We start from the raw sequence: 142,939 nt of genomic DNA, 5'->3' as shown, positions 1-142,939 counted from the left end.
GCAAACAAATGGCTGCATCATATGTTTTTCTAACACTGCTATCGCTCAGAATTAAATCCCAGGCTAAGGTGTCAGTTTTGGACAGTCTCACAGTTCTAACAGTTGGCTCAGAGGGTGCAAGCAGTGTGTTGCAATAACATACAGCGTCTACCGTAGCCTACCATGAAGACGGACTTGTCTTTCTAACACATGGTTTCATACAGACCACAAAAAACTCCATGAGCATCAGCCGTGCAACTTCATATTTATATCAGGGATCTCAGGCCTTTTATAAGCGATGCACTGTCCTATTTATATTATTTCTTTTCAAGTGACATCGACATACTGCACCTTTTCTCTTTTTCTCTTCCCAAGTCACGTGTTGAACTGTTTTGTAGCGATGTAGCGGATAAGAAGAGATTGGGGTGAAGATACGTCTGTTGGTGGTCAATCTGATTTCTCACTCACTCTCTGCTGTGATTGGTATCAAATTCTTTCACACGATGCAGGGAGCTAAACCCGTCTAAATCAAACCAAAACCTCTCACAGGGACAAGCTGCAAACTTCCACTTCTAGTTCCACTTGGTGACGGCTTTGCTCTGGGCAGACGAGGCCCCAGTTACCCAGAAAGCCTCCTGCTCCGCGGGCACCGTGCTCCTGGTGCGCGTGCTGGCGCTGTGATGTAATCCAGGAAGGGAAATGCAAGCCATTCGCTGCTCCTCAAGACTCCGGATGGGCACGCTTACGAGAACTGAAATCTGCATCTCACGTGCATTTCAAAGGAATTGGACATTTTTCTCTCCTGGCCATTTTTCTCTCCTGGCCATTTTCAATCCAGAATTAAAAAAATGTCCACAATGCACACACTTGATCTTGGTGCAGTGTTTGGACTGGGGAAAACAACAAACTCAGAATTAGAACTGGAAGTTGTTTGATGAGTTCCAAATAAATACTGTTGTCATGAAATACTTTAGCAAAGCCATGTGGAGGTTAGGTTGTTATGAGATATATTATATGTTACTTGCAAAGAAACAATGTACAGTATAAAGAATTATTTGCATCTCCAGTAACATAATTACTGACATCTGGAATATGCTGGGGTCTTGAGGATATTTTTTAAGCTTCCAATCAGTCAATGCACTGGTTCCCAAGAGAATTATTTTTTAAAAAGTAAGCCAGACTTCCTTCTAGGCAGATCGAGAAGCCTCAGTTTTGCTAAGATTTCAGCTATCCCTTCCCTGGCACTATACCTCCCACGCTTATCAGAGCTGGTCATGGTACAGTACAAGGTGTTCGACTTTGAAATGTGGACAGAAAGAAGAGGAAAGCAGTCGCTGTGAGCTTTAAAATCTTCTAGTTCTGCAAGCCTGATGGGATATTTACAGGCCTGTGGCTGTGAGTCAGAGATGAGCCATGTGTTCTTCTCTGGCACTGCATTGCCTGCTCTCCGCACGCTGCCACACTAACCCACGGGCCACCCTTCAGCACCACTGGGGGCTTTCCAGTACGAAGCAATGGAGCCCCGCGATAACAGAAGCTCCTTTGTGGTGGCTCTCCCTACAGGAAAGAATGCCCTGTACATGGGAAATACATTGAATGCCAGTGAATTGGATATAGGTCATATTACAAGAAAGGAGCACGTACTTTCCTTGCACGCTGAAGCTACAAAGGTCCTGTTACTTTTGTTCATTTTGCTTCCCAGAGTGTGAAGGTCTCTGCTGTATGAATTATATTCTCTGTGGCACACAGCACCTTAACTACTAATCTCTTGTGCATGCAAAAAAAAAATCTCCTAATGCATTTTGTCACAAGGACAGGATTTCCGAGGAGGCTGGATTTGAACTGTTACCCACCAATCTTACAGTCTGGCTTTCAGCCTCCCCTGGATTTTTCTCTACTTGGTCTCGGTGAAGGAAATTCTCCAATGTCAGAACTCTCTCAATGACGAGGAGGTCTTGCCACTTGCCAAGGATACCTGGCAAATATAATGTGCACTTTACTTTTTTACTTTAAAAAACTAATAGCTGCAAAGAAATCCTTCATGACAGCATCTTCAAAAAACCTACGATTTAAAAGATTTATCTAGTATCACTTTTTCCCTTCTCATACATAAGTGCACCAGTCACAGTAGTTAAATTACTCTTTACTCCTCAAAAGACTGTAAGTATAAAATTATATGTTTTGATATGTGGTTTATAAACGAATTCAAAAAGAGTCACTCATTTAGAAAGAGTCCTGTATATTATTTTACCATGACAATTGTGAAATCACATGACAATGTGATTTAAAGCAGAAAACATTGAATCAAAATACAGATGCTTTGTTTTTTTCCCTAAATAAAAAGGAAGTAACACTGGAGAACTTTAACATCTCCGCGTAAAACCCAGTGTGGCGTCTGCTCCTCTGGAGAAGGAAATGAAACCTCTTCTGAGATTAGCCAGACCTCTGAAGTAACTGCATGCATTTAAGTACCACTTCCTGAGAGTATCGTTTAAGTAATAACCATTTCCTTTTTTTATGGTGATTTAGAAAAAGTCTCACTTCTGAAATAAAATGTAATGGCAGATTGCTATGGCTCTGTGTAACTCAACTGTCAGACTCAACTGTCTTAACTTTACGTTATTAAAACTGCAACTTTGCTTCACTTTTTGAAGATTAAAAAGACAGTCGCTTGCGTGCTCTGCTGTTCCTCTCTCTACTATAATGAAATACAATACTGTAATTTGTTTTAAATTTTCCACCCTGAGGGTTGTTGTACCTCTGCTTGAGCATCTTAACTTCATAGTGCTAAAAGATAGAAACTGACTATTCAAATATGAATTTGAAGTGAAGAATAAACAGGGAAATAATTCACTACCATGAGAAGCCTCTGAATTCACAGCTGTCTAGCGCTCTGACAGAGATTAAGAAAGAACTATCACCTTCTAAAGATGTATAATTGGAACACAGAGTGCTTAAAATAGGCTTCTCTGTTCATCTGATGATAAATTGTGCATCACCTCAAGATGTATAAGATGTGAGATAAATGTCTCCTCACACAATATTGTGGAAAAAGCAGCACACAGAACAGGCTCCTCACAGCTGTTTGAAACCGGTTGGCCAGTTGTTTTTTTCACATGCTCTTACACCAGTATGGAGTGGGAACCAATCCAGAATTCCTGGATGATACAGAATGCCCAGCAAAATGCACAACATATGAAGTGAAAATGTTGGAGATTACTGTATATACATCTGTGTGAGGCACCTTATCGCACACTTACTCCACAGTTTTAACTTCTGTAGGCTGCAAAAGCACAGGGATGCACAATCCTGTTTTTTGATCGCTCGACTTCACTTACAAGTATATATTTTTTTAAAAAGATGTAAAATAACAGAGTTTAGTTTACCCTTGCTTCTGGCGGCCTGGCGTTTTTCAATGTCATTTCACATCCCCTTAAAGACAGAAAAAAGGGCTTGGGTCCTCAAGTGAAAACTGCGTACAATGTGCTAAAGCCATCAGTGCGTTCTGTGGTGCCCTGCAAAGAAGGGGGTCTCGTGCTAAATGACTTGGCAGTAAAATACAGGTTGTCTGTCCTGATCTCAGCCCTACTGCAAGCTGGAGGAGGAAACAGAAAAGTGAAATATTTCTTCGTTTTATTCTGCCCCATAAAATGCGTAGCAAATTTCATATTTGCTGGGATAATCAAACGAGGATAAGGAGAGTTCACTTTGAGCCTTCGAGCTGTGAGAGGGAAATACTCCTCTCTCATACAGACTATTTTCTCTCATGCTGTTCTCTTACACTGAAAAGATTTTTCTCCTACTTTAATTAAAATAAATTCATGGGAACTCACTAGCGGTGTGTTGAATTTATACTTTACAAGTCCCCACAAAAAATGCAGATTATCTATTAAAAAAATGATAAATACTGAGCACCAAAGTCCATACTGTATAGACCCACCTCCTCTCTCTTAGCCTGGCCACCAATTGATGTGTGCTGCTCATCTTTTTCTGATAAAAAAGAACATCTTAATGCACTCTTGTCATCTCATACTTTAATGATCTGAGATGAAATGTCATTCGGGATGTACCACTTGATGAGTCTCAGATTAAACAGAAGGTCATGTTCTACGTATAGAACATAGAGTAAATTCAGATGAGCTTCAGTCACCTACAGTAGATCAAGTTCAAACTCCTTCTCCAGACGTTTTAAGAATATCATTTCTCAACACAATAACTGAAGTTCAATAGGATCTCTGATTATTATTATTGTCCTTCCTGAAGGATTGTTCAAGATCACAGTGAGTAAAGGTAACAGCATAGACTGTTCAGGATAAAATAATGCAAGCTTTTACATGCTGGACTGAAGGTGTCCTAGGATGGATCAATAATAATTAACAATAATATTAATCCTAAAATGATAGGCTCTTAAGTTTACAACATGATAAGTATGCAGTGTAACTATTCTCAACCTCCTCAGAAAAAAGTACAAATAATAAAAATAATAATAAAAATGTACTAAAATAAAAAAAAGATTTGCTTTTGTATTATATGTTGATTTACATTATATTGTTGCTAATTAGGATCTAATAGACCTTAAAACCTTTGGAAATCTTGCAGTCTGAAGTACACAAATGTCTGATGTCCCCAGTTGCACTCACCCTTCATTACATCTAACTTTAAGACATTCATATAATCAATCACCTGTGTTTGCATTTCAGCTGTGGAAGTTCAGGTTTTGAGTGCCAGTTTTCAGTATAATTTTATGTAAGTCTGTTTTCAATATTTTTTGAACTACAGCAAATTATTGCCTAAAAGTCCTTATAGTAATAATTCTATTTACATGAATGGACAGATCTGACATATACAGTATGGTATGCACAGGTACATACAGTATACATATGCAAACACACACATGCTATAAATACTGCATACAACAAAGTCTGCCTTCAGAAAGTGTGCAAAATGTAAAATTCACCCATATGAATGCTGAGGCATCATCCAGAGCCTACAGTATATCCATATAGAATGAAAAGGAGAAATACGCTAACGGGACACGTTGAAATAGAACTAACAAAGAATGACAAAAATGACAGCTGGAGCACAAAAACTGGAGAGAGGCTGTTTTAAGCCTAGAATGGTGCTTTGGAAGACAAAGGAATTCTTGCCCAATTGCTATTCCTGTTAGCTTGCTGTGGAAGTGTTGGTTGTACTGCAGAGTGTGGGAGGGAGTCCTGTCCACACACTCTCTGCGAGACGTGATTTAGTGTTGGGAGCCGCATAGTTTATTTACTACTTTTTACTTCATGAAATTGAACCCCAGGGCCCTAACGCCAGCATGGGTCACTAAACAAACATTGGTTACCTGCGCCGTCAGGATGCGAGGAATCCCAGATCTACAGTTCGAGTTGCTGCTGGGGAATCGGCACTCGTCTGAAAGCCATTGAAAAGTGAAAGCTGTTTAAACATGGGATTTCTGACTGGGCTTGGGGTTTATCTTATTGGATTCCGCACATATCCTTTAAACAGGCCTCACGGCTGCGCGGTGATGAGCGTTGCAGCCTCATATCCCTGGGGCTCTGGGTCCAGCTCTGGACTTGGGCTGCTGTCTGCTTGGAGTTTATATGTTCTCCCTGTGTTGGTGTGGGTTTCCTTCAGGAGCTCCGGTTTCCTCCCACGGTCCGAAGACATGCGGGTGGGTTTATTGGCTTCTGGGCGATCTGGGCCTGGTGTGAGAGTGTTGGCCTGTGATGGACTGGTGTTTTTGCCAGCTGGTGAATTCAGAGGCTGAGGTAAAAGAATTGTGAGCTAGTATTTTAACACAAATCCCTAAAACACATTTTTAAACTATTTGTCTGTTAATAGTCCAGATACAATGACTCAAAGAAAGAGGTAACGGGGGTTAATTGATTCTAGGGTTCTGATCAGGAAAGCCCACATAGTAGTCTAATTGCAGATGCAATGTTGAGATGTCAATGAACATCATGTTAGAGCAAACATTCTTCACCTCCATCAGGAACTGTTTCTACATTTTGTCTAACATCTTCTATTGCCCAGAAATGAAAAACACACTAACTCACCTTAAAGCAACAAAAGTAGGCAGAGCTACAGACTCTCTCTAAAGAGGTGTCTTTCATACGGGATTTTACAGAAGCATTCAGACGCTTGCAGACTTTGTAGCTTTAAAATGTACTTCATGATCCTTTTAAGTAGAAATTCATATTTGTCCTACTCACATCATACTTCACACATGTAAAGCAAAACACAACTAGAAGTAAATAAATAATATGACACACAAAGAGAAGTCATGATTGCGTAAGTATTCAGACATTGCAGTGGTGAAACTGAAATGAACAGCTGCTCATAGTCACCTCAATGACCCACATGGTAGTGGATACATGGATTTCTGTAAGGCACCTCAGTCAGAGAGTGAATTTCAAGCAGTGAAGCATTCATGATTCAACTTTGAAGACAGAGGAGCTTTCAGAACAACTCAGAGATAAAGCTGTACAGTATAAATGTACAGATCAGGATAATTGTGTTAAAACACTTCAAAGAATCTTAATATCTCTTTAAGCATTTTGAAGTCAACCATTAAGAAGTAGAAGACACCCAGACACTGCCTAGATCAGGCTGTCACTCTGATCCAAAGCATGAGGCTAAAGCTCCAGTACATGAAGAATAAGAAAGTCTCTGTCCTTGAGCGGCCCAGTCAGACTCCTGGCTATTTTTGCAAAGCACTGTGTACTGTGTATGACATGGAGCAGTATGTACTGTATATACTGTATAATACCGTTTATTATACAGTGCAACAAATTTAAAATAAATTATTCTCAAAGAATGAAGTCATCTCCCATATCCAAAAAATGGAAAAAATCAAATGTACATTAAAATGTACAATACACAACCTTTTAAAAAGGTCCGCTTTTGTCCGTCCCTTAGCTCACCTAAGGTAACACGTCAAGGTATTTTGCAAAATACAGAGAGCTGAGAAAGATTTCCACCAGAGCTCAGAAAACAATATTAAGCAGAGAGCATGTGTATCATGAGGACTGTGAGTCAAAAATCTGAATTCACTAAGGACAACAGCATCCAAGGAGTTTTGTGAATACCTGGTAGGCAAAGTTTTGCTTAACCTGCTTGGTTAATGGGCAGCCTCCTGGCCACAGGACAAGGAGACTCGAACCCCAGTCAGACCGAGTGACCCAGGGGCAGCTGGAAGGTGGAGATGGGATGAGGAGGCTTGCTGGACACCATTTGAGTTCAGTTGTGTAGCTGGTCTGGTGGTGATGGTGAGGAGGTGCAGCTGTGTACAATTGACTTGTCACTGTCATCCCTCCCAGACTACAGCTAATAGCTCCCATTTAACGTGACTGAGACCTCAGTAAGCTGTCTTTGGATTTGGCTGGAGAGAGAAGATACAGATAGCTGTTCAGCCACATGCAGTGTGTCTGAATTTCTTAGGGTGTTTTGAAGGAAATTAGAATGGAAGAATTATATTAAGACGATAAACCATTTCCAGGAATTCTATAGGCAAGGCTATCATGATAGTACAATCAAGAAAAACTGGTACCATTTCAAACACACTGTACCTTACAAAGGAAGCCACCAAATAGCTTTTATTTCATGTAGTAATAATAATAACAACAACAATAATAATAATAATCTTATTAGAACTATTCATCTACTCTACCTTACAGATACTAAAAAGTACTCTCCTTTCAATTTAAGAAATGCTTCTCCTTTTAGAAAGCAACTATCTTTGACTTGATTTCTAAACTGTTCTCAATGCTTCCTGAGAAAAGGAGAAAGGTCTGCATGCCGAGTGTGATTCATATTTACAACCCCTGCTTGTAAGACTCAAACACTAAATTATTCAGAAGGGAAATGCTGCCAGACCAAAATTAAGAAGGAAAAAACTTTTCAACTTGAAATATTTCCTCACCATCACTCGGGGACTGCAGAAATCCCTTTATAGCCTTATTCCCTGTTTAAAGTAAGTAATTGCTGTGGGATGATGCTACATTTCATTAACAGAATGCCTGAATAAGGAACAGTGTTTTTTAAAAGTAGTATTTTAAAAATTACAAAGATATGTTTTGTAATGCATTTATCTATAAACTTGGTTTCTCCAGATGCCCGTGTGCTCATAATGCCATAAGTTTTTTATTATACTTCAAGCCCTTATTAAACAAACTTCATAACAGGGCCTTCTGCTGATGCTCTCTCTGAAGGTCAAAATGCCAGCCATTTGCAATATCCATTAGCCCGTATTATTTAAATGACCTTCACGTGTATCCGAGCTGTAAATATTCCCAAACCTCTGAATAAGAATGCAAAGCTGGCTTTCGCCGGGTATTTTCCAGCCATGGCCGTGACCAGTAGACCTGAAGAATTAAACAAAGAGCTGCAGTTTCAATCAACACAAGTTCACACTTACTCAAGCTGAGCTGTGTGTATCTCGCATAGTGCATGTCTCTCTCCAAAACCTGTTGTTAATTCGTGCAGTATTAAGTCCCCCACCAACCTGTCAGTGGTAGCATGTCTTCTGACATCAGCTCGGCCTCCGTTAAGCTGGGATTTTGGGGACCTGATGTTATGTATTAGTTCTGCCTGCTGATGTCTTGCTACTTTGCCAATGTGATTTATCGGTTTGGTTATTTTCTAAATTCTGCATTCCTTCTTTAGACATCTCTTCATTCTCTGTTTAATAAGCACCTATTAGCAGCGGAAAAACTTAACCCCTTTTCTTCTAGCTATTTTTCTGGATACGCTTCAAAAAGCAATTTGCCCTTTGCTCAAGGAAACACCGAAGTCCTTTGTTGTTGAAAGATTATTTTCTATGAAGCACAATGCAAAATTCATGTCAGATTGAACAGTTTTGTGTTGTGTGACCATTGTGTGAGTTCTCCAGGCCACAGCGCACTGCTGGACTAGAGTGGAAATTAATAGGCAAGACCCTTCCCAGAGGGGAACATACCTGCAAGTGCGGCAAAGTCAGTGAGAGACTCCAATCAGCTTTTTAGCATTTCGAAGCCCTCTCTGCAGGTCCCTATTCTTCTTGTGCAGTACACTGAAAAGTGTACTGGGGGGGGGGGGGACTTTACACTCTCTTCCCTCGGAGCAAACTAGAATCACCACGGAAACTGGCAGAGTCCCAAGCAGACCTGTCAATCAGCTGTGAGTATGCGTACTAGCAGGAGATCTGTTCTACCTGTGCATAATTATCACATCTACCTTACTTGGCTCAGGCGATTTAAGATCCAACTTTAAGTCATTACGGCATTCTTTTGCTTCTGCTTGAACTCTTTTGATTTCTGGCCTTGCTGCACTCCAGGCTCAATTGATGGGTTTCCTTTGTTTGATTCTATGAGTTACTTCATTGCAGACTTTGCTCGTTTTTTCGACTATGTTACTGGACCTTACCTTGGGTTCATTGATCATTGTAAGATTTACCAGGTTTCAATCCACTCAGCTTCCCAACTTCGCACATCGCTTCTACTTGCTTGTCTGTCCAGCTGTGTGCTTCACTTCTGCTTCCTTGCACGTCTTGCCTGCCTGTCTGCACGTCTTGCCTGCTTGCCTGTCTTGCCTGCCTGCCTGCCTGCCTGCCTGTCTGCACGTCTTGCCTGCCTGCCTGCCTGCCTGTCTGCACGTCTTGCCTGCCTGTCTGCACGTCTTGCCTGCCTGCCTGTCTTGCCTGCTTGCCTGCCTGCATGCCTGTCTTGCCTGCCTGCCTGCCAGCATGCCTGTCTGGACGTCTTGCCCACCTGCCTGCCTGTACGTCTTGCCTGCCTGCATGTCTGCACGTCTTGCCCACCTGCCTGCCTGTACGTCTTGCCTGCCTGCCTGCCTGCCTGCACGTCTTGCCTGCCTGTCTGCACGTCTTGCCTGCCTGCCTGTCTTGCCTGCCTGCCTGTCTGCCTGCCTGTCTGCACGTCTTGCCTGCCTGTCTGCACGTCTTGCCTGCCTGTCTGCACGTCTTGCCTGCCTGCCTGCCTGCCTGTCTGCATGTCTTGCCTGCCTGCCTGCCTGTCTGCCTGTCTGCACGTCTTGCTCACCTGCCTGCCTGTACGTCTTGCCTGCCTGCCTGCCTGCCTGCACGTCTTGCCTGCTTGTCTGCATGTTTCCTCTGCACTTGGGTTCTTCTGACTGCAATGGACACCGCTCTCACTCAGGTAAAACCAGCATCATTACACTGGCAAGCTTTAAACTAGATGGGTAGTTCATAAAAGCCATGTAGGAAGAAAAATCCCCTTGAGGTATCGTACAATTGAGGTGCTCTAACATTACTTACTGTATAACAGCAACCCAGCAGAACCAAGTAAAACATTAGCAAGAAGATGAATTGCAGCTGACATGGGACACATGAGGACAATACAGTATATGAAACGCTGAATCTTTATTTTTGGCTGTTTTAGTTTCTTGTCTGAGAACACATGTATGTCCTTATAGTTTAGTACATTTTTACAGACCCACTGAGACATCTTTTTAACCTCTGTTAAAAGACATCATTAATGTCTGTGGTGCATCTGTGACTTTTCCAGAATGCAAGGAATAAGCAACACTGAGACATTAAATCTAGTCACTGCTCTGGAGGACAGAAATGGGGGCTTTTTTCTGTTGTCCACACTGAGTTCACCACCTCTTCTTTTCAGCAGAGCGCCCTCACCAAACCCTCCCCCCTGCTAGACGTAAAGGTGTCCTATATGGGGACCGTTACGAGCTGTAATGCCAACAGTATCTCACCCAAAGCATTAAGGCCTTAATTCAAATCAGAGCACACTTCAAAGTCCTTCTGAGTGCTCATGGGTGCTAGGACAATTTGTAAAAAAAAATCCTTATTTGCTAATTTTCGTTCATTTGGATGCCCATAGTTACTAAAGAGGCATACTATTGTATGCCTATACTCTTTCTTTTATGTTATTTAAATGCTTTTTCAAGTTTAAAGGCAGTCTTCTAGTATAATCACTATGTAATGAAATGCAGAACATGTCATAAGATGGTATTGTCTAATCTCTCTTTAATAATCTTATTAAAGAACATTTGTATTTGTAATGCTTTGCTCTGTAGAGAACAAACCATATTGGCATTGATTATTTCTAATTTTATGTTTAAGGAAGGTCACCAGAAACATCAGTCTTTTTCCCAGACCAAGCAACTGACTTGCATGAATTTTTTCCCAAATTTCTGCACAGAACTTGCATGTCTTTTTACTCACACTTTGTGCATATAGCTTACTCTATTTTAGTGTAGCCTTGTTCCAATTTGTTTCCAGTCATTATACTCTAAGTTGAAGTTTTTCATGTGAATAAGAGTTTGATGAGTTCCAGGTACCATTTATTGTAATGCTGGCGGAAACTAAAAGGTTTCTCTTCTTTATCTGATCTTATTAGTGGGGCCTTAAAGTCGAGACAATGTTCAGATCTCGATGAGTAATTTTAAGTTCTGTATACCAGAGATCCAGGTCAACACCCAGGAGGGTTCATCCAGACTGAAGCAGCTCCAGCACAAATCCTTCTGCTAGAAAGATCAAGCCGTGATAGAATCCTGCAGATGATACAGTAGTGATAAAAACCCTTAAATTGCTAAGCTCATTCTTACACCGATATAAAGGGGGAGGCATTTTAACAAATATTCATGGCATTCTGTACTCAACATCAGTGCGGGGTTACAAGTTGAAGGAGTATCAGGTCAAGAGACTGCAAATAATCATTTGGCTGTTTTTTTTCCCCAAAATTGGCTAGAAAGGTAATAGTAATCCTGAACAAATTTGCCTCTCTAAAATTTAAACGTGATTGTAGACCAACCTGGACTATCAAAAAGGTTCCTCAGATTTTCTGTTGTATAATGCTGAAATCAAACCAGTTCCAGAAAAGAATCTAAAACTCACCTAAACGTGTGGCAGAGGATGACATTTCTTTGGTAAATTATTTAAATTAATTTTCATCACTTGTTATTAAAATGTCTGTGTTTGGAATTCTTTCGTTGACTGAGCTTTGGCAGGAAGATCGGACCATATGTACAGTAAGCCCTTCAAATGAAGGCTACGGAGTGTTCGTTCCCGGATACATCCCTACTCCACCGACTCCCGAGCAGTGGGAACTGGGTGTAAAAGTAATTCTGGGACGAGTGGGAAACATTGATGCTAGCAGCTCTGTTCTTTCTCCCCTTCTTGACAGACAGAACATTTAATGATTTGAGAAAAGCGAGGAGTGCTGAAGGCTGAGGCAGTTTTAATGACACGCTGTGTGCCAATTGGTACAAACCAAGCGCCCGGCTTCCTCCACACACACAGACACGAGGGGCAGAATGTGTGTGCGGAGTGAGTGGCCAGATTCCTGTCAGGACAGCCCCAGGACTCGGGTCTCTTCTGTCCTTTCAAGCGAACACATCGCTCAACAGCACATCTGCTGGCCAGGATTACTGCAGCCATGGGCACCCAGCCTTTCAGCTGGTTTGACATCACCATCACACAGTGACACAATAGCACTGCAAGAGCACTGCATTCCACCTCAGTGTGAAATACACTTGCTGCGGTCTGCGGTTTGTCAGGTATCTGTTTTTGAATACTTGTTAAACAGTGAGAGGAATTCCAAAACCTTCGGGCACTTAGTATTTTCATTTCGGAAATCTCTCAACATTTTTTTTTAATGTTGGTTCATTAATTCTTACTGGACAAATTTAGAATGGAACACTTCTGAATTGGTAGTAACAGCCTAAAATAAAAATCCAGCACTAACCTAATGAGAATTTTAAGCTTCGTGTTAAACATCTTTATGTAGAGGAGGGTAGGTAATATAATATCTGTGTCATTGGTAAAGTTATTTAAGCAGATAATACAATTACAGTATTTTCCATTAATTTTGGTTATCCAATGTAAACTAAATTCTGTTCAATTTTAAAATGCTTTCCCTTTATTATTACATACATTATATTACTATATATCAGTTGTGTATACCATATTTATCTAACCTGTAACCCGTGCCTTCGAAACATAAGAACAAAAATCTAGTCACTGCAAGAACACAGACTCTCTTACTATATTAAAACTGATGCTTTGCACCAAGAAAGACGTGTGTTACTTTTTGAATTAACTTCAATTTGTAATCTTGTTTAAGCAATTTGACCTTTGCCTTGTAAAACTGGTCCTGACGACAGAGATATGTTTGCACATGTAAAATGACTTTAGAAAATAAATCATTCTTAATGGAAACCTAAATAAATGAAATCTAATGAAAGGTGAACTGCTTCTTACACCAGGAATGTTGAGGAAGCTTAACAAATGTTAAATGAATCGCATTACTGTGGGCATGGCGTTTCTGACACTGTTACACTACAAAATGCAGAGGCAAGCTTTAGGTCAACAGCACTTTGCAGCTTGTAAGTGTGAGAGAAGAAAAATGAAACCAAAAAATGAATATTAAAATATATTTTCTATAACTATACCTTTGCACCACACTTTCAGTAAATTAATCTTTCTAAGATAATGATTCTCTTTGTAAATTGGCATGTTTAATCAGATTTGTTATATACAGTATTTGTTAAAGAAACTTTTGCTTGTGTGTAAGGTTACCACTTTTTCTCCTAAATTTCAAAGGCTTTTGTTTTACATTTAAATCTGAAGCTATCCAATTTCTGAATTAAATCAAATCACTTCAAAAACTGAAATCTGTGTTCTACTTCTCTATAATGAGCCTGTGATGTAATAAGACAGCTGCACATTGTATTCATTCAAAAAAATTAAGAATGTGGTATTATTATTTTCCTTTCATACCAACATCACAGACAAAATCAAAAGGCAAGGTATTTCTCTCCCCCATTTTTATGTGAAAGTGACTGGTTGTCAGAAGATAGAAGTAACTACTCAGAGACAAAACAAATCAGTAGCCAATTTCCTGAAGTCATCATTCCAGATCTAGTCTTGAATGCTCTATTACAGGTGTCAGAAATCAGCGGAAATAAAATGACCAACTTCAAAAGGCACGCAATGAGCCAATTCAACAAACATCTGACGTTGCATGTGTTTTTTCATAAGAGATGCAGGATGAGATGTACAGTACTGCAACAAATATGGCACAGAACACACCTCTTCTCTCTCTGGTTTGTCCACCAAAGCTTAATTTTAGATCTTTATTGCCAAGATCTCACATTCACAAAGAGCTGAACTCATTTGAACAAAAGTGGCACACTGAACGAAAAAAAAAACACATTTCTGGCCACGTATAAAAATATGTGAGAGCTGGTTCAGCCGACAGAAGACGTGTACAGTATTTCAATTCTTTTGCCTTCTGCTGAGAGAAATGGGATTGTATCCATCACTTGTTTGTGTCATTGTCAATAAATATTAGTTTATCCCAGTTTGCCTCTAATTTATTGCTCCTTCACCAAAGCTGTGCCAGAGAACATAGATCTCAAGTGCCTCTAATTATACCAACTGCTTGGGTATATTCTTGGCTTTTACAGTCTAAGGGTTATGATTATTTATTTTGATTATTGATCACCCTGATCTGTCTTTTTTGTGTACTTCTCTATTTCCTTAACACCCTTAACATGTGTAACAATATAAATAATATCTCTTACAGTATAAGGCTCACTGAATTGTCTCACAGGTCCATCACATCCCAGTCAAACTTCTGTTAGAGCCCCACACCTCTGTTATTAACATCCAATCATGTAAATACCATTCAGCCTGTTGACATTAATGAGTCAGTTCTGTCACCACCCTGAAGGTTTGGATTCAGCTGTTTGCTCTAAGATCAGTTGTGCTCCAGACTCACGCTCTGCTTTCCCTTTTCTCCATTTGACTTGTGCTTCACAATTATCTTTATTCAATCTATCAGCACTAAGTGGAGTTACAGGTCTCCAGAGCTTAACCACAGAACACCCTTCATCTGCTAATAATCCTAGAGATGTTTGGACGCTGTCTGCAAACCCTGTGAGAAAATTGAACAGCAAGAGTTTTTCCTTGTTGTTCTTTTTAAATTTATTGCCAGATTACTGAAAACCCAATATCAATTTAATGAAATTCCATCTTCGAATTCCAGCAAACAGGGCCCTCCCAGTAAAGCCGTAAGAGTAAATGGATGTCAAGGCCACACAATTCCAGCAGCCCATTCTTTCTAAAGTGGAGCAGGCAGGCTGGGACTGCCAGGGCCGCAGTAGGAAGACGATTTCTGGAAGTGTCACGTTTCTGTGAGCTTTCAGTTTCCTGCTGATAATGAGCCTCTGGGATCACTCCGGGGGAGTGAGGTGAGGGGTGCAGCCTGAGGCTTAAAGCAGGCTTATCTGGCTTCTTTACCTGCTTGGCTTGAAGGTGCACACCTTGGCCAGCTGGAGGTCAAGAGACCCCCCTGTTCTTCAGAGGGCTGCCAGCTGCCAGCTGTGAGCAGTGATCTAGCTGCTTTTATTTTCAGGCATTATGTTAATGGGGTTCGTAGGGACCACCATGATGCCCGAGTGGAATAAACGCAAACAGCCCTCAGGAGAGGCACGACCGGGAAGCCTCATGTGACACGCAGGCAGGGCTGTGTGCAAGCTACAGTACATGACATTGCCGAAATGATGTTTTAATGTGAAAGGTTACCGGACTGGAAGCCAGACCGGATTCAAAATAGATGGGCTGAACCCCACAGCCCTGGCTGGAGCAAGTGGGGACATTTCCGGTACATGAATCAGACAGTCACAACTGGCAGACCCTTGTCCGCGAGGAAGGGGGGTGGTCCGAGCACAACCGATAAGGTTCCCCTGGGAGTCACTGACAGGCAATGCCAGGGGACGTGCCTGCAAATCAGCTGTCGACGGTGACAGTTATGAGCTGGAGTTGCTCACCGTTTTCAAATTGCGTCAATCTGCTTTTCAGCCTGCAAATGCGCGGAGGCACTGCGCAATTAAACCTCATCTGCAAAGCGTTTCGTGTTGTGGAGCTTACCACACGGGACAAGAATGCACCTCACGTCACCTGTCTGTTCCTCACGGGCACTTAAATAGAAACTTCTATCCTCGCGGTTTCATCCGGTGTTGATGTCTTTCTGATTCCATTCATCTTTGTCAACCAGGACGACTGTCCATACTCTTGAGGTTTGAAAATCACTGGGTGTTGGATGTATTTTTGATAAGCTGCAAACAATGGTGTGACAACTTCAGGATCCCCTGCTATATGAAATACATCTCCCAACAGAATAGCCATGCATTATATATCACAAGATCACATTGCGGCACCTTCCTGATTGGACAGGTCGCAATTGGACAGATTGTCTCTTCAAAATGTGCTTTTTTGAAACTAATTCTTGAAACGAATATCAGTACTTCTAGTTTTTTCTGGAATTCAGTTCACATGCACTTGCTTTCATGTCCTCTGTTCAAGTCATACTTTGTGCCAGCTTTGTCAAACCCTTTCTAGATTCTGAAAATTTAAATGCAAGCTCTCATAATCTCTTCTGTTGAAGACTTAAGAAGTCCAGCTGTTTATACCCTTTGTGCATTCTGTCATAGAACAGCAATCATTCAATTTCATTACCCATTCCCATTGGCTGGTTTAGGATATTGTCCTGACTTATCTGACAACAAATTAGTTGCAAATGAATAGTGCTTGTCAGCTAAAATAAATTAAAATTAGCATGACGCTGAAATTCCATCTGTCATTATGCTAAGGTGTTACTCCAGACACAAGCAAATAAGTACCTATATCTATCGCATTACAGTCAATAAAAAAAGGTTCAGAGCAAGAAAACATTATTCAATTCAAAAGCCACACCAATTGCTTTTGAATATGTCAGTGTTAGTTTACTGCTACTGTTACTTTACCGCCATCATCTTCTGTCGTACTGCGAAAGAGAAGAGTCTTATTAATGATGCTCCTTCAAATATGTAAATACTGTAGATATTTTAAGTGTGTGTAATACTTCTCAATTAACATGCTGTTCAGATGCGCAGTTCAAGTACTTTCATGCAAGTTGCAGGCAATATTTCCATTCAGCTCTTCGCTCACAATGTACTAGTATACAAGTACATTTCATACTTTCAAGACATTGAAGTATTAATATCAGACATGGTAAAAGTTAAAAAGATGTTTACTAAAGAGAAAACTCAAATATTTCTACTGCCACTCATTTTAGAACAGTATGAAGTAACTGATTAAATCTGGACATTGGCCGGGACAAGGGGTATGTTGAAGAATACCTTGTTTTCCCAGCTGTTTTGAGGAAAAAGGCCTCATGTGACTCATATTTCCCCAGCTGCTAAATGAACAAGACCCCAGGTACTTCTGATTGATTGAAAAATAAGCAACCCAGACAACCTTTCATACTGTGTGCTCTTAATAGACTAGTGTCCATAAGTGAATTTCTTTCACTTCATTGTTGCTCAGCGAGGAATCCAACACTGCCACCAAAATCTCTCCGGGGGACCATAACGTTCGGCACTGTAACCAACCGGGATAGTATGTCATTTGACAACCTGAGAGTTTCCTTCTGGTGGATTTGGAGACAAAAGAAATATCAATCAGTTTAGTACGCATGCTGAGATTCAGGAATATGATTAGGAAATCATGTGTATGGAGGTCAATGAACCTCATAGTTTAATTGGCCCACACATTGCTCAGCCTTGGGGGAGTATTTAGCTTCAATTACAAGGATGTAAAGGATGCAAAGACAGAGTTTTATCAAATTTGCCATAATGTTAAAAACGTACGTACTGTAGGTGGAGAGTACAGCAACTGGACAAATCATTCACTTTGTTCAAAGCTGTCCTTAAACAGTGTAGCACATCCCCTGTAGGGAATATGATGAAAGGGAGTATAATGAATTCAGATTTCCATTAAAGAAATACACCTCAAAATTACTTTGTGTTTGGATTGAAATATTACAGCATGTATATTTAGTATTATTTCTTCATACATGTGTTGCAGAAATAAAAGGAAATTAAAGTAATTTCCTATACAAGGTGAATTCAGTTTTTTCATGTGTGTAAGAAGCGATCAGCCCATGTAGCCTCTACAGGAGAATCAAAAAAAGCAATACCAACTAACAGCACAACTACTGGCCTTATGAAAAATAAAAATTCATTAAAGTACTGCAATCAGTTTGGAAAGAAAAATGCTGCATTTAATTTAATATTTTCCCCGAATTATAAAACAAGCATATTAATTAAACAATCAAGAAGAAACCCTACACTAGGCCCGGTGTCTGGTATTTTCTAAACTCCCTGACTGGTGAAGATCCAGCCCCTGTGCTGTGTGAGCTAACCCCTGCCTCTTCAGCTATGTAGGGGTTAACCCCTGCAGGGGCTCCGCGCTCCCAGCTGGTGAAACATGTCTGTCAGCGGAGCTATTGCAATCCTCCCTGATGCAGGGGCATGTGCCCATGACCTTGGAATCAGCACATAGCATTATGCACTCCTGGCGAGGCTCACATGGCAGGGACACATGTTGTTCCTCACCTTGGACAAACCTCTCCAAGAGAGGGCGCTCTACCGATGTCCTCAGCATGAGGGTTGCACTGACGGCTTGCCCAGAAAGATTGGACTCTTACCGTTTCATTCTGGGATGCTCTATTTTATTCTTGATTTAATCAGCCCTGTTGACCAAATTAAAAGCCTTGAAGTTTTTTTTTTCAGGCTAGTGCTGGCGAATCGAACACTACCTCACAGAGCCTCTTACACTGCTTGCGTTTTACTAAATAAACCTGTGTGCAGTTAAGACTTCCTGTATGTGAGTTGGCTAACTTGAGCAAATTATTTTTCATTCTATTTAAGTTTAATAGTGTTTCGCTAACTGTCAGGCTAGTTCCAGCACTTTTCTAAGGTTTCATGAGGTTTGTATTGTCAGTTAATCTTTTCAAGATACATTTTATGGAGCGGGCATTTACTGCTCTATGGAGAACACACCGTCTAGGGCTTTACTGACAGTACCTGACATATACAGTATCACCCCTCAGTTCCTGCAAGAGACAGTAAAAGTCAGCTGGGAAACTTTCATTGCTGTGTGTGTTTCTTTTTGCCTTCTGTGCATTGCACACTAAAGCATCTCCAAAGCTTGGCAACGCTGTTCTCCAAATCTGTTCTCCAAATCTGTGAGGCCATTGAAAGCTTAGGATCACCTGCACGCCTGTGGACAGGTTTGTGCGAGTGAGGGCGGAAAGTGTGAAGTTTCTGTCTGTGGCTGAGGTGAATGTGGTATAAGCGTTAAGCATGTCTATCATCTCTGTGTCCTGGAGAGGGCCGTGCTCCTGTGGCTTAGCAGACAGCACGTCTTTCTTTGAAACAGAAGAGCAGTTCTTTCATTCCTTGACCACTACCTTCAATAATAAGCCATGGGCATCCCCTGGGGTACCTTACCATGGCGGCATTGGAGATAAAGTAGGTGAAGAGTACAGTAGGTCTTTATTAACAGTAGCAAACCGTTTTTTTCTCAAGCATTTTTGTTTTGTTTTAATTGTTCTCCCACCGAGTTACACAGTAAGCCCTATGTTAAATTACAAAGTGATCACGTGAAGGTTAACAATATAATCGCAATCAAAGCGAATGACTTTTTTTTATCTGGTCTGAATTACCAGTGAAGGCCGGCTTGCATACAGCGGCTCTGACAGCAGGGGGATCCATGGACAAGCGCACCTTGACATTACCTCAGACGTATCCTCCATGCCCTGAGTGTTCGTGATGACTTTATCATTTGCTGTAAATATAACTTGTGAGAAACACAAAGTAGAGAATACAAGTGCAAACTATGCATTTAAAACTGAGAACAGGAGGCACTTTTACACAGGAAACTGTATACATCTAGTTCAAGTGAGGTGGGTAAGTACTTTATTAATCCCATGCGGGAAATAATTCAAGTGCTACAGCAGCCAGGCACAATCAACGCGGTTCAGTACAAATGTAGTAATACAATACAATAAGTACATTTTTAAAAAATGGAATAAAGAATTACAAACAAAAAAAGTATGAATATTCCAAGCACAAGGGTGATGTAATACGCAGTATAGATACTGCACACTCCCAAGCATATTGCACAGAGTAGGTAACTATTCCAACTATTGCACAGTTGTGAATAATAAATAAATAAACTGCCCATTCCACTTCCACGGATTGCACCTCTATGAACCTGATATAGAACACGAGACAGAACAGCAGGAAAACAGAGCACCAGTTGTTACGGAGGAATCAGGTTTCAGGTGTACAGGCTTGGTGTTGCCCCTGCCCACACATACCGTGGTGGGGTTGTAAAGTCTCAAGGCAGTAGGCTCGAATGATCTTCAGTAACGCTCCAGCAACATTAGAGATAACGGGCTGACCTCTTTCGATGGTTAGAGGAGTTTCTCAGATCAGTTAGGCAACTGCAACCAGTCTCAAGGGCTTCTGCTTTGAACCCTTTCTTATGTTCTCTCCTATATGCCAAGCACTGCTGGATCGTCTGCTTTTCTGAGGAAAGGCACCATGAAAATGCAACTGCAAATTAGTTTTATTATTAATTATTATTTTTTCCAGTTCATCTCAGCGGTGCTCTCTTGTAGAGTATATACTATAAACTTTCTATGGCCCCGTTTCAGCACGACAGATGAAACCTTACTGGTTGCAGGGGTTTGTGAGAGCCGCTTCAGCTACCCGGTCTGCCTGCTGAATTTGGGAAATGGTAGTGTCCAAGTATCCATGAGCTCTCTCTCTCTCTCACTGTTCCTCTCTCTCCCCTTACTCCATGAGTGGCGCACAACGGGGGAGCTGGTATTTCTAAATTGTGTTTATTTGTTGGCGCCCTGTCGTGAAAACCTTCCCATCAACTGCATATTAATCTTGTCAGTTTCCCCTCCCCCTTCACCGTGATTAACTTACAGTCGCCTCCCTTCCCACGCCGAGACACGCACATGTGTATAAACATGTGTGCCAGCTCTGTAACAGGTAGCCATCATGGTGAAGGGCACTAAACGCTGTGGTGATGAAAAACCTCCTGAGTCTTGCTGGGAACCCGTCTTCCATTTCACATGCTGTAAATTTATGGTCACTACAGGGGGACACTGTCATATCTGTTTTGGAACTGAACCTAGAATAACCATACTCATCCTCAGTTAGCCCAAACCTTAGTTTCAATGCCCAGCTGAGGTTTAGAAGCTGTATTACAGCAGGTTCCAGTGCTTGCTTCAAATAATTAATTGCTTAACATGTGTGTTTTATGAGCTCAGAGAGAGCATGCATGCAGGGTGTCCAGTGACCGTGACCTCGGGGTCACTAGCCTGTCGAGACTCTTTATTTTCAGCACACACAAGCAAGCCTCCATAAGCTCGACTTCTTCACTCACCCTTCTGCTCATCCCCTAGTCATGTTTGAGAAGTGAGAGCAACACAACTATATCATTCAGGATCATCTTCTTTATAAACACAGGGATATAGCATTGCTTCTCGAAGGACACTTTCAATCATTTTTAACTTCATGCGAGGCCAAGAGCAGCTCATGGAAACTCCCAGCTCTAAAAATGAATGTCCTCCCTAAGCTACAGCAATCCAACACTCATACTGAAATGTGAAAAGTGTCTTAAAAGTGCCAGATAACTGCACAAGTTATCTGGCCATGCTGGTTTTCAATTAAAGCTGACCTGTCGATAAGGTCATTTAAAACTGCCCTTCCCTGCACACTCCCTGCCTCCTCACAGGCACACAGAGGGTAGGTGTCAGCCGCGGGCAGCCTGAAATGTCAGCCAAGGGGCTCAGACACTGTAGACCTCCAGGCAACATAGCCAAGATGCTCAGATTTACTGACTTGCTGAAATCCTGGAAAAGGATCTCAGAATATCAATATCCTTCGTGTACCAGGGCAGGCAGGACGATACTAATGCAATGGAGTGAGCTCATTTGCAAAAAGTAATGATGACAATAATCACGGTGATAAATTAAAGGCAGGGTGCACTAGGGTGAGAGTACCAGATCAGGTTTTAACAGTCGGTGTAACGTTAGTATTAGGTTTAGAGACACTTTTCTATTCAGAAATTACCTAGAAGTCAAAGCAAAATATGTCATTGCTTAAAGTAACATTTTTGTTCACATATCCTCTAGCCGTCACTGTGTAGCGCTTGACAGAATCCAATATTTCCTGATGACTGAATTATTATAGCGCTTGTGAAAAAACAAGCAGGGGTCCCTCTCGGCTTGACTGCTGTCCTCTGTCCCTGCAGGACTGACCCATCGCGTCATGAACACAGCTGATTAAACCCGCACACTTTAGGAGAGACCCCCAACAGGGCCTTTCTAAATTAAAGTAAACTAAAGTGCAAAGTTTGATAGGTGTTACATATTTGTATCGCATTAAGAACATCACAGACTTGCACACAGCCCTATATTTACCCTTGAAGTGCAAAGACTTGTCAAGTGCCTTCAAACTGTGAAAAACCATAATCTAATTAAGACAGGACCTTTTTAACTGAGAGTCTACCAATTCACAGTGTGTCAGTATAGTTCACTGTATTATATTAATATTTTATTAAATAGTATATACTCTACTGTACATTAATAGAAATTCAGCCTGGAAATCAATTCCTTTAAAACTGGAATATCTGACACATATTCAACTCTCATGCACACTGTTGATGGCTCCTCTTTCCCTTTTTCAAGTCTCTAAAATAATCCAAAGTATTTATTTCTCTCTACGTATGTCTGTTTCTGTTTAGTCGGTGCTGAAAAGGTTATCTGTTAAATGAGTTTTGTTACTTATAAAGGTGCTAAGCAGGGATCTGTGAGTAAAAGTATGCCTAGGGACAGGAGGGCTGAAAGCACTTAATGATTTTATTGAATTAATCACATGAGCAAGATCACATAGCAAATGTCAAAGGCACAATTTCAGTGATCCCAGACCATCGGAATGTCAGCTGAATCCCATGAAAGCATAGACGACTTCAATTCTGTTATTCATCTGTGGGGAGAGGTTTCTCCCCTTAACTTAATTAAAAATTAATATGAAGCAGCCACCTTTTGTTTTAATCCCTCTGAGGGTCTAAGGTGCAGACAGAACTCAGGCCATTTCCATTGGCACCCGATTCACACTGCTGTTTGTAATAGCAACATTGACTAGCTGGGTTTTCCCAATGTGATGAAAGACGGGTTCAGCGTACACTGCGATTTAATCTTAGAAGCTGTGTCAGCCCCATTGGTCAGATTAAAAAGACTACCCACACCAATGGTGTTGCTTTTAATCTCACTGCTTTAATTGCTGAAATAATAATAAAATATTGCAAGACATGTACAAAATCTCTTCGGAGGTACTGCGAGGGAAAAATGCACACGTATATATTTGCATGTACTGTAGGCTGCAAATTAAAAATGAAAAAAAGAGAAGGCTCGAGAATTAAGACGCTAATGAAATACGGAAGACACAGACTTCCACAGGAACTTGTGGTGGCTGTAGGCACTGGTTCTCTGTATTACTGAAGATGGTTTGCAGGGACATTAACAATGTAGCAGTGTGTTCAGAAAAGTCTCATTATGCTTTACATAAAACACAAATGGAACTACACTTCTTGTAATAAATGTGATAAAGCAGTTCTTCCTCACTAATGAATTGGTTACCACCATGCTGGACTCATGAAGGTTAATAAAGCACCCTGGAGCTCCAGTGTTTTAAGTGATATGTGGTGTATCTCTCCTCCCCTTTGAAGAATGAATGACAAGATAATCTTCCAGCTGGGTGGTCCCAAGATGGAGTATCCTTGACATCTTGAAATGGTGGCTGGAACGTTTTTTTTCCCCATTTCAAAAATAAGCTTCAAAGTAGCTGGTCATGTGTGAATTGAATTGTTGACTGCCACTGTATTTAAAAAAAGAGGTATACTGTAACAAGGAAAACACTGGCACTGGTTTTCCCAAGTCATTTCATCTGAGTGAATAAAAGTGCCAATGACTCTTTGGTTGTGTTTTTTTTATAAAAAACAATTTATTTTTAGTTACAACTGCGTGTTTAAGGAAAAGTATGAAGATTGTTTCAGTCAAGTCTATAACAAGATAGGTTTCGAAATGTTGTGCTTTTTCATAGATAAATATGACGCAAGGTAAATTTGAAAAAATTCAGAGAAGCAGTTATTTTGATGTAAGATTCACCGACAATTTGTACATTTTCACAAGCCAGATGTTTCAGGCATATTTAATTATTCTGTAAGCGAGCTCTCAGATCCAGTAGGCCATACACTTGCTGGCAGTATGCAACAAGTAGTAAAACCTGTAACTGTTTTTGGACATTAGGCTCCAGAATTTCAAGTGTCAGGTTGTCTACCTGCACTTCTATCACACACGTGCTGAGCAGCTGTAACAGGAGAATAAACATAAGACACCAGGCTCAGAACGTGAAGGAGACCCCTTGGAACCATCATTTCTGCAGAAGCATCTCAGCGGAGCACAATGATGAGGTAAGAGAGGCTGCCCACAAAGAGACCGGAGAGATTCTTCAGACACACAACAACAGGAGCCGGACTCATCATTCCTGGGGAATTTAATCAGGACCTGCTGTAACCACACTGGAGAATTACCTCTCCTGGCCTATTTCTCCTTTCCACATGTGCACAACATGGTGCTTTCATCACGAATGCCATCTTCCAAAAGGCAGACGAATATGAAAATACATGGATTACACATCATAAGAATATGGGAAACTTAGAAATGACATGTTGCTAAGTGATGCCAAGTGCTCGCTGGATTAGTTCAATACGAGATGACCCTGCATATCAAACAGAGGAGCTCGGTGCAAGACAGCAATGTGAAAAAAGCTTAACCTTGTCCACATCAATTACCAGCAAGTCAGAAAGCAGCAGGTAGTAATATTGAAGCACTTTTCATGATGCTATACACAGCACTGATGCTGAAATTCTCAGGAAACACAAGAACCGGTTTGATAAAAAACAGTGCCCAAATTAATTAACTATTAAAGCAAATATATTTTGCCTAAGCCATGTATATTGCTAATAGGAAAAAGTCAGTGAAAAAGAACCAATATTGTCAAGCATGGCAAAATGTATGTCTGTCCTTATGCTAGTCACAGAAAAGCAGGACCTTCAGAGACTTCCAAAAAGTCTCACTCTATGGATCGGCTGAAAATGAAACGCACAATCTCAAAAGGCAGTCCTGCAATCTCTGCCCTCAGAAATAAAACAATCCCTGTGAAAACTGGTGCATCAGTCCCACAGTGCATTCAACTGACCTGCTATGTCACTTCCAGCTCATTCTGGCCTAACGTTCATTTTGGTAATTTTATCTTGTTGTGTTTATGTGACTAATCCTTGTGCCTATCCAATTATTGAGCAAAGTGCTACTTATATACTGTATAAGATACTGTAAGTTGCCTTGGACTGGGCTGTCAGCTAAAGAAATAACTCCTGCAATGAGAATGAGACTGGGCTTCTCACTACAGGCACGACGCATGCTCACCCATTATTGAGCTTACAGGATGAGTGGCTTCCATTCTAAAAATGGACCCCAAAAATGTGGTTTTTCTCAGCCTGCCAGGTGCAGGGGAAATACAAAGCAGAACACAGAGCTAGCAGTGTCTACACAGGGTGTGCGCCATTAGATGGAATGACAAAGTCTTAAATATCAGAGATTTCAGATGTGTCAGATCTCCAGCAGACATACTGGGTGCTCATCAAGGCCTGTCTTCACCAGCCTGCTCACGGAGTGGAGACAGACAGCAGCAAGATTCCCGGGGCATTCCTCTGTATCCCAGTGAAAACAGGATCCCATTCCCTGGATAGGCACCTAAAGGGCTAATCCTGGAGCTTGGGACACAGGTATGAACAGAAACAAGTCACTGACGAACTGAGTGCTTCTAAAATACTGATACCCCTAATAATAATAATAATAATATAAAAGCAGATTCTGACCTTGCAAATGAGATCTTCTGTGCAGACTGAGACATGTACTTGTGCAGACGGGTGAACAAAGATTCATATTTGAGTGCCCATATATTGTGACGATTACACCGTTTTGTGTAAAATTCAAATCCTAACCCTGGACAGGGCACTAGTCCATCACAGGAGACACACACACTCACACACCCTGGACAGGGCACTAGTCCATCACAGGAGACACAGACACACTATCACAAACACTCTGACACATGCACAGACACATACTGAAACACACACAAATAGACACACACAGAAGAAACCAGAGCACCTGGCAGAAACCCACATGAACACAGGGAGAACATGCAAACTCCACTCAGACAGTACCCCAATAATTGAAGCGAAGGCTAATGAGGCTAATAATGAACTAGAGCCAGGTGCTGCTTTTATTGTCTGATGTTCTTTATAAGATCAAAAGAATTACGATGCAGCTCCATTGAGAGACTAATAATAAATGCAAAAATTATAAAGATTTTCTAATACATAGATACATGCACTACAAATGGATTTTTTAATCCTTTGCTCAGTCTTTGTATCCCTTCTCCACAAAATGCAACCACAACCCCCTCATGGCATGTTCTGTTCTGGTCTTGGTAAAATCAGACGGACTGAGCTTTTTTTCAGGCGTAACACTAACCGAGCTTTGGACTGTCAACAAGATTGTAAAACAACAGTAGTGAAGAGATGTGCGATGGATATTCTAGAAAAGAGAAATCCTAACTAAGTCTTCGGCTACAGAGGGGCTGAAACGTTAACTTTTCCATTGGTCCCTGCTGAATCAACGTTTTAAGGCCAGGCCGGGCTTCTGTCCAGAGCTCGTGTCTGTTGTGAGGTCATGATTGACACTGAAGTCAAAGAGTACAATGTCTCCATTTATAAGCCCCTGGCTTGGTGTTAAACAAGAGCTGTCTGGTCCTGTTTGTTCACAACTGCAGCCCAAACGTGCACATGCTTCACATGTTACCTGCAACATGACCACAGGAAGTCAAGCACCAGGGAACCATTTATTATCATAGACATATCTCTGGAGTGTCTCAACTCATCCAGCTTTTCATAAACTGTCATTTTAAACCGAAAGGCTTCCAGCTAACCGGAGAGTCATTTCCAATTAGCACGGAATTGGTCTGTCTTATCATGTGAAATTGAATAATGGTATTGTTCTGCATCTTTATTTTACCCCTAAACGAATTTTTCCGACTTTAATCTAGAGCCTCACATCTGCACCGGATTAGCAGCCCCTGAACAGCAGGTAAATGGAGTTATGTCATATACTCACACGCCAGCGAACGGATAATGTTATTGACATTAACAGCCGATTTAATCTTTCCTAAACTAAACATTCCGACTGAGCTGCGCGACACGGGGGTGTCTTAATGCCACGTTCACCGCCGTGCACGTAAAACTAAGACGAAATGTTAGTAGTGCACGTTGCACTACCTTTTTTTTTTTAGTTTTACCTGAAGGCGTTGCCATGCCCGAGTCCTCCCAGCAGATGTCGCTGTCGCAATAGCGGCGGCTCTTTCAGCACAAGAGGCCCCTCCCCACCGCGGCGCGGCGCTCTGATTGGCCTGTGGCCGTTGCCAGGGGCGACCGCACGGCGTCCCCGCAGAAGTGTACACTGAGTCTGCGAGGTGGGCTGTCGGACACGGCCACCCGGAGAAATCCCAGGGAAAAAAAAGGGCGAAATCTAGACAATGAGCACGTTGTATAAGCGCGTCTAAGTCGCGACCGAGGAGGCCTCATGCCTAAGAGGGTAAAAAGCAGCTCTTCCTCGGCGGTCGCGGCGGCAGGCGTGAATAAGGCCTGGGAGCCGGCGCTCATAGCCGCCCCTTTCCAAGAGGTGAGGTGTCCCGTCTCACTCGCACGTTTCACCTGCTGCGCTACCTCTTGGTGGCGTGTGGGAAAGAGGCAACAGTGCACTCTCTGTGGTTGATGTGCAGTTATCTTTCACCCCGCCGGGAATAATGTGAGCAATTATGAGGTAGGTTTCGGAGACGCACTGTCGGAGCTCTCAGAGGGAAAGATCATTGAGGACTAGCCCCTTTAGGCTTCGGCTACAGTGCACACGTAAATTATCCCGTTTGTTTTTGACGACTGACAAGAGTGAAACCGACACGGCCGTTTCCAGCACTGCTGCTGCCTGGGGCGATGGCGCCACCCCGTGGCCATGTGGCGAACCGCCGCAGTCGTGTTCCCGGCTGTCGTCGCGCAAAAGCGCCAGGAACTACTGCGTTCAACATCACTAAAAACCAGAAACTCCGCTGTAATAGCAAAATCGCAGTTAAATATAACCAAAAACAAATACTTTCAACTGGCGCAAAGGGATGTTTTTATTATTGTAACTTTCTCGTTTTTTTTAATAATAAAATAACATACCTGTACTGTATATTAACGTTTTTTTGTTCTGTAGCTGTATTTGATCCCTCAACAATTGTTTCTGACTTTAACCTCAAGTCGTTTTTAGTTGTCAGCCATGCTTATTTGGCAGCGATGATACCTTATCACTGAACACCCATTCCCCATATTTAGAAGTGATCAGGAATTCTAGTTTCTCTAACTCATTTAAGGCTCAGAGGTTGAATGCTTATCTCTAAAATGCCAAGGAAGCCTATGGATCTGGAGAAATAAGAAATTATTGAAATATACTATTATTATTATATATACACCATACAGTATACATTATTGTCTTAAATGTGTTCACTAGAAATCGTTACCATTGCGTAAGATACACTCTTCAATACTCTATTCAATACTCTTCAATACTCTACTCTTCAATAGCTTCTATCCACAAGCAGTGAGACTGGCGAACACATTTAGCCATCCCCCTCGGACCACACCTACACCATCACCATCTACCTCTCTATGATTTCTTATCTGTTGCACATCTCCAGTCATTGTTTACACGTCTGTATTGTTTACATTCAAACTGTCTGCATGTTTACGTGCACATTGTCTATTGTTTGTTTGTACATTGTCTTGATGCACTGTTTGCACTTTGTCTTGTTTTTTTTTTACACTTGTTTTACAATCGAGAGACTTTCTTTCTGTAAGTAAGAATTCCATTGTACCAGTACCGGTTACATATGGCAGTAAAGTTCAAGTTCAAGTTCACACAACAGGCTTGAAGGAGATGGCATGATAAAAGAAGCCTTTTTACAAGCCAGAGCTGTGACTTCCAGTGAAGTGAAGCAGTGAAGCGCAGAGGCGCTGTGGCCCCGCTCGGGTTTGCAGGAGGAGTGACGGGCTCTGTCGTGGCAGGAGAGCTGGAGGGCCGACGTCTCTTTCGTTGTTGGAGGGAGCGCGGAGGATGAGGAGCACATTAAAGCCCTCGTCATGGCCGCGGGGGTGCCTTTGCGGAAGCTCTTCAGCGTGGTCACCTGGGACGGACTGATGGACAAGGTGAAGTCCCGCTTTCACTCTGAAGCTTAAACACCGCTGAAACAAGAGAGCTCGTCAAATATCACCTTCTGTCTTTCATAGGTCCACGCCAAAGGATCAGGTCACGTCCACATTTTCATTTGGAATTTGTTTATCCCGCCCAAGTATTTTTTTTAATTTGATTCAACCACTGCCAGCACACAGTCTTCTGTGCCCTTTCCAGGACCAAACATCTTGAGAAATGTTTCTTATTTAGAAAGAAAATTGCCGTAGAAATTATAGTGTTTCATACGGGTCCGATTCCAATGTACAGGGCATCTCTGGAACACAAAACTCTGCTCCAGTTGTTCTGACAGATTGCCTTGTCATTAAATGCATATTTGACAATTATTCAGAATTCACAAAGCAGGCATTTGTCACGAATGCCACAGCAATGTTATGCTGAAAGTACAACCTGCCCATTGTGCTATGTGTTATGCTAATTGGTAAATTGTTTGCTTTTAGTAAATCAAATCTAAAATGTTTTAATGGACCTTATAGATAGAATGAATGGATTTAAAAATGTCTTTAAAAATTCCTTACAGATCAATGAACTAGGAGTCGCAAAGGCAAAGAAACCTAAAGACGTCCCCATGTTTTCGGAGGTAATATTTTATACTCATTTTGAAGTACTTAAACACATTGAAACCTCAGCTGGTTGGATTGATCTTTTCTCAGCCTGAGGCATTGATTTTTTTTTCCTGTTTGGTACTCAAGTGTGAAATATTGATTTAATAATCAGTCATTTCCCTTTCATTATCTAAAAGCACAAAAGTTACCCATTGTTTTTTTCGGAGGCATTTTATTTTATGCTTTACTGTTGACTGAAAAATAGGCTTGGACTTAGTTATTTTAGTAGCCATTGCTGTATTCTTTTTTAACTCTTTTTTAAAGTCTTTTACCATTTTATATAGGCTTGCAGTTTAAGTTTTCTTTTTGTTTATGTTTTTGCTCAGATTCAGTTAATATACACTACACACTTGATCAATAAGGCTGTGAGGAGCCCAAGAATAAATCTGTAGTTCTCAACCATCATTGTGTAACATTACTTTTCAGGTTCAGAAGAATGAAAACATTTGAAAGTGTTGTATAGTTTAGCTGTTGAGCTTCCTATAAATTAATGAGAGTGTGTTTATATAAGCACAATTTCCTGTCTGAATTTGAAAGCACAAAACATGTATTTAAAATTAATCATCCTCATTAAGCTGATTGACCAAGCCCTCATACCCTCAAGCCCTCATAATTTAAAGTTAAAATGCAAAATTTAGTGTTCCATTCTTTAAACAAAGACAACATTTATCTGGTTTTCATTGTCAAGTCACAGTTATAGCACTTTACTTAAACCCATTTCTTTTTATGGTCTGAGACAACCATTTTAATTTTATTTTTAAATTTAGTATCTATCCATGCGATTAGTTTCCAGAGTTGATTGAGAGGAATTTGTGTGCGTGTGAAGGGATTTTTATGATATTGGATAATTCGTAGCACTGTGATTTCACTCGATCCTTTATGATTGGAAAATTAAATCCAAGCAAACCTCTTACGAAAATCCAAAGCTGGGGATAGTGTTTTAAAATGCCATACAGACTTTGCCATAAGTCATAAACCAATGAGAATATACAGTAGTGCTGGACACCCATCTTCTTACATCAAACTTTTCCTTAGTGTAACTTTTCTGTTCTAATGAAACAGCTATTAAACACCTCTCCAGATTGCTAAAATGAAAAAAAATGCATGTCAAAAACATTTTATTCACACCTACACTAATTTGTAACACTTATATATATTCCAATTCATGGTTGAAAGCAAAATTGAAAAAAAAAAAACAGGGAAAATATTGCACTGAAATTACTCATCGAGAATGAAAGAGAGGGGGGTGAAATTCAAGACTGGGAAAGTGCATTCAGTACAAGAGACTAAAAGAATTAAATAACTTTCTAATGAGTTTTCACAGCAATGGACAAGTTACTGCTCTAGAGGAAACGTGCCAGGTGTCAGTGAGTAGTTGTAAAATCCAGTGCCAACAAGCAGTAAAAAACAGTCATAAAAAAGTCAAGATATGCACATACGGACAGCTGCAGATTTCATGGATTGTATTTCATGCATGTGTGCCTAATGAATAGAAAACACAATAAGAGCAAATAAGTCTATAGTTTCATTTAACTAAAACCTTTATTTCTTTCTGATCAAGTTATGGCTGTTTATTTATGTGGGTTTATTAATCAATACTGGCAGGATTTTTCTGTCCACAGCACAGGGCTCTCCTCTATATAAAAATGCAAGCTGCAATAATACACTATTAATATAAGGGCCTGTTCCATCAGAAGACTCTTACATTTAGAGTGAATAACAGTCCCCAGCAGGATTCTGCTGTTTGTGAGATTCGTTTTCCTTATAAATATTGAAAGGTGAAACAGGTATTTGATTCGTTTGTTTCCGAGACATTTGAAATAGTGTGATTATAATTGTAAAATGTGGTTGCAGAATTAGTGTTTGTGTATAGTGTTTCCCACTCACGGGGACTCAGTTATTGCCAAGAAACACAGAAGTCTGTTACAGAAGCTATTGGTATGGGCTACAGAAAAGAGATAATGGGCAGGCACCCTTGATGTGCTATTTCAGAAGGGGTTGTGTATTTATAGTCAGTGCAGATCTGGTGTTAAGGAAATACAGCTCAATATCACTTGATAGCTGGAAATCTGAATTAAAATTTAGATTAAAAAGCAACATAAATTAAGAACAAAATAACTTAGACTTCACATTGGTTAACTGCATGGTGCTTTGGAGTAACATCATTATTCCCTCTGTCGTTGAGCTTGGACAACATTTTTTTGTTTTTGTATGAACCTGCTCAAAATAAGACATTGGCTTATTTCTTACTCAGCCCATGTTTGAAACTGTATGTTTAGTTGCACAGGGAAGAAATGGTACCGTATTGTCATTTCAGAGTGTAGAAAAGCATTGTTTGGTTAATAATCAGAAAGTGAGAATTTAAAAAATAATTTATCATAATAAATATTTTGAGGAAAATTAAATAATGCAATTAAAACCTTAGAAAATACATCTAAGACACATGACATTGTTCTTCCAAGGTTACAGAGTCTGCAAAATGCCTCTTGAGTGCAGGGGAGGAGCTGCCAGCGCATCTCATTGGAAAGCTCTTGAAGTTCCAGCTGCTTGCTGCAAAACACGCTGACCTACAAAGACGAGCAGCGGAGCAGAAGGCAAGGAGTCCAGTTCGACTTCAGCGCTAGCACACAGCGTTGACCCTATAGCGGTCACGTACCGTGTTTCAGCAGGCAGGGAACGGGACACCCATTCTTCCCAGTGTTGCGGTCTGTGTAGAAACTCATGACATTCTGGGTCGTAGATGCGTACAGTAGGTAGCCTGAAGAAGCCTCGTAACAACCTTAGAAAAAGTCATTCAGAGTGCAAAATTACATTTATTATTGAGGCAAGTCGGGTGTAAAATAATTACAGCTGCATAAAACTTTTTGAACTTCTCATAGCAATTCAGTGAATGCAGATGTGCTGTGTTTCGCATACAGTACTTATATGATGTTACACAATACAGAAATATTATTGAATCAGTAAAAAATGAAACACTGCATCTTAATGCTGATGGTTCATGCTCACCACCACAATTCCCTTACAGCTCTCGGGTTCTAGGTTTGATTCCAGATTGGGAATTCTTTGTGGGGATTACTTGTTATCCCTGTATCCATGTGGGCTTTCCCTGGGTGCTCTGGTATCCTCCCTCCTCGCTGGGACATGCTGGTTAGGTTAACTGCCATCTCTGAATTGTTATTACAGTGCAGCACCCATACTAATAGGGTATGTGTGCCCTACGACGCACTGACATACATGACCTTTATGATAGCTTGGCTGTGGGAGTGCATGTCACACTGTAGGTGATTGTTGTACTCTTAAAAACTAAGCAATAGGTCAGTATCAACCACTGGTGGAGAGGACCTCTGATGAGGATGATCTGCTCCCGGTAACAAAGCGCTTTTTCTCCCCCCCCCAAGGCTGCAGAGGATAAAGCGAAGCCCAAGACAGGAGGCCCCCCAGCGAAGGAGAAAGCGGACAATAAAACCCCCGTGAAAGGCGACAAAGCCAAAAAGGGCCCGGAGCCGCCTCCTCCCGTTAAGGAGACTAAGCTCAAGCGAAGAGGAGAGGAAGACGACACAAATAAATATATTGGTACCAGTCTTAATTTGTTCATCACAAAATGATTAATAAATACTAAATTCATATTCCACAAGCAGGGGCCTATAGAGCATCCGTTTACCCTCTCTGCAGCTACGTGTAGTCGTCACAAGGCAAGCAACAAGTTCTACAGAGTTGGGCGCAGTTCCGTTTTTTTATTGATCTGCTAGAAGCTGAATCTCGGAAGGACAGCACGTCTCTGCACACACGGCTGTTCTCCTGACGGTCCCTCTCGGTGCGTCCCTTGTTGTGTTTAGACGATGAACCGGACGACGGCCCAGAGCACTACGTGTTGATCGTGGGTTTCTGCCAGCCTCAGCTGGTGGCCATCCTGGACGAGCTGGGGGTTCACGTCTCCAACGTCATCAAAGTGACCTCGGAGAGCTACGACACCTCAAAGGCTCCCGAGGAGTCACGTGCTCTGCAGGAGTGTGCTCCCCCAGCAGCGGGTAAGGCTCGGTGTGAAATGGCTTTGAATGCCAAAAACATGTGAACCACAGGAGCAGTGCGTGGCTCCTGGGATTGAACCGCTTTTAAGCTCACATTTTTACTGCTGACAATATCAGACGTTTGTCAGACATATCTAAATCTTTGCTGACTGCCCTATCTTTCCAAAACGTTGTGCTTCCTTTCTTCCCTTTTCACCAATAGGAATAAACCTATTACTTGTTCCTTTGCAAATCTAAATATACGCGTCTTTTGCCAAATTCCCGAAACCTGCAGACCAATGTCCTCTCACAGCCCCTGACGCCCAGGATCTGAAGAAAAAGAAGGATTTAGAGATGTTCTGGAAGTACCTGGAGCCAATTTTGAACAGTGGGAAACCCCAGTCAAAGCTCTTCGAAGTGGCGAGGCTGCAGTATGTGGTGAAGGATGCCATCTTACCTCAGGACAGGAGCAACAAAGAGATGATGGTTGGTTACTCTGTCCTTGTTTGAAATTGCACCACCTGTACTGTGTATTTCGTAGCAGGCATGCCGCAGGAAGTTATTTTGAAGTTCCCCGGTGATGCCTGATGTGTGTTGCTGGATTCTTTAGTTAACAGACGATGTCCTTTCTTAAAAATTGTGACAAAAAAAATAAAAACGAAGATGCAAGTATAATTTTCCTTTGCATTTCAGCTGGAGTTTGGAACATTGCTGTTTGAGGACATTGCTTGTCTGATCTATGACAGCCTAGACTGGAGGAGACAACACCTCAATTATCTCAATAACATGAAGCTGATCAATGTTCCAGCTGTAGCTAAAGGAAATGGCCAGACAGAGCAAATTTCAGCGGCTGATGTACGTTTTGATTTTTTAAAAATTTCTCACTAGTGTTGCGTTTACTGTGTATTTAGAAAATGTTTTGTGCCAGATTGGTTGTATCAATGTCTGATTGCTCAAGTCATTCAAAACAAAAATACTATTTTTGAAGGTACTATTTTTTTAAAGTAGCTATCGGGTGAACTGGGAGTAATGGAAATCAGGTCACATATTAATTAATAAAAATAACATTCTTTTATTAATTTCAGATTGCCATCACAACAGCACAGACACCAACTACAAGAAAGAAGCCGGTACAAGATGAACTGCCACAACCAATACAAGGTATATAATATTAAAAAAAGTAATTGACCATGAAAAGAGGGACAATTTTTATAGTTTTCATTTTTTTATTCTTGAATAAATTCAGAGTTCTTGTTATGTTTACCACTATTACCACAGCTATTTAGCCAGCAGGAAAAGTGAATTATAAATCTAAAACCAAGAAGATGCACTAGGATTATTTCTAAATCACTGCACATTTTCTTGAAAAACACAGATTCCCCTGTGCTCACCACTGACGTGGACATGCGATATTACAATGACCTGCTGGGCTTGATTCCCCCAGAGAGTGTATCTGTGCCTTTAATTCTTCACTGCATGCTTGAACAGGTTGGTCAGTCTGTGCTTATGAGCAAAGATGTTACATGTGAGTTTGTGAAATCCTTTTTTTGTAAATTAACCTGTACTAGCCATTGCTAGTGTCTTATGCCCATAATAAGTTGTGCAGATCCTTGAAATTTAAGCTTACAGTTTTAACTGTGAACCCATTATTGTTCTGAACGAGACGTCCAAAAATAATGAATTATTTATTTTATCATTTAGGTTACTGCAACAGAAAATGATGTCCTTCCTTTATCTGAAAGAGCACCGGAACCACATCCTGATGAACTGGACGATAGTATTGCAAATTGCATGTTATCAACAGTGCTGAGTCTCTCAATTTCAGAAGAGGAGAAAAAGGTACCTCAAAGTAGCATACTTGTAGTCACTCTTACAGATTTTTTTAGCAAAGAAAGTGCTTGCAATTAAAACTAGTCTTCAAAAACTTTGTATTTTCTTTCAAGAGCATAAATATATTTGAGGATCTATTGGCTCTTAAACTCAAAATACGTTTTGTGTAAACATTCACTTAATGCTCTATTCTGGCAAAGAAATGACAACAATGATTCTCAAGACACGTTCATGAGCCGAGGTTTTAAAATAGAAGTGATTTCTCTGGAGATGGACATGATGCCTGAATCCCCATATGTGGAGAGGTGACAAAAAAGTAATGTTACTGGAATCCGACAGATGGTTAAAGTTTCTGAATTCTGTTGCTGTTGTCATTCTAGCCATTGCAGTTTGGCAGAATGAAGATTTCAACGAAACTACCATTATTAAAGTATGTCCTCTTGCAAAATTAGAAAAATATATTTCTCTAATTAGTAAAAAGGGTATCTGCTTATTAAAGAATATATTTTTCTGATGTTAAGTAACCATTAAGATTTTTTTAAAGCAACACATTGCAGTCAGTTTCATTAAATATCTGTTTATTTTTCTAGAAATTATTAAAAGATTTCAATATTCAAGAAAGACATCTAAACCGTAAGAAGCGTGTGCGTCCCTTGCTCCTGAACTGTCATGATGAGCGAGCGCTGAGGCTGCACCACCTGAACGTGAGGGTTTCATTCTTCCTTTCCAGATGTTACAGTCCGTGCCCGTGGTTGATACTTCACACTATACATATCTCTGACTCGGAGAATTTGAAAATAAATAAATATGCACTATATTTGACCTTTTAGATAACTTTTTTTACACCACAAAAAAATGACACTATTTTTGTTCACGTTTCTAGGAGAAAAAAAAACCATCAAAAATTGTTTCCCATAGTTTTTTTTTCTTTTTTTTTTGATGTACAGCACATTGCTTTCATGATGTTTTCAAATGTGAATCGGGTGATAAACATCATGTTTCCATTGCATTGACACCAATTTTCCTTCTTTCAGTGTCTCGAGAAACATTTTTACACTTGTGTATTTGTTTTCTCTTTATGCTAAAAATACCAAGACTCATATTGATCATTTCTATGACTTCCCGTACTTCCGGAGGGTGTGGGAAAAATCCTGGTGTAAAGTAGGAGGATTGAACAGGTCATTGCTAAATGGCAGCAGGGGTATAGCACTGTTGGATTAAACCAATGTTGGGTTTGTAAATACGTCATACTGCGTATTTACAGGGTGATGTTTTTAAAGAATGAAAGGCCGAAGGATATCGTATTGTTGCACACAGCTGGATGTCGACTTTATGGGATGTTAAGACATGAGCACAGTGCTCTGCTTCACAATATAACAAGGCAAGAGGTGGTCTGATGTGATGTGACCACAGCTCACTACATTCATCCACCAAGCTTAGCTAGCTAATGTAGGTAGGTTCTGGATAGGAGTTGCACTGCTGTCTCATCCCAGATGTTTCTGGAATGTCAGGGTTTTTTCTGACGTCACTCAGACGAATGCTTCAAAGGAATCATAATTCAGTGTTTGACAGCCCATGTAGTCCCTTCGTGTTTGACACGGGCGTTGTAAAGATGAAATAGACAAGTTACAATGTTGGTCTAAAGTAAGAGTGATGTCCATCGCAGGATGAGGCGCTCGGGGGTCTTATAGCACAGACTGTCATGAATTTGATCGGTAGATGGCTGTCAGCATGAGATCAGCTCAGTTTTGGAATCACAATACCTTCTGCCATAAGCCACACCTTCAGGTGTGAGCCGGGTCCCTTGCTACTTATATTCTTGATTCTGAACATTTCAGACCCCTATGGACGCACGCCACCTGCTTATAATCTTACTCATTGAGGCAGATTTGTTTTTCCAAATGTCGATATCATAAATATTTATTGAGACAGAGTACACTGTGTTAAGAAACTCTTAATATCTTTGGTCTCATGACTTCAGACTGTTAGAAAATACTTCTTTCATGGCATTTTTGGGTTGTGAGAACCAGTTTGGGGTACCCAGTTTTGTGACTTGCCCAGCTGGAGAGGGGTTTGGGAAGGACATTCTATTCCAAGTGGTCATTGAGTCAAGTGGAATTGAAGGGTAATCTCCACACAGACAGTATGCTGTACTGCCTGCATGTTGGTGACAACAATAAATAGATGATTTGTGATTTCATAAAACAATCTTATTTCATGTGTCTGTTTCTCTCATTTCTGTCACTTTACTTTCAGAGTGATGAAATTTTTGATCCAGTAAAAGCTGAAGAACAAATGTTTAAAAAGATGCCAGCGTCAAAATTCCTTAATGTACCACAGCCTTCTAGTGAAAAGCCGTGGTCGACCAGAATTCAGGAACTCATTTATTTTTGTACGGATGGTAAGGCACCACCACGCATTAAATCTTCAAATGAGAAAAAAAAAACAGTAAAAATAATGCATGTAGACATTTTTGTGTGCCTTATACTTCAAAGCAAACTTTATCCCTGGTTTTCTTGAAGCAAGATTTAAAGATTTAGCGTGAATCTATTAAGAGACTAATAGGTGTGGAAAATACAAATGAAATGTTTTTGTTTCTGCTTAAATCTGGTTTTATTTAATTTGGGAATAGGAGTTTGGAGCCTTAAAGTATGTCATTATGATGCAAAAGACTATAAATATCCTGTTTCCTTCTTCTCCTTGTTAAATGTCAGAGTCCCTGAGCTGGCCAGAAGTTGAAAGAGCCTTCAATCAGTTTGTGTTTGAAGGCATGAAGCTGACAGGGGTGGATGAGCGTGGGTGCCTGGTGGAGACCGGGGTGGGGAATCCAGGGGCGCTGCCCTGGGGTGATCCTGTCTCGTTTGCAAAACAGATGAGAAAACAAATGACAGAGAACAAGGAGATAAAGAGCAGAAGAGGTAACGTTATTTATTGACATGAAAGAATCATTGAGTCCACGCCCCTTTACTTTAGGAACACCGTCAGTGTCGTCTGATAAACCCCAATTATTCATCTGAGGTGTCATGCATGTCCTGTTATATCAGCCCTCACACTTCTAATCGAAATGAAATTTTTATTCTTCTCGCATGGAAGTGTTGGCTACTTCATGTGCTGCCGTCCAGTTGTCAGAGCCAGGTGATGCCCTGTGAAGTGACCACACGAATGTTCAATTGCTTGACTTCAGCTGCTGCAATTGCAACTAGGACTCGGTTTGCGCTGCAGTTAGTAAGAGACTCATGCGCACGTCCTTCTGGTCTGGCTTGGAGCTGTCCTTTTATGTGTGCAAGCTCTAGCTTACAGACTAGTCCTATATGGTTGGTAAGGAGGTCTCGAGAACTTGCTATTAAACTTTCAATTTAAACTTTCAATTTACATCTAGACTCAAAACCTCTCTTTTCAGAAAGGCTTTTATGTAAACAGTGTCTGTATCTGCTCCATTTCCCAATGACCCTTTATCTTAATCAACACCCCACTCTGCTTGTCTTTCTTATACAGTATGTGCTTATTTTGCCATCTGTTATCCTTACACTGTAACTGTTTTTTTCTTTTTTTTTTTACACCAGCTGTAAAGAGCTTTGAAATGCTACTTTTAAAGGTGCTATAAAAAAAAATATTTCTTTTTAATTATTGTAAACAAGATGCGTCTCTGGACTCTCTCACGGCGGTGTCCTGGGTTTATGCCATGGTCTTGGTATGTCTTTTGTTCTGCATGAAGGTGTGATCAGAAAAGCAGACAACTTTCCTTTTACCAACTGAAGGAGCAATGCTCACCAGTGTCGGATGTCACATCAATGCCTGCTTTCTATCAAAGTGATCTGTGATGTATTACATCTCAACAGAACATCATAAATGCTGGTAACACTTCATTTGAACGTTGCTGCATAACGGCTTCATAACTCCTTCATAAGTGCTACACAACAGCTTATAATCACATACATAGTGATTCACAGGGACACGTGCAGATGACATGACAGGATGTGAGCATGAGAGGTCCTGACATTTGTGTTAACGTTTGACGTGTGAAGAACCCTAATGTAACTTTAGGAATGACCCTAACTCGTAGCCCTGCAAGATAAGGTGTTTGATTGATTCAGTCTCATTTCATTTTGCCTGTCAGGCAGTGAAACTCTGGTGCACAGTTCTGAGAGAGAGGGCCGGAAACCCTACTGCAGGTCAGACAGCTATGGTAAGGTCTGCTGTGGCTATGCATGCAGTGTGTAACATCTATCTGTCCTGCGAGGGGTGTTTATCAGAAACTACAACTGAGAGAATAAAAAGTCTGTGTCGTCGATGCCAAACAATTAAACATGCACTTATAAGAAACTCATTGGAAAAATACCTATTTAAAAAAAAAACTGTGCAGTCCTTAGACACTTGTCGAAGAATCTGCATTTTATTTATTTTCTTAAAATTGGCAGTGCAGAAAATATTCTCGTAGTTGCATGGTATTTTTTCACCATAAAACAATATTATTGGTATTCTTGCAATATGTTGGGTATCAGCCTATCCATCAAAAAAGGACGTCGGTCACCAATGATATCCATCTGGTTCCTTTTGCAAACCCTGGTTTAATCATTAAAAAGGAAAAAGGAAATCCTTCAATTCCATAAAGCAGTGAGTGATTTTTCATTAGCTATGATTTGTGGTTATACTGAGGTTCGTAAAGTATGATATAAGAGAACTATGATTTACAAATGGGGTACAAGGCCCTTATTTTCCAGGTCAAGGCAACCTGTAGGAGATGGAGAATAGTGCCTAAGACAATTCAAATTGAAATAGAAACATAAAATATAATGTTTTTTGAATGCTTACAAAAGTATTATATGTACTTTCTTTTTCAAGTGCACTTTGGCAACGATGACCCGGAGCCTGAAACATTTCTGAAGAATAAGGTATGTTATTGTATTTGTTTCTCCAAGTATTCCCCATATGTTATTACTTGATAATAGATGGCAAGCACATTTTTATTTGGTCAAAATTAAATATAGCAGTTCCTTAGTTACCTCATTTTTGGCATACCCTTCAATGAGGGAATCTTCCTGTGCTGTAAGAAATACAATCTGTGACAAATGACTTGCAGATACAATGTGCTAACTTTTCTTTTGTACGTGTGGAAAGTTTTTGACATCAATCAAAACAAAACATAACTTTTGATGCATGTAAAAATGAAGAAAGGATGACCTATGTTTACATCTGGAGAGAGTCCTGTTTTCCCAATTATCATTTCAGAATACTATGAAAAGAGGAAAAAAATATTCAAGTATGGGCTTAAATTTCTCCTTTCTTCTCGGTCCTCTTTTCCAGTTTCTGTGCCTTTTTTGAGGTTAACCACTCTTGCTGACGTCCTCTCTCTGCTTGCTAAGTACTGGAATTCTGAAGCCTTGTCATTAAAGCTCACCGTTTTCCTTCTGATCTTTTTCACTTTCCCCACCTTGTTTCATTCGCTCAGCTCCTAGCAGTTAGTCGCTTCCACTCTCCCCGTCTTTGCTCAGGTCGCCTCGGGACTCTGTCGGTCTGTTCCCTTCCCATCCTGTTGTCTTCGTTATTCCCCCTCTCTCTCTTCACTCGCGCTGAGCTGAGCTGTGCAGGGCTGAGAGGCAGCAGGAGAAACCACACCTACCCCCTGGCCTGGATCCATAACATCTGCCCTTCTTCCCCACCTTTTTACTCACCTGCCCTCCCAGCACTTCTAGAATTATCACTCAGCTCTCTCTCTCCTCTACAGTATACAGTATATGTCATATTTACTCCCAGTTCAGCTATTTTCTCCTGTTCGCACTTGAAAATCTACCTTTAAAAATCTTTTTTTTCCTACCACCTTACTTGACCGTGCCGTTTTCCCTGATTGTATTATACTCTTAATCTCTGCCAAGAACCTCAATTCCTGCCTCTCCCACACAACACATTTGTTCGATAGCATGCTCCTGCTGTAGCTCTCTGAATACTGCACCAGCTCCTCAGTCCTCTGTACCTGCTCAGTTTCCTCCCTTCCAGCCTGTGCTGTCGGCACCACTGTGTGCACATCCCCGCTGTATCGTCTCTCGCCATCATTTATTCTCAGAGTGTGCCTGATCAGGCTGCATCAGTAGCTCTTGTGTTTTCCCTTTCCCTTGAAATCTACTGTATAAGTTGTTATTACCAGAACTGCACTTTTCGACAGTGCCTGCAGTAGATACACTGTAACATATTTTTGGAAGCTTCTGTTCAGCTGTAGCTCTCTAATGAGTGGTTATACATAGCCTGCATCTGTCATTTTCCAGTTGGAAGCCATGTCTTTGTATATTTTAGTTTTCTTTACTGCTTGTGGCAGCATGTAATGTGTCTAAACTTGAGACATATTGTAAAGGCTTTTTCCTGCTGCAACAAAAATGATCATTCAGACAATATTTCTTACAGTGTTTACTGATAATTGAAGGAAAATTCACTTTAGTTTATATTTATATGTGTTTCTGTTATTTTATAAATATTCTTTATATTTGAGGATTTTTCAGATATGTATTTATCATGCAGATTTTTTTTTTGTTTTCTGTAATTTCTGTAATTCAATGTATTGTAATATTTGCTGTTATTTATTGACGTAGGAATTAGAAGAAAGGTGTCAGTCCATCAGAACCGATATTGAGGAAATCCAAAAGGCTCAGATTCGATCATTGAGAGACTGGTACTTTGCAGAGCACTACGAACCGAATGTGTTTTTACAGGTAACAGGAAAATGTTATTCAATAATTAAGTTAATGATCCTCTGTGTGATTCAGTCTATTCACTATTGATTATTGCATTTACAGTTGCACATCAGGAATTCATAAACGTATAACATATACAACAATAATACAGTACAACAACTGTACAACACCATAATACAAAACAACTTTTACTGTAACAACTTTGCTCAATCAGAACTCTTTCAATACTATAAGTTAAAAAAAAATCTTCTACAGGCAACTCATTTTTTGCTTGTTATAAATGTGTAGGTCTACCATTTCAATATACAGTAACTTTTCATTTTTTCTAAATTGTCTCTGTATTGTTTTTGTATGCATCAAGTTAAGATTTAAGCTTGTATCTTATATATAACTATAACAGGTACTGTGAAAAGGTTAATTTTCTGACTAACCTTTCAGGTTCTCCAGAATGCTTCCCAAACGTATGGATGCACTGATATGTACCATCGCATGCAGGATAACTCGCTGTTCTTGGTCTTTCACAACCCTATGAACCAGCAGCGGCAGAGCAGGGAGTTCTGGGATATGGCCCTTCACTCGGACGTTGGGTTTAGGTAAAATGGGAAAAAAAGCAACATAGTAACATGCATTTTACCATATAGATTGCACAAAATAGATAAGACATAGTAGCTGATTTAATGATTAAGTTAAAGATGTTTTTGTAGCACATCTCTCAGTCAATCTACATGTTTTAAAGTTCTTGTTGTTTGCATAAAGTTTATTTTGTCAGCAGCATTCGTTACAGCAAATTATATTTAAATCGGCACAAAAATAAGCCTCGTCTTCGCAATAGAAACTACCTGGAAAATGTTGCCGACTCGATTTGCGACTGGGTGAGGGAAGAAGAAGTGAAGAGGCGAGCTTCCCTGTGCTTGAGAGCAGCAGACAGCCAGACGTCACAGCCGCCCGCCGCTGGTGCGGCCAGGTCCAGGTCCGCCACGCCGAAGAAGAAGGTCAAACCCCCGTCTCCGAAGAAGACCGGGAGTAAGACGAGAGCCTGCCTCAAAACTCATTTCTCGTTGCAAAACACATCAGACGCTCACAGATATTAAATTACAGAAACCATAAATAAACTAGCAGCTCCGCACACTCACCAAGCCCTTGTAACAGTGTCTATGATGGCCTTCCACGCAGAGAAAATATAACTGTTTCTATACATATACTGTATACACACAATATATGTTAATTAAAATAAATCATGGCTTAAACAATGTATGGACTATGCAGCAAACTGGGTACATCGATCATATCAGTTACACTTCTGGTATTATCTCTATGGGATTTAATTTTTGTGTTCTGTACGTTTCTTTTCTCAATGTGACAAAGGATCACCTAGTAGGTCACAAAGCAAAACTGAAAACACTACTGAACCTCAGTCAGCACGGAACCCATACATGCGTGAAGGTTCACTTAAGGTTAGTGTACAGAGAAGGCAATTTCTTACTAACATCAGGGAATATATACATAAGGCTGAAATGTTTGCGTAAAGAAGGGTTATTACTGTATGTCTCCCATACTGTACATTGCCTGTTTTAAATTTCTTGTCTGCTTTGTTGCACATTGTACTTAGTTTGAACAAATTACAATATATTCTCATTCATGTGAGGTTGGATTAATACAGATATAGTGTGATGCAAATTGACTAATGGGTTTCCTTTAAAGTGAGGATTTCCTCTGAAGTCAGTTAATCGTTTTCTGCTACTTTTGTGACACTAGTGGCTGCCTGAAGCAAATAAAAGATTGAGTGTTTGAGAAAAGGTTTTCTGTGATCTCAATCGCTGTTAAGGCATGGAAGGAAGAGCAGGAGAGACTGAAAGAGGAGGAGTCTGCAAAGAAAGAGAAGAAAGAAAAGGGGGGAAAGAAGAAAGCGGACAGATCAGAGTCAGCTGACAGCAAAAGAGCCCCGTCTTCTCCCAAGAAATCGTCCCGAGACCGAAGAAAAGAGGAGCCCGTCAAAACCCCCGAGCCTGCTGCAGCTCAAGAGCCCGACACAGCAGCAGACCTGCCTCCCGAAAGGGCCTATAAAGTAAGGGAGGAGAGACATGGCATTGATCGTGGAATAAATCACGTTATACCTTTTCGATTAACTTAATTTCTTCCTGCACAAATGGTCTTGTTTTCTTCAACAAAGCACTTCTTCAGGTTGTACTGTCTGCTTGTGTTTCCAGTTCACGGGCTACAATATGGGTGACAACCTGATTCAGGTTTCCGGACAGGTTCAGTCCCTGTTTCCATCTGACGGGGGACGTATTAGAGTGGAAAGCACACGTTTTGTCCAAGGTAAGGACAATATGCAGGTGTGTATGTTAATTTTGTCATTTATCATTACGGCACCCCTCCCTAAGAAGACTATCAATGAAAGGATAGTTAACCTTAAAGAATAAGCAAGAATTTAGGACTGATTCATTGATTGATTTATTAAGACACCAGTGTCATATAAACAGAAACACTATCCCCGGTTTTTTATCCCCCTTTTTAAAGAAGTGCAGTGTTTTCTGTGTTATTCAGAAGTAATTTCTTTGCTAGTGAAGGACTCTACTGGAATCCCTGCAGTTTCTTCACGACCACATGTACAGTGTTTGCCAAGATGTCAGAGGAAGTAAATCCCTCACACTTATCTAGAATCTGTTGGAAAGGAGGAGCAATATATGCTCACTGGTGGCCAAGCATGCTTTTCAGATAGCTGCACTCACTGCCTCTGTTTACGCTGTTTTCCACAGGTATATCCCTAATAGAGGTGAATGTGATAAAAGACAAACATCACTTTTTCATCCACGTCACTGACCCAAAGAAAGATTTGGAGGATAAACAAAAACCTGAGACGAAAAACGAAGCCGTCTTTGCTCATAAAGAAGGTAAATCAGCTTCAGTATAATATTTGTCAGCTGTGTGAACTTAACAGCTAGGTTCCTGGATATTTGTTTCATGTCTCATTTTTAATTTAAAAGCAAAATATAGTCAATTTCATGTCTCTGTAACACAAACTATAACTTAAATCTAGTGAGTTGTGGTGATTTCGGGTGGGTTAACTGAATTCAGACATATCTAATAAATATTCAATAAAACCGTTTCAAAACATGGTTGTCGGTATGTTTATCTGTGACTGCACTTTTCTTACTGCAGAATGCCCAAAACAAAAGAAAAGAGTGAGTAAATTTGGGTCCTTCTCTGCCATGCTTGAAAATGGAATGCATCTCTCCTTCAGCAACTACGGCTCCTCAGGTGGAGGCAGAGGTAAAAAAAAGGCAATTGTTCTTCCTAACATTTGTAACATTTCATGCTGTTTTTTATGGGGAATTGTTTTAAATGTATTTTAAGCTGATACTTGTTCTTCCTCATCTGATCTGACCTTCTTTCACAGCAGAATGTGTAATTATAATTGCACTTCATTGTGGTTCTACCATACAAGGTAGACGGTTTTCAAATATCACTAAAATTATATTTATTTAAAAAATAAAATATTTGATTACTAAAAAAACTGGCTGCTGTGGAATTTGTCCAGAGAAGAGAGAATAGTTACATTACACCAGATAAATCTTTTTAGTCCTGAATAGAGAAGACTATTGGGGAACACTCTATAAATTTTCAAAATCCCCAAAGGATTAAGAATTAAGGTTGATAAAGTCAGGGCAGCAGGTGGCGCAGTGGTCAGCGTTACTTCTGGGTTCTGGGTTCACTTCCGGACCCGGGTGCGAGTATCTGTGTGGAGTTTGTATGTTCTCAACCATGACGGCGTGGGGTTCCTCTGGGCGCACCGGTATCCACCCCAGTCCAAACACATACCGTCCGTTTACGGGCTTCTGGGAGAATTGGCCCTGGTGTGAGTGAGTGTGTGGGTGTGTGTCCGTCCTGAGATGGACTGGCGTCTTGCCCGGGGTGTCCAGGGTGTACCCCAGCTTGCGCTCGTTGCTTGCCGGGATAGACTCCGGCTCCCCTGCGACCCCGGACTGAATGAAGGGGCTTAGAAAACCGATGGATTGATGGACTCCTGCAGGATCAGCAGGGCAGCACAAGCCAAGAGCCCCCCAGCGAGTGGGAAACTGGGGAAAGGGCATTTAAAACGGAGAAGAAGAGACACTTCTTTGCGCTAAGCGTGGTGACAAGCTGCTCAGCAGAGCTGCCACATGGTGCAACTCCTGGCTTCCTTCATGCAACTACTTTCAAAGGCCTTCAGCTCAATTTAGCTACTCGCACCCCAGCGAGCCTCCTCGTTGTCGTAACCTTTCTGTTCTCCTTGTGTTGCTGCTCTGTGCCGTAGATGACAAAGACCCCCAGCTGGAATCAGTGCTGGACATCCCTTCCGTCTCCACACCCTCCCCTGTCCCCTCCACCTCCGTGTCTCCCTCCACCCCGGGGAAAAGAGCCAAGTCCCCCCGGGCCAAGTCTGGGCGCTCGCCCAAAGGCTCTCGGGCCAGAGGGGGCGCTACGCCACCCCTTCCCGTCGAGGACCGCCCGCGGCAGGAGGACACGGCGGACGGGCTGAAACCCGGGGTAGGCAGTCTGAGCTTCCGCCCCGAGGCCATCGCCCGCCGTGATGTCCTGATGTTCGAACCTCAGCTACTCAATTTGCTGGAGTTTTTTTTTAATTTGAATTCTTGCATTAAAATGTGTGGCCAGCGGAGCCTTGTGCAAACCGTACAGATGAGAAATGTGTCCAGCAGTAGAAATGCTGAATGGCAACGACGTACCACTTAGGCATTTGAAAGAAGATTATAGAACGTTTTGAGTGCACAGGAATTTTTTAGTTATAATGTAGTACATACAGTATGTACAAATATCCAGGAGCAGTATTCAGTATTACACTGGTAGTTACCAATGTGAGTTTCTTCACTCTAATTTCCATTAATTTAATTTTCCATTTTTGCAGTGAAATGTTAAATTTTTTAAAAATAGTTCAAACTGAATGAATTAGCCATGGAAGTGGACATACGGTATTTTAGGTTGGTGGGGACATACTAAAATTCACCACTTTTTGAATATGTTTCTTAGGTCGATGTTGAGCCCCCTGCCACAGAGTCTCTCAGCGGAGAATCTGCAGACCTCCCTCCGTTCCAGCCTCTGAGTGTTTCTGCACCGAATGGGCTGGTAGTGAAGTTCTTTAGTGAAACGTCAGCAGGTACTGTAAATGTGGCAGCACTGTTGTACTGCACTGAGCACTGGAGTGAAAATCACTAGCTAACCATTGAAGATTTTTCTTACATTGGAAATTATATTGAAGAGAATAGTTTTTCAGAGAATTCACATCCATCATTTTTTTAGTCGAATATATGTACCGGGTCGTAGTGAGCCGGCACACAATGAGCTCAAGGCATGATACACACCTAACCAGGACGCCAGTCAATCACAGGACACACGCGCAACTTCATTAATAAAATCTGTTCTATCAAAACTGTTCCTAAGCTGAAAATGTGTATATCAAATATTAAATTACAATTGCATGTAAAAATCTCTGCCTAATTCCTGAGTCCCACAAAAATGTATCTCAATATTCTTTCCACAAATTTTAGAATTGTGTAGTAATTTAAATAAGAGCAATAATATTCATCATTATAGAATCATATAGCGTTTACATTGTACAGTACAGTAGTTACTGTAATGTGTAACATAAACATCAGAAAACACTCGAGAAGAAAAGGAAACAAGTTAACATGGTGGAATGTCAGGTGGAATGAGTCATGGAAGGAGGTCGCTGGCTGTTTTCAATTCCTTTAATCACTTCCAAATTAATGAGCACTGTTATTGTTTTCCTTCTTCTCTTTGCTTTTCTCACATTGCTTAAAAGTTCACGAAGCCACAGACCCTGTCACTGGAGCAGGTCTCCTTAGTGCCCGAACTACCTGAACCTGGTCTGTTTGGCTGAGCTGTGAATGAGGAAATCTCTCCTGGTGCTGATGCTTCTGCAGTCGACGCCTTTCTGTTTCGCCTTTTCTTTTTTATTCTCTGTACACCTCTGTGGTTCCTGCATTGAGGTCCAATAGTCCTCTGTACCATCTTGAGGAAGACCGGCTCAAAGACCTCGCTAACCATGATCCAGGCACTGTTAAACACTAGTAAACCTGGTAAACACTTGACCTCCTGGATTGTTGGCCATTGTCAATGGTCAAGTAAGATGATAAGATAAAGAAGCTGACAGCTGAGCAAATACTCTATATAAAGCCCATCCTCCTACCCTAAAGAATGGGGTACTGCGAGGTGAAATCAACCACTGTGGTACACATTTCTAATGTCTTATGGTTCTGAGTGATCAATGAACACTAAATTTTGAAATTTCACAGTTTGTTCTATTCCTGTCACTCACTCACGGATGACATATAACATTGAAGAGCACTATGAGCTGGTATGTGTGTATGTGTACTTTTTTTTCTGACACTATCATTTTAATTTGCTGTAGGTTTAAGAGCAGATTCCCTGCAGGAGTCGCACAAAATCCTAGTGAGACAGAGTTTCCCAATCCCCCACAGTCATCTCTGTCGTGACCAAATGAGCGAACTCTCGCTGATCCGAGAAGTGTCAAGAGTCATAACCAGCCAAGGAGCTGTGATCAAGTACATGCGGAACGGTTCTGCTGAGGTACAGCACTTACTTACTACATTATATTAATTTCCCATTCCAGTAGCTCCCGTTTGATGGTGCATGGACAAGATCAGCAATCTCTGTCAACTCTGTGGTTTTGTTCCTTCTCAGGTTCTTTTTGCTGACGGTACTGTGAGCAAAAGCTCCAATTCAGGGCCGATTTATAAACCTCCTCCTGACTCTCCTCCACCCCGTGGTCCCGAAGAAGAAACTCCTGTTAAAAAGGAGTCAAAAGAACAGAAGCCAGAGGTGAAAGAAGTCGCAGATAAGAAAGGTAAGTCAAGGCAAAGAAATTCACAGCAAATCGTGGACAGTCCCTTGTGTATTTCAGTGGATTCATAATGGAATAATATTAATCTGATTGAGATTATGAATGAATATATTGAACATGAACTATTAGAACCAGTTATCTCAAATTTTTATATTCTAGAACGGATTATAGATGTTTTAACTACACGTCGCAACTCCCTTTCGTTTATTCTTTACTCATCAACGTTGGAGAAAAGAGCCGGTTTAAAAAAAAGTCGTAAAATTTTAAAATCGTCATCCTGTAGGAAAGCACATCAAGAAGACAAGTACCGCTGCACTTAAGACAGAACTGAACGAGGCCAGTGTTTTGGATCAAAAGGCTGAAGTGGGCTGCAGTGTTGAATCCCCAGAGGAGACTTGGGTGACCACAACACCATCTGGCCTCAGGGTGGCAACCGAAGGAAATCGGAGTATTGAAATGAAGCACGCTCTGGCTTACAAAGCCACAGACCCAGTCACTGGGGCAGTAAGTACATGATCTGGAAACTCTGCGTATACTGTATTGGTGTTATTGATTAAATTAAAAACCTGATGAAGTGAAGCGCTAATGTTACAAAACATTATAACAAGAACCGTGGTTATCTGCCAGAGAAAACTGGTCTAGTACCATGGAGATGTTGCGTAATATACCATTTTATATCCTATCCACTATTCAGTTCTGGCATTTGTGTACATCGAACCAGAACTTTCTGTAGAAATGCAAGGCTCTTTTACACTGTGACTATAAATAATTTGAACTCTACTTTTCAAATGATTGGCTAAATAAAAGGGCATGTAGGACAGTCATTTTAGCAAAGCACCTGAAACCTGATTGTATACACAAGTGACTTTACTGTCATGACAAGCTGGTCTTTTGCAGGTTATGATAACCCGAGATGATAAAGTAGTCACTGTGTTGGAAAGGGATGGAACTGTCATTGTGGAGCATGCTGATGGGACCAGGATCACCACTCTGGACCAAGATGTTGAAATTCCAGTGACTGACGACCACCAAGAGACAGGCAAGACAAATAATACCACATGGAATGCAATACAGCTGAAGTTAATTCAGTTTAATTCGATTTTATATTTGGGCGACAGATTCCTGAGTTCATGAGTTTTTAGAAAGTTTCCATTCGTATTATCTCATTTTGTCTTGATGCCATCAATCCTTCCATCACGCTTTGACCAGAGTGTTCAACAAGGCATGGAGACTTTTATTTAGCACGCTAGAGTTATATTTGGGCAAGATGGTATCTTAGACAAATCAAAAAAACTCTGAATTGTTTAAAGCCATTTTAAAGAGTGTTATTTATTTTCCAAACTGACCCTACCCCACTTCTTCATCCCAGGTGAAGATGTACCAACCATCTCTAAAAAAGCAAAACATATTTGGATAGAGTGCCTGGGATTTGCCACTGTGATACTGAACTGTGACGACTGCACAAGCACAGCTGTTTTTGGAGATGGAACTAAAATAACAGCTCACCCTCAAGGATCTTACAAGGTGAAACTTTACAAGTACTAAATGCCCGGTTAATACAGTATATTGATGTAGGGTGGAAGAATGTAGGGACTAATTCGAATGGATGCCTTTTCAGATTAAATTGCAACCAAGTAATAGAAACAGGACATTTTTCCTTTTTATTAAACATTTTATTTATTATGAGCTGTACTGTATATGCAGCATGTGTTTCAGTCTTTCACGTTAAAAGATTTGCATTAGATTTTTGCTGATGATTTTTGGAACTAAAACTTTGGTCCTGAATTAAAATTGAGATTTTCTGTTTCAGTTAAACAAAAATTAGGTAGTTGTCCCTAGTTTAATTTCTAGTTAGCTTTCTACTATATACAGTAGGCTACCGTACTACAGTATACTGGATTCATGCCTGATTACTTATTAGATAGCCATTTTTTTAAACAGTACATAAAAGACTATCGTTTAATTGTAATTCTAAACATTTATACTCTCCACAAACAAAAAATGTTGGTATGCCAAGGTTAAAGGTTGAGCACATTCAGGCACCATGTACGTCTTCTAAATCCATTCGCTAGATGGATTATTAATATTCCTGAACATGAATATACAGTATGTGAGGTTTAACTGAAGTTGGATTAGCTGGATCATTTACATTTTTTCCATCTTGCTGCAAGTAAAATGTGATTTTTCATTTTCAATGAGATCTTGAAAGCAGAATTTGCACAAGTGCAGTTACTGTATCTGAAGTAATAGTTTTAATTGGTGTCAAAACTGAAATAAGAACAAATATATTCTTCATCATCCTCTCTGTTGTCAGTGTTCTCCCCTTAAAATAAATAATTGCCTTGAGGTTTTTAATATGAACTTTTATTCACTTAGGGTTAGGGTTGTTTGTTTGCCTACATCTGCTATATACAGTAGGATCTCCTGCAGGAAAAATGAAAGATACTGTACTTATGTATTTGATAGTGAAACACATGGTTCTCTCTTCAGGTCTTACCATCAAGCACAGGGTGTCTCAGCATTTACCCAGATGGCCAGGCAGTGTACAGCTCCAAACCAGATTGTGATGTAACACTGGCCCCTATTGGTACCAACTTGGAACTGCAATCTGGAAGCTACATCATGCGACACACCACAGATGTTATCTGTGAGGTTATGGATCCAGAGGGAAACCTCTTTCAGGTACATAGTAAAAATCATTTTCTGTTTAATATTCATTTAATTTCTAATTCAGTCGTCAGACTTGCTTGCAGAATGCCAGCAGCCATATCACCCTGCAACTCACAACTGAAGCTCAGCAGGTATGAGCCTGGTCAGTACCTGGAGGGGAGACCTCCTGGGAAAAACTAAGTTTGCTGCTGGAAGAGGTGTTAGTGGGGCCAGTAGGGGGCGCTCACCCTGTGGTCTGTGTGGGTCCTAATGCCCCAGTATAGTGACTTGGACGGTGTACTGTAAAAAGGTAGGCTTTCAGGTGAGATGTAAAACTGAGGTCCTGACTCTCTGTGGTCATTAAAAATCCCAGGGCTTTTCTCGAAAAGAGTAGGGGTGTTACCCCAGTGTCCTGGCCACATTTCCCAATGGCTTTACCAGTTGTGGCCTCCTAATAATCCCCATCACTCTGCTCTCCTCCCCACTGAGAGCTGGTGTGTGGGGAGTGGACTGGCGCATCATCCAGGTGGGGCAGCAAACTGGTGGTGGTGGAGGGGATCCCCAGTACCTGTAAAGCACTTTGATTGGAGTGTCTAGAATGGTGCTGTATAAGTGTAAGGAATTATTATTAATACAGGATATTTGTTCATGCAAATGCAGCAGGTACTTAGGAGCCCTTGTGAACCTTCCTTGCACTGAGCTGTTTCCAGTCCAGTGTGACGACTTACAAGGCGCACAGTGCATTTTCTGTTCCGTCACTCACATAAGGCAAGGAAACAATGTTGCTCATGATCTGTATGTTTGTATTGTAGGTGATGGTAGATGGACAAACCTCAACTGTCATCTCCAGCACAGAAGATGGCACAGAAGAAGAGGATTGTCCAGAGTCTTCGGAGCCCAGGCAGGATTGCAAACAACACTCACCAAGGTAAAATGTCACTTTATTGTTACTTACAAGTAATATATTGTTGTGTCGTCTTTAATATGTCAGTTGTCAGCCAGACTCATGTTAGGCTTTGTGTATAAAATGTGCACTCCGTTTGTCTTTCCTGCAGCATATTTTGTTCGTTTTCCTGTCCCCAGCCACACCGCATGATCCTTAAGCCTGTTTGTAGGTTTTTTTTTCCTTCTGCACTTTAATAAGTCGAAGAGCCTTCAATCGTGACAGATTCTTCATTGCTCATGCCGATGGCTCCGGAACGGAGCTGTTGCGCTCCCGAGACGTGGAGGCCGCTCTTTCCGAAGCCTACAGCGACCCTTCGACCGCAGTGCTGAAGGAGCCCCTGTCTGAACTCGCAGGTACAGCACGCGCCTTTTTCACATTAAACATCTTCTCCCCTTCCAAGACAACGTGATGCGTTTAAGACTAAAAAGTTATTTTTTTTTCTTCCCTGCAGGGGTCCTCGGATTGACGATCCTCCGGCCAGGCCCAGAGGGCGCGTGGTCCCGATGGCTCGTCCGGAGTGAAGGAGACATTGTCCCTCCCAACCTTAAGTCTAGGAAATGGAACAATTTCCCTTCCAGAGAGGTAAAGAACGTAATGAAGTTCAAAGAAAGTAGATACCGTAAGCGATCAAGTATGGAAAAGAAGAAATAAAGCATCTGGATGGCGCATTGCTCAATATACATTTATCTGGTCTCCTGAGACGTTTGCAGAATTCAGGGATTTTAAAAAATGCAGTGTGTGAGGTTTAGTAAGAAAATGGAGGTGAATGCCCAAACGATGTAGTGTTAACCTGAAAACATAAATGCTCCTACAATGGCCAACGATAGACTAAGAACATGACACCAAGGATTTAAAAAAAGAATCTCCAGCTGTGACTTTGTGGGTGCCAGGGCAGGGGGCAGGGGGCAGGGAGAGGCTCTCTCACACTAGATTAGTCTCAGGCCTAGTTAATGTTAATGTTAATGTTGCTTTATTAGCCCTATACAATTTTTTTGCATTAGGAATTAGTCTTTTCGCAAACCCCAGCTTTTCTCCATGAGACACAGACACACAAACAGGGAGAGAAGCTTGGGGTCTGAGCGCAGGGTCAGCCATTCTGCTAATTCAACAGTGGCACTTAACCTTCAGCTCGGCTGCTTCCAGCTCTGCTCTTCTTCCATACAAGACACCATCAGCCAGGCAGAATAGCGAATAAACAAATTTGCCAATGTCGAAACCCCGCTTGTAACATTGCCTTTAACTTTTAATTTCTTTAAAATTTACAATCCCATTATTCCGAGATAAAAATTATTGTTTTCAGTCATACATTGTGCCATTTTTAGTTTTCGTCCTCTACAGTATTTTGCATAAGGTAGCGTTTATAAGTTATTTATGAAGTTTTTGTAGGTTATAGATAGATAGATAGATAGATAGATAGATACTTTATTGATCCCGTGAGGGAAATTGCAGTGCAACAGCAGCTTAACACACACAACACAGCCACAGTGTAACGAATTATATACTAATAGTACAATACATACAATACAATACAAGAGTTACTCACAGTCCGGACACACAAGAGGAAACTAGAACAGAACAGTACACAGAAAATCGTATCACACGTATGAATATAAATATAGATGTAACCATAGATATAAATATAAATATAAATGTATTGCACAGGTCCCTGGCATATATTGCACAAAAGTGGTTGTAAACGGGAAAAAGAAAAAGAAAAAGAAAGAGAACAGATGTAGCAGTATATGTGTATATGCGTTTAGTCCAGAAACAGGTCACTGTCGCTGTTGCCTCTGCCAAGACGCAAGGTGGATGCGTTGTACAGTCTTATGGCAGACGGCAAGAATGACCTCCTGTAGCGCTCCCTGTCGCACCGTGGGTGAATCAGTCTATTGCTAAACGTGCTCTTCATTCCTGCAAGCCTGTCATAGAGGGGATGGGAGAAGTTGTCCATGATGGCCTCCAGTTTGGACATCATTCTCCTCTCAGCCACTACCTCCAAGGGGTCCAGGTCAGACCCAATGACAGAGCTCGCTCTCCTGATGAGCTTGTTCAGCCTTTTGGAATCTACTGCTCTAATCCCAGAGCCCCAGCACACCACTGCGTAGAAAATGGCACTCGCTACCACCGACTGATAAAACATGTGTAGCATCTTACTACACACATTGAAGGACCTGAGCCTCCTCAAGAAGTAAAGTCGGCTCTGTCCGTTCTTATAGATGGCCTCGATGTTCTTAGACCATTCCAGTCTATCGTCGATGTGCACTCCCAGGTACTTGTACGAGTCCACCATCTCCACGCCACTCCCATGGATGTAGACAGGAGTAGGTTTGACCTTTTTCCTCCTGAAATCTACCACCAGTTCCTTTGTCTTTGTAACATTCAGTTCCAAGTGGTTCACCCCACACCACTCCACAAAGCTGCTGACCAGTCCTCTGTACTCCTCCTCCTGCTCACCCTTGATACATCCCACAATCGCAGAGTCATCTGAGAACTTTTGCAGGTGGCATGACTTTGAGTTGTACTTAAAGTCCGAACTATAGAGGGTGAAGAGGAATGGAGAAAGAACTGTCCCTTGAGGTGCCCCTGTGTTACTCACTACCAGTTCAGACACGCAGTTCTGAAGTCTCACAGACTGTGGTCTGCCCGTCAGGTAGTCAGTGATCCACGAGGTCATGGAGGCATCGACTTGCATCTCCTCCAGCTTCCTCCTTAGAAGTAAGGGCTGGATGGTATTGAAGGCACTGGAGAAGTCGAAAAACATGATCCTTACAGTGTTGCCAGCCCTGTCCAGGTGTGAGTAGGCCCTTTGCAGCATGTAGATGATCGCATCCTCCACACCAACACTGGGCTGGTAGGCAAACTGTAGGGTGTCCAGTGATGAGCTGACCATGGGTCTCAGGTGGGATAAGACCAGTCTCTCCAGTGTCTTCATGATGTGAGAAGTCAGTGCAACTGGTCTGTAGTCGTTGAGGACAGAGGGGCGCCCTTTCTTTGGTACCGGGACCAGGCATGATGTCTTCCAGAGCACCGGGACTCTCTCCAAGCGCAGGCTCAGGTTGAACAGAACAGTTGAACAGTTATAGCAAAGTGAATAAAATAATTAATCTTTTTGTGGGGGAATATCTTGTTTTAGAAGAAGAAGTCTGGACCTCCCTTCGGGACCTCTCTTGGGAAGGGGCTGTACTTGAACGAAATATCAGTGTCTGCTCCTTCTGCGCCTGTATTTAAGTGTCCTGAGGTGATTGAAATTCGCCACCTTATCCAGTATGAGCCCATGAGCAGCACCCTGAGGAGGAAGATGGAACTGCGATTAAAGGTACTTATTTCAGCCAGTGTGAATGCACAAATAGACCATAAGTCGTCGAGGTCTCTCATCAATTATCAAAAGGTAGCCAGGTCTTTGCTGTTAAAACTCTTACTTTAATCTACCATCTGTGAAGGTAAGTCAGTAAACATTGAATTTTGCCGTCTGTAATACAGCATGTGTGTAATGCTGGGGACAAGAAAAAAAGTATTAAAAATTCTCAAAAGCATAGTCATAGTTACGTTTTCACCATGCTGCCACCAGAAGGCACCCAAAGCTGTCTGCAATACGAAGCCCAAGTAGACGTCAGTAGGCTTTGAAGTAGACCTGGTTGCCTGGTGTCACAGTACAAAACACAGGAGAAGAAACCGGAGAGCGAATGCAATGGAAACACCCATCATCACCAAAAACATTCATGTTGTGTCAAAGTGGAAGGGATTACGACAGTATCCTACTTGCACATTGTCTATTGTTTGTTTGTACATTGTCTTGATGCACTGTTTGCACTTTGTTTTGTTTTTTACACTTGTTTTACAATCGAGAGACTTTCTGTAAGTAAGAATTCCATTGTACCAGTACCGGTTACATATGGCAATAAAGTTCAAGTTCAAGTTCAAGTTCATCCTGGACAACCTGCTCCAGAGCCTGACGGACTGGGGATGTGCTCCCACATGTTTTGCAACGTTACCCACCCATATAAGAAACTGGGTCTTGTAGGAGTGCCGGGTTTTCATCTGTCTGGCAGAGTAAAGCATGGCGGTGCAAGCGTGGCTCAGTGGCTCAGGGACTGTGATTCCTTATGAGGGAATCCGTTCCCATGTGTATACATGTGCATAGGGACGGTGCTGAGAAGCACTTCTGGACCACCTCCACAGGTGAGCCAGTGGCCTAGACTCAGGCCAACCTGGAGACAGCCGTCAGTGCCCAAGAGATATGCTTTACAATAAAGTGAGGCACAAACTCTATCCAGCAGATTTTAAAAAAGGAAACTAAAATAGTTCCGCTTATGAAAATATAGCTACCTCCAGTTCTCCGATACCGGGATTGTTTTGGTTCATCAAGGAGAAACTCAGTGAAGAAATTAGATTGTGAGCTGTAGGTAGCTCACTCTGCTAGCCTACTCTTCAGACACTCTAGAAACTCTGAGCACAAACCCTTCCCTGCTGTCTCTTTTAAACCTACCGTACGATAGCTTTTGGCCTTCCCTGGGGCTTCTAGACTGGTCTGCACTCATTAGATAAAGGACCAGCTGCACAAACACCAATAAAACCAACAGCAATGTCCTGGAGCTGGAGGAGGGGGGTTTCCTTTCTGCTGTGCAAGACGTGAATCAATACAAGTGAAGTCATCCCAGTGGACTTCTCCAGAATCAACACTGAAATATGGATCACAGGGAACAAGTGGAAACTATGTGGAAGAGCATTTAAAACTGAAAACAAGGCATTTCAGTTCAGTTCAGTTCATTGTCATATACACAAGTGCAATGAAATGCTTAATTGCATGTATGCTCCGATACAAAGACACTAAGGAAACACTAAAAACATGAACACAGAACAGCAGCAGCAACAACAAGTTAAATACCATACAGTACAACTTAAAAAAACATCAGTGTGAACCAGTGGTAGGGGTAGAGTTCAGTAATCTGACAGCATTTCTAACTTCAGAGGCCTTTTCTTAATATATTGAAATAAATCATTTTAATAATACATATTACTTCAATGCAATTATTATAAAAAATACTAATATAAGAATGTTCCTGATACCCTGGTACACAACATGAAATAAATATCTGATTTGAAAGGACTGTTTTAGCTAGTTAAAAGCTATGATTTATTAAACAATGTTGCTGAGAGGACTGTGTTTTTATGAAAGGAGTACATTGATCACATCCTGAGGAAAGAGCACTTTGCGGATGAGATGCACGTGAAGGAGCCCAGGACTGAAGAAGAGAAAATGCACGCAGCCGACCTGCTCAAGCTTGTCCTGGTGAGCGCCTGGCGGCTTCTCATCAGCTGAACCGTCTCACACAGAGTCACCGATGTTTCCTTCTTAAGACTCACACAAGTAATGCCAAACACCACACCGGTTTATACATATTTGGTGACCTGCACCAAACATACAGTAATTATGGCCTAGCATACTTTTCTGAGCTTTGCCCTGTTTATACAGTATACTGTACAATGAGTTTTGGAATGAATGGCATTTGTTGTGTTTTTCATACTTCTCAACATACTGTATATACATACAATAAAACAGTTATGTTATACTATATATATACTGTAATAGTTATATGTATATGTAATATGTATAGTACATGTACAGTATATGTCAGAAGAAGCTTTTTTATTTCTTTTACTTTTGTTCAAATGTGCTTTAATTTCTGGTACAGAAGTAGACAATTTAATTAAACTAAAACTAAATTATGTACATATAACATATTTTAAGGTGTTAAAACATGACCAAAATATGGCATTGAAGTATTAGCTGCATAGTTCAGAGCGGGTCGCTGAAGGACCCTCTCTTCCTCGTGGCAGTCTTACCCAGATGTGGAAGGAGCCGCGGCAGCTGGAGGGGAGAGAAGGAGCAGTGGTGAGGCGCATGCTGCACCGTGACGACTAGAAACCCGCTAGCGCGACCCAGTGTGACCCAGTGTGACCCAGTGTGACCCAGTGTGCCAGACGCCCGCCGTGCTTTCTGAACACTTCCCCAGTGCTTTGGCTCTTCTCTTTACCACAGGAACAGTTTGCTCTCCCTGTTCTTCCCTGCTCTTTCCAAGGCTGTTGAGCTTCTGTTGTACAATGTGCCGCATGCTACAAACACACATTTCGCTTTTCTTACCTCCCTTCGCTTTCCTTAGTTTCCTCAGTTTACTCTGTATGAAACCAAAATAACAAAAAAAACAAAACAGTAAACCGACAATGGGGGTAAATGCATTTTTTTTTTAAAATATGAATCAGTACAGAGTGAACTTTTTTACCTGCATCACAAATTCTGACTGTGTTCCTCCAGATATCGCTGCCCTGTACACGCAAGCCATCAGCGGTCCTCCAGAACCCCCTCTCGAACCTGTGCAATCGAAGCGCTCGCAAGAGGACTGGGACAGGGACAGGTAGGGCTTGTAGTCTCGCAACTTTTGCCCGTACAGGATTTCATTTCCCTAAAAACCTATACTTCTAATCCCCACTTATCATAGCGGGTATCAAAAGATGATCTTATCTTGCTGAATTTAACTTTGAAAAAACAGACCTTTGGGATCCAAAGCCATTTTTAAGGTCAGTCCTCTTTGTGAGTGCTCAGTCACTCTGCTGACTCCATAGAAAGAATGGCCATGTTATGATCCATTAATCCAATTATCTGCACATTCACTCTCGTCCTGCATTTCGGTGATAGACCAGGAATGTGACTGGTGCATTCCCCTTGGTACGAGGCGTGTTTTCCTTCTTGAGGGACCTGTGAACCAATCACTTCCCTTCACTAAATCAAACATGTCCTGGACAGAGAAAACTGAACTGCTTCAGACACTCCCAGGGTGGGAGACACTGTTTAAGATGGATGACACTTGACATTCTTCCACTTGGTTTACTGCCTGTGACAACTGTTTTTCACCGACACCTTGTATTTTTTTATTTTTACCCTATCTGTGGAGGTCAGCCAGTCTGCAGTTTTCTCCTTTTTTCTCTCCATCTTTGACACGCAGCAGGCAGGGAGTCAAACGGGTGTCTGTGTGGGCAGGCAGACTAGAGCAGCGCAGGTAATGCAGCGTGGAAGAGGGACATTCAGATGAGATATCTGTCAGACCCGAAGTGTAAACATAATACACTGTGTAAAAACGTAAAGCTTAAAAGTATTTGTAGACCATGTGGTGGCTTGTATGAACTGAGCTTTTTACCGTGATCAAAATGTGAATCAGAACCTTCCAAATCTCTCGGCAGACAAAATGGCTGCTTTGGAAGAAACGTTTAAACCAGTTCTTACAGTAACATCACTTCAAAGTTTGGAAACTGAAGCTGCTAATTTCTTGAGAAATCTTAAGCATGAAAATAATAATAGATCTCCTTTATTATGACTTTGTTTTATTTATACTGCTTTTGTGTGTAGTTTAGTACTTCTGTCCCTTCCCTTCTCTCACATACAGTACAGTCTACCCTTTTTCCTCTACGTGACAAAATAATTTCACAACTAATTCTATTTGGAGTGCATTAAGATTATACCATAGTAAGACTTAAATGTACCAGTGCATGCTACCCGTGTTGTAAAAGTGTTTTAAAATCTACAGGAAAGTGTTTAGTATTGTGTGAAATTGAAATGTTGTCCTGACAATGCAGACAGGAGGTGCTAGAGGAGAAGAAATGCCGGGAAGCCCTCAGGAAAAGAATAATACCACCGTATTTTGCATCTGAATTTGGCAAAGCATTCTTGCTCACTCAGGTAAGATTGCTGTGTGTACTGTAGCTGAACACTAACTGTTTGCTATATATCATAATTGTAAATGGTAACTTGGACTAAAAGATATTATAAGGATAACTTTTTGGACTTATTTTTAGCTATCAATTGTTGTGTAATTTTATATTGACCAGGAGCTAATTGTCCTGCCTGTCTTTCCTGTCTTTTATTTTCCCTGTAAGGTTCCAGATATGGAATCTCTGTCCAGAGAGCTACCACCATTCCCAAAAACGGAAACAACAACAGAATCTGTGAATGAAATGCCAAACGCCGCTACAGCCGTTAATGGTAATGCTTTGTTTCGTTATTGTTAAAACTGATATTTATTTGCCCTAATCACCCGTTAGATCCCAAATCACACAGTTCCTAACTGAACACGAGAGGTGGTTTTTGGTGGAAGAGGCGTTCAGGATGCGGTTTTTGCTTTGTGACTCTTGAAGCGCGCAGACCCGTGATTCCGACAGCAGAAGGCAGCGTGCCGGAGAGAGCCAGACCCGCGGGTCCCACGCCACGGCCCGGCGCCGTCCCCCGTGCTCCGGCCACGTCAGGTACTGAGTGTCAAGCCGCCCCGGGCCTGGAAACTGTTTTTCATTCCAAACGGGTCAGGTAGAAAGTAAGCTGTACAACAGATTGTTAAAAAAAAAAAGATCTCGCCAGTCCAGTATGTATTGAACTCCATGCAAATCAGCTTTGGACACAAGTAAAAGCTTTGCAGTTCAACCGTATATTTGCCGTTGTTGCTCCAGACAATCAAAGTCAAAAGCACGAGCCGCCTTGAAGTTTTCTTTTTTCCTTTTCAACAAACGGTCAAGTGGAAATCTCATAGGGAATCTCAAGTGTTCAGTGACAGAACTGGGATCTCAAAGACCTGGGTGCACACACGTGCCCAATTCACATTTTCACAGTTAAGCCTCTGGACTGAAGAAGCTCCATTAGGCATTATGATGATTCACACCAGGGAACACAGGAATACATTTCAGCCATATATCTTTTAAGTTTCTATAAAGCATGTAAAATACACACAGTACTGAACATACTTCACATACTGTACAGTACATACTATGTACATTATAAGATATAGAAATAGAAACAACTGGAAGAACTCTGTAGTCAAAACTCACTATTTCCATGACGTCTTGGTGTTAGTGTTAGTCTTGGTGTTTATTTAAAAAAAAAAAAAGTGACCTTGCCGGTGGCGCTGTGGGTTAGGTTCCTGACTCCCACATCACAAGTTGGGTGTTCGAATCCAGCTGGAGCCATGACTTTTTTTAGTGGGCGGAGTGGTGGCTCTGAGGCTCAGGATCTGCGCCTGTGGCTGGAAGGTTGCCGGTTCAAATCCCGCGGCCGGCAGAGGAATCCTACTCTGTTGGGCCCCTGAGCAAGGCCCTTAACCCCAACTGCTCCAGGGGCGCCATACAATGTGTCTCCATGGAGAAAAGCTGTGTGAAGGACGTCTCCTGCCTGCCTTTGAAAATCCTCATTCCGATATCGTATGGCGTGTCTACATAATGAAGACACAGCATACGAGATCAGGTGGAGCGGTGGCACTGTGGCTCAGGATCTGTGCCTGTGACTGGAAGGTTGCTGGTTCGTATCCCACGGCCGGCAGAGGAATCCTACTCTGTTGGGCCCCTGAGCAAGGCCCTTAACCCCAGCTGCTCCAGGGGCGCCGTATAATGGCTGACCCTGCGCTCTGACCCCCAGCTTCTCTCCCTGTCTGTGTCTCCATGGAGAAAAGCTGGGGTATGTGTAAAAGACAAATTCCTAATGCAAGAAATTGTATAGGGCTAATAGAGAAACAGTATTATTATTATTATCAGTATTAGTGTAATTTACAGAGCAGTCAGAACAAGAAGAGTCTGAAGTAGAAGCGCGAGCAGGACCCAGTTAAAGGCTCAGTTGTTCTCCCAGGACCAGCGCCGCAGGACGTGTCTCCAGCAGGCAGCAGCGGCGCCCGGACCCGCAGGCTGGAGTTAGATGTCGCCGGGAACCCGCGCAGGGAGAGGGTCAAGCTGCCCTCCGCCATCCGCGGCCGCAAGCCCGGCGGCCTGCCGCACCAGAAGGTACTGTACATCCCGGACGGGACGGCCCAGCGCCTCGGAGGGGCACGAGTGTCCGTCCTGGAGAATTACGGCTCCAGACGTTCCTCTGTGTGGAAACTGGCTGATGTGGACCTTTTTTAACTTTCATACTGTGGTAAAATGTCAGAAATAGCAATATACGGTATGAATAAATGCAACTAACTTCTCATCAAGTTATAGCTAACTGAACACTACTACAATAGCCATTCTTAACACTTAATGCAGAACTACTTGTCTGTTTTCGTCTCTTACATCTCTGTGCCGAGTGTTTACAGTGGAAGAGATTTAACCGCAGCTCGGGGGTGTGATTCACTCCAGTATCCCGTGCTCTGCCCTAGTTCACTGCCGTCGAGGACCCTGTGAGGAGGAAGGTGAGAACAGTGTCAGTGGCCGGCCCTCAGGCCAGTGGCACACTTCAGTGTGTTCGCCGGGGTTTTGAGCTCTTCCCTGCAGAAGTGGACTTCGGGGTGCTGAGAGAGGGGTACACCTATTCTGTCTCTGTCGCACTGAGGAATGTTGGAATCGATTCCTGCAGGTGTGTATGCTCCTGATGTCTGACGGCCGTGTGCACATTGTACACTAGTAATACCTGTGGCACTTCACAGCTCCTGGGTTGAACCACATCTCGAGTCTGGAGACGAGTCCAGATTCAGTCCTCTGTGACAGTTCTACAAAGCCCCGCAGAGTAACACAGCCTAGTCAAGCATAAAACAGTGGTTAAATACTGTTTTAAAAACTGTGAATCTATAGCATGATAGCAACATTTTTTTCAAAAAAACTCTTATTTTTCAAATGAAAATGCAACATAAAAATAAAAACCATAATATGGAAGAAAATTGAATAAAATGTAATTTGTGAACATTGTTGTCATTTACATCAACCTTTACATAATCTGATGCACCGGTAAGGTTTAGCTTCTACCATATAGACACCTGCTTGTTGGGAAGCAGAAAGTTCTCATGACAGCATCTGATGCAAGGTACAGTATTATTTTCTTTTTGAAATAGTTGTTAAAGGTACATTTGCCTAAAACATGTCTTTGGTGAACTACAACCAAACACAAGAACAAATAATTTGAGTCTTAAGAGAATGTAGCATAACGCTAAGCAATGTGAAATACTGGTTTGTGCTTGTAGATTTCATTTTCAATTAAATGTACTTTATGTAAACTTAATGATGATTTGCTTTTCACTGAGCAATGCAACCTTTTGTTTAATTTATAGAACATTTTATTTTAATAATCTCGTATCCATCTGACTCATAATCTAACTCGTATAGTTTTATTATATGAACCTATAAAATGTTGCAGTGAAACAAGAAAGTGCCGCAGTCAGGTGTAAAGACTGCATCATAGTCTGATCCAAGCTGATATACTCAGATCTAGCTGTGAAAAAAGAGCTCCCATTCCTCTTTAGCCCACCGTCCCCACTGGCAGTAACCCAGCTACTGCAGGGGAGGGGGACGTCAGCAGCCCATGAAGCCTATTACATTATTGAGAGAGACTTTATCCCTGGATAGTTTGTCTTGTGTAAATGTAGAGTTAAGCAATAGCAGAAAAAAAGTGTTATTCATGATTTCCTTTTACATCTGAGACTTTACTTTGCGCACCGAGTATGGTTTTCAAATGTCGTGCATCCTGACATCTTTGAGATTTTACCCCGGTTCTACAGTAGGTAGGCTACACAGAACTATCTAATCTTCTTTTTCAGATGAAATACTGAATCAAAGGCAATCATTGTAGAGAAAATGCTTTCATAATATAATCTTATTTTTTTTACTCAGGCATGTTAAATCCAGCTTCAGAAGTGAATATTTCACTTGATGCAGCTTTTTTTAAAACAAAAGTATTTTGTCTCTGCTTCAACAGATTCAGTGTGAAACAGCCACCTCCTGCCACAGGACTGAGAGTTTTATATACTCCTGGACCGGTAAGTCTACCTAACAGTTTGATTTTGCATGTTTCGTTGTATAAATCTTATTGTCTTCAAACAACAGCCTATTTGTTATCAAATGCGCCATCCTTTGGATGAGATGTGAAACTGAGGTCCTGACTCTCTGTGGTCATTAAAAATCCCAGGGCGTTTCTCGAAAAGAGTAGGGGTGGAACCCCGGTGTCCTGACCAAATTTCATCCTGGCCTCCTAATAATCCCCCTCTCTGAACTGGCTTCATCACTCTGCTCTCCTCCCCACTGAGAGCTGGTGTGTGGGGAGAGTACTGGCGCATCATCCAGGTGGGGCTGCTCACTGGTGGGGGGGGAGGGGATCCCCATTACCTTATTTAATAATAATAATAATATTGTTTTTGTCCTGTGCAAGTCGGGACATGGGTCCATCGCAGGACACACCCACACGGTTCAGCAGGCAGGCAGACAGTTTAGAGACGACACTTAATCTCTCCAGTATGTCCTTGCGAGGTGGGAGAAGAGCACAGCAACCTGCAGCACCTGCACAACACTCCCACTCCTGCTGTGCTCGCCTTACACAAGGGGCTACTTGTGTATTCCTTGTTTTAAAACATGGTTGAATCTCCAGGTTGAAATTGTGTTCCCCAGGTACTGTAAGTACTGTATGTAGTTCCAATGTATTGATAGAATCCCAACCAGGGAGGTAAGGTATTATTTGTGAGTCCAGAGTGGTTGCCAGGACAGTAATATTCTCAAATGTCTGTTTCAGGTGGCTGCTGGTATGAAGACTGACCTGCAGATTGAGCTGTATGCCGTGGCCTTTGAGCTGGAGGACCTGGAGGGAGCAGGACATATTTCCCACCACATTCAGATCCAAACTGAGACCGAGTTTCTTCATCTGCCTGTTACTGCAAATATCCTTGTGTCTCACCCCTCTTTACGAACGTCATAAAACAAATCTTTTCGAGAAAGGCCACTTTAAATAGCCCACCACTTAACTACTTAACATGCACAGCATAACTCTAACATGTGAGACAATGCAAAACTCAATATGACCATTGAATTTAATGTACTGTGGCCAAGTGTAAACCATGTAGAAGCATCTATCAAAAGGGAAAAATAGATCCTGTGCAAATATTTTTTTTTACTTTGTCAGCTTCCTTGTTCTAAATTGTGATGGCTTTAACATCACATAGTATTTTTATTCAAGACCTCCTGAAAGATGCATTTTTTTGCTTGTTCAGCTTACAAAAGAGCCCCTTGCACTGTCCATAATATTTATACTTTCAGCAGGTAAATGTTCACATTTTATATACTGTACGTAAACATAAACACATCCGTCATGCCCTTGACTAAGATCCTACCAGTTGTGCCTGGAGGGGTGTCTGGGAACGGGGAGAGGGACTGTTCCCCAGGCAGGAGAGGGGCAGCAGTGCGACTCGTCTCCACCACCCCCTGTTCCCGGCGCGGAATCGCACGGCCCTTCAGACCGGTTCACGCAGGTCAGCGGAGTTTGTGTGCGGCGTCCGGAGAAAACACGGAATGAAGGAACTAGGTTGTCATTTACCGTTAATGCTTTCATTCATAAAATGAGAAATTAAGATGGTATTTTTGGGTCGTACCTGCCTGGTGCCCTGCGTTTCTGGGTTGCTGTGATCCTTACAGGAATAAGTGGCTTTCTGAATGGGCGATGGGTGTTGGGTCAGCCTGAATTTCCTGTGTGGAATTATAATAGTAGTCCTGATACTGGGTAACATCAGTTACACACCTACTGTATTGGAACATTTTAAATATTGTATTATTGCAAGGTGTTTCTCTATTAAGAGAAAGCAGGGCCTGTTTTCAAAAAGATAAAACTAGTATCAGCCGATGTTCAAGAAACACTCTCAAATACCAAGTATAATTTGCATAACAACAACTATTATTAAAAGATGGATTCAGAATGCAGCAGATGTTTGCTACAGTGTGTTTAGTGTTACTGATTACATATACAACCTAGTTACACGTAGAGACATGTCATGAAGTATCTCTGGGTCAGGGGTCTCTAACTGAAGGGCCCGGTATCTTCTGGGTTTTGTTCCAAATAGGCCCTCCGGTAACTGAGTTTGAAGGCCTTGCCTTAAAGTGTTTCATGTTTTTGAAAGAAACAACTTTATTTAAAATGAGGCATAAAAATGGTTAAAACCGATTTCAGCCTATTCCGGTAAGCACCAAATGGCTCCATTATCTAGAAGAACAAATTTATTTTTGATGAAAATTTATACTGTAATAAAAGGTCCTGGAGATTCTAAATCTGGTTAGACTTCTAAACGGTGTGGTGGCTCTGTGGCTCAGGATCTGTGGCTGTGGCTGGACGGTTGCAGGTTCAAATCCAGCAGCCAGCAGAGGAATCCTACTCTATCCTAATCCTACTCTGTAGGAGCACCCCAGCTGCTCCAGGAGTGCGGTATAAATGGCTGACCCTGCGCTCCCTGTCTTCGTGTCTCATGGAGAGCAAGCTGGGGCATGTGAACAGACAAATTCCTAATGCAAGAAACTGTATATGGCCAATAAAGTGGCTTACAATCTTCTCTTGTAAGTCACCTGTTGGCTGCATATGAAACAGCCAAGTATTCTGTTTGATTCGGAGAAATCTGGCCCTTGAGGGCATGATCTTTAACAAATTAGCTGTTTTATTGTCCGCGATGGAATTGTTCCATATACATAATGTAGAGGTTGGTAATTTCATAGCGACCTACAAAACCTGCTGCACTGGGGCTCTCCAGAGCCAGTCTGCGCTAAACACAATGCTGTAACCACAGAAGGAGGGACGCATTTTAGATGTTATTGCTGTAACTTTAATAAAACAATGTTGTATTTTTTCTCTTCCAGATTCAGATCATACATTTTTAACACAAGAAACTCTGAGGTCCGTGGTACACCACTGAACAGAATTCTCGAAAAAAACGTCTGTACGGCTGATGTGAAAGATGAGCTATGTATACGTTTCGCAATTTTTAAACGTTTTAAGTTGTTATTAATAAGACATAAATAAAAGATAGCAGTTTAATCAAAACGTTGTTTTTATCACTTCTTTTTATATGGATATTGGTTAAATTGTAACATCTTTAGTAAAGAGTCCACATTTCGCCGACAGTGCACATATAGATGAAAATACAGATGCGAGGAATCTTTATAGCAGGGTTCCGCGACACTTAGTCTAATGAGCTTTTACGCAATTTTGCAACAACCGAATCCATTACTTTATCATAATTTTATGAAAGTACCACAGTGGAGTGGTTTGGAAGGCTGAGTAACCTGCTTGAACACGGAGTAAAATAAAATCAAGAATGGTAACTCATCTGCACCCCATTATCGTGGTCACTAATCGTATTATCGGCGATAGGTGATCAATAATATCACGTGAGCCTCACATACGAGCTACTGTATTTAAAACGTCATAACTCTTTAGAAAAACGTTCGCTACGAGACACGTACTAGGAAGCCACTGCAAACCACACTCGCCGTTGCTGGCGCACTCAAACTACAGGCACACCGCGCAGAAGATACACGTGTCGGCATTACCACGCCGGTTCACCGCTGCGGAACTACATTACCCACAAAACCCCTCGCCAGCACGGTTACGCAACACGGCGCGCCAAGCTGGCCCCGCCCCGTGTTTTGATGGCAACATGGCTACGCACGTGGGGGTGAGGAAGTGCTCCCTGCGCAGCCCCGAGTTCCCTCAAACTTTGCACCAGGGGTTCAGAGAGCTGTGGGAGGCGGGCTGCCTCTGCGACATTCGCCTGGTGGCCGAAGATCAGACGTTTCCGGCTCACAGGTCGGTTCTCGCCGCAGCCAGCTGTTACTTCAGGGTGATGTTTACAACAGACATGAAGGAGCGAAACATGGACTCGGTGGAGCTAAAAGGCATTTCTGCGGGGGGTCTGAAATGCGCCTTGGACTTTATCTACACTTCCCAGCTGGTGTCGGACTTGGAGAGCCTGGAGGACGCGCTGATCACCTCCACACACCTGCAGATCCCGCACATGACCGCCTGCTGCGCGGAGCTCCTGCAGAGCTCCCTGACCGCGGACAATTTCCTCGAAATCCTCTCTCTGTCCAGTAGGTACGACCTGGCCTCTTTAAAGGGGGAGTGTTTCGCCTTCATCTCGCAGAACCTGGACGTGATACTGAAGACAGGCGAGAGCTCTCTGCTGCAGATGGACGCCGATGGCATTTGGGGGCTTTTGCGGAGAGACGACGTCAGCCCCCGGGTCAGCGAGACGGCCCTCCTGGAGCTGGTGCTCAAGTGGGTGGAGTGCGACCTGGACCGCCGACAGCCCTACACCGAGCTCCTCCTGCAGGAGGTCCGGCTGGGGTTGATCTTCCCCCCCGGCTGCGGGTTCGAGGGGGACCTGGGAGCCGCCGCCGAGCTGGTGAAGGCTCTTCCGAAGGGTCAGGCGTACCTGGACATGCTGTCCGAGCAGTGCCTGGGGCTGCAGACCGACAGCCCGGTTCGGAACTGGTTCAGGATAAGGTCGACGAGGAAAGCGGTGCTGGCGACGTGCGGGAAGACCACGGGCAGCCGGGAGTGCAGGGAGGTGATGGTAAGACCGTGTCCGGGCTCCGCTGTGGCTGTGTCCAGTGGCTCTTGAGTATTATGCTGGTGGGAGGTTGTTATAAGGACCCTAAAAGCGTCGAGGAACACTAAATAGATATGAGGAATGCCCTCCTGGCACACACGGCTTGTTCATCTCTCTCCTGGCTCGTGTTGTGTGGTAGATCCTGGCAGGTGACAGAGGGCAGACCTCGCAGACGTGGAGGACGATTGCTCATGTGGAGGGAATGTACAACCACTGCGCTGTGGTGCTGAATGACTACCTGTATATCATAGGTAAGAAGAACACGGAACAGCCAGGCCTCAATTAAAACTCCCCTCGCCTCTTCTGTAGACCTTGCGTTGGTTAAACCTCTGTACATGCTGAGGAAGACAGGCAGACCCCAGCTGTCACAGATACTACTGTATAATCGGAGGGCATCTATGTGTAGCTCCTAATGCATATGCACAGACCCACACTGCTTGGGCAGACTTGTATTTAAGTTGTTTGTTATTGAACTTTGTTGTTGCTGCTGCTGTTCTGTGTTTGTGTTTTGGTGTTTTTCAGTAATGTCTTTGTATTGGAGTACACATGCAGGTAAGCGTTTCATTGCACTTGTGCTTATGACAAATGGAACCGAAAGAGTCTTACTCATAAGCACGACATTTATAGTAACTCGAGATTGATGGGGTTTGTATTTAGTTTATGTAAACCCTTCAAGGATGCAGAGCATAACAGGCAGATGTGCTTTTGCATGCTCCTGGTTGTTCTCCAGAAGTGGCCTTTCTTGTTCCAGGTTGAAACTCTGCTGAGCTGCGCTTTGACTTTTTCCAGCCCCACCTCCCTAAAACCCCACGATTAGCCGGCCACACTTTATCATTTTTTCCCTGATGTGTAGGCATCATGCCAGGTATAAGTGAACACTCACTGTACGCGTGCGTGTCTGTGCTCTCTCCAGGGGGGCAGAATTCCTGGTTCAACACGAACCACGAGGAAGAGGCCACCGCCTGCGTGCGGCGCTACGATCCGCGCTTCGACAAGTGGACCCGTCTGGCTGACATGCATGTAAATAGTGGAGCGTTCCGTGTTCCGAGTTTGAAACTGTTCTACAGGAATTACAGGATATCTTAACAATTCCGGACATATTTCCTTTTCCGAGTTTTTATTTTCTTAAACAAAGTGTGTGCATGTCAGAATGAATTTAACTCAACATTCAATACACTGGAACATTGGCTGCATTTTTAAAGTGTTTAAAGTTTTGTTTAAAGCAAAACAAAAATAGGCAATAAATCTACAGTAAAACCATCTTCATATTTAACATTGCTCACATTTCCAACTTTCTGTGTTGCGATGCAGTATAGCATTGCATACTCTGTACTGTAACTTCATACTGCCTTCATACATGTAATAAGCACTGCAAATGTAAACGTGCAGTATTGCTCAACAGCCGAGACCTTGTATTTTTAAGAACGTAAGAAAGGTTAAGAAGGAGAGGAGGCCAGTCGGTTAATTAGGTAGTTAGAAGCTTATTGATCCAAGACTCTCTTCTAGTAGTTTCTGAAAAGCAGCTGGAGTTTCGGCTTCAATCATGTTGCTGGGCAGTTTGTTCCAGACTCCCACCACCCTTTGGGTAAAGAAGTGCTTACGTTTCTTGGTTTTAAATTCAAATGTAGACTCCCTGTAGTTTCCACCAGTGTCCTGGGGTTCGCCGTCCGGCCCGGCCCGCTGCTGTGAGGAACACGGCTGGAGGGTGGAGGGGTGTAGCTCCCGCGCCCTGACTGAGCCCAGGCCCCTTGTTCCAGGTGCGACGGCGCCGGTTCCACTGCAGCGCCCTGGGAGACCGGATCTACGCTGTGGGGGGCAGAGGGGAAGGGGGCATACTGTCCTCTTCAGAGTGCTACAGTCCAGCTGAGGACAAGTGGACACACATCCGGGCCCTGCCCTGCCCACTGTCCAGCCACGCCGGCGCTGCCTACAGCAACAGGCTCTACGTCTGCGGTAGGACAGCCCAGATCTCGCGCATGAAGCTCATGGCAGCGTGGGGGTAGAAATTACACTCCAGGCCCCTGAAGCGTTCAAACTGACTGTTCTCGTCTGCTTAGCCCAGTTCATGTCGGAAACAATTAGCAGCATGGTTTACCTCAGAAGTGATCATCTACAGATTTAATCCTCACACAGAGTCTTATGTTAGAGCAAATACAGCCACTCGCTATTTATCATGTTTCTCAACCTGATACAGTATAGCCACGGTTTCTGAGTTCCTACAGAGCCGTTTGATATTAAACGGTTCGAAAGAAACTGGTTCTTTGCAATTCAGAATTACGAGAACAAATGACGTTGCGTCCGTGAAAATGCCTTTCACAATCCGATTTCATTTTCTGTTTTTGGTACATTTGAAATAAATGGTGTCTGTTTGTCAAAATAATCCCCAAAAGTACTACTCCACATCACAGACCACCCTGCATTTTGTAGACATTTCTAGCGACATATCAGTGTTTCCTCCTGTCTCCTGGTTTGGACAGGGGGCTCTTCAGGGGAAATCTTCTCGAACGCGATGTACCAGTACAGCCCAGAGCTGGACGAGTGGACACCCCTGCCACCCCTGCGCTATGCCAGAGGGTTCCACAGCATGAGCCCTGCGGGGGACAAGATCTATGTCATGGGTGAGTGTGGGGTACAGAGAGCGTCTCGCTCGAGGGACCGAGGGGGACGTGCTGCACACTCATGGGTTTGCAGACAGGTGTGTCTGTTTAACGAGGTGTGCTTTTTAAACTGTATTGAAACATCTCGCACAGCATTGCATAAAATGAAATACGGGATCATTGGCTCTGTTTCACCACTGTGAGGGCAGTAGAACTGTCTAAACGGATGTCTTATTCCGCTATTAGCAGTCATGGACAGCCGTTTCTTCCTTACTGGGGCCCCTAAACACCTACCTGTGAACAGCGAAAGGGATGTGTATTTATAAATGTCGTATGAATAATATATAGATGTACCTTGCAAGCCACACCTTTCGGGGATATTCTGTGTTGTAAGAGCATGAAGTCACTATGAATTAATTTAAATAATTGTGAATTATTTGTAGTTAAATAGCTGTCCGTGGCTCCTACTAGAATTCTCTTCATACAGTTGCACCTCACCCTTCATTATGAAACCGCAAGAGCTGGGATTTGTTCCCATACTGTAATTCATAGTGGTTGCAGCCTCTTAAAATGCAGCATATCCCCAGAAAGTGTTACTTTTGAGATGTGTGTCTGCTGTGGCCACCTGAGCATCTCAAGAAAAGTCAACGCAGTAAGCTCTGGGGGCTGTAGTTGTTTTAAATTTTAAAATCGTAAAGGTGTGTTTAACAATATGTACACCATGGACGGGACACCAGTCTACCGCAGGGCACACACAGACACACACTCACGCCAGTTTCCCAGAAATCAGTTACCATACCAGTATGTCTTTGGACTGTGGGCAAAAACTGGAGCACCCAAAGGAAAGCCGTGTGAACATGTATACAAGCTCCAGGCAGACAGCAGCCCTGGGCCTTGAACCCAGGGCCCCAGCGCTGTGAGGCAGCAGGCCTGCCCACTGTGCCGTCCTTGTTCAGTCTTATACTGCTTCGGTTTAATTCCTGCAGTAAAACCCCATGTATCCCGCATGTCCTGTGCTTGTGCCAGGTGGTATCCTGATCTCTCGGGCAGCGGGCCAGGCGCGCTCCTACTCGGACGTCCTGGTGACGGAATGCTACTGCCCGGCCTCCCGCCAGTGGACAGAGCTCAGCCCCCTGCCCGTGGGGCACAGCCAGCACGGGGCCGCCGCGCTGGGCTCCTCCATCTACATCATGGGCGGCTTCTCCTGGACGGAGGAGGGCTTCCTCAGCAGCGTCCACGTGTACGACCGCGAGGCGGACGCCTGGCGCGCGGGGCCCCAGCTGCCCCGGCCGCTGGTGGGGGTGGCCAGCGGGACGCTGACCCTGCCTCACGCTCTGCGCGGGAAGGGCGACGCCACAGAGCCCGAGCCCGAGCCGTCGTAGGGCAGCGAGCGGCGACCAGCCTTCCCCGTGCAGCACTGTCGGTGTACCAGGAGAAAACATCACGACTAATACACATTTCAACAGACCTGAAATGAGTAACAAACGAATAGTATTTCCTCTATGCTTGATGCCAAATTGTTAGTTATGCCTAAAAACATTGTACCCATTATATATTATTACATTGTTGTACAATTACATTATTGCTGCCTAAACCCAGGGCTTCTAAATGTTTCCAAAATGATTTGTTTTAGCAGAGGAAAAGAAGCAAAGAAGCGTTTATGTTACCGTTTTCAGTGTCACGTTAATAAATCAGATGAGCAACTACCAGTGCAATAATTCAGTGTAGCTCTGGGTACAGTAACTGCCTTTGTGAGATCAGAACCTCATTCTTGGCAAATTGTGCGTTTGGCATTATTGATGCACAATTAAATACAGCACGGAGGTTTAGAAACTACATTTTTAAACCCAAATCCAGGCTGTAGTAGTTGTTTATGCTAATAATCGAACATGCTCTGTCAGAAGCATATTTTCAATTAATACTTTCCTCTTTATCATGTATTGAAAAAAAATTAAAATATTAGTATTGTTTACGGTTCAATTCTAAGTGCACTTTGCTCTATTCAGACTGTTTACCTGCAGTACTTTCATGGACTGAAGTATCCATCAGCAGCAGAACAGCTGGCTGGTGCTCAGATACTCCCGCCCCGGAGGGCAGCTCAGGTTGCTGGGTTTCATACCGTCCTGGACTCTTGATGACTTGACCTGAATAAATTCGTTCACTGATTGGACTTCATTAGCACTGTTACAGCAGTGGGCAAACCCCTCACCACTGTTGTTACTTGTTACTGCCTGTGAAACACAGTGGACAGCAGGTCTAGTGCATCAAGCCCGCTCCACCAAATAGGTTTTTTTGTCAAGGAACTAGTGGAAAAGGGAACAGTGTGGAAAAATGAGTTTGGACCAATGCAGAGTCAATTCGAATAATACTGGAGCCAAAAGGAAAGCTATGACTTCAGATGGACATCGGAAAAGTCGGTTTAGGACATACTTAGTACACTTTAGTAAAAAAAAATCTTAATTTTGCAGTTTTTGACGTGCACCCTGTTAATGCTTATCAAATGTTCTCTCAATTACCATAGCGCCATACGATGGTCCAATATGAGTGTTAATTGCAGCAAAAATATGGGGGAAAAAAACATTCACAGAATTCAGAGCACATTTTTTTCCCCTTCTACTGTTCACAAAGATGCCTTTTATATTGTGACATTCCAGACTATTTAAATACTTGTTCCTGAGGTACTGCGATGCAGTCACTTCTAAACACAAAGGAGAGCACAGTCTGGCTCGACTTGCACTTAAATGAACTGCTTTCAGGACAGATTAAAAATTAGAAGAAAAAAAAGAAATGTCGTTGTTTCAAAGCCTGTTAAAGGACAGAAGGGATGATGAGGGACTTGGCTGTTGCTGAATGTACTATTTTCTATCAGGAACGTTGAGCGGTTTCATTAGACTGGAAACAGCAAAAATTGTGGGTATACCTCACTAGTTACCCTTTAATCAGGTATAGTGTGAATACCTGCAGAACACTAAAGAAAGACAAGTGACAGGCTCCATGTGTCTCTGTATAGCTGTTAAAAAAAAGTAGTTGCGGAATAATAGTTGCTGCTGCTTGTTTTCTCTTACTTAATCTGCTGTGAGAAGCGTGATCGTGAAGAGTATGCAGTCTGTGCGTTTCTCCCCAGTGTGCACAAGAACAGCTACAACACACATCAGGGGATGCAGGTAGCACCAGATGATCCTGCCAGATAGCCAACATGTGGTTAAATTATAGCAAAAGCTGCTGTACCTCATGATACCATAAACAATTGAACATCCTATATTGTGTAAAAAGTGCAACATATGTAATGATTAAAGTTATATACTGTATGCAATGAGGTCACACTGCTGTTGTATTTATTATTGTTTGGCATTTGCACTTTGCACTTTAATAAAATGTCTTGACAAGTACCATTTACATGTTATCAGTTCTTTTCAATTCTTACATGAAAGTGGATACTTATGTTATCTGCAATATCATGAGCCAACCCATCACGCATACTTAAAGTAGGATCACTCTGAAAATAAACTAGACGAATATACTGCAGAAGAGCTGAAGTCAAATTTCCCAGCTCCGCTTCAACGTGCACATTCCAGTTGGACTCGAGGGACAACTGTTCTCGAGAACTGAAGTCACCTTTTCTTCAAACTACGTGGAAATAGCCAGCTTCAGCCCTTATGATCTGACGGTGTCTGTGTACTTTCATCAGCGAGGAATGTTGTCACCCATCAACGTTTCAGTTGGGTTACATTCACCGTATACAATGATAGACCAGTCAAAAACATTTTGCCAATCAGAACTTGTAATTAAGTGAGCAAGACATGAAGTTCCTTGGAACAGACTTGTATTTCCACATTGTCAGACTAAGGACGTGACTATTGAAGGATTCGTATACAAAGAGTAAAAAACTAAGGCAATACTTCATTGGCAGCTTATGCAACAGTGAGAATGGCGCGCTCCCTCTTCTTCCTTTTTCTCTTCTTTTCCTCAAACCGGTCTGTAGCGTCAGCAAAGAAAGTCACGTCTTCTTTGTTCTCAATCTCCCGCTGAAGAAACTGCAGGCCTGCTATGTTAAAGCCGAGAATATCCTGGCAGAAAAGCAGGACAGTGTCAGATCTCCTGCTGAGAGTTCTTCACAAGCTTTCACACAAATGCACAGAAATATCTCATAAACCCTTAAACTGCTGGTACTTTGTTTGGAGATCTGACTAAGAGTAAAAAAATATTTTAATGTATGACTACCCCCTCTCTACCAAATGCAGGTGTATCTCAGCAAACCTTCATCACATATCTGACCTTATTTCATATCTATGCATAAAATATTGGCAATATAATAATATCAACACAAACTGGTTAATCATCTACAATTGAAAGCACTGAAAAACCCTGCAGTATTTTTTTCTTACTGCCTCTTCACTTTCTGCACTCTCAATAAGAACCATATAGTGTCTGTTTCCTGAAACAGTTTTGCAAACTTTAACAACTACAAAGTAAATTTACAAGATTTCAGTGATCGCTTCAGTACTGGCAGACGGGAACACAGGGCTCACCCTTATCTGTCGGACTCTAGAGATGGTGTTTTTCCTCAGATCGTCAATCACCGTCAGCAGCATCTGACTGCTTGTGATCTGCCCAAAGTGAATCCTGAAGAAACATCAAGCATGATTTCGCTAGTTTGTAATGAAAGACAAAGGTAATACCAGAATGCAAATCAGAGGAGGCCATTCAGTCAGTCTTGCTTGTTGGGTCCTTTGACAGCTAAGTGGAACTAAACCTCTTTTTTTTCAGCTTTTTCTTATAAGTGTCCAGAGTTTGGGCTTCAGCAACTTCATTGGAAAGCCTGTTCCAGACAGTCACAGCTCTGAGAAAACAAGCGATTCCTATTTTCCACATGAAATAACTTTACTTTCAGTTTCCAAATGTTACCACCAGTCCTTGTGTCATTACAGAGTGTTTGCCACTCCACCTATTTTCACAGTACAGCAAATTCAACTAGACTTCTTACTGTACCAAAAACAATTGTGCCGCTGAAGATTACGCAGTTTCCCCTTGGTTAACGAGCTCTGATCCTCCTATGGATACCACATAGACAATCTCTCTCCCAATGACTCAGCACCTGCAAGCTTCTTTCCGCTTTGATAAAATCAGGAACTCCAGTTTTTAACCTATGTTTTAGAGACTGAAAAAATACATAAAAAGATACAATATTCTAATATCACACTTTCCCTTTGGATCCGTCATATCTGCTTTCTTATCCATACATCGTTGTTTTGATTAAAAGACTGGAGCAGTAAGATTTTCTTTCCTAGTTTGGTGGTTTTACAAACTGGGTTAAGAAGCAATCATTAGCTATTTAAATCATATCAGTTTCAGCTTCTGTATTCTCCATTACAATATCTCAGTTCATGTGTGCAAAGTTGACACCTCCCACTCATATATAACATCACCTCTGCTACCCACCATCACGATCACCTCAGTTACTTGTGCCCATGTCTGCAGTAGGTGACTGATCACGCACACCTACTATATTTTTAAAGACCTTTAAAACCTTTTTAAGAACAAGTTTTTATCTCACGTGGATTCTACTGTCTTTACTCTCTAGCTTAGAGTTTAATTTTTGATATGTAGTACCATATCACCACCTATTCTGTCCTGCCTGTCTTTCCAAAGAAATCTGTAACTGTTTCTCATCCTATCCGTGCCATGTTCCTTTTCTATTACTTCTACGATGTCACAATACTCCTGCAATCAGAATCCTAATACAACTATCCATCCATCCAGCCAGCCATCTTATCCAGTACAGGATCGCGGGGGAGCCCGAGCCTATCCCGGCAAGCAGAGACGCAAGGCGGGGTGCCCCCTAGACAGGACGCCCAGTCTATCACAGGGCACACACTCACACACACCAGGGCCAGCTCCCACAGAAGCCAGGCCACCAGCATGTCTTTGGACTGTGGGAGGAAACTGGAGCACCCAGAGGAAACCCACACGAACACGGGAAGAACATGCAGACTCCACACAGACAGCACCCCAGGAGCTGAACCCAGGGCCCCAGCTCTGCGAGGCAGCAACGCTGACAACCTGTGCCATAATCCAACACAAACAGCAGAACTACCATTCTTCTGACAGTCCAGATGACTAGACTTTCAGTCTCTATCTGATTGGAGTCCTGACGTCACACCTGGATAACGTCTCCATTATATATCTTCCATTATTTCTAAAGCAGCACATTTGAACTTGATACAGGCAGGTGGTCCTGGAACCGGTCCTGAAACGCCAGGGCTTCTCGTGCCTTCGGATCTACAGGAAGAAGCCGACTCAGAGCGCGGGGTACCTGAGCAGGAAGAACAGGCAGCGGCAGACGAGCTCCACCTCCAGGCCGCCGCGGATGAACTCATTGAAGAGAGACAGCAGGTCCGGGACGTAGGAGAAGGGCAGGACCAGGAGAGACTCCTCCAGTTCGCTGGTGGGAATGCACAAAACACGCTGAAGCACCGTGCGACTCGGAGACTGGACTTAGACACGGCACAGATAAAGATCCTTTACTGGACTTCGAAAAAATATTCTCCTACCTGGATCGGACTTTCCTGATCACATCTAAGACGTACTGAGAGGGCTAAAAAAACCAAGAACACAGGGCTCAGGTTAAGAAAAAAAAAAACTTCTTAAGAACAGTATAGAATTAATTTTTTAGAATAAAAACACATTAAAAATGTATACTCTTTGCATGAAAATGTCAAGATGTATATTATTCCATATATTTCATTGAAACCTGATTAACCTGAATAAAGCACAAAGTTAAACTCACATCACCTGTAACAGAAGACCACAAGCGTAACAGTGCAGTTGAATGAAGCTGCATTCAATCAGCCCTCAAATTCATCAAGCAGCAGGACATCGGGACATGAGGTTTACAAACACTTATTGTCACATTTCACGAGCTACGCGGTTCTTGCAAAATATGCGCATTTAAAGAAATTAAAATATTCATAGTTACCGAGATGTTTCCAAAAGCAACAAGGATGGGGCTCATTGTAGGCGGCGGTAACTTTAAAAAAAAAACAACAATATGTAGGTCAATTCTTATTTCTATTTAAGAACAGCAAAGTATATTGAACCACAATCCTCAAAATACACCAAGCAAAATGGAATAACCTGAAAGTTCACCTTTCTCCCCGCTGCGCTGCAGGCTGCACTGTGCTCCTCCAGCTTCCTGGTCTCCTCCCGGTAGAGCTCCAGGGCTTCCATGATGCGCTCAGCCTGCGGAGAGAGCCGTGTCCGTTTCAGCCGTGTCCAGAGAGCAGCTGCAGCAGCGAAACACAACCAGCACTGCCCATGGCAAGCCCAGCCCACACATCGCTCTGGACACGCAGGCAAAGATGACAACCACGTGGGAGCCCAGTGACAAGACGCCCCAGTTCAACACGCACTTAGGAAATACATAAACGGCAACAAGTAGGAAGTGTACAGAACATGAAAGTGGAAAAGCTACAATTAGCACGGCACTCCTGAACAAGCAAACACAAGTGGAAGTGAGCTGAAAACTGAGAAATCGGGGACAAGCTGCTCAGCCATACTGCTCCAGCCGATACCCAGGCGTCTTGAAAGAAACAACCGGCTGAGATCATCTGAACTGCTAGCTACTAGCCAGAGGGGCCAGACAGCCCTGTTTGTGGTTTGAATCCAGACTCACCGCTTTGACAGTTTCAATGGTCTTCTTCCCAGCCAGGCCTGCCTCACCCTGGGTCTCCCCTGGAACCTGAGGATTGAACCGCAGACAGTGAGCGGGTGCGAGACCAGAGACTCAGCTCAGACACGTGGGTGCTCACGGTGCTGGGGCTACAGCACTTCCCGAAAGCTCCTCTTTTCAGAACGCATCTGTGGTCCCCTTGGTCTCGTCCAGCGCGATGACAAACATTTGTCCTTCGCACTCGAAAGGATGAAATGAAGGCTATGAACTCTTAAGTCAAGATCATGACATTTTTCTTTATTTACAATGCAAAATCACTTTAAATTGTTGTTCGGAGTTCGTATATCTCACATTGTGCCTTGTGAAATATTTTATTCCAATAGAGAAAGGTCGTCACATTTGCATTTTTGTATTACTCTGCTTACTACATAGTTTAATTCAGTTGTAATGGGCCAAAGAAATTGTGATATGTCATTTTACAAACTGTGACGTTTCTAAAATGGTACTCTGGACCACAGCAACAATATTCTGCATAAAATAAGCACAAAAACAGAAGAGGAAATGGAAGAATTAAGACTCTTACCACTGGCTCATCGCCTTTGGCCAGGCTCTCTTCATATTCCGCCTCTCTTGCCTTGAGAACACACAAGAAGCAGAGATGCACAGGTGAGCTATTTTTTGCTTCTGTTCCCTTGCGGTCTGCGATCGTCTCAAACGGCCCCTCACCATTTCCTTCTCCTCTTCCAAGATAATGGGCTCCCTGGTTCTCTCCCACAGCCGCAGCGACTTGTCGTGAGCAGAGGACACGACGTAATCGCCGCTCGGGCTCACTGCCAGGCACCACACCTCCCGATGATGACCCTGACCACAGAGAAGACAGCGCTGCCTGAAACACAGCCGGGCTTCCGCACTCTGTAGAGCTCGCCAGCCTGTTACAGCACACACTGGGAGGTACTAACCAGTACATGCAGGCCAAAATAGGGACTCTGCGTTCTGCAGAAAGCCTTTGCAAAAATGTACTGTTTCTTAAAACCCCTTTTAAACCCTCTTTAAATTGAAAAACACGTCGTTTTAGACACTGTATCATCATCACCTCTAGCGTCTGCACATGCTCAAACTTGTCAGCGTCCCACTGCTTGATTTTCTTGTCCTTGCCCGCGGTGAAAAACAGGTGGGTTTTAGGGACAAACTGCAGAAACATGACACTGCAAAAGACAGAAAGGAAATCAGATCACCGAACCTTTCAGGATGTCTTCCTGACTTTTAAACACTGGATTGTGGTAAGGAAAGAAACAGAAGTATGATAAAAATAATACTGTGTAATAACCTATTCTATTGCATAAATAGTGCACTCTGTAGATACAAACGTATTACCGCCTACTGTACTAGTTCTTCTGTTTAAAAGACACTCATGTTCATACCTGTCATCATGGGCAAAAAGGGATCTGTGACAATCTCCAAAGTCTAGACCCCAGATCTTGACATTTCTGTCCGCAGAGCCGGTAGCTATCAAAGCGCTATCCTAAAACAACATAGAAGGACTTTTAGCTCCATGGGTAAAATAAAAAGTGTTGTATGCATGACTTCAACACATCCTTCAACACAATGACACAACAGAAAAACAAGCACTTACATGGGAAATATCCATGCAAAGCACAGGTAGTTTGTGTCCATAGAGAGACAGAAAAAACTATAAGGGAAAAAAAAAAGAGGATTAATAAACAGCAGCATGTTTTTTCAGGCTCAAACTAATTATTTAAAATACTGACAAAATAATGTAATTTTAAACATTTAATTAGGAAATAGCTTAAATGGCATACAGAAACCAAAAATATTGATTATCCCTAATACAACAATATATTATACAGCAGGAGAAAGAGGAGAACAAGGAGGTCCGACGTAGGGAATGCTTAATCAAGCACAAATCTTAAGTGAGCTCGACCAAAATCCTGTTCTCACAATGTTTCAGATGTAACATACCTTAGTATACACTCAAAGAGTCATTTAACGCCACTGTATGACTCGCCTAATAGATACAAACCGGAAGGCATTTCTAGATCTGAAGTTCTGCTGTTGCCAAGGGATTATCGGTTACCTTTCATGCTGACTGTGCTCTGATAATGCACTTTCCTGGATCACACTGAGTTGCAAATCCAGTACTCACCACGAAGATATAACGGGAGAAAAAAAAAAAAACATCTAACATACTATAGTATGCAACGTGCATTCAGGCCTCTGCTGTCCTGGAGACGCCCTAATTAATTTTATTGTCATTCGTTGCTTTTTTGTCGCAGTTACACTGAAACCTTGTTAGCGATGCGGAACTCTGGGAGGAACGTTTCTCTGCTCCCACCTTGAGAGTGTCGGCGTAGAAGACTTTCACGGTGCAGTCCAGCAGGGAGGCGGCCAGCAGCCGCTGGTCTGGGCTGTAGCGCACACACAGGACATCCTCGTCCAGCTGCAGGGTGCGCGTGTGGCTCACCGTCAGCCTCCTGACAACACACGCGGGGCAGGGAGGTCACACAGGCCGCGCCCCAGACTTGTGACAGGGGAACACGCCCCGCACATGCAGGATTAAAAAGCTCGCTGCCCTTCTGGAACGCCAGCTTCCACGGGCTTCACGCGTTTCAAAACAGCCTCATCGGCTCAATGTATTCTTATCCAAAAACAACATTGAACTGAAGCTACCAAGAATTTGTCTTTCGCTTACTAAGTCTGAATCAGGTGAGGGTCACATCCAAATAAAACACTCGCATGCAAAGAGTCATTAGGATTGTACCACAGAGGACGCCACAAAACCGATTAAATTGGTACCAGGTGAGGTTCGTGGTAGAACCTAAATACTTCAAAAGCTTCAGCGTTTGAATCATAACCTCCTTTTAAGTGCATGAACAGGAAAGAACATTCCCCGTGTATTGTGAAAATAATTTGATGGACATTTATGGGCTTTTATTGCCATGGTGTAGTTTAGGAAATTCGATTGTTTCTTACTTTGATTGTCCAGACTCCTTGTCCTTCACCAGCTCAAACTGCCAGAACTTGACAGTCTTGTCAGCCCCACCTGTCACAATGCCCCTCTGAAGAGAAACACACACAGTGAGCTGCCCAGACAGGCACAGCAACCCCACACTGCCTGTCTGAGCAGCACTGTACGGCAAATGTTTCACTTTTAAAGACCAAGAGAGTCATGCAATTAAAAAGGCAATGAAGACTGATCACATCAACTTTAAAACTTCTTAATTAATATGATTAAAATTGCCATAACACTTTTGCCTTTTCTTTTGAAAAAAATTAATAACTTTTTCCAATTCAAGTCAATCACGAAACATCAAATATGGAATGAAGATTTTAGAAAATTATTGTTAGACTTAGCCAGTGGCGAATGTAGATGTGACTAAAAACTTTTAAGACAAACTTCTCTGGAGCTATTACACAGATTCCTCTTTTTCAATTTTCTTGTCTTAGAGCAAAAATAAAAAATGCACAGATTACCTGATCTGGACAAAGACAGATGGACCACAGTGCGCCATTGTGGGCGTCTGTGGTCTCCAAAAGGCTGCCGGACGCCAGGTCAAAAATCTGGATCTTCCCACTCTGAAGACAGAACCACACACAGGACTTGAACGCGACAGGCTTCACAAACGCCACACAAATGGCAGCAACCTTGTCTTGCAAATAAACCCCACGTTTTCACTCTGACAAAACCGTTCCAGGGTCACGAAGGGGATAAATAAAGGATTCTGGGGACTCAGCTGTACACCCCCCACAGGAGACAGTACCTTGGTGCCAATCACGATCTGCCGGTCCCCGGGGACGAAGAGGGAGCAGAGCGCGTAGTCACAAGCCATCGTGCGGATCACCTGCAGAGTCGACCTATTAAAAAAACAAAAGCTTTTCTCCAGATGTGACTGTATTACCCAGCCACTTTCAAAGAACCTTAACAGCCTCATCCTGTCCCTTACTGATGACATTCTGCCCTGGGAAATGAGAAGCGCAGACCATCCAGGCCACGAGGATCACAGGCGCAGCTACCGTACGAACTCCTTCGGCAGCCAGCAGCGAACTGATCCGAGGAGCCCCTTCAGCTCGTTCAGCTTGTTTCTTGAAAGGACCAATGACGCGATACTGTCTTCGATAGCCTGACGGGGTGGCCTGTTCCATACTCTCACCACCCTCTGTGTACAGAGGTGCCGGCTGGTCTCCGCTGCACAGTAAAGTCATTTCTGACTCGTTTCCCCTCGTGTCCCTCAGGTGCGCGTTTCACCGTGGATCCTGAAGAGGTTCACGGGGCTGACCCTGCCTGTGCCTCTGATGTTTCTGAATTCAAAGGCTCTCGATGTTCTACATTTCTGATTTTTTAAATGGATAAACTCTGAGCCAATGATGTGTAAGCACCACCCGCTGGCCCTTAAATGAACCCAGAATGCATTTCAATAAACATCCGAGTGCTTTGTACTGAATGAAATAATGTCCTGCGTGTAAGGGGACTTCTCAGAAGCATCCGTTCAATACGACTGTCCTGCCCTGCCCTATCCCCAAACAAAGATCACAAGACATGCATCTGTATGCATTGTTTTGTTGGATTGAATGAGCTTCAGTATTTTCCATTTTGTTCATTCAGCCTTCACATCTCAGGTCTATTTCACACCCGCCCTGAGGCCTGTAGAGAAATGCAGCTTGATTTCACTGGGGCTGATCATCCTGTGCCTAACTGTGTCACTCGGAGTAAAACTGCCGCTCATCAGTAGCTCATATTTGAAATATTAGAAAGGAACCCCGCGCACGGAGTTGAGAATCTGCGGTTACCGCGGCGAACGTGGCGGGAACACACTCCATGTTTCTGAATCCTTTGTGTCTGGATGAATACAGCTATGCGCCCCCGGCAGGCTCACCTGTTCCAGATTTTGACGGTCTCGGCGGAGGCCGACAGGACGGCGATGTTGTCCGAGCTGAAGGCCAGGGTGCGCACATCAGTGCGATGGCCGCTCAGGGTGAGGCGAGCTGTTTTAGTGCCCTCTGGATTCCTCTCGGTGGTTTTCAGGGAATATGACTCCACTGTATTGTTCTGGAGAAGCAGAGCCACCTTCAGCTCCCCCGTGGGGAACAAAATACAGTCCACAGACCTGAAAGAAACAGGGAAAAAAACGCAACGAAGCTGTTAATACGGCAAAGCGATCGGATGGAGGCAAGCTGGCTGGTCAGGATTCAAGTTAAAGTTCAGAAACTCATTTATTTACAAGTCTGCAGGTCAAAACCGCACGATGCTGTATTCAGCAAGAGCACCTTGTTTTCTGGAGTCCAGATATCCTGTTGCATATTCGAAAAGGAGAGAGGAATAACATTTATAGGATAATCACTTTGGTGATTAATTCAAGTGCTGCTTAATCCAAACGAATAACCGTTGAGCAATACGAGTAGGAGAAGTGTTTCTTCCCAGCCTTTGGACTGACCTGATTTTGGCAGAGGCCTTAATGTGGGTCAGTCTCTGGATCTCATCCTCCAGCTTCCTCTCCACCAGCTCCTCGGCAGTTTCCTTCCCGTCCCGAGACCTGAAACCAGTCCAGTGTCAGAGCCACTGCTCGCTGCATTCCCCAGATCTGCCCTGCACCCCTGCTGCAGTACTCCGCTAAACACGACACCGGGGGGCTGGCTTTTAGGCCAGTGTGGACATCAGGGTTGTTTTATTTGAAAGACATGGACAAGAACTCAAGCGCAAGGTCCCTTGTTTTTCCACTCCTTGAGCCTAGGTTTTGAACACGGGGTACAGAGTGTGTAACTGTCTATACAGCGCGTACAGAAAGTACTTGGTTGATGCACCTTTTGTGTGAATTACAGCCGTTTATTCTTTTTGGATAGGTCTGTACCAACTCAGCACACTAGATTTGCAATGGGACAGGTAAAGGTGATGTTTCGACTGTGGAGCCTTCTTCAGAACCTTTACTTGTTGCTTCGCAGGCTACACATGCTGAGGCAGCTCCCTACTTCCACACCTAGATAGGGCCGTGTTTGCACTTCCCTACTTACAGAACCACTCCAGCTCAGCTTGCAAAGTGGCTAACAAAGATCAAATAAATTCTGATTTAATGGGCCTCGATTTCAGGCTTTTAGGTCACAAAATGTATTACTTTAGAAATCGTGTGTCCACTTTCTATAGGCACTGCATACATAAGGGATCTGCAAGCATTGAGCTTGATGCATTTTAATCTTGAAGATCCAGAAAAGGGGAGGGTTTTAAAATACAGCCTACTGGTTTCACTGCAACTCACTTAGCTCTTTTCTTTGCCTTCTTCATTCTCTTCTCTAGTCGCCGTTTAACCTCGGCTTCTGACAGGACATGGAACACTTCCAGAATTGCATCAGTTCCCTGTAATGACAGAAGACCCCATCCTCTCAGTGCACGCCCTGTGAAACTCTGCCTTCACAAACACTCTGGGGTTGGAAATGGCAAAAGGAAAAGCTAATGGATGTTTGAAGCTGACTGAAATGAATAAAAACCATAGGACAAAAACTTTGAGTCTGCAAATTGGCTTTAGCTGATGTAAGGAAATGAAGAATTTATTTCTGTCTGATTAAAGTCCTGGAGAGCTCAGACAAGGTGGGACTCACATGACATGCTAACATTCTGGACTTCAAATCAGTTGTCATGGTCACAACCCTGTCCCTTCCATCCCTCAGGACTGATCCAGCTTTCTGACAGCTCAAGATTCGCTGAAAGACAAAGATCGTGTTAATAACAATAACCAAGATCATACTGCAGGAGCAACCGTTTAGCTGAACAAACAAATCTGGAAAATCATTTTGAAAATATACTGAATGATACTGATGCAAAGATTTTGTCAGGAACTAATATACAAATACATATAAGTATTAAAACTGCAAAGTTTAATGTTGTGAATGTTTGGCAAATCAATGCCTAGATAATCACGAGAGTTACAAGCAGGGAACTGAGATTATTAGCGTTCAAGTAATAGCCTGAACTTAATGTGTCCTTTATTTCTCAAACCAATAAATTCTAACTGGACAAAAAGCCTAAATCAACACAATGAAGAGCCAAAGAATGCAAAGAAGATATTCAGTGGTATACGGACATAGACTGTGGTGCTGCTACTGGTGGAGCAGTAGGTGATGCTCTTCTCTCTTCTCTCTCTCATTTCAAATAAATTCTCCACTATGGTGGCCAGAGACGCTTGGATGAGATCCTGACTATTTGGTCTTTACAGATACCATGGCACTTTTTTTTTTATTGGTGACTCAGTGGTGCAGCAGTTAGCACTGGTGCCTCACAGTGCTGACCCCGGGTTCAGGTCCCGGGGTGCCGTCTGCCTGAAGTTCGCATCTCCTCTGTGTTCCTGTGGGTTTCCTCCGGGTGCTCCGGTTTCTTCCCACAGTCCAAATCCCGGCAGGTAAATTGGCTTCTGGGAAAACCGGCCCAGTTATGAGTGGAGTGTGTGCGTGTCTGTGTGTGCCCAGTGATGGACTGGTGTCCTGTCCAGGGTGTGCATGTCTGTGTGCCCAGTGATGGACTGGTGTCCCATCCAGGGTGTGCGTGTCTGTGTGCCCAGTGATGGACTGGTGTCCCATCCAGGGTGTGCGTGTCTGTGTGTGCCCAGTGATGGACTGGTGTCCCATCCAGGGTGTGCGTGTCTGTGTGTGCCCAGTGATGGACTGGTGTCCCATCCAGGGTGTGCGTGTCTGTGTGTGCCCAGTGATGGACTGGTGTCCCATCCAGGGTGTGCGTGTCTGTGTGCCCAGTGATGGACTGGTGTCCCACCCAGGGTGTGCGTGTCTGTGTGTGTCCAGTGATGGACTGGTGTCCCGACCAGGGTGTGCGTGTCTGCGTGTGCCCAGTGATGGACTGGTGTCCCATCCAGGGTGTGCGTGTCTGTGTGTCCAGTGATGGACTGGTGTCCCATCCAGGGTGTGCGTGTCTGTGTGTGCCCAGTGATGGACTGGTGTCCCATCCAGGGTGTGCGTGTCTGTGTGCCCAGTGATGGACTGGTGTCCCACCCAGGGTGTGCGTGTCTGTGTGCCCAGTGATGGACTGGTGTCCCACCCAGGGTGTGCGTGTCTGTGTGTGTCCAGTGATGGACTGGTGTCCCGACCAGGGTGTGCGTGTCTGCGTGTGCCCAGTGATGGACTGGTGTCCCATCCAGGGTGTGCGTGTCTGTGTGTGCCCAGTGATGGACTGGTGTCCCATCCAGGGTGTGCGTGTCTGTGTGCCCAGTGATGGACTGGTGTCCCATCCAGGGTGTGCGTGTCTGTGTGTCCAGTGATGGACTGGTGTCCTGTCCAGGGTGTGCGTGTCTGCGTGTGTCCCGTGATGGACTGGTGTCCCGCCCAGGGTGTGCGTGTCTGTGTGTGCCCAGTGATGGACTGATGTCCCATCCAGGGTGTGCGTGTCTGTGTGCCCAGTGATGGACTGGTGTCCCGACCAGGGTGTGCGTGTCTGTGTGCCCAGTGATGGACTGGTGTCCCATCCAGGGTGTGCGTGTCTGTGTGCCCAGTGATGGACTGGTGTCCTGTCCAGGGTGTGCATGTCTGTGTGCCCAGTGATGGACTGGTGTCCCATCCAGGGTGTGCGTGTCTGTGTGCCCAGTGATGGACTGGTGTCCCATCCAGGGTGTGCGTGTCTGTGTGTGCCCAGTGATGGACTGGTGTCCCATCCAGGGTGTGCGTGTCTGTGTGTGCCCAGTGATGGACTGGTGTCCCATCCAGGGTGTGCGTGTCTGTGTGTGCCCAGTGATGGACTGGTGTCCCATCCAGGGTGTGCGTGTCTGTGTGCCCAGTGATGGACTGGTGTCCCACCCAGGGTGTGCGTGTCTGTGTGTGTCCAGTGATGGACTGGTGTCCCGACCAGGGTGTGCGTGTCTGCGTGTGCCCAGTGATGGACTGGTGTCCCATCCAGGGTGTGCGTGTCTGTGTGTCCAGTGATGGACTGGTGTCCCATCCAGGGTGTGCGTGTCTGTGTGTGCCCAGTGATGGACTGGTGTCCCATCCAGGGTGTGCGTGTCTGTGTGCCCAGTGATGGACTGGTGTCCCACCCAGGGTGTGCGTGTCTGTGTGCCCAGTGATGGACTGGTGTCCCACCCAGGGTGTGCGTGTCTGTGTGTGTCCAGTGATGGACTGGTGTCCCGACCAGGGTGTGCGTGTCTGCGTGTGCCCAGTGATGGACTGGTGTCCCATCCAGGGTGTGCGTGTCTGTGTGTGCCCAGTGATGGACTGGTGTCCCATCCAGGGTGTGCGTGTCTGTGTGCCCAGTGATGGACTGGTGTCCCATCCAGGGTGTGCATGTCTGTGTGTCCAGTGATGGACTGGTGTCCTGTCCAGGGTGTGCGTGTCTGCGTGTGTCCCGTGATGGACTGGTGTCCCGCCCAGGGTGTGCGTGTCTGTGTGTGCCCAGTGATGGACTGATGTCCCATCCAGGGTGTGCGTGTCTGTGTGCCCAGTGATGGACTGATGTCCCGACCAGGGTGTGCGTGTCTGTGTGCCCAGTGATGGACTGGTGTCCCATCCAGGGTGTGCGTGTCTGTGTGCCCAGTGATGGACTGGTGTCCCACCCAGGGTGTGCATGTCTGTGTGCCCAGTGATGGACTGGTGTCCCACCCAGGGTGTGCGTGTCTGTGTGTGCCCAGTGATGGACTGGTGTCCCATCCAGGTTGTGCGTGTCTGTGTGCCCAGTGATGGACTGGTGTCCCATCCAGGGTGTGCATGTCTGTGTGCCCAGTGATGGAATGGTGTCCCACCCAGGGTGTGCGTGTCTGTGTGTGCCCAGTGATGGACTGGTGTCCCATCCAGGTTGTGCGTGTCTGTGTGCCCAGTGATGGACTGGTGTCCCATCCAGGTTGTGCGTGTCTGTGTGCCCAGTGATGGACTGGTGTCCCATCCAGGGTGTGCGTGTCTGTGTGCCCAGTGATGGACTGGTGTCCCATCCAGGGTGTGCATGTCTGTGTGCCCAGTGATGGAATGGTGTCCCACCCAGGGTGTGCGTGTCTGTGTGTGCCCTGTGATGGACTGGTGTCCCGACCAGGGTGTGCGTGTCTGCGTGTGCCCAGTGATGGACTGGTGTCCCGACCAGGGTGTGCGTGTCTGCGTGTGTCCAGTGATGGACTGTGTCCCACCCAGGGTGTGCATGTCTGTGTGCCCTGTGATGGACTGGTGTCCTGTCCAGGGTGTGCATGTCTGTGTGCCCTGTGATGGACTGGTGTCCCGTCCAGGGTGTGCATGTCTGTGTGCCCTGTGATGGACTGGTGTCCCGTCCAGGGTGTGCGTGTCTGTGTGCCCTGTGATGGACTGGTGTCCCGTCCAGGGTGTACCCCACTTTGCCCCCGTTACTTGCTGGGTAAGGCCCTGGGTCCTCCGTGACCATGTACTGGATAAAGCGATTCTAGAAATTGAGGTTGGATTAATAATTAATTGGTTTGAATATGAATGATTATTATTACCTCTGCTGGATTCTCATCCAGCTCCTCTTCCTGGTCATCCCGATCATCCAGCAGTGCTTTTGGTTTCTTCACCTCCGGCTCCCCCTCCTCCTTGTTCTGAGATGGAAACAGATGCATTACTGTGCAGCAGGACTGGTGCCATGTGTTAGTTCGCCACATGGGAGATGTTGAAACCCGTCTGAACAAGCAACGACACAAACAGCTACAGAAACATGGATAAAATCACTTATAAGCCAGAATATAAAGACCATCCTACTCAAGGTCTTGTGAAGATGACATAAACAGAAACCTTGCTCATAGCATACAAACATCACGCTGGAATATCAAACAGCGGTCAGCGAGGACATGATGATGAGAATTTTATATTTTCTGCTTCACTTTTTAAAAAAATCACCAAGTATAAGTTTGCCTGATTGAGAGCATTTACCTTTTTGGCACATTTTTTTTAAATAACTATTTAAATCATGACAAACTCCACACTGGACCTCCTACATTTAAACATAAAGAAGGCGAAGACAGGCTGGCTGTTGTCATAATCAGCTTTAACGCCTGTTTTACCTCCTGCAGGTAAGTGATGTCCCAAGCTCTCAGCTCACTGTCGGCAGAGCCAGTGACAATCCTCTTCTCCTCGTTTAGCAGCACCATTCCCCAAACCTACAAGCAGAAAAGGTTTCAACAATCAATTCACTCCGGGTGCACACATTAGTACATCTTAGCACTATTCCTGAAAACAATCAAAACTATTTTAATTAACAAAAGCTCAAGTAAAAAGTTCTATATATAAATCGGATCAACCACAACAAAGACAGAAATATCAGTGACAACGCCTGTTATCTGTGCCCTGTCGATGTATTTTCAGAGTTTTTTTTCGATAAAAGGAAGCCTCACCTCACTGCGATGTCCAACCATGGTTTTAAAACAGTGCTGTGTGTCCAGATCCCACCATTTCACAAAAGTGTCCTTGGAACTGAAATAACAACAGCAATAGTAAGGCAAAACACAGTCATAATTATGATCACTGACTATTACAACAGAGCAAATAAGAAGCTTAAAGTGCACACAATATTTTTAACAGTCTGCAGACTGCTAACAGAAAATAATGAGGTTTAAATTTGTAGATCCCCCTAAATCAACGGCTTTAATAAGCTTTACCTTGTAATGAGGAGATTCCTGTTCTTTAGGAACAAAGCTTGTGTGATGGCGTCTTTGTGTCCCTTCAGGCGGTATAAACCACATTCATTGATCACATCCCACACGATCACATCGGTGTCCTGAAGTGCAAAGGAAGCCCAGGCTCAGTTTACTGCACGCACACTTTCAAACACTATAATGAAGAGGCTCCAGGGACTTACTACAACAAAGCAGTAATGCTTTGTAAAAAATACTGAATGTTATAACTTTACTTTTTCAAAGACAGTTTCAGTGTGATGGCTGCACAGGCTTAAAGAGAACGTAACTGCATACTTCTAAGATTCAATCTGATTTAATAAAAATTCATATCCCAATAAATGGGAGGAAGGGTTTATGCATCGTGCTATAAAACAAAGGCTTGATAACAGAACATAAAGCACATCTAGAGGATTTAAAGAACAGCGTTTGAGGAGAGCACTGTGATCTAGGAGGGTTGTAAAGACGAGCACAGCAGAGAAAAGGCCTGGCTTCTTTGCCTGTGTGCGCAAGTGGCAGAAGGCGAAAGGCCAGAAAGAGAACTGGTGTCTTGTAATCGATTAGCTTACCTTGGCACCTGACACAAGTCGCGCACCGAGCTCATCATATCTAATGACAGTGACAGCCGACTTGTGGCCGTTGAAAGACACGTTGCTCTCTCCACCGAGGAGGCTGAAGATCCGAATAGAGCCATCCTCGTAGCCCACGGCCAAGTGGATGCCATCAGGAGAAGGGCAGAGGTAGGTCACCTCCTGCTTATTCCCCTTAAGAATAAGGACCTGAAAAGGCAGGAGAGGGTTGATGTTTGCCACAATAACCCATTCAGACTTCCGAACTGTCAAAAAACTACCCAGATCTCACAAAATCAAAGCATCACAAAAACGTTTCTCTGAGTGAAGTCTAACTTCCGAACATGAAAACGGCAGCAGTGCAATGTCATAAAACTGAAATATTCTGTGCCAAACACTGAGAAAGCTAAGATGACCTCTTCACAATACTGTGGCACAACAAAGTTTCAGGACTAGAGGAATCTTTTGTGTCCCATATTTCCCTCAGAAAAGAAAAGGAAAGGCTCGTCAGGAAAAGGAAAGCGCTTGTACGACCCCCCTCCTCACCTTCTCTGCTTTGCGGACGTCCCAGATAAAAACATGCTCGCAGGCTGCGACAGCTACGTATCGGCCCTTCTCTCCTCCTCTCAGGGTGACGTAAGCGATGTTGGCCTTCTGGCTCCCGATCACGCCGAAGACAGCGCTGGCGGCGAACCGCAGGTACTGCTTCGTCAGCCCCATGGCGACACGGGCTCGGCCACCGCGCTGAGCTGCCGCAGGCGAGGCAGAAAATCAACACCACAGACACAAGCAGGAGCCATCTGCAAACGTCAATAACCTGCTGCACAGGGCTGCACCCAACCAAGAGGTAGTTAGACAGCAACACCAAAAAGAAAATCATTCGGCACTGCTTGATATGTGGCTGATCTAGCCGTTCATGGTTATCCTTTCAAACAGAAATGCATAATAGGCGAAATTATCACTATAGTAAGTATTTCAGAAACAAGGGGAACTTCAAGGCAGTCACTGAATTAAGCCATTAAGAGAATATATTTCCATTCCCAACTGAAAAATAAAAGAAACACTGGTCACTGGCCATTCAAAGTTGTGCTCAGTCAGAGCACTAATAATAATAATAATAATAATAATAATAATAATAATAATAATAATAATAATTGCTTACACTTATATAGCGCTTTTCTGGACACTCCACTCAAAGCGCTTTAAAGGTAATGGGGATCCCCTCCACCACCACCAGTGTGCAGCCCCACCTGGATGATGTGACAGCAGCCATAGTGTGCCAGAACGCTCCCCACACACCAGCTCTCAGTGGGGAGGAGAGCAGAGTAATGAAGCCAGTTCATAGATGGGGATTATTAGGAGGCCATTATTGGTGAGGGCCAATGGGAAATTTGACCAGGACATGGACCGAAGGGTGAGTGCTCCCTGCTGGCCCCACTAACACCTCTTCCAGCAGCAACCTTAGTTTTTCCCAGGAGTCTCCCATCCAGGTACTGACCAGGCTCACACCTGCTGAGCTTCAGTGGGTTGCTAGTTGTGAACTGCAGGGTGATATGGCTGCTGGATGATGATGCGACAGATCCTCCTGTCAATTCACTTGATATGAACGAGGATTTAAAGTGGCTGGAAGGGATGAACCTCAAGTGGTCTGAATAGCTGAACCATGTCATCGAGCAGGGGACTGAAGTTCTGCAGGTGTGGAGCATGACTGGGGTGAACTGGCCACGGCCTCCGCCGTGAACGAGCAAGGAGAACCAGGTGACTTAAAGCAGGCGTCGCAGAGCACTGCCAGAGGGAAAGACGTTTCCCGTCTCAACGTAAAACAAACAGTACATATCCAATGGAAAACATTTAACGTACTCGGGTTTTAAGAAAAGCAAATACAGCAGAAATGCACCGTCCCCCGGGCAGCTGACGGATAGCTCTCACGGTTACAAGAAATATCAATCATGACATAAAGGTTCTTGGAAGGTCGCCGGGACTTGACAGCCAGCAGAGTCTGCGGTGTGACTAGCAGTGAGCGGAATACAAGCACACCCACATGGAAAGCAGTATTATCGCTAGAATCACACTGAGTCCTGCAGTGAGGTCACCGATCCCGGTCCTACGATTTGGGATCTTAATTTCAGCGGAGGTCTTTTCTAAAGCGAATCCTTCACTCGGCCAGAAGGTTGCTTGGACAGAACCTCTGCCGAGCTTTTTGTCGACCCAAAGCTTGGCGATTTTAAATCGCCCGAGAAACGTAATACTTAAAAAGACAACCTCCTTCGCGTTTAGGAAATGAAAACAATCAGAGAGTTCCAAGTCGCAACTATCACCATTAGGTCCATATCGGCTCAATTACTGAACTGAGTGCTCAGGGTAAACACAAACCAGCAGGTAATGTGGTTGTGCCTTGTGTTTAACAACGAACTTCAGGAAAGCAACAACACACAACGCAGCGCATTCACTCTATACAGCAACGGCACACTGCAGTGTGAAAACTCAAGACATGCGCCCACAGGCGCTGGACGGACCCACGTGTGTAACACAGCAAGGACTTCTGAGCAAGCCAAGAACAGAAAACGTTCAGAATATTTCAGCACGATAATTTAATAAAGGCGATATTATCACTTACGTTGTGATGTGGAAAGGCTGCGTGCTCTAATTCGTCTACTGTGGGTATTTATCTTGTACAAGCCTACCAGCTCGGAGCGAACTTCCTGCGCCGAGACACCGAACCAGGAACCTGGGGAGGCGTTTGAGGTCGATCACTCTGTAATCGTTCAAATGAGTTAAGAATGCGGCATGGCATCACAATACCTAGCATAACCTTTTATATTACTGCATTTTATGATAATATATATATATACACACACCTTGTGTTTCATTTCAGACTTTGTGTTTTCTTGCTGTTTATTCGTTTTTCACTTTCTGGTGCGGGATGTGTTTCATAGTTTGATTACTCTGGTCTGTTATTTTATTCGCTACAGAAGAGATTGTAGAACAATTACCATTTCATTAGGGAACGAAAAACGGAATATTAAAACGATAGACATGAATTTAGGAGTGAAAATATGAAGATCAGGTTTTCACATATTCAAAAATGGATCCTTCAGATGGCTAAGAGTTTGATTTTTATGTGAGATTTAATGGCGTGTGTTTTTAAACTAGTGAGTACCACCTAAATGATCCCTAACCTCTGTGCTTTTAGGAAGTGATGAAGTTTTTTTATTGTGAATCATCTGACTAGGAGCACAGCAGGTATCTGTAGTAAATGTGATGGGGATTATAATTGCCAAATTGTGTTTTTGCAAAAGGATATGAAAAAAATAACTCAGCGCCGTTTGCGTAACTGTTACGAAGACCGGAAAAATGTTTTAATTTAAGAGCAATTCAACTTTGAACTCGCAAGAGATTCTTTTTTTACAGTATTTTGGAGAAAAGACTGGTAAGACCCACCTCTTAACGTGTTCTTTACATTTCTGTTGCAATTAAGATTTGGGATGATACAATGAAAGAGAAAATTCCCATCGTCGTAGTCTGATAAATTGTATTACACAAGGTGTAAAATGCTACATACGGAGTCCTGCTATTTCGGCATATAATGGTGGCAGACAAGTCATTCAGTGGTCAGTGTGGCTGAGCTGAGTTTTAATAATATTTTTAATAATGATAATAATAATTTTGACTAGTGAGTTCATGGCTACAAGCGCGTATTTTATTCCAGAGGCTCAGTAAGCGTGCATTCGACACTGCTGTATTTCGGAAACACGTTATAAAGTTTCACTGTTTTACGTAAAAATCCCACGCCGTCACTCCGCAAAACCTACACAAACAGATACAACCAGTACCTTGTAAAACCCAGGGTTGTAGAGCTGTTCCCCAATTCATTGTTATTGGAATTCTTTAATGACGTTTTCTAATGATAATCAAACCGTGCCCGTTTTAAGATTAGGGAAACTACGTAGTGTTTTGATGTAAAGACACAACAAATGTGCGTCTGCATATTCGCACAGTACACGATGAAGGCTGTAGCTCTGAAGTTTTAAAATCAGCGTATTTTATACTGTAGCTGGGTGGAGAGCTTCAAGGAAACAGTGAAATAGCATTGAATCCGGGTTGTGTAAGAGCAAACTAATCCGAGGTGGCTGTTATTTAAGCACGAATGGTAACATTCTAGTAAAATCGTTTACTCTTTAAACTATTTTAAAGTGATTTCATGTGGTATGCAATGCTAACCTACATTTACGTAGGTTATTTGTATACGTTTGGGAAATAAGCACGCTTAACGCAGACCCTAGCGTTTTAAAGGATTGACATGTGTACTGTGCGTGTCTTCGCAGTGTTTTCACGGTTAATAGAACTGCTTTTAACAGACCATAGGTTATTGATGACAACAGTGTAGGGGACCCTGAACTGCACACCAGAGGGTTGCGGGTTCGAGCCCCAGGTGGGACTGTGCAGTCGTACTCTTGAGCTGGCGCTGCTGCACCTAGATGCCATCGCTGGGCAAGAAAGGGGCAGAGCTGAACGAGATGTGCCACAGGGTGGGGTTCGGTAGACTGCACTGGTGTAATTAGCGTGTCTGTACTCTGCAAATAATAATGTCAAGGAGGTCGGTCACTTAAGATTGGATTTGGTGAATTTCTGAGTCAACTACAAAGTAAATAAGGCTCAATGAAAGTGTTTCTGTTTTGCTGCTATAATAAGTTTACTGTGCAGCGTGCCCTTAAAATCTCATTGGTGTGCTGTAACTCGGTGACTGTTTCTGAGCTGGCCAGCCATCAAATGAAATACGTCAAAGTCTGATGGTTACATTTAGGTTTTTTTTTAGTTGAGCATTTAGTTTTTATTTTCCACTTTTTTTTTGGAAAGTGGATAAATCACAAGACCGTTTTACCTCACAGATGGAAAAGAGCAGAAATAGAAATAAGTGTTACAAATTGGGTAGTTTGAGAACACAAGGTGTTTTAATTTGCGTTATGCAGAAGGCTTTCCTTCAGAGGATCTGCAAATACTATATTTTTTCACATGGTGGATATAAAAATGTCTAGATCTACATTAGATTCTTTTTTATCTTCATTTTTGTTAACGTACAATTCTAGCAGGTCATCTTTCTCTATAAGAATGTACGAAGGCTTCAGTGGCCATTCCTGCCCATTCAGCATTTGTTAGACAAATCGGTCATAGGACACATTTATTCTAAGTTTTCTCATCTTAGTCACTTCTAATGCAGAAAACCCACAGGGCAGCAATCTTGTCTTAAGAGAACAAGTACAGTGTATGCATTTTTCTTGAAAACCTAAAACTAGCCACTTTATCTGCCAGGAGAATTCTAGTACTTCTTGAAAGACTGATTTGATAGGGTTGGCAAATTTTGAAAGAGAGAAGAGCATTCACAGAGCCACAGATTAATTTATTATAGCTCTCTGGCTTTATAACAGCTCCTTCAACCACACAGAATGCAGCCTAAATAGTTCTCCTGTAACTCTTGGAACACCGGTAGTCAGAGTTTGAAACCTAAGCTAAACAAACCTAAACAAAAATATCTCTACTGTAGTAAGATTGTCTTTATATAAATACTATATATATATATGCACTGGCATTTATGACTAAGGTGCCTAATGGACAATCTTAACACAACCTGCCTAAGAAAAAGGTGGATTTCATTGTGTCTGTGATAAATGATACCTACTGGCTTTTAGAGTTTTAAAGGGACAATGTTATACTATGTCAAGAGAAATACCCTAATAATAGTCCTAAATGTCTACGTACTAATTATCCCTGTTCTTTTCACCACAAGAATTGAGACTTTAAAATCTGTAGTGCTGGTTTGGAATGATTACATCTGGAACAGCACTTGAAGCTTGAGATGTATTAAATAATCAAGGTTACATAATCTAAGACAAAACATTTCTTTGAGAACAGAGATTATTATTATTAATAAGTGCAATTATTTGTCTTAGGTTTGCAGTATGCTTCCTTTTTTTCCACAATGCCTGCTGGGTCAACACCGCAGCTATGGTGTGTTTATGGAGTCCAGTCCTTTTCTGTCTCCGAGTCCCAGTTTGTTTCCATCCCTCTGGAGCCGGAGAGCAAACCTTCGGCCTCGTCTTCTCGGCGTCCGGGCAAGTGCAGACTGAGCCCTCTCTCGCGGGGCGCTGCTGGCGAGAACGGCCCTGCTCGCAGACGTCTCCCAGCTGCCTGCACTGGCCCCGTCTCTCTCTCTCCCCCTGTCGGGCAGGCGGCGGCGGCGGCTGGGCCCATGGACCCCCTGGGAGCGCGCTCGCAGTTCCTGGACGTCCAGACCCTGCCCGGCTGGGACCAGCCTCAGGAGGGGGGCGATGAGGCGGACGGCCATCGGCCCCGCAGCCGGGCCGGCCAGGACAGGCCCCCCTCCTCGCCGTTCCCACACAGGGACGACATCAACGGGAAAATCATCCTCTTGTAAGTTCGCCCGCTCTCTTATTCTGGACCGGCCACGCTTCGGCGCCGTCTGACTTTGTGACTTTGTGTACGGGGGTTGTACCGTCCGTTTTGAATGGCTCCATCAATACCGTACCTCCCAGTCTCTCTTCAGCTCTGCGCTTCAGACACAAGTTTAAGTCCCAAGCCTTCGCCAGCAGTAGTGGCGTTATGTGGCGTTCTCCGCCGCCAGTCAGGTCTCGGTTCAGGGGAGAGAAGTGAGTTGAGAGAGGTGCACGGGCTTTTGAACAGGAGGGAACGTGGCTGGTGATTGGCTGTGATGTCACCAGGTGGAGTGGGTCTCCCTGCCCTACAGGTCCCGGATTGGTTGATCGTCTTCAGACGATCTGGACCATCGTCCAGATGTGCCTGTGGCTCTGTTCTACACCAGGCGCCAGAGGTGGACGTGCATCATGGGAAGCACTGTCCCGAGAGGTGCTGCTTATCAGTCAAGCTCAAGCTTGCATTCCAGGACACAAGGGGCATCAGGATAAGGGGCCTCACTAAAAGTCCACAGCAACACTTAACTCTCTAATTTATTAACAAGCTCTGCTGCTACTGTACATGTTAGACGCTGAATGTGGGAATAATTCTCGAAGAATGTCATTGTATGCCTTAATCATTTAACTGGAATAATCTGAGACCAGTCACATTATTGAAATCCATTTGAAATGCATTTCATGATGCCCTGTGCCACAGAGTAGTAACTCGCAGAGTGCACTGACAAACTTTATCTGCTAGAGAAGCTGTCAGCTCATGTCTGCTAGATTGCCCTTGTAAAGCAGTGTGTAAAGCACAGTGATCTTTGCGTCTGTTGATTCGACAGATAGATGCTGTCAGATGTTTGGATCTGTTCTTGAGTTTTGCTTCTGCTCGAATCATCAGTCTGCTGAGAATATTATTTTCTCAGTTGATTTGCTGTAGGAATTGTCCTATCATTCATTGCATTCGTTGAAAAATGTGTGTAGACTGGAGTGGTCAAGCATTCGTGCATTTCAAGGACAATATAAGCATGGACCTGAGCAGCATCTGGCGAATTGTAACTGATCGATTTCTGTTCCAAGCTTTCTCTTTTCTGTTGTTTTTAGAGGGGACTCTCTCTCGCCAGAGTCAATTGCAGACTTTTGTTTTGTGCAATTTTGTGATGTTAAATGTCTGTCTGTTCTTCTCTTTCGAGTGGTGCAGTCATAAATTGCAGGTCTTGCAAAATAATTAGGGCTGCTAGCCTTGTGCCCAGCCTCCAACACAGAGGATCTGGCACCCATATCAGGAAAAGGCCAAGCCATTCGGGAAACAGTTTTGGTAAACCAAAACTTTTTTCTCTTTAACCTCTCTCTCATATAAGGGTTATTCCCAAAAATTGCTTGATAACTTAAAAGCTTTCAGGTGAACCTGTATTTTCTGGGCCTGGCAAACAAATCCGGTTCACTTTCAGTGTCAAGACAAAACATGTTGTAATCCCATGAGTCTGTGCTGCTGCTCGTAGCACTGGTATTGGTCAGGAGGGTCACATGTTATAATGGGAACGTACTACTTGAAAGCAGAAAATAGATCTTTATATTTGCTTTTTCAGATTTTTCAGAAAACAGACCCACTACCCTGAGATTGAGTCTCACACTCTACCAACAGAGCTAGGCGCAATCCCCCTAATATATTGATCCACATCAATAAACTCAAAATATCCCTCTCTTTTGTTTTTATTTTATTTAAAATCCAAATCTTTTATTTAGTGCCTGTTATTGAGGCCCTTTATTTTCTGATCTAATGTTAAATTAGAATTAAAAACCTGGCTTTGAACCAATAATACAATTCATAAGTAATACTTTAATTGCCAGATTTCACTTTTTACTACAGGAAATAAAAAAGAACATTTGAAATAGATAAAATATTGGTACAGTTATTTATTTTATCTTGAACACAATCCCATGTGATTTTAAAATGGCGATTTACAGGAATTTTCATTGTATCTCAGGCACACATTTTATTTCTCTCATACCAATGCCACATAAAGCTATGCGACTGTTTCAGTGTTTAAATAGCTCTCCTCGCAGGCTGGCCTGGAAGAGATGACACAGTGCCAGGATTAGTCACAAGATAGTTGAATGCACTAGATGTCTGCCTTTCAGGTTCAAGTATCATTTTCTGTGAAAAAAGCAAAGGAACTGAACAATTGTTATGATTCTGGAATAATTGGTGCGTAAAACATAAAGCCAAAAAAAAAATGGTTCCAGCTCGGAATCAATAAATAAGCAATAGTGTGGCTCAGAATGCTTTTGACAGAGCCAAACATGCTTACCTTGTGCATCTGAAAGAGGTCAGGAATGCGTCCACGTTCAGGGGCTCCCACTTCTGTCTTACTGCCTTATTGGTTTTTTTCTAGCAACGGGGACGTGGCTCTCTTGAACTGCACTGCCATTGTGAACACAAGCAATGAAACCCTGACGGACAAGAACCCGGTGGCTGACAGCATTCACAGACACGCGGGCCCGGAGCTTAAAGAGGAGCTGCTCAAGCTGAAAGGTTGGTAGGCCGGCTCTGAGGAGTGGGATTCTGCTGGTTTTATTCGCGTCCTTCTGCAGGCAGAGAGTTCAAATTCCTAGTTTGGAAACTAAGCTAAGCTGTCATCCAGACCGCTTAAAAAACGAAGGACAATCTTGTGATGTGCACAGAAAGTCTGTACTCGGATTCTTATGTTCTCTTTCTGTGATGCATTGAAATTATATGATCTTATTGGACGGAATTGTTGATCTTGGACTTGATGGATTTTAACATCCTAGAAAAAACATTCAGCATTTGGTGGTAGAATTCATCGTTTTCTGGAAGACATGCCATTACACCTGCGGCCAGTCTGGAGAGTTTTGCAGACAAAGCAGTTGTTAAGAGGGGGGTTATTAAGCTCCTCTGGCAAAGTGGTACCGTGTTTTATTCGCTTAGTGAATAATTTATTCTATTCTCTGTTTTTTAGAAATCCATTTAAACGTCTTCTGCGTTAAATCTTGAACTCAATCGAACGTAAGAAAAGATATTAAATCTATGAGAAAAATATTTTTTATGTCACGCCACTGTTCATACTATTTCTAGCGATAGATAGAAATTAAAAAAGGGGGAAAATGTGTGTGTGTATATATATCTTGGTGCATGTGTCTGGATTGTGTTATCTACAAAGTCTTAAAGAATAAGTCACTATTCTTTGCTAAATTATATAAATAGATTGTGTGTTATTGGGTTTGGTTCTGTATTGCCTTTTTATCTGCTTCATCTGGTGCTTGCTCGTCACCCAGAGGTGTTTAAATATACAGCAGCTGATGTGTAAGCGAATGTTTTTTCATGGCTCATGTTAGGGTGCCGCACAGGTGAAGCGAAGATGACGAAGGGGTTCAACCTGGCCGCCCGCTTCATCATTCACACCGTCGGGCCCAAATACAAGGCGAAGTACCGGACGGCGGCGGAGAGCTCTCTCTACAACTGTTACAGGAACGTCATGCAGCTGGCCAAGTAAGACTCTGCGCCTCTACGGGGCAGGATGTGGTTTCGGGACAGGCTTGACGCCTGTAGGTGCTCGTCCTGAGTTCTGGAAAGATCCGATGTGCTGCAGCCTTCCTTGCAGCAGAATCTGCCTCTGTTTGTACTGGTGTCCTTTTATTATCTCTTTTCTCTCTCAGTTCTGTTTAAACCTTTAAATAACTTTCTCGTCGTAATAAAATGGTTATACCCTACTCAAAGTCGCAGCTGCTGTGTCGGTGCCAGGATTTAAATTTATCTTTTAACTCCTCGTGACTCCTAAGTGGACGACGACGCAGTCTGCACTGTACACGATTCAGTCAGCTTCGCACAGTCTGAAGAGGCCTTGTGCTGATGAACAACAGTTAGGCTTATTAATTACACTAAGCCATGCATTACATCGCTGATTAATGTTGAGGCCATAATAGCCTTGATGTGGGAAATTAGTATTTTCTAAACAGAATGAGATTAGTTTTCTTCCTAACTGCCCGTGTCTGCTAAAATGTCTTGAGCAAGGACAGCCCACCGTTGCTGTTCTATTACACTGAAATGCAATTAAAGTTGTCATGTAGTTATGAAGAAAGGGCATTGCATGAAAAGGCAAGCACCTTTAAAAGGTCTTAAATCTCTTAGCATCCCAAATGGCTCGGCCTTTTCCTGATTGGGCACGAGGTAGAGGAAGCCTGCTTCTGCTTACAGCTAGCTGTGCAGTTCACAGTGCAGGTTTGCAGTCATTTCAATGACAAACGCGTTGCTCCTCCATTTGGTGCGACCTGGCCTGTAAGGCACCGTGATCTGATAAGCTACTCTACAAGATTCACAGATTGCGGAGAGAGGACTGTGCTCACAGGTCCTCATGCTCTCCGTGTACTGCATCGGCTTTCAGTAGCCACCTAAAAACAAATGGCAATTGCAAATCAGGAGGGAATAGAAGGGGGAATAATTGGATATTTGAGATTTAGAAAACTACTGAATATAATGCTTTGTTAAGACAGAAGCAATAAACTTTGCAGTCTCTTTAATTATGCAGTCTCGTTAATTGAAATGTTTGGTTATAAATGAACAAGTGCTGTCCATATTACTGTTTAGTCCATTACTCCCTTTTGATATTTTGCTTTCCCCTCTACTTTTTCTTTTTCTGATTCCTTTTGGACTGCTTTCACATATAGTTCATGGATAGTGAGCTTCCTTCAGTTCCTGTAATCGCTCGAGTCCGGCCCAAAGATGCTTCAGGCCTTTTGAGCTGAGAAAAAACATCTTGCATCTGCGTCTGGCTTTGGGACAGCCGTGACCAACCCCAACCCATTAATTCTGGGACCTGCTGTCTCTTGGATCAGTGACCCCGAACCAGGAACAGTTGTGGGTGGTGGGCTTGTTAGAAGGTCAAACTGGTCCTCCAGTGGTTGTCTAGGGTGCAGTGATATTACAGCAGCAGTTCTTCTGCTTGATTTCGTTACGTAGAATCACATCTTGATTCACACCTCGTGCCTTTTCTTTTTTTTGTTCCAGGGAGCAGGGAATGGCATCGGTGGCCTTTTGTGTTATTAACACAGTAAAGAGAGGGTACCCGCTGGAAGACGCCACCCACATCGCATTCAGTAAGTGAGATTGTCGAATCGTAGGCACTTTGCATTCTGTTTGCATTTGCTGCACTTTGCATCATGTCTTCTGACGTTTTTGGACAAAACGTGGACTTTTGGACAGGACTTATGACTAGATCGCATTTATATTCTTGTTTGGTGAAAAAAAAAAAGAGCAAACCCTGATCCTAAACTTCATTCTAAACTCAAACCTTAACACGTGTCCTGTGTTTGCACAAGGTGGTGAGACATGGCCCCAGGTGAGAGGCAGCCATTGACCTCGTCTTGCCTGTGTGGTAGTTTATCCAAACTTTAATCCAGCTGTTTCTTAAATGAGCCCAGAGTCTGAGCCTCAGTCTGGCTGGGACGTCTGTTCCATATCCACTCTCAATACAATAGACGGGTTTCCTAGAACTGTCCTTAGGGTTGCCAGCTGTGGCCCAGGGTCCTTCTTTCACCGCTGTCTATATCCCTTACTTGGACCAGATCTCCTCTCGGTCTCCTCTGCTCCAGAAAGTGAAGATGTTTACCTCCCTCAGCCTGTCGGTGTCCAACAGTGCCCTGAGCACAGGAAGCATTTCTGCTGCTCTTTTTTTTTAAACTGTTTTCACCTCCCACTCCCCCTGTTGTTGTTGTTGTTGTAGTAGTAGTAGCAGCAGCAGCAAATCAGACAAGTTTGCACACTGTGAAAGAATCGAGGCCATTGAGGTAGATCAGGGGGAGCTGTTGGCCTAAATCAGATTTCTGCAATGCACCACTGCTCACGCCTGCCTGTTTGGAGGTTATGCCTCATAAGATTAATGAACTGTTCCTTCTCCGAGAACCAGTTCTCAATCCATGTTCATTCGTCACTTTAGAGTCCCGTAGATTTTAATTTGAGAATCAGCCTTTTAATGAGGAACCTAATCAAATGCTCTTGGGAAATCTAAATCTGACTTAAGAGTCATGATATTTAACATCCTTGTCGCTTGTTCAAAGAATTCTAGCACGTTAGTTACTGGAGAACTTCCTTTGCTAATCCGATGTTGTCTGTCTCCTAAAATGTCCCTGTTTTCTAAGCGTTCGTCTAATTTAGCTCCATCATTTCCATGATTTTAACCCTGAACTTTGCTATTACTCTCACTAGCATTAAACTAACTTTACTGATATTACTGCTGACTCTTAGCTCTCGTTTTAAAATTGACTCTAATCTCTCACCAGCCCCAGCTCTTGGTTTATAAATTTAATACCTTAATACCAAGTGTTGTCCTGAGCTAAAGACCTGATAGACCTGATACAAACTGGTAGATGCATACCATGTATTACTGCGTTTACTCATCTTGCCACAGTTCTTCACCATGTTCAAAGCAGCTGAAGAGCATGAGGTGTGGCAGTCTTAGAAGATTTTAACACTATTCCAAATTGCCATTTCTTTTTTTATGAACACCCCTGATTTTTGAGGAGAGTGTTTCAGAAGAAAACGGATGCTGATCACCTTTCTAACAATTGTGCCGATGAGGAAGAATTTGGTACCTTTACAGGAGATGGTGAAGCTAGTGGTGTCAAATTCAAGCCAAGTCATTTTCATTGTGTTTTCTGGAAATTGTGAATGTTTTGTTGGCTGAGAAATACAGTTCAAATGTTATTTCTTCTTTTGGCTTTAAGGATATTTGTCCACTTTTTTTATTCTAGTCAAACTACTCTTTTATTTTGACAGTTATCACTTTTTGCTTGTGTTCATTACTCGTCAAGCACCTTTAGTAAGACTGTCCTGCTCTCGGCTGCAGGAACTGTGCGCAGGTTTCTTGAGAACCATGGAGAGAGCATTGAGACCGTCGTGTTTGCCGTGACCGATGTAGAGGAGGTACGTTTGGAAGTAAAATGATTTAAATATTTTTGTGTTGCGTCCTGTCTTCTCTCCTTAAATGTTAATTCCGTTTGCACCTTTGTTTTGGAGGTCTGGAGCAACAGCTTTGCAGTATTTAACAAGTGAATTTAAAATTGGGAGTTGGTGCGCCTGAAGTATCTCGGTACTTTATACAGCAGTTCTATCAATTCTAAGTGTTGTAACGGGACCAATCATCTCCAGTCTTGTTCTCTGAAAGAATGTTTTTTTCACCCAGGGTGCTTCCGACAGGACTCGAGAAAGAATATCGCAATTTCTGCTCTTCCTTGTACTGACTCAGTTTACTTCAGGAGGACACGTTTAGTCGCAGTACTTTACGAAATTCGCGTGAAAATTCACAAACGCAAACCGAAGAACCGGGCGACCCCTGTGTGTCCTTCTGTTCCAGCCAGTCTATAAGAAGCTGTTGCCCCTCTACTTTCCTCGCTCGGCGGACGAAGAGCACAGGAGCCTCCCTCTCCTCCCCGCCAACATCGGCAATGCCGAAGGAGAGCCGGTGGTGCCGGAGAGGCAGATCCGCATCGCGGAGAAGCCCGGCGTTCCTGAAGGTGAGCGGCGCGTCGGTTGGGCCGTGCTTCGTCTCTTTGGCATGCGTCTCCTGCACATCCTTCCAGACTGTTTCTTTTTCCCCCAAATGGCTTTGAGATAAAAAACGCCAGTGTCTGAGTAACAGGTTGGTGTTTTCGCTGATCTAATTCGTTCCAGGCTTGCTCGTGAGAGAAAAGGGGACCACATGCTAGTTTAAATTCTAGTATAGTATAAAGTATAAAACGATATGAAAACTGTGGCGAGGTTGCCTCTTTTCATCTTTTACTCCCCTGTGAAAGTCTGAAATCTGCAGCCTTCATTAACATCATCAAACCTTTAGAAATGTTGGATACCTTAGACATGTTCCATACGGGAACACGGTGCTCAGAGGAGCTGTGGACCAGGACAGAATAGCTCATTCCTTTATGCTCTGATCCAGGAATGGCAGAGTCAAATAAGCTAAGTGGGCCTGCGTTCCCGTGTTCACTCATGGTAATAAACGTGCGGTTTTTGCTGGGGTTTTTCACTCCTCTCTGGTTGAAGAATTGGAAGATCGCACAGCCAGCAGGAGATTAGCTCAATTACAAGATAGCCCAGGTGAGATGAAAACCAGAAACTCTTGAGAAGTCGCCAATCTTGGTGGTCCCGGTAGGCCAGCGACGGTCAGCTCCACACTTCAACATTTATTGAATCCACTGTCTGTGTTTAATCCCAAGTCTTGAAAGGTCTGAGGCCCTGATTCATCGCTGCTCCAGTCTCTTGATTACCAGCAGGCTTATGGACCAAGTTCTGAGTCCAAGTCACAGTGGTCCAGGAGTACTTGACGTGCAGGGGGCACTGGGTGAAACAAAAAATGATTTGACTTTTGAGCTGATAGACATCTTAAATGACAGTGAAAGATATTCCCGGACAGCCAAGCTAGGAAATTTTAGGATTATTGCTTTCTGCCCAAAATGTCTGTAAATGTTTTTAAAACCACAGGACAAAAACAAAAGGGTTATACTTGAGGAACAGCTAGGAGTAATAATTATGCTTCAATTTAGATGAATGTTCCCAGATTTGATTTTTGTTCCTCATACTGTCAGTTGTCATTTTCTCTCTACTTTCAGTCATAACCTGATATTTCCCCTTATGCATAATAGATTAGCATTTCTGAAACTGTTGTCTGCATTCTTTCCGTTAAATCAGCTTTTCTTTCACATTTCTGTGATATGCATAGGATGTTTGAAAGTTGGCATTTTCATTTAAGAATCGATTTACTGTTTTAATTGGTTCATATTGCTCGGAAGCAACATTTTAACACAAAAGCAATAAAGTGGAGAGTAGATGGACAATTGCCTAATCTACAGGAGTCCAGGGCACAATACAATATACATCCAATAAATGCAGTAGTTTTCTTCTCGGATATAGATGGATAGATACTTTATTGATCCCATTAGGGAAATTACTGGATATATTGGTAGAGTAAATATAGACTGAATCAGGGCTACCCAATACTGGTCCAGGAGGTTGGAGGTGATTCCAGTTCAGCTCCTAACCAGTAAAACCCTGGGCTAAATCCATCCACCCTTTTCCTACCCACTTTATCTAGGGATAAGCCCTTCATCAGGGTCGCTGGGCAGCCGGAGCCTGTACCAGTAAGCCTGGGAATTCACATAGTCTCTCCTTAAGGACGTTGAGCTCGATCTTGAAGAGTCCTAGTCTCCTTCCCTTCATCTGCGTCTTATCTGCGTCTTTATTAATAGTTCAAGTTACGGACTAGAGTCCTACAAGCCTGGTCACTAGTATTTTGTCGACTTCTCCACATGAACCTGCACTGCATAAATTCACTCTGACCTCTGACCTTGATGCCAGTTCTACATTTTAACCAGAGTCTTCTAGCCAATGGTAAGGCAGCAATCAAGTGAGGACATTTACAAGTGACCTTGGAGTCAAAGACATTGATGAGGAAGCGACACAAACGGTGATATCCAAAACACCCTTCTTTTTCTAAACTGAAAACTATGAAGGGTGTCATTAAAATATCGATTCTTGTGCACACGAGTTGCATGTATCTCTTAACAAATCAAAATTTTATTTTATAGTTTCCCTTTTACCTCAGCTAAGTGGGGCAGTTGCTCTGTAGTTCACCCCAAAAATGTTTTTCTTTTAGCAAGAGTGTCCTGTTGTGTTTTAATACTGATTTCATTTCTCTTTGGGTGATTACGTTTGACAAAAATCTAAATATTGAAAAGGCACTGGATATCTGATACTGGTTGTATCATTTTTGATTATTGAATTAATGGCACAGACTTTTCAGTACAATTTAGTTACATTTATTCCTGTTTGGCTTCAGTGTTTTTCTTTGGTGGATACATAGAACTTGGAAAGTTTCTTACGTTCAACAGAACAATTTGTGATGGCTGGCATCGGTAAATGTTAATTCAAAACGTATGTAGTACCATCTATAAAACCTGAAGAATTATGTGAAACTCAATTACACAATTTTCTGTATTACATAAATTTATTACAAGCAACATCCTACAGTTCTGAAGCTGTTCCTGAATCTACAGTGAATTCTGTAAAAGCTTTAGACAGACAGCAGTTTTTCTTTCCAAAGCTTAGGCAATGTTATGTCAGACTGCTACACCAGCCAATGCCAAAGACATTGTGTAACTACGCTCTTCAAATGTTGACTTTTCTTATTTCATTTATATTGTAAGTAAATAAGAGGAATAGAAATGAGCTCTTCGTGTATAGTGTGTTTTGATTTCCACGATGGCTTATGCACAATTTGACCTTCAGTTTGTGGGCAGAGCAAAAGAATATGAAATTGCTCCTCTTTTTTTTTAATGAAAGCTGAAGAAGGAACTTCCGTCAGTAAAAACTAAAGTGTTGTTTTACACTGGTTTAAAATAGAATTTCCAAGTGTGATCTGTTGAAGCTATACCAGACTTTTTTTTTGTACTTTTTTTTTCTAACGCACCCAAATCTGCCGACAAAAGGCTGCGTACTTTTCCCCTCGCTTGTTTTCCGCAGGGAATCCGTCGGTCTCTTGCTTTGTGGAAATGACAAGTTCTGCTTTCCTTTCGCACCGCCAGAAGACTCTGAGGACGAGAGTCTGGACAAGGACCTGAGTTTCGTGGGATCGCATGCCTTCGCCCGGATGGAAGGGGACGTGGACAAGCAGAGGAAGCTCACTCTGCAGGGGCAGATGTCCGAGGCCACCCAGCACAAGCAGCACCTGAGAAAGTGAGGCCCTGCTGCCCTGCTGGGCTCCAGTTCTCTGGATGCACCGCGGTGAACCTCGTCTGCGATTAAATGGTCTGCAGGATTTAAGATTAGTCAGATTAGGAACATAGAACAACCTTTTTTTTTTAACTTTGTTTGGTAGGGAGAAAAGCATAATGATTAACCAGTATCTCAAAGCCCAGCTCCTGTGTTGTAACAGAGTAGCGCAGTATTATAAACTGGTGAGCTCAGTGGACAAGTGGAAATTGTTGTATCGCAAAGCACTGACTAACATCATTCAACGAACCTTTTCATTGGATTTTCAAACCTTTATAGGAACTGAGATTGATATGTAATAATATGAATTGTTACAGCAGACAGGTGCCCTGCTTGTCTATTATTAATTGTAAGTCCTGATATCCGGAATCTGCCATATGCCAATGTAATTTTTTCAGTTTGCATACGTATCTCCTGTTTTTACAGTTATAACCGATGGTTATGTAGAGCAAGAGCAGAAGACCTGTCGGACATTGCAGCTCTGAAGGCGTTATATCAAACAGGTGAGCATTTCAGTGTTATTCTGCGTGTGGGAATTGAGGTTTTTTACTCCCATCAGATGGCCAGTGCTCTCTTCTTCGTGCGAGATCTTGGCCCCCTTATCCCCAGAAAAGACCTGCCAAGGCTGGATTCTTATGTTATTTTTTTTTGTAAACGTGGGTGGATAATTTGTGTGTTGACTCCTGCGTAGCTGCCAGCTCTTGACTAGCTTGTCATCCCTTGAGCATGAGGGCAGAGGACTTAGTCTCGCATGAGCGATTCTTGCTGTGTTGTTTTGCAATCCTCCCTCTCGTTTTCGGTTCTCGCATCTATAATCGTCTGAGGTGTGCAGGAAGTCCCACGCTGGAAGTCAGCTGTGTTCTCCAGCAAAAAAAAAAAAACAACAACAAAAAACAAATGGTCCGGTTTGTGTCTGAGCCGTTCTCCTCAGATACAGTCTTCATCATCGCACACTGTACATGTAGTGGTAGCAGCAGGTTTTTAGTGAGGCTGCAGCAATTACGACAGTGCCAGCAGCAGGGGGAGTGGTAGCTCTGTGGCTCCTGATCTGCGCCTGTGGCTGGAAGGTTGCCGGTTCGTATCCTGTGGCCGGCAGAGGAATCCTACTCCCTCGGGCCCCTGAGCAAAGCCCTTAACCCAACTGCTCCAGGGGCGCCATACAATGGCTGACCCTGCGCTCTGACCCCAAGCTTCTCTCCCTGTCTGTGTGTCTCATGGAGAGCAAGCTGGGGTCTGTGAAAAGACGAATTCCTAGTGCAAGAAATTGGATATGGCCAATAAAGTGATCTTTGCCAAGCCTCCCTCTTCATGAACGGTTTCACACCAAGGCAGCTCTCAGTCCACACAGCCCGCGGCCTCTTGTTTATTTTATCGCGCCCACTTTTCTGTCCTTTTGCTCTCTGTGTAGTCTGACTGCGGCCTACATCTGCAGCAGCTTTGAATTTCCTGTGAGCACATTTCTGTGCAGCTCAGCACTCAAAATGACCACCTGCAAGAAAAACGCATTCTTCTATATGCGGCTTCATAAAACCGAAGCTCTATTTAACCGTTTGTAAAGTGATGTGCTGACGCAGGGACTTCAGTTTCTTGCCCCCGTCTCGGCTAGGTTTCTGTATTGCATCTAAAGAGACTGCATACCGTTTAGAACAACATTAAAATATTCATGGAAAATCCATTTTCGTTTAAACTATAAGAAGTAACTCTGTGTAAAGTATCTGTTTTTTTTTGAGGCCAGAAATTAGTATTAATATGTATCTAAAGGGTGGCTCCCAACTGGGAACTCAGAATTGATGGATCCTGACTCATTCATCTTGAATTACAACTGCAAGCTCTGGAAGGCATTGCTTATCAGAATCCATGTGCTTGCATATTGTTGGATTGTTAGTCTAGCAAAATAATTTGGAGTTAATTGAAAAGTCCTAAAAAATATTTTTAAATATTTTTTAAAGAAACTTTTGTTTTGAATTGCAGTATATAAAAAAAAAACTCATACACCAGTTAACCAGTAGGTGGCAGGATTTCCGTAGTAAACAGAGGTAGTCAAGAGACTGGGATTCCTAAAGGACCAAGTTGAAACCTTTTGTTTTGCTTGTTTGTTTTGTAGTTTTTATCATTTTCAATTCAACACAAGAGCAGGAAAATCTTAACCTGCCGCACCTGTAGAAAATGACCTTTTCACGTCTAATATCACTTGTCATCCTAAAAACAGGCAGTGAACTTTAAAATGCCAACAGCAACAGAGAGGTGTGAATGAAGTCAGGGATCAGGGATCACTACATTGACCAAAAAAAAAGTAAAAAGCTCTGAAAATAGCCTACACAGTGCCTAAAACAAAATCGGTAGAAACAGCTGACGTTACAATATTAACTAGCGCAGTCTTCACAGGTGCGTGTAGATGTGGTGAGGTGGTGCTGTCCCGATGTCTGCGAGTATCGGGTTTCATCGCTGGGGTACAAGGAAGGAGAAAGAGCAGCGGGAGAGTGAAGGAGGATACTACTAAGCAACTAGCAGCCCATGAGCAAAGGGCGGGGCTATCAGGAGTAACGAGAGATGGAGGAGACGGGAGAGGAAAGAGCGATGCACCCGCCACGAGCAAGGACAAGGTCCTGAAATCGGATCAGGAGTAGAAGTTTGCAGCCAATGCAAAGATCGTAGGGTGGCCTGCTGCTGCACTGAGGCCAGCTAGGAGAGTGTTGCATTAGGCCGTTCTAGACAAGACAGTGGACTGGAGTCTGGTAGGAATATGTATAAATAAATAGCGGAGCAATGAGAGGAAATATGAACATCGCAGCACAGAAACCATGGTGGCAGATGAAAGAGCCGGGAGAGATGGTGAAAGGAAAGAAATGGTCCTTGTACTGGTCCTTGCGGGACGCCTGTGGATGGATGGATGGATGGATGGATGGATGGATGGAGGGTGAGGGGAGAGGTGAAGAGAGGCGAAGCCCGGGAGGTAGGAGACGAGCCGTGTCTGAAATAACCACGCCTGACTAGAACAGAGGGGTGTTCGCTGTTGAGAAGTCGGGGAGGCATAGGATAGAGAAAAGCAAAGTTACATGGGCCGCAAGGAGAGAGAGAGAAGGACGGGGAGCAAAGGAGAGGGTGTTGAGTCGGTCAGGAAGCAGGCCGGAATGGGTCAATCCAGGAATGAGCTGTGGCGAGAGTGTGCAGCTGTTAACCTCTCGTTCCAGAGCTTTCTGAGCAGCAAGGCCAGGGTCTAGAGAAGAGTTTCTGAGAATGGGGTTCAACGGCCCCTTTTAAAATGAGACGCTAAGAAGCTGGAGTCCAAACGTTTATCGAGGAATGGGGAAATGAACGTGTGGAGCACCAGTTAGGGATGAGTGGGACAAGGAGCGAGAGATCCAAGAGAGCTGTGAGGAGCCAGCTTGAGAGGACTGGGAGCGGAGTGAATGGCAGATATTTTAGAATCATTTTCCCACTTCCTATCAGCAGTATGCTGGACAGCACCTATGCAATAAGATAAGAACACAGAGGATGGGAAAATGCAATGGACAACAAATTATTAACAGGAGTTGGCTTAGCACAAGGCACGTTTGCTCAGTTTCTAATAAAATATAATACTAAGGCAGAGTAAAAGTATTCAGACTGTTTTTAAGGTGTCCCGTATTTTAAGTTACAGAATGATGCATACAGCTTTTTGGAAACTTATTCAAAACCTGAATCCTCAGACTACAGACTGCGAAGGATAAGATAATTTACTGGCCAGTTTTTTTTATCGTACGTTAAGCTGCTCAAGTGTAGCTTTAGCCTGGTGCTCAGGATCATTGTCCTGCTGACCAGAGAATTTGCAATCCAGTTATAAATCTGTAGCTGACTGAAACAGGTTTTCCTCTAGTGTTTGTCTGTGGTTTGCTCTGTCCATTTTTCCTTCAGTCCTAACAAGCCTTCCAGTCCATCTCTACCAGTCTACCATCTCCAAGCTTGGCAGTGTTGATGGTGTCGACTGGCAGATGTGTGGTGTTGGGTCTGTGCCAAACATAACACTTGGCAGGCATTTCAGCACAACACCTTTTGCCACACTTTTCAGGATCACTCAGGTGCTTTGTTGCAGACTTCCTGTGGGATATAAGCTGGATTTCCCATTCAGCTCTACAGCCCAGCTTTCGGGAGTGGTCAGGATGTTATTGACCGATGCACATTTTCTCATCTCAGCCAGTGACCTGTGTCTCTCTTTTATCTTCTCAAAGTTGTTGTTGGCCTCACATTGGCAAATCCACTGTCATTGCACTCGGAGGCCACTCAACTAATTGTGTGGTTCAATAATTGTATCTAAATTAATTTAAGTTTGCCGAGTTTGAATGTTTATGGAATCATTTGACTTTTCCATGTTTCTTTCATATGAATAATTTACTTCTTTCATATTTAGCTTTGAATGTGAAGAGTAGATTTTAATTAGAAAAAATATTAATCGTTGCTTTAAAGTAACAATTACAAAACTGTGCAACACTCTTAATCATTTTCCAAGGCACTGTATTTGTGTTTTTGTAACTTTATGCCCAGTCTACTGTTTTTTCAATATACGTTGCTATATTAGACTTATACACTATATTTGACTTACAGTACTTCCTTAAATCAATTAGCAATTAGCAATATTTTGCTAGTCTTTGTTCATTGCCCTCTGTGTATAGGACATGTTTGTACCATTATTAATCATAATTATTTTAAATATTTGAGTAGTTATTGTTGCACAGCATATTATAATCTCCTATTAAATAAATATAACCAAGAAGTGTCACTCATTGGCGAAAAGGTGAAATGGAAAAATACACATACTGTTTAAATTGTAGGATTCGAATGGGAGTTAAACGGGCTCTGGAATTAGTGATTAGGGTCTCCCGTGAACTGAGAGACTGAGGTAAAACTCTGGAGTGATTTTCTACTTATCAGATTTGTTTCAGTTTCAAACTGACTTCAGTTTAAAACAATTGACCTACAGTAAGTTTAAAGTGATTTTTTTTGTGATGTTACTAAAGACAAACTCAGAAAGCACAGTAGTAGTCATGTCCCTCATTTTCCCAGTAGGCAATTTAAAAAAGCGTGATGACAAAATTACACACTGCTTCGCTTTTGTATCTTATGAAGTTTTTTTTCCCTCTTCCATAGGGGTGGATACCTGTGGAAGAACAGTTATGGTGGTGGTTGGAAGAAATATTCCTGTAACGCTAATAGATATGGAGAAGGTATTAATTTGGTTATTATTTGAAGGCATTTACAATGAAAGGATGAAGCCTTTCCTGAATGAAGATCGCCTTGTTTTTCTGCAATTGTGCAGAAAAACAATTCAATTCTGCAATTTCCCTCACGGGATCAATAAAGTATCTATCTATCCATCTTGTTTAACATACTGAGTAATAACGTCTTGGAATCAGATCCATTCACACACACGTCCGTGCCAGACTTTGTGCTTGTCTTGCAGGCTCTGCTGTACTTCATCCATGTCATGGACCACATTACAGTGAAGGAATACGTTATGGTTTACTTCCATACGCTGACCAACGAGCACAATCACCTGGACTCTGAATTTCTGAAGAAGCTCTATGACATTGTGGACGTCAAGTAAGGGGGGGACCGTATAGCAGGGTGAAATGTCTGGGGGTTTAGAAATTTTTTTAATAGTCAGGAGTAAGAGCTGACTTCAGCTCCCCTAAATAGATGCTGTAATACTCCTTAATTATAGCATTTTCTAATACATGGGATAAGTACTGGTGTGGTACACATTTAGAATACCAAAAACAAAAGTGTTTTGAATTCCCCAATTTGTACCAAGAATGATTTTGGTTTTTTCGTTGCATGAAACGATGATTTTTAAGTGATGTTCTGGTCAATTGTGTGTCAGCTAGAAAACAAAAAGAATATAAGAGGATGTCATTCAGCCCATTTTGTCAATTTGATTTCTAGATTGTAATTGGTCTCGAAACACCGTCAGTGGCTTCTTGAAGAATAGCAGACTCAAGATCCTCAGCTTCAACGACTTTGAATAGGAAGTTCACAGATCCTCTAAACGTGTTTGTTTGAGGAAATATCCCGTCTTAATCTTGCACTCATTCGGAAAAGGTGTCCCAGAAATACTGCGGACATCATTGGTACAGAAGTAAATTTCAGTTTTAATTTTTCTGCACAATTTAAGATTAAGATCACTTTACTAGCCATGTACAATTTCTTGTATTAGGAATTTGTCTTTTCTCATACCCCAGCTTGCTCTCCATGAGACACAAAGACAGGGAGAGAAACTGGGGGTCAGAGCACAGGGTCAGCCATTTATACGGCACCCCTGGAGCAGCTGGGGTGAAGGGCCTTGCTCAGGGGCCCAACGGAGTAGGATTCCTCTGCCGGCCGCGGGATTTGAACCGGCAACCTTCCATCCACAGGTGCAGATCCTGAGCCTCAGAGTTACCGCTCCGCCCCAACCCACCTCTACCCCAATGGTAGCAAGCGTTTTGTTGCTGTCCCTGGTTGGCTAAGCCTTGTCCATTTCAAAGTGATTTCAGAAAGAGAGCAGGTGTAGATCCGGGCCTAGCTGGGTTCTGGGACTGCTGTGGTTCCGGGCCTGGCTGGGTTCTGGGACTGCTGTGGTTCCAGGCCTGGCTGGGCTCTTGGACTGCTGTACCACTGGGCTGGGTTCTGGGACTGCTGTGGTCCCGGGCCTGGCTGGGTTCTGGGGACTGCTGTACCACTGGGCTTAGCTGGTTCTGGGACCGCTATGATTCCAACAGGTCCCACTTACCTGCAGACCCAAATACTGTTCCCAGAATACCTGTGTCTAATCTGATCTTGCAGGATCAGTTAAGCATCCATGTTAAACTATGTTCTTTGTGCTGTGGTGTTCTCGGTGATGTTGTTTACTTTGTGTAGGTTGCAGGCCAAAAGATGGGCCTAACAAAGGAATCTGTTGTCCTCAGATTTGTCTTGTATAACAGTCATACAAATAACATTACAGAATTAACCTGCTGTGAATGAAAAAGTATTCAGTTATAACAACATGTATGTTTTTTTAGTTTAACATGTTACAGATTTAATTTGTCTAAACTGCTGATTAGCTTCAGCCTACTCATGGTCATTCCTGTTTTTCTTCATGTTGAAACTTCCCTGAAGTAATCTGAAGAGCAAATTGGGCTTAATAGCAATATAACTTATAATTAGTAACCTTTATTCAATACAGATAGGAAGATTTATTAGTCACACATGATTGTTTTCACTGGAAGTACCGAAGCCAGACAAGGGAGGGGCAGCTGCAGAGCTGCCAGGCCCTTACTGCTGATTCTGATTGCTCCACAGCTTCAGCCATCACTAGCCCAGTTTTAAAGTCAGAGTTGTTTACAAACCTTGGATGTACCAACGTGTTTTTAAACACGTAGATGTTATATTAGTGTCGCGTCTCGCTATAATGATAATACTCCTACATTGACCAAATGCAATGTCCTATCTCATCAAAACATGTTGTTGTGAAATTCTGCTCAGCATATTGACAGATGTGTGTGCATGGCCTGACAATTTGGGGCGTTTGCACTGCAGAATGGAGAACACTTCTTTGCACTCTGAAAAACACATACAAGGGCTTTAGGTAGTGTGTGTCTAAATATCACCACAACACTGCATTCATGGATTCATTTACCTCTTGCACAACATTGTGTAGCAGAGTTAACACTTGGTTCATGTACGTTTACGGGATTTGGTCCGAGTTTAGCTCCTGCAGTTGACTTGAAAACTCAAAGGAAAGGTTACTGGAGTATCGCTGGGCCCCTGCCTGAAGCTACCTAAACTCGAACTTGGAGTCATGGGGCCAGGCAGCAGAGCCCAGGGTTCCCCAAAACCGAGGGGGGGGGTTGGGTTTGGATGGCTGGGGTGCGTCTCTTCCAGTTGGCGCTGAGCCTGCTGGGGGGTCTGCGATGGGCAGGAGGTGGGCGTGTCAGAGGTCCTCTTCCTCCCTTCCCTGTGTGTGGCTGCAGGGTTTTTAGCTCTGAGACACGAGAAACGCACAACTGGCCGTTCCACACTGGGTGCGTGTTTTAACAGAATAATTACATCCGATAGCTAGAAAGAAAAACACTGACGTGGATATAATTTAACTGGCATGCCGTATTGGAGTGCAGTCTGAACTTCATGCCAGTCAGATTGGAACTGGAGCTCTGGAACAAAATACGTCCACATTGTATCCACATTTTCTCTTGATTCCCTCTAATGTGAACAGCTCCTGACATCTTAATTTATTGGTATAGTTTCAGTTCAGATCAGTTCTACATTTAAGTCTCAAACAGTACATCCTGGCCAGTGTAATTTACAGTCACTTGAGGTTGTGGTGGTGTAACTATATATATCTATGAAATATATAAGCGACCTGTTCAGTGCCGTGCTTCCATTTATTTGTCAGTTCAAAAAACTTACAAGTCCTAAATTAATTTGGATGGGGTTTCAGAAGAGTTCAGTTCATTTAAGAAAGATTTTCTTTTTTTTATCAGATAATTTAAATTGTTAAAACATCTCCCGAGAAGGCTCTTTATGCAAAGTGTTGTAGGAGTACGGAACAAGGTACCAACTCATGTTGTTGAAGCTGAACCCCTTATTGAAACAATTAACTGGACAAGTCCCTTTGATCAATAAGCTGCTAAGTACCCAACGGGCTTTGTGGGCTGAATAGACTCCTCTTCATGTGCAGCCATTCTTGTTCTTCAATATACCTCGATTCATCTTGCTCTATACCTCTGTGTTTTCTGCCTTGTTATAGGTATAAAAAGAACCTGAAGGCCTTTTACTTCGTACATCCTACTTTCCGTTCCAAGGTAAATTATTTTTCACCCAGAGGAGCTTACAGAAGGTAGAGACTGCTTTTGCAGATTACCGTTTATGACATTTATTTTATGCAAGTTAAAACCTGCCACATGCACAGAGCTAAACAGCTGCAATGCTTTTGGATTTTTTTTACTTAGGAGGAGTTTTGAGAATATGTTTTAGGCTAAGAAAAAGACAATTTTGTCTTCAGCAATCGGACTTATTTTTTCCAAAATATGGCAAGTAACGATATATTTATATCTATATTTACTCTTTGTGCCTCTGTGCCTCACAGTTCTCTTAGCTTTCAGCTGTCAGAGTATCAATGTATTCCTCTATAAATGTGCCTTTTTAATACTGTTAAACATTTGTTTCTTTGTGTATCTGTACTATATGCATTACACCATGTTTTACATTAATCATAATTCTCTGTATTCCATTTCTTTTTTTTTTATTTGGGTCAGATTTCAGCCTGGTTTTTCACGACCTTCAGTGTGTCTGGGCTGAAGGATAAAGTTCACCATGTGGAAACTCTGCAGCAGCTGTTCACATGTGTAGTACCTGAGCAGATCGACATTCCCCCCTTTGTGCTTGAGTATGAAGCCCGGGTAAGCAACCTCCAACCTTTCCTTTTCCTCAGTTATAAACACCTGAGTCCCACCTTAACCACGCGTTTTCCCTGAACAAAGAGGTACCAGCAGTGCTTAACTTGTCAGATCAGGAACTTCTGATACACTTGTGATCTGTCATTTTTATATCCCTCCAGTAAGAAAAGTACTCCTTTTAACAAAGGAGACACCGGCAGTGTGTGATTCAGATGTAAAGCCTTAATAAAAATAAGGACTCAGACGGGTATGTTCTTTTTTGGTGCCTGCATTGTCTTAGAATTTTAGTCAGAAGGTTTCCTGCGATTAAGTCTGACAAAATGTGTGAGTACAATTGTCACCAGGCAGTACTTTATTCATACTGTTCTGTATTTTAAACATTACGCTCCACTAACCTAATTTGGTAGAAGCAGTGACTGATATTTTATTACATCCACATAACCTGGCAATATGCTTCAGTTTAGATTCCTTCATTTTTGTCACGGGGTGTGCAGAGATTAACATTCTTGATTCAGAAGGATTCTGATAATGTTACTTTCTAACTCCTTAAGTAATTACCTTGAAACCTTGTGTGGTGCAAGTGGTAGTGGAGTGTAAATTTATTTGTGAAACTCTTAGAATCTTCATAATAGTGATTGAATTATTTTTTATATTAAGTCTTCAAGTTTGCCGTCAGATAAAATTAAGATTCCTTTTTTTCAGTTTACAAATTGTTAAAAAGTTTGGTGTAAGCTGGTCTTGCGCAGATTGATAAGAACGGTGAGTCAATAATATTAAATTTCAACCGATAACTGGAAAGTAAGTGACCTTATGCAGTATAATATTTGCCCTTATAAAGGGAAAAAACTTGCATACTTTTTTTGTGAACTGTTGTCCTGTGTCTCGAAGGATAATAAAGTAGTGTATAATGGCATATGCAGAAAAATATTGTGGGTGTAATTTTCTGCAAATATTGTCGACAGAACATTTACTGTGGAATTTAATTGGACAATTACTGTAAATGTATTTAAAACATTTTTTTCATGAGGGAGGCCTTGTGCTACTGCAGTTTAGATTGTCCGAGATTCTTAATCGCATTTAAAATTATTTTATTTTGGAAAGGTTATAAGAGTTTCTAAGCCGGGTTAGATTTTAAACTGGACGATTAATTTAAATGTTTTTTTTTTTGTTAGGGGGGACTGGAGGTGGTGAGAGGGAGTTAATTGAGCTATTTGCCAAAAATAACAAGCAGAATAAACTAGAATAGATACTCTCTTCATAAATAATCTACTAATTGTAAGGATTTTTTGCAAACATATGGGGCACCAGTCTTTTAGCTGTGAAAGGCCGCCAGGGCTCGGGAGGAAATTTTAAACGCACTTCAAAAGTTAGGCTTGGAAGAGCATCTTGGAACGAACCTGCAGCTGCTTTACAAATTGTCCTCGGCAGAAATTCAGAAAAGAGATCGTTGTGCTGAGGCTCTGTCCCTGCGCCGGCAGGATAGGCTTTTGTTTTTCCTGTGTGTCGAGTTTCCTCATGCGGACGGACTGTTCCAGCGGGCTGTAGACCCCGCCGGCTGCCCTGGTCTCGAATCCGCCGACCTCGCTCCGCGGGTTCTGGTAGCGGCAGGACCGCACAGCTCCTCTCGGGGCGGAGCATGGAAATCCCCCTTGCTGCAACTTAATTACGGCGATCGTTTTCAGCAGGGTAGAATTAATCAGACCTCCCGTCTGTCAGTGAAACCCACTGCTAATTCCTTTCCCTCTTTTATTGCTTCATACACAAGACATTATTAAAAGCATCAACAGGCTTAATCAGAGTTATGCCTTCAGGATGGTGTGTTTGTTCTCAAGAGCCAAATACTGGATTGCATATCAACTGCAACTCCGTTTTGTCCTTTTTCCTAAATGTTTTGTAGGAATAGTGCACTTGGTTTTTTATAGAACGTTTAATTCAATTCAGTTCAACTGTGTCATTATACTTAATGGGGTTTAGATTTGCTGTTGCTTTTAACCCATTTAAAGAAAAATGTAATGCGACCTAGAATGGTTTTGCTGTTATTTGAGCAAACGTTTCAGAGTCTGTTTTGCATGAAATTCCCCACAGAAGCTCTAAAATGGTATCATTTGTATTATTATGATCGGCCTTTTATCTAACACTCGGTTGCATGATACTGTGTTCTTCGTGGAGCAAACAAATAAGTAAGCAGTGTTACTGGTGGGGGAGTTGACATCTTGTTCAGTCTGCGTTTGATCGGCACCCCGGCGTCATAGAGCATACACTGTAAACTCAAATAGTTGGAAAAATCAAATTAATTCAACTAAAAACTTTCTCATCCATCTGATAATTTTAAATATTGTAAACATTGTAATCTTAACCTTGAACTTGAGACAGGATAAAATGTGATTTAATTGAACAGCTGTGCGTGTTGTTTTTGTTTTTATTCTTATCTGTATAATTTATTTATGTAAGGCTGTCTAAAAATCCAAGGAAATATATTAACCATATTTTCTTTGGTCATTAGCTTGCCTGCTTTGGCGAGTCCCGGTCCTGTTTTTTTATTTAGGTCTAAAAGAATTTTTGTTCTGTTCATTTCCTCGATTCTTTTGAATCAGACAGATTTTCTCTCTAGCAATCACACTGCCCTCCACCTCCGAACACCAGCAGTAGTTAGACCCCTGTGGTGTCCTACCCTCAAAGTGTGATTTTGCCGTGCTAGGTACTGATTACAGGTAATGGCAAAAAATCATAAACTTTTAAGTTCTGTGAGCATTTAATTATAATTACCCTTACAGGGAGTGAGAGGTCGTTTAATTCTCATTCCTTTGATGTCTTAAACTTAGGTTATTATATGGTGAACGTTAGCTTGTAGGGTGTGTAGGAAAACGCAAAGTGAAAAGATATTTTAACTGCTTAGTTTGCAGTTTTTAAACTGCAAAGGAACAAGTAATAGGTTTATTCCATGCTGAAAAAAAAGAAGAAAGAAAACGCAACGTTTCGGCCGTGGAGCCTTCTTCAGGTGGAGCCTTCTTCGGCTCCATGGCTGAAACGTTGTGTTTTCTTTCTTCTCTTTTCAGCATGGAATAAACCTATTACTTGTTCCTTTGCAGCCTAAGCATTCTGACGCAGCTCTCCACCTGAACTACTACAGTTTTTAAACTGGTCAAGTTTTTAAACTTGCATACTTGTTTTCATATTCCCATGACAAGTGTAGCTTCCACCAGTGCTGGGAGTCTTGGGGGGCAGGGTGGAGCTGAGCTTAGCAGCGCTTCCTTGCAGTGCTGGGGCCCTGGGCTCAGTTCCTGTCCTGGGATGCTGTCTGTGTGGAGTTTGTGGTTTCCTGACGGTGCTCCGGTTTCCTCCCACAATCCAAAGGTCTCTTGGCTTCTGGGAAAATTGGCCCTGGTGTAAACGTGCATGTGTGATTCTGTGTCTGTGTGTCCTGCGATGGACTGGCGTCCTGTCCAGGGTGTGCCCTGCCTTGCACCCATTGCTGGTCCGGATGGGCTCCATCTCCCCTGGTTAAAGTGGTTAGAAAATGGTTGGGTAAAAGTTTTGAAGACAATCTTTACTTTGTGGAGGACATCATGGAGATATAATCCCAAGCTTAAAAGTACATAACGCTCCACTCGGCAAATAAGGTAAAAATGTGAACCAGTTTGACCAGTCCTAAGGTTAGTGTAGTTTCGTGCTTTCACACTGACAGACAGCATGTGTCTGGCTAACTGGCACACACCTCCCAGAAGCACTGGATCCTCTTTCAGTGGAATCCTGTAAGCCAGCAGCACTCAGTGTAATTGGTTTGGCAGTGGGCAGTGGGTTGTAATAATTCATTGCCCTTCTGAGTTGTTTCCTTTTTAGACTGCACCTCTGTTCCAGTTGCTTGGTTAAGCTGTGCACTTTTTTGTAATGAGTTCAAGAGCCAAAAAGAGAGGAATCTTGCTTTTTTTTTCCTTGGACCATTCTTTGAGTCATTTGAAATGAGTGTTATTGGAGGACAGGATTATCTATCCCCAAACGGATTGTCGTAATTTTGCAAGGCTACTTTGCTTTGCTTACTAAAAAAAAGTGTTCATCTGCATAAGGTAGGAAGCGGGCAATGAGGTAGGGGCAACTAGAAGGTTGATAAAAAAAACACATGTGCTTAGACGTTGCATGGAATATGGGCAGGTAAGGGCAACACGTGTTCACAGTGTAGCTAGCATTCTTTGAATAAGGATCTATCCAAAAAATCCTGTTGATTTTGGAAAAGATCCATTGTAACTTTTTTTCCTTTATGGGTGTTGTAGCCAGTGTTAGGAATGCCATATGTTTTGATCCGCCTCTGAAGTCTACTTGTCTTAACGTCTTTCTACAGAACAGCTGTACTCACCGAATCCACTGTTGAACTTCTGTGTGGGATTCTGGTACAGCATGAATACAGTTCTCCTCCCCCACGTAAAAAAAATATGCAGGTCCTTTGTAATTCGTGAGTTTTCCAAATGTTGTGCTGGAAAAGCACTTTCGAGTCTGAATCTGCAGTGATTTATTTGAATTGTTTTATGCATAAAGTAAAGTCATCCAGAATGAACTTGTTGCTGAAAAGTTGCCACGAACCCTTTACTCCATACAGTTGCATTTATTTATTCTAGAAGAATATGTGGAAATTTTAAACACTGCTCTTCCCTGGTCTGTGGGTTTAGGTTTTTTTTACCTGATTATTTTATTTTTCTTCTAGAAAAGATGCACTTTGCTCTGATAACATTTTTACTATGTTTAGGACAGACTCCCTTTTCTTATGCTGATCTGTCATTGTTGCAAAGAGCAAAGTTCATGCCAGGTGAGGCTATCTTCATGTTCTGAATATCCTGAATAAATTGCTTGAGGGACCACAATTCACTTCAGACGCTTTTCAGAAAATCCATTTACCTGAAGCTGAACAATTTACTGAAGAAAGCTATAAAATGTGAGTTTAGAACTCTTACTTTTCTGAAAAAGTGAGCGAGATAGACTTATTTTCAGGATAGTAGCTTAAAATTAACCTTGTGTGAACTGCAGCACATCTTGTTTGCGTTTCCTTTGAAACCAAGGTTTAGCTCATTGCATCATAAGAGATATCCGTTTGTCTGTGAGTTCTTCAAGTGTTGGTCCTGTTCATAAAATCTTTCTGTTCTTAAATTCTTTTCTTTATTTTTTTGCTGCACAAAGTAGCCCTCGGCAACACTAGCGTTGTGCTTTGCAGGAGTCCATCCGTGTGGCATGCTGCTAACAGAGAAATGAAGAAATGAGAAATGAGCCTGTGACTGAGTAATATCCATTTCTAACAACCAGAGACATGTTCCTGGCAAGAGGTGTTTATTTACACACGTCTTCGAAAACAGCTTTGCCGTGCTCGAATTTTGTGTGAATTTATCGAGGACATTCCCCAACCCACTGCCGTTACTGGCTTTTACATTTTAATCTAGGGGTACACTTTCAGCAAATATGTTTTTTTTTAAATGAAACCTCTTTAAACTGGGGCCAGGGACCTCGAGCTGCAGTTCGGGTGTGTAACGGGTGCGCCTTTCTGTGTCTTCTAGGTGAACGGACCTCAGCACTCCTCCTGCTCCTCTGGTCTGTGAAGAACAGGACAGACTGTAACGCTCCGGGGGCGCCAGCATCCAAACTGCACCTTCTCTCAGTTCATCCCTTTGAGAATTTGGATAGGGATCCCTTTAGCTGTCTCTCCGGTTTTTCTCACTCAGTTGTTTAAAGTGCTTAAACAATCAAAAAGGTGTGGACTGGCATCTTAGGCCATAATTTCCAAAACCACAGTGTGTCAGTTCAGCGGTGAACCACCGAAGGACGCGAGTCAGTATTTGTGACACAGTGTACATGCAGAGCCTTTTCCACAGCAGCTGGTCCGTGTGCAAGTCTTTTACTCCGTGACAGTTTGCCCTCGAATCTTTAAGCGAACCTGCCTTTGGCAAAAGGGCCCTTCCTCACCCTCTTAAACAGAAGGACTGGTCTCTCCAGAGAGAACCAACTGTGGGGGGGGACATTTTTTTTTAAACATTTATTCTGCTGATTGTGTGTGGAGTTCCAGCTGTTTTCTGTCTAGCTTAGATTTGGAGCTTCATCATTCAAGTCAATGCAAAACTGTGAAAAGATAACTTTACTAAATGGATCGGAATTGGGTTTTTTTTTCCTGCACTATTAGCCATGTAAGGTCTAGCATGTAGAAGCACTGGAAAATTGTGTTTAGAAGTGTAGTTTGAAAAATGTATATTACAACACCCATCGTTGAGAGTGTGTGAATGAAGTGTGTTTTGAGACTAGTGAGTTGAAAGAAACAGTATCTGGATACAGGAATAAGTACACACGTAGAGACTATGACCTTCTCCCTTTATAGCTCTTATAGGTGCCCTTTTCACATATGATGTAATGGATAAAGCAGATGGTTTCCTAAATTGGTCCCTTTTGAGTAAAGCTCAAATACCCAGGTCATGTGTGACGTGTCAGGGCTCATATAATATGCAGCTTTGCGTTCACAACAATCGGGTTGAACAGGAGAACACGAGTTTTAAAATGATAAGAAACCTGTTTTCTACCGTCTTTGATTCCGACAAACAACTTTCAATCATGGGGCAATTTCATAATATACGCGCTTCAGAAGATTAAGACTTTTATCTCCTATGTCTGCATTCATTTGTCTTCATTTCATGCTTATGTTTCGTTACCTCAGTTGTTCAGCCAGTGCTTTGCCCCTAGTCTGAGTTCATAAGCACAGACCCATTCTCAAAATACTGCCTTTCATATATTTACAAGTGTTTGTGGCTGCCCACCTCATCTGCCACTGTGGCAAGATAGCAATCCACGAACAGCAGCAGGACTAGAACAGCTGACAGACAGCCTTGTCTTCAGCGCTGATCTGAGTAAGAACACAAGAGAAGTATTTACTGCGGGTTGCTAAAGCTACTTGCTTTTGCCTGTTGCAGAGTTTGTCTTGTGAGGTCAGATTCTCTGCAGTGCTCCTATCCGAAGGGGACAGGAGTTCTGAATCTGCTGTATAAGTGGAAATTTTGAGCATGTTCAACTCCCAGGATGTTGAAGAATTCTGAATTTGTTGCCTGTAAATTTAATGATCAAGTCTTAAGAAAAAAGATAATTATGGCCAGATTGTTGAAGGGCAGAATTAATTTTATTGGCTGTCTTCTTCATGTTGACTTCAGCATTTTAAAAAGGCACCAAAGAGGCTTCCTAGTATGTAGGTGGGACATTGTATAAACAGTGTATTGTATAAACATTGTATATTTACTGTAGCGGCGATTTCACTGTAAAAATATTAGACAATGGTGTGGAAAGCACACAGCCTGGAGACAAAAGTAAACATCTTTAGCACAGTAGTTAACCTGGAAAAAAAAATCACATTTTTGGGGAATTTGCTGGACGTTGGGGGTGTGGGTGTTTGTTTATAAATGTAAAAGCCGCAGGTTTTTTGGGGGGGATGCTATGTTTCTGTTTTATTGGATGGATAGTGTCTGCCGGTGAGGCTCTTCTGTAAGAAAAACAACATTATTTGTTTGATTTATGCTTTGTACATTCGTTTGTAATCTCTCCGAGCTACAAACCTCCCGCCTGTGCACGTTAAGTCCTAAAATTGACATGTAAACAGTGACTCAGTTACTTTGTTGGCGTTTATTGTTTCTGGTCATTGCTGACAGCTGGTGACTGTTGCAGTGGGTCCAGTGGTGGAACAGGCAAAAAAACCCTACTTTGCATACTAGTGTATGTGCATGCACGCCATTACATTCTAGCACTGTGGAAATATGCTTTCATTGGAAAAAAAAAAGAATCAAGTTCAGTATGAGAGTGGTTGGCACTTCATTCTGTCTATTCATTTGCATTTCACTTTTCAGAAGATGTTCTTCGGAGTGTTAGGATAATGAAATTGAGCAAAGAACACTGGAAACAAATTGTTTTCCACATTGCTAACCGCCCTCATGCATAAACCGCAGTCACAGCCTCATTCCCACAAAGCTTATTGTTCCCCTACAGACTATAAACAGCCAAAGCTGTGGTTCTGGCATTCATGCGTCTTGCAGAAGAATTCTGTGTTGATTTGTTTATTCAGAGATGTGTGTGTGTATATATATATGAGCATTTGACAGTACAAGAGAGTTTCTCTTTTTGCAAGCATTGATTCTTGTTGCATTTAACACAATAGCACTGTCAAACGTCGCCGGTGTCACAGCCAAATAGTGTAATGGAAACGAGCTACTGATTCCTTTTGCCCTTCCTTGCAGCCTTATTAACATCCCCGAGTGGTAAAGCCTGCATTTTATGTTGATGGACATACAAGTCAAAAGGGGACACCTTACTATTAAACTTCTTTTCATTTTCCAGATTCTGTCTGCAAGTGAATTGTATCAAGCTAAATTCGGGCTTTAAAATGACTGTGTTTGTGAGCAGGACGCGATCTTGTGAAAGCTAGTGTGAGTGTGAAATACGATTTCTCTTCAAGCACTTTGAAATGCAAGAACTGTTCTACTGTTACACATTGGACGGGTCATAGGTTACACCCTCTGACTTTTGGAGAAATGAAGCATGTGGTATTTTTATTTAATCAGTGGCTGGTATGATGCTAATTTATGGTACTGAAAAAATCTAGAAAAAATTAGGTAATTCTGCTGCTAGTGTTTATTGGCCAGCCTAAGGATGGAAATACTGATACTACTTTGCAATGTAATACAGTCATTGAAGCCCATTTTTTACATTTTTCAAACAGTGTTTACTAATTACATTTCTAGTGCTGGCAAAGATCATAGCTGTACATGTTCATAAAGAAAATTAACACTAGCATTTAATATAATCCTACTATGAAATCTGATACAGAGGAGTCTGATGCAGCTAACAGTTTAGGCCAATTGAAAGATTACCATACGCAATGTGTTTTGGCACTCCAATGTAAAGTTCACATTTTTGTGTTATGAAATAAATTGTCCTTAATTTCCCTTAATATTTCATTAATTGGCGGAGAGCTGTAAGCAATGCATATGTGAATACAAATTGTTTTTATTGGCAGTCCCTTCGTGTCTTCATTAGGTGCATTTGATTATGGCTCACATTTATAGACACATCTGGGAAACATCATCTCAACCCTCCGACTTCTTGCTCAGTGTACTTGGTTCCTGGAACTCTGAAGGATGAGCTGTTAGTGTTATACTGTAGATGGGCGATAAGACTTTGTTCTGATTTTTTTCAAACTCTGTATTCTAGAACGGGGAAAATGACATCTATTATCCAATGTGATAGGAGAATGTACAATTTTGTTAAGAGAATATTGGTTACGTTAGTTCTGTGCTTCGAGACTGCTGTGTATCCTAAGATCTTCACTAACATTTCAGTGCTTCTACAACCTGTTCAGTTCATCTGCATTTTGATTTGTCACCTATTGTAATGCGGCACTTCATTATTGGGCATTCAATAGCAAGGAATAGCAGTTTTCATTCCGTTTTCAAAAACGGTTCCTCGGATGTACATTGTTTGAAATACAGTGCTTTGATTTGAGTGTTTTGCACAGTTGTGTATGAATACATGTTGTCTGCTATGTACTTTCTTATTTTGATAATCCACTTCCTGTGTTCGCTTGTTGATTTTTCTTGTGTTATTTGACTTCAGGTTTCATTGTATATTACATTCAATATCCACACACTCTCCGTGAGAAACTCAACTCTGTGCCATCTGTGACTCAGAAAGAAAACAAAAGAAAGCAGCTCACCACCACCTATTAATCAGAGTTGCATAATGCAAATTTCTTTCTGGAATAAAAAAAAGTTGCCTTTATTTTTAGTGTTAATAAGTGTCAAAAATCAAATGAAAACTTTTATAAATGCTGGAACTTGTACTTTAACTTTCCTGTAGTGCGAATGTAATTGTAAAATGGAAGGTAATTGCAACATTTGTGAAATATGAAATTCTGATCTATTTCCTGTTAATAAAAAATGAGTCCAAATGTTCTTGTATCCGTTTTGTAGGTTCTGAGTACTTTGAGATTTAAAGGAGTAAGTGCAAGAAATGATCTGAACATTTCTGTGGGAGTGAACTAGCTTTTAAGTTTAATTATCTTAGAGGAATACAAGAACAAAGCAAGAACTGGGACTGCCCAGTAGGAGGCACGTGTCCAGTAAGAACTTGCCCGATTCAGCTGTAGCTCTCCAAGCATCTGCCATCTCCCAGGGACTATCCTGGGACAGAATATTGGAGAAAGTAGACTAAACCCATTGCCAGAAACAACCGCATCTTGACAATCGCGAAACATGGAGAAAAACATGCCCATTTAGCCCCCTTGGACAAAACACTTGGTATTATAGTCAAGTCCTGGCTCTGTTAAGAAATGTCACAATGAATCACTTGATGATTGGGATTTTTGGAAGTCCCAAATGTTATTGTCCCAAATGTTATCGGTAACATTCCAGCCCCTATTCCAAATAACATCTGTTCAAGTTCGAAAACGCACAAAAATTAAAAATGAAGCCAATCCATTTATTCTGTCAGAGAAATCAAACCGAATTACACATCTTACCCTCCCATCCCAACGTGACACCATAAGCATGCTTTGCAGAATCTAGACTGTAAGTAAATAAAAGGAGCCAAGAAGCTTTTACTGAAATTTTAAAACTCTAGAAGCAGCAAAAACTTCATTCAAAATTCTGTTTGTTATAGAATAGACACGGCATGGACTAAGTGGACATTATAATGATCTGCAAAGGAAAGGTAATAGGCTTATTCCATTCTGAAAAGGGAAGAGAGAAAACGCAACGTTTTGGCTAAGAAGCCTGAAGAAGTACTTGTTCCTTTGCAGACTACGCATGCTGACGCAGCTACCCACCCGAACTATTCTAATGATCTTTTGCCTTTTCTGCTCTTCCACATCATTCTGGTCTTCCCCTTCCTTCTTCTTGCATTTTTATGGCTTCCAGTGAAAGTCATTTTTTTAAAAGTCACGGTTGTCCTTTTGTGTCACTGTAACCCTGCCAGAGTGATTCCATGTGTCATTCTTCCAGCTTATCCCTCAGATTCTGTTCAAGTACAACAGTCAGGAACTTTTCTAGGCATTTGTGATGAAACGAATCAAGCTTTCCTTCATGCCTCTCGGTAAGTTGCCATCATCCACCTCTGTGGCACCAACAACTGCTCTGTACACCCTTAACTTGGTTTTCGGATGATTCTGACTTTTCCAAATAGTGACACTTATTTAAAGTATGCAGAATTCACCTTTCCTAACTCATCACCTTTGAGAATGGATTCTGCTGCTGCTGTCTCCAGCTGCAATGATCATACTGCTCTGGAACCCGTTAGTGACCTCGTGAAAGAGGTCTAGATCGAATAGCCTTAAGCTGTGCCAGTGGATGCCATGTTCACATCCTGTTCACACTGCTTGTAAGGCTTTTGTTTATGGTGAGTATAGTTTAGGGCAGCACAGTAGTGCAGTGGTTAGTATTTCTGCCTTGCAGTGCTGGCACCCTGGGTTCAGTCTTGGACATAGGATGCTGTCGGTGTGGAACTTCTGTGGTCTTCCCATGTTTCTGTAGGTTGTCACTGGGTGCTCCAGTTTGGTCCTACAGAGTACAAAGACATACTGATGGGTTAGTTGGCTTCTGGGCCAACATACTGGTAGGTTACAAAGGAACAGGTAATGGGTTTATTCCATGACATTTTACCTCAGATGACCATGATCACACTGATCTCTCTGTCTCTGTTCTCAAAGAAGGGTTTCTCAACTCCCACAGCAGAAAGACAACAGAAACGAAACTCATCCTAAAACTGGGTTCACACCTTCCCCCTTCTCTCATTGACAGACTTATTTTCATGTCATCGTCTCTATTCTCATGCAGGTTTTGACTCCACCCCTTTCTCCAGCCCTCTCCACTTTGCACTTCCTGAGTGGCCTCTCTGCCTCTCCCCTCTCCCTCCTCCTCCACTTGTCCAGCTTTTGTTCTTCTGTGCTATTTAATCTGTGCCGTCTTCCCCTTCTTTCTCACACCTGAAGAAGGCTCCATGGCCGAAACATTGTGTTTCTTCTCTTTTCAGCGTGGAATAAACCTGTTACTTGTTCCTTTGCAGCCTACGCATGCTGACGCAGCTCCCTATTTGCTAACTGCTGGTAGGTTAATTGGCTTCTGGAAAAGGTGACAGTGGTGCATGTATCTGTTTGTGCCTGTGATGGACTGGCGTTGTATTTATGGGGTACCCCATCCTGTGCCCTTTGCTTGCTGGGATAGACAACCCTGAATTACCATGAAGCAGTTAGAAGGCGGATGGAGCTGTTAAGGGATCAGTGCATGACCCTCAGGTCAGTCTGGAAGGCAGTTTAGAAAATGGAAGTGCTCTGCAATTCTCCTCACAGACAATAAAAGCCCAGCAACATCAGCCTTGTCTAAAAGCAGATACTTGTTTCTTGTGGAGAGGTCTACTGATTTATCTAGCCATAACGATAGACAACTGCCAAAACTGGTGAGCGGAGAGCAACATTAAAAATGTGTTGCTGTGGCATTACGCGGGGACGTGTCCAATGTGGCCTTAGCAATCACAGCTGCTCTGGCGGACTGAGGATGAGCCACAGCTGTGAGGGCTCCATACAGGCACACTGGACACCCCCCAAGGGGACGAGCAGGGCCACCCCCGGAAGGGGAGGCACATTTTACTGGCAGTCCCGGAGGGGGATTGTACCTGCGTCGTTATTTTCTTTTTCCTTTTCCTTTCCTTTTTGCCTGTGCCGTCACAGATCTTTACTGGGGCGGGCTGACCTTGTTCCCAGGTTAGGTTTTGATTTGTTTTGGCCTTGCGTGCCCTGCTCTTCCAGACCGGACCCCGCTGAGTAGGGTCAGTCCAGTCTGGTCGCTGCTGTTCCGGCTGTTCTCCTTTCCTAGACCCCGATGAAGAGGGCAAGCCCAGCCGGGACGTCGCGATGCACGGCGGTACACCTTTCTTTTGGATCTTGTTTATTTTTTTCGCCCTTTTTTGTGTTGTTTTCGGTTCTTCCTAATCTCACACCAGTGTAGTTAGGGGCGTGGACTTTTTACCGGTGCTCGCCGGGGTTCCTCCCACTCCCGCACTGTTACACTGTTTACCACAGGGAAGAGAGCATGAGAGGTGAAATATTGTCTGTGATTGATTTCTTTTGCCCTTAAGGAACAGCCTCCTTCTAGTTAATATACTGTAACTCAGTGTATGAACCGTTTGGGCTTTTTAAGAGCAATATTTTAAGTGAGAAAGGGGATTAGCTAGATTTTAAATTGAACTGTATTGTTTGATTTATCATTGTTAATGTTAGCCTGAAATTGTGTAACTTTAAGTTTGGAAAAATCCAATTTCTTTCTTAAAGAGAGATGGCTTCAGTGAACTAAAGCTCTGCCAGTTATGGAAGGAAGAGCATTTGACTTCAACACCAGGTACTGTATAATGCTGAGGTTAAAGTGCACAAGACTGTTTGGCCAATGGAGCTGATTCTATTTATAGATGTTACCAGGCATAAAAAACTGGACACACTTAACGTATTGTTCCATGCGTACATTCCTCTCCAGCTATCCATTGTTTGCTGTTTTTTTTAATTGCCTTCAGTGACATAGTTTCATCATTGCATATCAAAGAAAAGGAAGATTAAGTGCGTAAACAGCAGGTGTTCCTAGATGTAGTAAGTGTGCATAATCAGTTTTTCCACTGCTACTTCACATCTACCACTGACAAAATCACTTCTGTTTTCCAGGAAACCATGAAAGAGACTGCTTGTTTGATTAAAACCATAACTTCCTTAAATCTCCAGTCCTACATCGGCTGTTGTTTTAGCTCAGCATAACACTGAATGCTGTTCTAGAATTTTTTAATTAATTAGTACGAATTATAAATAAACATATAGGTAAGACACACGTGGCCATTTTTCATCAGACTTCTAGTGTTCAGCTTCAAAACTAGACACACTGTATATATTAAGTCCTTTTTTTCATAAAGTAAGTTAGTTGTGAAAAATTATATAACCATGTTCTATTCTTTATTATTGTTCACTAGATAATAATTGATGGTTTCATTAAAAGCAGTGACGCAACTGCTAATCGTCGACTGCAGAATTCAGTTCAGTTCAGTTCAGGCTCTCACTGACCAGAGATTTCACTGACCTTAGCAAACACTAGTGTGGATTAAGGTTTCAGGTTTCAGGTTTCACAGGTTTATTGTAGCAGTGATCTGAAATTTGTTTTGGACATATATCACAAAGTTTACTTCATACCTGAAACACAAGCTAACTGGACACATGGGTCTTTTCTCAAAAGTGACAAGTAAAAGGAAAATTGTTAAAGTTTGGAGACAGACTGGGAATTTGTAAGAATTGTTAAATAGGTGTCATAATCTATAATAGTTTATTCTCCATCTGACAACATGTTGCCTCTAAGGATAGTGTTAGGAACACTAGGTTTACAGTTGGAGACAAGAGATGGAGCCCAGAGCTGTCCAGGGTCCTGGCCACACTCAGACAAGAGACTACATGTGGTCTGTGTGGACAACACCATCTTAATGGGAAACATGATCCCAATACCATGTTGATGTCATTTTCCCTAATGAAAGGACACACGACTTCACACCTTTCTGCTGCTAATGTTCAACCTCCTATTAGCAAGCAGTCTCCATGCAGACAAATCTAGCCCTGAACAGCCCATGACATTTCCCAGTCCACATGACCACAGCACACTCCTCCTCTTTTCATTGGATCACACTGCATGCCATGTCACTGCTCCAGCCCGCAAACAGAAGAAGGATCAAGAATGATGCTGGACTCAAGCTAGTTTCCAATTTAGTGGTTCACACTTCCTGCAGCCAAGTGAGCCGTAAGCATGAGGAGGGAGGGGTTCAGTGCTGTAGCTCTTCCTGTCTTAAACAAGAGCCTGTGCAATGGATACATTCCTTAGCTTTCAGACAGACAAGTCCTTTCCCAGCCAGTTCCCTCTTCTCCTGAAGGGCTACGGTGATGTTTGTAATTGACAGCACTGGGTATCTTCCATCAGATATATATATATATCTGGTGCTGCTAAATAAGAAAGACATAGTGAATTAATACTAAGTGCACTAAGGCTACACAGCCCAGTGTGTTGGAGTAATCACTGTTGTCTGTTTCTGCCACTGTCAGTGAGAAAGAGTTAATTAAGCACATGCATATGGAATAAGAAGAACTCAGGAAAATAACTATAAACAGGAATTGTCTCTATGAAATTTAACTGAACTACAATATAAAATGAAAGAAGATGGAGACCGCAGAATGGCTTAAAGCAAAACTGGTCCCTTCCATGGGTGATGGTAGCTCTTTCACTGTTGATATTATGAAGCTGCCAGTCTTTCCCGACAAGCTCTAGACTTTAGAGGGTTCAGGGCTAAATGTAACAGACCACTTGTGAAACTTAGCACATGCACGCAGAGGGATTTCCTCCATAAGAAAGGATTTGAAAATATCAACGTCCCCATGGTAAGGGTCTTAAAATTAGCCACGTAGTGAAGTGCGAACATGAGATCAGTTCTGGCCCTCAGCGCACTTGACAGAGTCTGCTTGCAGGAACAACAACCAGGAGCGCTTGCTCTGCAAGTGATGCCAAAACTGCTCCAGCATGTTCCTTGAAGATTGAAAAAAATTATAAATATTGTTTATTAAGTGATAACTGTTCCTCTTTCGTGTTGCACAACTTGGATGGAAAAGTGTAACTTTTATTTTTGATAAAGAGTAAAATTGGCTTTTATTTCCTGAATACAGCGGTGAAAGGATAAAGGTGCACACACAGTAAAAGAAAGTGTATGCATCTAATAAAATTAACCTTAAAATAGATTTGGACAAAATTCTGGAGTTTATTATGCATCAGAAGCAGTAAAGCCCATTTTGCACTGTGAAAATCATTGTGTATTTCTTATTAAAGTGATTGACAGAGAAAATCTGGAAAGTTTTTTATTTTTTTATTTTTTTATCTGTATCGCAGGAAATTATGAGTGTCCTTTTTCAGTATAATCAGTCAGTTCACATATATTTTTAAGTTAAACAGTTCACTTAATCCTACTTGATATTTTATATTGTGACTCATTTTATTGAAGCACAGTGAAACAACTGTTCATCATTAGAACTATGAAAAACAAACATTAAGCAGATGGTCATTTTTAGCCCAATAAATAATTTTGGAATGAAATAAAGTAGAAGCTGTACTTATTGCATCCATTAGATTCATGTTCAGTGAGACTGCAAATGAACACGAAGCCATCAAACTTAAGGTAGTATTATATAGAAGTGTGATCTGCGTTGAGTCTTGACATAAAACTAACATTAATAATATACCGAATGATACTGACCTTGTTAAGTCATTTTGAAACATTATTTCTGAGACATCAGGGGCAGCATTTGCAATTGCCCCATAGGATACTGATTTAATAATAATAATAATTGCTTACACTTATACTGTATAGCGCTTTTCTGGACACTCCACTCAAAGCGCTTTACAGGTACTGGGGATCCCCTCCACCACCACCAGTGTGCAGCCCCACCTGGATGATGCTCCAGTCCGCTCCCCACACACCAGCTCTCAGTGGGGAGGAGAGCAGAGTGATGAAGCCAGTTCAGAGATGGGGATTATTAGGAGGCCATGATTGGTGAGGGCCAGAGGGGTAATTTGGCCAGGACACTGGAGTAACACCCCTACTCTCTTCGAGAAACGCCCTGGGATTTTTAATGACCACAGGAAGACAGGACCTCAGTTTTATGCCTCATCCGAAGGATGGCGCCTTTTTACAGTACAGTGTCCCCGTCACTATACTGGGGCATTAGGACCCACACAGACCGCAGGGTGAGCGCCCCCTGCTGGCCCCTCTAACACCTCTCCCAGGCCTGGCAGGTCTGAGCTGCAGGGTGATACAGCTGCTGGCTGCAGTCAGTGGAGGTGAGGTAGGGGATGTGTAACATGAGAAAGGTGAATTCTGTACCGGAACTGCTCCTTTGAGCTGATTTGTTTTAGGAACATCTTCCCCTGCCGTTTCAGATTCACGAGCCTCTCAAACATGTGACAGCGTCTTCCGTAATGGTGTCCGTGGGTAAATATTGACTCGACTTAAAAAAAAAGGATCAGAATGAATCACACATGCAAATACTGGTCCCAGATACTCCGCAGACGGCAGTTCTGGAGATGTCCTCTTGCTCCTTTTAACAGACTTCTGGGATGAGTAAACACTCCCAGCTGTGGAGGGGAACCAGGACTGGAAATAAAAATACCACGTGAGCATTTCAAAATCTACATTCTGGATACAGAAGACAACAAAACCAACCAGATTCAAACTGTCGCTTTGCATCCAGAAATAGGTTAAAAAGAACAATGAGATGAATCCTGAAATAGCTCTTCTGTGGTTGTGTCTCTAATAATTTGAAAATGAATCTAGTATTAAAGTCCATGATTAACAAAGTACTTGCATTCTTTCCCCATTCTGAAGGCTGACTGAGGTCCTGCAGTGAGGTGTGCTGTGCCTGAATGGAGATGCTGCGTGTCTGCTTGTGGATCCTCTCTCTTAGGTAACCAGAGCCGGAGGGTTTTCTAACTAAGCTTCCTGTTCATAGCGGCAGTGAAAATACAAGACAATAAAATATAGACTTCTTTCTTTTTCATGGAAGGAGTTCTTCTGTAGGTCTTGCAGTTGAGTGAATACTGTATATAGAAAAATTGGCATGTTGCATAGATAATCTATTTATTTAATGTTGAGATTGTATCAACATTGGCTTTAAAATGAAAACATCTAATCAAGGAAGACAGATGTCCTAAACAAAATGTTTCTACTTCTATAGACCCAGTAATGCAAGGTTGCATGTAGATCACAAGACATTTTTTGTTTCACAAAACTCACATTCTTTTTATATTGTTTTACAACCAGGTTTTAAATCTGAAAATGTGTCAATAACTAGTCATTTCTGTTGTGTCTTAGAGACTGAGTGAAAGACCTCAATGCTGATGATAATGCAATGACTACAACAGCACTTTCAGAAAAGGCAGCAGGGATCATCTGAGGTTTAAGAGCTGAATTAAACATTCTTCTGATTTTTTACCATACAAATCACATTTTACTTGAAGTAACACAAGTCATGTTTTCAAATTGTTACAGTAACTCACACAATTAATTCATCACACTTCAAAAATAGCATGTTGCAGCTATTTTCCATTTTCGGCCAGGTTTATTTGTGAAAACCATTCTCACGGAAACATTAATTTGAGACTGATACCTGTTTTCATTCACAGTACAGTGTAGAGAAGTGTATAGCAAGGAGTCACAGCACAGTTCAGTGACGATGTGAAAGAGGTTTATTTCATAACGGAGATCAGCCTGACATAGTGATTCTCTCCCTGTCTGATCTAGCTACCACTGCTCACAAGCACCTTTCATACTTTTAAAAGATCTCCTCTAAGAGCCCTAAATGGCAGTTGGATAAGCTGTTTTTCTAGGATCAGTACATTTATAGTTAACCTTTTGATCGTTACTACAGACTTCCATATCTGTGAGACAACAGTACTGCAGTATGCACGTGCAACCTATCTGCTAGATTCTTTGTGACAATAACAGGTGTCTGTGCAGCATGTCCTTCACTCAGGAAAACCTCTCGCTCAGAGTGAAATCACTCAGTAAAATAAAATCACATTAAATTATGTATTCATTTAAATCCCTTTCAGTTCTTTCGCACAGTTCTCACACACCTTTGGTGCTATGATCCTTAATGCATTAGGATTCGGACTTGAAGCTTCAGCTCAAAATAATTAACAATTACTGTGTCTCCCAACACAATAAAGCCTTATTGCAATAGTGCTTTACACTTTAAATGTTACTTTATTCATGTTTTATCAGCAGTGCCTCCTTTAACAGGTATTGCTGTGCACTAAAGGTTCTGTTCCTTGGTGGTGTTTGTGCATTTTGAGAAAGACAAAGCATCGATCGGGGGAAGAAACGTTTTGAGGCACTTCAAAAACCAGAACACCGTCACAGGAGCCAGCTACAGCTACAGATACTGCTCCCTCTGCACACCCCTCTGAACCTGCCCTGCTGCCGGCCAGGTCATGTGTCAGGTCATCAGACAGTTTGGGGTTTCTGCCTCAACCGGTGATCATGCATCCAGCCTCTTGCTGTGAGCCAGACACAATCAACAGGCACGCTGCACATGAGTACAGACTCCCTGCCCAGCGCTCCAGGCAACCCTGGCACGCTTCCCAAGACAACATTATCCCACAGAGGGAGCTGCCTCTGAGTGCCAACTGCTCCGGCACACAGCTCGCTGCTGATCCCCGCAGGTGAAGCTGGTTCCTTCTGTTGCTAGGGAAACAAGGTGATTCACTCCTCCTGCGGCTCGGGGCCCTTCGTCAGACACGCGTGGCTCACCTTCTGCTCCCAGCAGGAAACCTCTCGGCTCATAAGAGGAGGACTTTTAAACCGACATTAACGGCGCTGTTTCCTTCTGTCACACTTCCTTGAGCTCGCTTACGTCCACAGGTGCAGAAGGGCACTCCCCTTTAACAAAGATGACCCCCACTTTAGTGGGCAGGCCAGCTGGGCTGAACGGCCTCCTTTCGTGCGCAGCCTGTCTTGCCTTCTTCCTTCCGTTAATCCGTTCTCTAACCACTTCTTCCAGCTCAGGGCTGTGGGGAAGCTGGAGTCCATCCCTGCAAGTAACGGGCGCAAGGCAGGGTGCATCACCAGTCCATCGCAGGGCACACACAGGACACACACAGACACACACACACGCATTCCCAGTGTGTCCAAGTCGCCAGTTAGCCTTATGATTGTGGGAAGAAACCGGAGCACCCCATGGAAACACACACCAACACAAGGAGAACATAGAAACTCCACACAGACAGCACCCCAGGAATTGAACCCAGGGCCCCAGCCCTGCGAGGCAGCGATGTTAACCACTGCCCTCCCATGCCACCTCTTGCATTCTTCATGTTTAACTAAATTAGTCCCACTACACTTCAGTCCAGGGTTAAACCGGGTTTGACAGTCCCAGTGAAGAGGCCCTGGCACAGTTAGCAGATCAGAAGGAGATCGCAGCATTTTATAGTCCTGCTGGGACTGGGGGACATGAAAAATACAGTTTGATGCTTCAGACACTCGTCTGTGTGAGCAGCTTACTGTGTGCTCTCACATACCTTAATAAAATTAGAAGTATTCATTTCAAGAACAGCTACTGTTTGTAATTCTGAGGCTTAAACAATACTTATTTCTCAGCTATTTGTATATAATACTATTAAAGAACTTAACATTAAAAATGCCACGAACAAGAAGAACACATATAGCACCACTTTGCAAGTCTAAATAGTCCAGTTAAGTAATAGTTTTCCCTGCGTTAGCTTCAACAGCTAGCTCACGCAGTTTGTTTTAGACTCCAATGACACTCTGTGTGAGGAGGCATCTTGTGTTTTCTGTCCTAAATGCTCCTAAACTTAATTTCCATTCATGCTCCTGGTTTCCATGATCCTGGTATCACTGTTGATCTTGAACAAACTAATATTTATCTTTAAGCAGAGGATTCTACAAGAAAGCAGAGCTCATGACCTTTTGAGCACTCAAATACTCGTAACTGAATAACAATTATAGACCAAAGGACTCCCTTTTATTTCTAACTTTTATGTTCTTATTTAAAAATCTTCTGATTTACTTGGACAATTAATTTCAGGACTTTGAATACATGTAATTACTATATACAGTGCATTCATATTCGGAGTGAGGATTTTTAATTAGATACTGCATTTGAGTACTACTAAAATTTTGATTTTCTTACATTCAGCCTGAGAATGTAAGGATATATATTTTAAACAAATAACCAGCAATCAATATTCAATATGACAATATGCAGAAAGAAATAAAAAGAAGATTAGAAAATAAAAATGATAATAGGAAAATAGGAAATTTAAATCCCCACTAGAATATTAAAAACATATTTAAACCAGAAAAGTATTTTAACTTGGAAAACATAATACAATCCCCTCTCCACAATACAACTTAAGGCAGAGAAATATCTGCAATTTATTTTTTGAAGATAAAAAACACCCTTTTCAGCAGTCTGCACTTTTGAAAATGAATAAAAAGTATTGATTTCAGAATTGAGTCATTTTCATTAAGAGCAGTGGAAGAATAACTCTATATAATCCTTCCTATGTTAGCTATCCACTTGCAAACTAGCCGATTGTAAGTCATGAAGCACCAAACCTCTCGTGTTGTGATAAGTAATGGTGTTTTGGCAGGGTCTACAGTGCATAGTGATCCCAGTTATTTTCTCAAGGTCTTTTCAAAATGCAAGTTACCTGTGAAAATGATTTGTTGTCTTCAACTTCTATACAGTAATAAGGAAGTCATCTGCCACATGTGGTTGCTAAATGACCCTAACAAGAGTGAGGAAGCAAACAAAAGACAAACAGGATGTGAGGATATCAAGGTAGTAGTTTAGAATTTGGCATGTTAAAATTGTGCTATACTGCAGTAAAACGTGATTTACAATATTGTGCGCCGTTTGTCGTCACCATGATACCAAAAAGTTAACTCTGCTACTGAACCTGTCTGAAAAATAGTGACTGGAGGGGCTAAAAGCAATGTGCTACATATGCAGACTCCCGGACCCCAGTCCTCGTACTGTTCGCCCTTCTTCTGAGCCCACAGGGAATCACAAGCCAGGGGAGACAAAGAGAAACTAAGGGGAAGAGCGTTTAAAACAGACAACAGGAGGCACATCTTTACACAAGGAGGGGAGGAGAACTGTGGTCTTTCAGTGCTATGGCTTGAATAAAGGAACATCTGGATGAGTTGAATAAAGGAACATCTGGATGAGTTGGTCACATCAATCCGCTACTAGCAACCCAATAAGACTGATGGCTTGAATGGCCACACATTCGCACGCTTTCATACTGTATGACCCTATGCTACTTGCGCCTCAAGAAGGAGACTACAGCTACAGCTACACCTAAATCATTAGCCAAGACCTCTACTACGCCAAAGTCAACAGCTACTATTTCTGACAGATTGCATCGCTTATAGCCACAACATCAACGGTTACAACCGGAGGCTCAGTCACTGCAGACAAACAGACCCTGTCACTTTTCAATGACCTTTGTGCACTAAGGCTATCACAGTGGCCAGCACAGGCAGCACCACACAAATTACCTTTTGGACCAGAAAACCTCAGCAGCCAATTAAGGGGTAGCTAGAACTGAAAGACTATCCACAAGAGCTAAATCATCGAGGGTCTGCGGCTAAGCCTCGCACCTACAGAAGGCCGCACCCATGACCACAGTCACTACACCAGCAGGAACAGCCTGTGCAGCAGAGACCACAGACAACAGCCCTGAAACAGCTGCTACCTCTGCAGCACAGCAACTGCTGCTGTTTCAGTTCCATTAACACACCCTTCCAGCAACCTGGTCTGCAGCTTCCAGTCTCTGCTCACTGGCACAGTAAGTGTTATGTATTCGTCTGAAAATGAAAAGCCAAGCGAGTCATTTGTTCTTCATATTGACATGCCCCTTCAGTGGATTTTCGGAAAATATTTCGGTGTTCTAATGTTTACATTCCTGTTGATACATTTACATTTAATACATTTGTATTAAATTAGTACAGATGCTTACATCTGAGTTTTTTTCTGCATCTACTAGACACTACCACTTAACCCAGCTCTCTGGCTCTAATTGTCCTAATTCAAACACACACACACACACACACACACACACACACACACACACACACACACACACTCTTTGGGAGAAAAAGTGACCCAGTCTGTCTTGTAAAATACCTTCAGCTAGCAATCACGAATGGTGCTCATGAAAGACCAATAAACTTTCCTTTTATGTTTGTGTTCCCTAGCACATGTGTTAAGGGTCTGTTCCTCTTGCTCGTGTTTAAATCTCTTTAATGAATTTAAAATCTGAAAACCGGGCTGCATGGATAGTGGGGCCAGATGGGGAAAGTCTGAGGAGATCCATAACTGGTACAATCTATTGCATTCAGGTGCCAACGAGGAGCTCAGGTGAGCTGACAGGGAGCTGTAGAGCAAGGTGTTCACTGAGGTCCTCTGGTAACAGAGGCGTCACGAGGTGAGGAGCTGTGGTACAGTAAGTGTTTTACTGAATGGCTACGTTGTTTGATTGTCGTTTGAATGCACCACGTTTAATCGAATGACCATGCTGACAGTCTTTATTATCTTTAATGGTTTATCTATAGATCAGCTAAAGACCTGTATTAACACACTATTCATGTACACATTTTGGTAGAGATGCAAATTTTCACAATTCCTTCATACGAAAGTCACAAGAGTGGACAGAAATGGATAATTCACCACCTAATGTTTTCAAAAAGAGTAGAGACACCAGGTACCACACCGCTAAGAAGATGTAGGCGTAGTCGAGCCCCAGGGGTGTAAAACTGTCACCCCTTGTTTTCAGTAATAAACTGATGCAGGTGAAAAATATGAAAACTACCCCAATTCTATCAGAGGGAAAAACAGCTAATTGAGGAGCACTCGTGCATACAGTTAAAGTATAAATTTATAACGACAGCTTTCAGTTTTGAACAACCTCTTGCAAGCACTATTAAACCTTTACCAATGAACTTTGTAAGGCTCCAGTAAAACTGTCCCACCTCAGGGGTGCAGGGCAGAGCAACACCGCAGAAGGACACTGGTCGTGCCAAACGGCAGGAGAGGGAGATGCAGATTCCACAAGGGGGTGCTGTTAAAGCCCAGGATTTGTGTCACAATGTGCTGGTGGTGCAGTGGCCAGCACTGTGTCCTTGCTCACTTCTGGACCTGGTGGTCTTTTAAAATACGTTCCACCATGTTTCAGCAGAAAGGCATGCAGACCTGTCTGGAGCACAGATAATGCCGGTTTTACTTTTTCTCTCTCCAAAGGTGCATCAGGTAGGCTAAAGCAATGCACAGACAGCAAATGAAATCGGAATATGGTATTAATCATATTTACAGTTCTTGTATTGCCTTCTCACAAACACAACAATTGACTTAGTTTCTGAGTTACACAGGAACAAAGTTCCACGGTAAGGAACTTGTGTTCAGGTCTTCTTATGAAGTTTTATATGGAACATAAGGAAAATCCTAAACAAGCTGGTTGGAATGTTTTGCTTTTGCAGGAAGTATGACTGCACACTGAGGCGGTACCATGAAAAGCAGTCCTGCCATTAAAATACAATTACCTACCTGACAGATTCCCTGATAAGATCCAAAAACTGGCAGGACACAAACCAGCCACACAAAGGAAGGTGACAAACACAATTCTTTTGGTCTACTAGGTGGTCTCTGAGCTCTCAGATCCCTTTGCAGACTCTCTATACTCAACAACCACTTCCATTGCAAGTATTCCTGATATGGGTCAGGAATATAAATATACTGTATAACCATAACTCATTTTATATATTACAATTCATTTTATATTGTACAACGCTTTAAAACTGTCCATGCATAATTTCTCACTCTGAAAAGACTTAGCACTAAACCAATTACTTTAATAGAAACAGCAAACCAGGGATTCCAGTTAGGGCTAAGTGCACTGGTCATGGGCTCACAATGAACATGAACATGAACACTATAGCCTGTTTGCATATTTACAGGACGAAACACATTCAGCTTCACCTTTCCTTGGTCATTATTCCTGAGCATCGCAGCAGTAAGAGCAAT

General features: G+C 42.7%; 5 protein-coding genes across 9 annotated transcripts; 4 read left to right on the top strand and 1 right to left on the bottom strand.

Moving 5' to 3' along the window:
* Positions 1 to 27,418: 27,418 nt before the first annotated feature.
* Positions 27,419 to 62,012, top strand: spag17 (sperm associated antigen 17). Its single transcript, XM_088644939.1, has 43 exons — positions 27,419 to 27,668; positions 29,087 to 29,227; positions 29,791 to 29,850; positions 32,338 to 32,469; positions 33,274 to 33,448; positions 33,712 to 33,903; positions 34,178 to 34,368; positions 34,576 to 34,737; positions 34,968 to 35,043; positions 35,258 to 35,370; positions 35,584 to 35,721; positions 36,303 to 36,416; positions 37,969 to 38,113; positions 38,427 to 38,630; positions 39,830 to 39,898; positions 40,555 to 40,604; positions 42,294 to 42,413; positions 42,834 to 42,988; positions 43,228 to 43,418; positions 43,761 to 43,849; positions 44,221 to 44,460; positions 44,603 to 44,714; positions 45,155 to 45,289; positions 45,558 to 45,668; positions 46,693 to 46,925; positions 47,424 to 47,550; positions 48,826 to 49,004; positions 49,119 to 49,281; positions 49,562 to 49,782; positions 50,176 to 50,317; positions 50,648 to 50,802; positions 51,769 to 51,960; positions 52,740 to 52,855; positions 53,072 to 53,226; positions 53,325 to 53,455; positions 56,007 to 56,189; positions 58,050 to 58,163; positions 58,712 to 58,766; positions 59,187 to 59,286; positions 59,875 to 59,928; positions 60,503 to 60,605; positions 60,803 to 60,908; positions 61,061 to 62,012. The coding sequence occupies exons 1-43, from the start codon at positions 27,570 to 27,572 to the stop codon at positions 61,228 to 61,230; spliced, it is 5,913 nt and encodes a 1,970-aa protein (XP_088501065.1). The 5' UTR covers positions 27,419 to 27,569; the 3' UTR covers positions 61,231 to 62,012.
* A 26-nt stretch (positions 62,013 to 62,038) lies between these two features.
* Positions 62,039 to 67,661, top strand: LOC148675672 (sperm-associated antigen 17-like). The gene is made up of 7 exons (XM_088644185.1): positions 62,039 to 62,110; positions 62,489 to 62,683; positions 63,040 to 63,236; positions 64,569 to 64,629; positions 65,376 to 65,520; positions 65,971 to 66,108; positions 67,478 to 67,661. The coding sequence occupies exons 1-7, from the start codon at positions 62,039 to 62,041 to the stop codon at positions 67,531 to 67,533; spliced, it is 864 nt and encodes a 287-aa protein (XP_088500311.1). The 3' UTR covers positions 67,534 to 67,661.
* A 121-nt stretch (positions 67,662 to 67,782) lies between these two features.
* Positions 67,783 to 75,217, top strand: LOC148675671 (kelch-like protein 9). Of its 2 annotated transcripts, XM_088645017.1 has the most exons (7): positions 67,783 to 68,426; positions 68,715 to 69,195; positions 69,371 to 69,482; positions 70,145 to 70,251; positions 70,989 to 71,184; positions 71,709 to 71,849; positions 72,855 to 75,217. In XM_088645017.1, the coding sequence occupies exons 1-7, from the start codon at positions 68,278 to 68,280 to the stop codon at positions 73,208 to 73,210; spliced, it is 1,542 nt and encodes a 513-aa protein (XP_088501143.1). In that variant the 5' UTR covers positions 67,783 to 68,277; the 3' UTR covers positions 73,211 to 75,217. The 2 variants fall into 2 exon arrangements, with proteins under 2 accessions (XP_088501143.1, XP_088501134.1); XM_088645008.1 differs by having other exon boundaries at positions 68,223 to 69,195.
* Positions 75,218 to 75,591: 374 nt separating this feature from the next.
* Positions 75,592 to 94,447, bottom strand: wdr3 (WD repeat domain 3). Of its 3 annotated transcripts, none has more exons than XM_088644952.1 (27): positions 94,293 to 94,447; positions 92,222 to 92,424; positions 91,676 to 91,885; positions 91,092 to 91,210; positions 90,828 to 90,906; positions 90,498 to 90,593; positions 89,940 to 90,035; positions 86,104 to 86,205; positions 85,764 to 85,861; positions 84,948 to 85,046; positions 84,390 to 84,620; positions 83,277 to 83,370; positions 82,990 to 83,091; positions 82,489 to 82,574; positions 81,851 to 81,989; positions 81,131 to 81,187; positions 80,919 to 81,019; positions 80,591 to 80,702; positions 80,224 to 80,358; positions 80,081 to 80,131; positions 79,501 to 79,566; positions 78,975 to 79,067; positions 78,805 to 78,855; positions 78,380 to 78,423; positions 78,142 to 78,270; positions 76,358 to 76,451; positions 75,592 to 75,895 (listed from the first exon to the last, which is right to left on the bottom strand). In XM_088644952.1, exons 2-27 carry the CDS (start codon positions 92,393 to 92,395, stop codon positions 75,740 to 75,742), a joined length of 2,814 nt encoding a protein of 937 aa, XP_088501078.1. In that variant the 5' UTR covers positions 92,396 to 92,424; positions 94,293 to 94,447; the 3' UTR covers positions 75,592 to 75,739. The 3 variants fall into 3 exon arrangements, with proteins under 3 accessions (XP_088501078.1, XP_088501087.1, XP_088501095.1); XM_088644961.1 differs by having other exon boundaries at positions 92,222 to 92,419; positions 94,293 to 94,423; XM_088644969.1 differs by having other exon boundaries at positions 92,222 to 92,427; positions 94,293 to 94,411.
* A 431-nt stretch (positions 94,448 to 94,878) lies between these two features.
* On the top strand, positions 94,879 to 128,227 carry gdap2 (ganglioside induced differentiation associated protein 2). 2 transcript variants are annotated; one of them, XM_088645040.1, is made up of 14 exons: positions 94,879 to 95,105; positions 97,902 to 98,104; positions 100,503 to 100,642; positions 101,464 to 101,617; positions 103,133 to 103,221; positions 104,970 to 105,046; positions 105,477 to 105,636; positions 108,700 to 108,847; positions 109,310 to 109,386; positions 114,008 to 114,084; positions 114,321 to 114,460; positions 117,627 to 117,681; positions 118,135 to 118,278; positions 123,813 to 128,227. In XM_088645040.1, exons 2-14 carry the CDS (start codon positions 97,923 to 97,925, stop codon positions 123,852 to 123,854), a joined length of 1,485 nt encoding a protein of 494 aa, XP_088501166.1. In that variant the 5' UTR covers positions 94,879 to 95,105; positions 97,902 to 97,922; the 3' UTR covers positions 123,855 to 128,227. The 2 variants fall into 2 exon arrangements, with proteins under 2 accessions (XP_088501166.1, XP_088501158.1); XM_088645032.1 differs by having other exon boundaries at positions 108,697 to 108,847.
* The last annotated feature ends 14,712 nt before the right edge of the window (positions 128,228 to 142,939 follow it).

This window comes from Lepisosteus platostomus, chromosome 2 (genome assembly GCF_059453375.1).
Source record: "Lepisosteus platostomus isolate fLepPlt1 chromosome 2, fLepPlt1.hap1, whole genome shotgun sequence".
Classification (NCBI taxonomy): Eukaryota; Metazoa; Chordata; class Actinopteri; order Semionotiformes; family Lepisosteidae; genus Lepisosteus; species Lepisosteus platostomus.
This window is presented reverse-complemented; position numbering and strand designations above follow the sequence as displayed.

What these genes read in the sequence shown, in the direction of transcription:
- spag17 (XM_088644939.1), top strand. Translation starts at nt 27,570, where the DNA reads ATGCCTAAGAGGGTAAAAAGCAGCTCTTCCTCGGCGGTCGCGGCGGCA. An exon ending in TGCGGAACGGTTCTGCTGAG is followed by an intron (nt 49,005 to 49,118) that starts GTACAGCACTTA and finishes GTTCCTTCTCAG; the next exon opens with GTTCTTTTTGCTGACGGTAC. An exon ending in AAGCATTCTTGCTCACTCAG is followed by an intron (nt 60,606 to 60,802) that starts GTAAGATTGCTG and finishes TTTCCCTGTAAG; the next exon opens with GTTCCAGATATGGAATCTCT.
- LOC148675672 (XM_088644185.1), top strand. Translation starts at nt 62,039, where the DNA reads ATGTGTCTCCATGGAGAAAAGCTGTGTGAAGGACGTCTCCTGCCTGCC. An exon ending in GTTGGAATCGATTCCTGCAG is followed by an intron (nt 63,237 to 64,568) that starts GTGTGTATGCTC and finishes CTGCTTCAACAG; the next exon opens with ATTCAGTGTGAAACAGCCAC. An exon ending in CTTCAGACCGGTTCACGCAG is followed by an intron (nt 66,109 to 67,477) that starts GTCAGCGGAGTT and finishes TTTCTCTTCCAG; the next exon opens with ATTCAGATCATACATTTTTA.
- LOC148675671 (XM_088645008.1), top strand. Translation starts at nt 68,278, where the DNA reads ATGGCTACGCACGTGGGGGTGAGGAAGTGCTCCCTGCGCAGCCCCGAG. An exon ending in GGGAGTGCAGGGAGGTGATG is followed by an intron (nt 69,196 to 69,370) that starts GTAAGACCGTGT and finishes GTTGTGTGGTAG; the next exon opens with ATCCTGGCAGGTGACAGAGG. An exon ending in TGACTACCTGTATATCATAG is followed by an intron (nt 69,483 to 70,144) that starts GTAAGAAGAACA and finishes TGCTCTCTCCAG; the next exon opens with GGGGGCAGAATTCCTGGTTC.
- wdr3 (XM_088644952.1), bottom strand. Translation starts at nt 92,395, where the DNA reads ATGGGGCTGACGAAGCAGTACCTGCGGTTCGCCGCCAGCGCTGTCTTC. An exon ending in AAGGCAAAGAAAAGAGCTAA is followed by an intron (nt 85,047 to 85,763) that starts GTGAGTTGCAGT and finishes GACTGGTTTCAG; the next exon opens with GTCTCGGGACGGGAAGGAAA. An exon ending in TTTGCATGGATATTTCCCAT is followed by an intron (nt 81,020 to 81,130) that starts GTAAGTGCTTGT and finishes ATGTTGTTTTAG; the next exon opens with GATAGCGCTTTGATAGCTAC.
- gdap2 (XM_088645032.1), top strand. Translation starts at nt 97,923, where the DNA reads ATGGACCCCCTGGGAGCGCGCTCGCAGTTCCTGGACGTCCAGACCCTG. An exon ending in AACGTCATGCAGCTGGCCAA is followed by an intron (nt 101,618 to 103,132) that starts GTAAGACTCTGC and finishes TTTTTGTTCCAG; the next exon opens with GGAGCAGGGAATGGCATCGG. An exon ending in CACAAGCAGCACCTGAGAAA is followed by an intron (nt 108,848 to 109,309) that starts GTGAGGCCCTGC and finishes CTGTTTTTACAG; the next exon opens with TTATAACCGATGGTTATGTA.